Source organism: Pongo pygmaeus, chromosome 11, assembly GCF_028885625.2.
Source record: "Pongo pygmaeus isolate AG05252 chromosome 11, NHGRI_mPonPyg2-v2.0_pri, whole genome shotgun sequence".
Classification (NCBI taxonomy): Eukaryota; Metazoa; Chordata; class Mammalia; order Primates; family Hominidae; genus Pongo; species Pongo pygmaeus.
The window spans coordinates 98,565,600-98,709,778 of record NC_072384.2 but is presented as its reverse complement, the minus strand read 5'-3'; positions in this window follow the sequence as shown (position 1 = coordinate 98,709,778).

The window sequence follows — 144,179 nt, the reverse complement described above, 5'->3', positions numbered from 1 at the left end:
AGAACCATTTGATCTGTAATGTTGTTCAAATCCTTTATTTCCTTATTGATCTTCTCTCCAAATATTCTATTCATTATTGAAAGTTAGATGTTGAAATATCCTACTATTATTGTGTTGCTGTCTAGTCTTCCCTTTAGTTCTGTCAGCATTTGCTTTATATATTTGGGTGCTATGGTGTTGAGTATATATATATTTTTTATATATATATTTATATATATTTATATATATTTATATATTTATATATTTTTTTAATATATATATTTTTATATATTTTTTAATATATATTTTATATATATTTATATATATATTTTTATATATATTTATATATTTATATATTTATATATATATTTATATATATTCATATATATTTATATATATTTATATATATTTATATATATTTATATATATTTGTATATATTTATATATATTTATATATTTATATATTTATATATATTTATATATTTATATATATTTATATATTTATATATTGATATATTTATATATATTTATATATATATTTATATATCTTTATATATATTTATATATTTATATATATTTATATATATTTATATATATTTATATATTTATATATATTTATATATATTTTTATATTTATATGTATATTTATATATTTATATATATTTATATATTTATATATTTATATATATATTTATATATATATTTTTATATATATATAAAATTTTGCATTTCCATAGGTTATTGGGAAAAAGGTGGCGTTTGGTTACATGAGTAAGTTCTTTAGTGGTAATTTGTGAGATTTTTGTGCACCCATCACCCAAGTAGTATACACTGCACTCAATTTGTAGCCTTTTATTTCTCACTCCCTTCCCACCCTTTCCCCCTGAGTCCCCAAAGTCAATTGTGTCATTCTTGTGCCTTTGCATTCTCATAGCTTAGTCCCCACTTATGAGTGAGAACATATGATATTTGGTTTTCCATTCCTGAGTTATTTCATTTAGAATAATAGTCTCAAAATACCATATAAAAAGATAAAATTTGACACCAAAATATAAAGTGATATAAGGTAGAGTTAAAAACTATAACAAAGACAAATAAGTACATTATAAAATAATAAATGTCAGCTCACCGGGAAGATGTAACAATAAATAATTAAAAGCTAAGAAACTTATGGGACAACAAATAATAAACATCAATAAACTTTATTGTATTGTATAAATAATTGTTATATCTTCCTGGTGAATTGACATTTATTATTTTATAACGTGCTTCTTTGTCTTTTGTTATAGTTTAACTCAACCTTATGCCACTTTATATTTTGGCATCAAATTTTATCTTTTTATATGGTATTTTTATTAGCATGTTTTATAGTTATAATTTTTCGAATACTTTTATCATTTATCTTCTTTACCAGAACTAAAATACTATATAAACCACCATTGCACTACATTATTACAGTTTTCTGTCTTTGTCCACATATTTATCTTTACCAGTGAGCTTTACACTTTCATATGCTTTCATGTGTGCTCTCTTTTTGTTTCAATTTAACAACTCCCTTTAACATTTCCTGTATGGCAAGTCTAGTGGTGATAAACTCTCTCAGCTTGTATTTATTTGGGAAAATATTTCTCTTTCATTTTCTAAGGACAATTTTGCTAGACAAAGTATTCTTGGTCGACAGAGTTGTTTGGTGCATTTTGTTTTTCTTTTAGCACTTTGACTATATCATCTCAAACCCTCTCTAGCCTGTAATGTTCCTGCTAAGAAATCTGCTGATAGTCTCATGGAGGCTTACCTTTACATGATAAATCGCTTTTGCTGCTTTCATCTTTTCTTTTTTTTTCAATTTTGAGAATTTCATTATAATGTGTCTCAGTGTGGACTTTTTTGGTTCATTCTATTTAGAAATCTATTGGCTGCTTAAATCCGGATGCCCATTTCCTTCTCCCAATTTGGGAAGCTTTAGGTAATTATTCCTTTAAATAAGCTTTCTTCCCTTTATTTCTCTCTATACCATCTGACACCCTCACAATGTATACATTAGTCTGTTTGATGTTGTCCCATAGGACTCTCAGGTTTTCTTCACTAATGTTTAGTCTTTTTTTTCTCTTCTGACTGGATAAATTTAGATGATCTGTTTATTTCACTGATTCTTTCTTCTGCTTTATTAAGTCAGTTGTTGAGTTTCTCCAGTGAATTTTTCAATTTATTCTACTATTTAGCTTAAAAATTCTATTCGTTTTAAAAATATATTTTATCTCTTTGTTACTATTGTCATTTTGTTCAAACATATTTTCTTGAAATTTTTGGTCATCTTTTCAGTGGTTATTTTGAATTATTTATCAGGTAATTTATGTAGCTCTATTTCTGTGTTACCATTAAATCAGTATTTTCATGGGGGAAGGAAGGTCTAGGTCTTTCTATTTCACCTTCTTGTTAAGATCAATCCCCTTATTGTTTATTTTTTTTCTTTATTGGAAATCATATTGCTTGTTTGAGGTTTCCACCAGGCAGAGAAGTGTCTTAAAGAAAATGAAAACTTAGTAACCGGAAAAGAAATATTTATAAGAGAGTAGAATAATATATACAGGTAAGAAAGTAAAAATCATGGATGTTCCTGTGCCGCTACTAGGTCACACAGTTTCAAACTATTTAATTTTACTCACTATAATGTGAGAAGCAAAGTGTTTCTTTTAAAATATAGGATCAAAAAAAATTTATGTAATTACCATAATGATTTTCAATGCTAAATTTTTTAAAGCTTCATTAGTCACAAAACTACTAATGTGGAATTACATTTTACATTCATGTTGTCCATATGGTATAATGAGCATAGCTTTCTTTTGTGCTTAATAAATGTTTGATAAATGATTAATAAGGTCTATTGTTCTTTAGAAGAAAGAATAAGATGAGAATTTCTTTTTCTTCTCATTTTATTGATGTACTCTAAAAGATACCAAACTCCTAGGTATAATGCAGTCACTCCATTGGAAAGTTGGAATCAAAACTAAATATCCACTGGTTGAGACTTTGCCTAGTTTTGGACTTCAAGTAGCACTACATTTGATATTCAAAACTGTCTTTAATAATTATGTTTGTAATACCAAGCCTTACAGAAAACATTTTCTTTATATATTGTCAACAGGCAATTAGAAAATTTAGTAGGAGAAAAGATCACAGTCTCAGTTGCAATAAAAATTACAAAATATCTTTATCCAGCCTATCATTGATGGGCATTTGGTTTGGCTCCAAGTCTTTGCTATTGTGAACAGTGCTGCAATAAACATATGTGTGCAGGTGTCTTTATAGTAGAATGATTTATAGAATACTCTGCAGCCATAAAAAAGGAATTGGTTCATGTCCTTTGCAGGGACATGGATGAACCTGGAAACCATCATTCTCAGCAAACTAACACAAGAACAGAAAACCAAACACCGCATGTTCTCACTGAGAAGTGGGAATTGAACAGTGAGAACACATGGACACAGGGAGGGGAACATCACATACCGGGGCCTGTTGGATTGGGAGGCTAGGGAAGGGATAGCATTAGGAGAAATACCTAACGTAGATGACGGGTTGATGGGTGCAGCAAACCACCATGGCACATGTATACCTATGTAACAAACCTGCAAATTCTGCACATGTACCCCAGAACTTAAAGTATAAAAAAAAATTACAAAGTATCATGACATAAAATACACAAATAATGACAGTATACCTAACTAATTCCTAGGGACATAAACACTGGACCCAGACTACCTAAATGTGAATCACAGCTCTACTGCTTACTAACTGTATGATGCTGAGCAATTTTTTAATGTACCTCTATTACCTTGTGTTAAAAATGCAAAATATAATAACTATTTCACAGGATTTTTGTGTGGATTAAAGAAGGAGAATATGTGTAAATTAGTTAGAAAAGTGCCTGGCACAGAGTAAATTCTATGGTAGGTTTAGTTTATCATTATTATTGTTCCTATTTCATGAAGAAAATTACAAAATGGTAATGAAGGACGTATCAGGTAATAGATAAAAATAGAAATAAAAGTCATGTTCAGAATAGATAAACTCAAATGGAAACACAAATTAACTAAGGTAAAAGTCAGTTTTACTTTCTTCTACTGAAGGAAGTAGAAATAAATAACAGGATCCTGAATAAAATAATTTTAAAAAGTTAAACTAAATTGATCTATAAATTTAATTAAATTCTGATAAAAATTTCAAATTGGCTTTGCAGAACTTGACAAATTGATTATTAATTTGGAAGATAACAACAATAAAGACAGCTGTAAAAAAAAACTGAAAAAAAAAACAGTAGTAATGGTATTGCCCTAACAGGTATTAAAACATACTATAAAGCTATTTTAATTAAAACTATGCAGTATCGGTGCATGAATAGACAAACTTATTAGTGGAACAGAATAGAGAATATAAGTCTATCAGTAGAGAACATAATGAGTCTAAGACTCATTATATATGGGAATTTAGTATGTGATATAATGGCATTTCAAATAATTAGGGGAAAGACAGACTACTTACTAAATGGTGTTAGCTATGGCTATTCATACGTGGAAAGTAAGACAGATATTTTTCACACTTTATTTTACAGAAATGTGAACTTCAGGTGGATTCAAGATTTCCATATTTAAAAACTACCAAAAATAGAAAAGTCTTAATATGCATTATATAGAACACAAAATATAGAAGTCATATGACATTTTTACTGCAGTGAAATGTAAAGATTTTGTACTAATAAAAGACATTAATAAAATTTAAAAGCATGCAAAGAATATGAATATTTGATATATCTGATTCAAATGATTAATATTCATAATGTTAGATCTTGAAAATCATCAATTTAAAGATAAAACCCAACATATAGACAAAAAATACATAATCCATGAGATGTCCAACTTTATCATTAATTAGACAAATCCAAAATTATTTTTAAAAAGATTTGCTATTTTTTATTCATTAGATTACATGAAATTTGAAAGTGTTAACATTCTATTTGGTTGGTAATGCCCAATTTCACCAATAAGAGAATTGCAACTTTAAAAGAGTTGTATAGAATTGCTGGAGTGCAGGGGAGGTTGTGAAGACACGTGTACCCACGCTTGGTGCAATGCAAATTTCTAATGCATTTTAGATGATGATTTGTGGGTTTCTTAAAAGATAATTTTTATACCATTTGATCCAACAATTTAATTCTAGGAATGGAAGTTACAGGTGTACTCACAGAAATGCAGATACACACACACACACACACACACACACGATGCTCATTGCAACATATGCTAATTTTGAAAAATAGAAAAAAATTAAAGATCTATCCACAGGAGAATAAATTACTTCCAGAGTATGGAATACTATGCAACATTTAAAATGAATATGATAAATCTTTATGGAATGATCCAGAAAAATCATAGGATATATTATTAAGTGAAAGGAGGGTTGTAGAGTATAAAATAATAAAAACAACAATACTTATATAATGTTTACTATGCGCTAGCAATGGTTCTAAGTATTTCATGTATATGAAGTATTAAGAATTGTGGAACACATACACATGCAACAATTCTCACAAAATTTTTTGAGGTGTATACTGTTATTATCCATATTTTAAATAAGAGGAAGCTGAGGCACAGAAAGGTCTATTGACTCAGAGAAGGCTGAAGATTTTAAATTCACGCCGTCTGACTCCTGAGTTTTGTGTGCATATGAAATGAGGCCTCCCTAAAAACAAAATAAAGACAATAAAAATTTTAAATGTCTAAAACTCTACAGATATATTTACGTATGTATATATAACAGTGCAACATATTATGAATGCATGGTAAAATACCTCAAAGGATATATATTAACGTATTAATAGTATTGGCTTCAGGATAAGTGGGGAGTGTCTTTTTAACTCAATATTTTTCAGTATTGCTTGGAGTTTTACATCAAGAATTGTTCCTTTTTTTAACACAGCAGCATTATATCCTAAAGAATTATTCATTCAATACTTGTAAAACTAAACATAATTATTTAATTTAAAAATAATCATCTATTATACACACAAATATGTGTTACACTTTTTCAGCTTACTTATTCTGTGTATAATGTTGCTGGTTATTTGTGAGAAATTATGTATTGATCATGTCAACAAGGGCTAGAATTTAAGAACAAATGAGATCATATACTTTAAATGGTTTATTGATCATTGAATTAACCATATTAAAATTTCAACCTGTTGGGCCACTATTGGACAATTACATAAGATAAGATATATTGGAGGATAACAACATGTACATCTTGATCCAAGGTCATGTTGACTGCTTTCATATCTGTGTGATTAAATAGTTCATCCTCCTTTCCAGAATTTATAGTTTTCTTTTCCTTTTCTGTCATGTTTAAATGGGTGACTAGGCCCTATAATGCAAAAATGGTTTATCACAGTGAAAAATCTTGGCAACCTGAGTCCCTTGGTTTTTTAATAATTCTTTTATTCAAATTGATTTAGAATCCAATCCTCTACCAGCAATCCCAGGTGCCATAAGGCCTGGGGCCTGAAGCAGACCCACTTCTAACTTGAGTGTCACCTCATTGTACCTAAAGTGATTTAGAAATACAAACTTGGAAAATAATTGCTTACAAAGCACATGTCTGCTGCTTCAGGGACACTTTGAAAAGTATCTTACAGCAAAGGAAGCCCCTGCTGGAATAGAAGAGGATGTTCTGATCTGAGTTTTGTTTGATGATTACATTGGTATGAATTAAATGTAGCAGAGATTTTCAGTTTAAGCATTAGACAACAACCAAGATTCTTTATGATAAAATACAATATACAACGACTTTATGCAGACAAAAATTTAAGGGTAGCAAAATTCTAAAGCTTGATTGTTCATGGGCTAATACTTCAAGCTTCCAATCACTCCATTTTAAAAGACCTCGAGTTTACAATGATGCATCTAAAAAGCACTAACAAATCCTACCCGTTCAACTGTAGTTATTGAAATGGTGTCTACCTTTGAGCTATAAAAATAACAGGTGATTGGCCGGGTGCGGTGGCTCACGCCTGTAATCCCAGCACTTTGGGAGGCTGAGGTGGGCGGATCATGAGGTCAGGAGATCGAGACCATCCTGGCCAACATGGTGAAGCCCAGTCTCTACTAAAAATGCAAAAATTAGCTGGGCGTGGTGGTGCGTGCCTGTAGTCCCACCTACTCAGGAGGCTGAGGTGGGAGAATCGTTTGAACCTGGGAGGCGGAGGTTGCAGTGAGCCAAGATCATGCCATTGCACTCCAGCCTGGCAGCAGAGAGAGACTCGGTCTCAAAAAAATAAAATAATAACAAAAATAACAGATGATTTTTGATAACTTACCAGTTAACAGACTGCTTAGTGTAGCACATTTTTATGCTAATGTCGGCAGGGAGGGAGGAGAAAAGATGAGAGAAAGGAAGTAAAAACATGGAGCACTAAGGTAGGATAGGGAGATATTTAAAATCTTATTTTCCTGAGAAAATTAGAGATTTTCTCTTCCAGGCATTTTTGTCCCTAAGGTAAGGTGGAGACTTTAGTGACTTGGACTTGTTTAAACTTAAACTAGGTCATAGGAGTAGGTGAGGGGAGTAATAAAATACGATTTTTTTTTGTTGAAGTCCTATAAAATATGGCTTATCCTGGACACAACAAGGAGAAACTATGGCCAAAGAATTTTGTTGAAGTGCCAGTGAGCTAATATTTAGTTTAGAATAAATCATAGACCTATAGAATCTCAGAACTGGAAGAAACCACCAATTTTGTTGGTACAACCTGTTACCTAGAGCCTACATCCCATCTTCAACACCATAATAATAAAATAACAAGTATTAATATATGATATGATATTTAAGTTTTAACATTTATTAAGTATTTATTATGTTCTAGACACTTTACTACACTAATCAACTGGGTAATTAGATAGAGTATTAATGAGAACAGTACATTTTACTTGAATAATAAAGGAAGCACAAAGTTTACCAGATAGAGAGGAGAATGGTACTTAGGAAATGGAAACAGCAAAAGTAAAAGCTCAGAGCAAAAAGAAAAAGATGATGTACATTCAATGAACTTCATATTATTCAATAGTAGAAGACAGGTTGCATCAAGGGATTCAGAAAATTAACCCGGGAAGGAAGATATAAAAGACCTTGCATGCCATGCCAGAGAAAGAGGAGCAATCACATCAAGATAGAACCAAGTGAACAAAAAACCTTATTTACATGCTGAAGAGATGATTTAGACAGTTTTTTATAAAATAGATTTACGGGGTGGGTACTAACACAGTTTTCTGGCATGGATATATTTGGTAGTGGTGAAATCTGGGCTGTAGTGTAGCCATCACCCAAATAGTGTCCCCAAAAGCTTTTACCTTTGCTGTTTCCCTTTTCTAAATACCATTCTCCTCTTTATCTGGTAAACTTTGCATTTCCTTCATTATTCAAGTAAAATTTACTGTTCTCATTAATACTCTTTAATCACCCAGTTGATTAGTGTAGTAGAGTGTCTAGAGAATAATAATTTCTCATCCCTAACCCATCTCCCATTATTCCACCCTTCTGAGTCTCCAATGTCTATCACTCCACTCTCATGTCCATATGTACGCGTTAACTCCCACTTAAAAGTGAGAACATGCAATATTTCTGAGTTATTTACTTAAGATAATTGTCTCCTGTTCCATCTATGTTGTTGCATAACACATGATTTCATTCTTTTTATGGTTGAGTAGTACTCAATGGTATAGATATACCACATTTTCTTTATTTATCCTCTAATGGACACTTTGGCTAATTCTATACCTTTGCTATTATAGTGCCATGGTAAACATATAAGTGAAGGTATCTTTTTGATATAACGATTTATTTTCCTTTAGGTAGATACCCAGTAGTGGGATTGCTGGATTAAATGGAAGTTCTATTTCTAGTTCTTTGAGAAATCTCCATACTGTTTACCACAGAGATTATACTAGTTTACATTCCCATACAAAATGTATAAAAATTTCATTTTCTCCTGAATGGTATTGCCTAGGTTTTCTTATAGGGTGTTTATGGTTTTAGGTCTAACGTTTAAGTCTTTAATCCATCTTGAATTAATTTTTGTATAAGGTGTAAGGAAGGGATCCAGTTTCAGCATTCTACATATGGCTAGCCAGTTTTCCCAGCACCATTTATTAAATAGGGAATCCTTTCCCCATTTCTTGTTTTTGTCAGGTTTGTCAAAGATCAGATACTTGTAGATATGTGGCATTATTTCTGAGGGCTCTGTTCTGTTCCATTGGTCTACATCTCTGTTTTGGTACCAGTACCATGCTGTTTTTGTTACTGTAGCCTTGTAGTATAGTTTGAGTCAGGTAGCGTAATGCCCCCAGCTTTGTTCTTTTGGCTTAGGATTGACTTGGCAATGTGAGCTCTTTTTTGGTTCCATATGAACTTTAGAGTAGTTTTTTCCAATTTTGTGAAGAAACTCATTGGTAACTTGATGGGGATGGCATTGAATCTATAAATTACCTTGGGCAGTATGGCCATTTTCACAATATTGATGCTTCCTATCCATGAGCATGGAATGTTCTTCCATTAGTTTGTATCCTCTTTTATTTTGTTGAGCAGTGATTTGTAGTTCTCCTTGAAGAGGTCCTTCACATCCCTTGTAAGTTGGATCATAGGCATGGGCAAGGACTTCATGTCTAAAACACCAAAAGCAATGGCAACAAAAGCCAAAATTGACAAATGGGATCTAATTAAACTAAAGAGCTTCTGCACAGCAAAAGAAACTATCATCAGAGTGAATAGGCAACCTACAGAATGGGAGAAAATTTTTGCGATCTACTTATCTGACAAAGGGCTAATATCCAAAATCTACAAAGAACTCAAACAAATTTACAAGAAAAAAACAAACAACCCCATCAACAAGTGGGCAAAGGATATGAACAGACACTTCTCAAAAGAAGACATTTATGCAGCCAAAAGACACATGAAAAAATGCTCATCATCACTGGCCATCAGAGAAATGCAAATCAAAACCACAATGAGATACCATCTCCCACAAGTTAGAATGGTGATCATTAAAAAGTCAGGGAACAACAGGTGCTGGAGAGGATGTGGAGAAACAGGAAAAATTTTACACTGTTGGTGGAACTGTAAACTACGTCAACCATTGTGGAAGGCAGTGTGGCAATTCCTCAGGGATCTTGAACTAGAAATACCATTTGACCCAGCCATCCCATTACTGGCTATATACCCAAAGGATTATAAATCATGCTGCTATAAAGACACATGCACACGTATGTTTATTGCAGCACTATTCACAATAGCAAAGACTTGGAACCAACCCAAATGTATGACAGACTGGATTAAGAAAATGTGGCACATATACACCATGGAATACTATGCAGCCATAAAAAATGATGAGTTCATGTCCTTTGTAGGGACATGGATGAAGCTGGAAACCATTATTCTCAGCAAACTATTGCAAGGACAAAAAACCAAACACCGCATGTTCTCACTCATAGGTGGGAATTGAACAATGAGAACACATGGACACAGGAAGGGGAACATCACACACTGGGGCCTGTTGTGGGGTGCGGGGAGGGGGGAGGGATAGCATTAGGAGATATACCTAATGTAAATGATGAGTTAATGGGTGCAACACAGCAACATGGCACATGTATACATACGTAACAAACCTGCACATTGTGCACATGTACCCTAAAACTTAAAGTATAATAAAAAAAATTTCATTTTCTCCAAATCCTCTCCAACATCTGTTATTTTTTGACTTTTTAATAATGAAGAAGCAAAGATATTTAATAATAAATGTAGCAAAGTATTTCAATATAAGCATTAATAATAGCCATTCTGACTGGTAAAGATGGTATCTCATTGTGGTTTGAATTTGCATTTATCTGATGAAGAGCGATATTGAGCATTTTGTCATATGTTTGTTTGCTGTTTGTATGATTTCTTTTAAAAATGTCTATTCACATCTTTTGCCCACAGTAACCAAAACAGCATGGTACTGGTATAAAAAGAGGCACATAGATCAATGGAACAATATAGAGAAGTCAGAAATAGAGCCACATACCTACAGCCAACTGATCTTTGACAAAGCTGACAAAAACATACACTGGAGAAAGGACACCCTATTTAATAAAGGGTACTGAGAAAACTGCATTGCCATATGCAAAAGAATGAAACGGTACCCCTATCTCTAACCATATACAAAAAGTTACCATGGTTGATTAAAGACTTAAACGCAAAATCTGAAACTATACAAATGCTAGAAGAAAACCTTGGAAAAATTCTTCTGGATATTGGCCTAGACAAAGAATTCGTGACTAAGACCTCAAAATCAAATGCAACAAAACCAAAAATAGACAAATGGGACTTAATTAAACTAAAAAGCTTCTCCAATGTAAAAGAAATAATCGACAGAGTGAACAAAAATCCTGCAGAATGGGAGACGATATTTGCAAACTATGCATCTGACAAACGACTAATATCCAAACTCTACAAATACTCAAACAACTCAAAACAATAACAACAAAATAACTCCATTAAAAAGTGGACAAAGGAAGCAGAAGAACGTGACGAGAGACTGGCCTAGACTCTCAGCCTACATATTTCTCCCGTGCTGGATGCTTCCTGCCCTCGAACATTGGACTTCAAGTTCTTCAGTTTTGGGACTCGGACTGGCTCTTCTTGCTCCTCAAGCTTGCAGACAGCCTGTTGTGGGACCTTGTGACCATATAACTCTCCGCAACCAAATCCAACTGAAATTCAAATATACCCATGCGCTGGGAGGAGCCAAGATGGCTGAATAGGAGCAGCTCCGGTCTACAGCTCCCAGCGCGAGCGACACAGAAGATGGGTGATTTCTGCATTTCCATCTGAGGTACCGTGTTCATCTCACTAGGGAGTGCCAGACAGTGGGCGCAGGTCAGTGGGTGAGTTCACCGTGCGCCAGCCGAAGCAGGGGCGAGGCATTGCCTCACTCGGGAAGCACAAGGGGTCACGGAGTTCCCTTTCCAGGGGTGACAGACAGCACCTGGAAAATCGGGCCACTCCCACCCGAATACTGTGCTTTTCCGACAGGCTTAGGAAACGGTGCCCCAGGGGAGTATAGCCCTCACCTGGCTCAGAGGGTCCTACGCCCACGGAGTCTCGCTGATTCCTAGCACAGCAGTCTGAGATCAAACAGCAAGTCGGCAGCGAGGCTGGGGGAGGGGTGCCCGCCATTGCCCAGGCTCGCTTAGGTAAACAAAGCAGCCTGGAAGCTTGAACTGGGTGGAGCCCACCACAGCTCAAGGAGGCCTGCCTGCCTCTGTAGGCTCCACCTCTGGGGGCAGGGCACAGACAAAAAGACAGCAGTAACCTCTGCAGACTTAAATGTCCCTGTCTGACAGCTTTGAGGAGAGCAGTGGTTCTCCCAGCACGCAGCTGGAGATCTGAGAATGGGCTGACTGCCTCCTCAAGTGGGTCCCTGACCCCTGACCCCCAAGCAGCCTAACTGGGAGGCACCCCCCATCAGGGGCAGACTGACACCTCACACGGCCGGCCAGGTACTCCAACAGACCTGCAGCTGAGAGTCCTGTCTGTTAGAAGGAAAACTAACAGAAAGGACATCCACACCAAAAACCCATCTCTACATCACCATCATCAAAGACCAAAAGTAGATAAAACCACAAAGATGGGGAAAAAACAGAGCAGAAAAACTGGAAACTCTAAAAAGCAGAGTACCTCTCCTCCTCCAAAGGAACGCAGTTCCTCACCAGCAACGGAACAAAGCTGGACGGAGAATGACTTTGACGAGCTGAGAGAAGAAGGCTTCAGATGATCAAATTACTCCGAGCTACAGGAGGATATTCAAACCAAAGGCAAAGAGTTGAAAACTTTGAAAAAAATTTAGAAGAATGTATAACTAGAATAACCAATACAGAGAAGTGCTTAAAGGAGCTGATGGAGCTGAAAACCAAGGCTCGAGAACTACGTGAAGAATGCAGAAGCCTCAGGAGCCGATGCGATCAAATGGAAGAAAGGGTATCAGCCCTGGAAGATGAAATGAATGAAATGAAGCGAGAAGAGAAATTTAGAGAAAAAAGAATAAAAAGAAACGAGCAAAGCCTCCAAGAAATGTGGGACCATGTGAAAAGACCAAATCTACGTCTGATTGGTGTACCTGAAAGTGACGGGGAGAATGGAAACAAGTTGGAAAATACTCTGCAGGATATTATCCAGGAGAACTTCCCCAATCTAGCAAGGCAGGCCAACATTCAGATTCAGGAAATACAGAGAACGCCACAAAGATACTCCTCGAGAAGAGCAACTCCAAGACACATCATTGTCAGATTCACCAAACTTGAAATGAAGGAAAAAATGTTAAGGGCAGCCAGAGAGAAAGGTCGGGTTACCATCAAAGGGAAGCCCATCAGACTAACAGCGGATCTCTCGGCAGAAACCCTACAAGCCAGAAGAGAGTGGGGGCCAATATTCAACATTCTTAAAGAAAAGAATTTTCAACCCAGAATTTCATATCCTGCCAAACTAAGCTTCATAAGTGAAGGAGAAATAAAATACTTTACAGACAAGCAAATGCTGAGAGATTTTGTCACCACCAGGCCTGCCCTAAAAGAGCTCCTGAAGGAAGCGCTAAACATGGAAAGGCACAACCGGTACCAGCCACTGCAAAATCATACCGAAATGTAAAGACCATCGAGACTAGGAAGAGACTGCATCAACTAACGAGCAAAATAACCAGCTAACATCATAATGACAGGATCAAATTCACACATAACAATATTAACTTTAAATGTAAATGGACTAAATGCTCCAATTAAAAGACACAGACTGGCAAATTGGATAAAGACTCAAGACCCATCAGTGTGCTGTATTCAGGAAACCCATCTCACGTGCAGAGACACACATAGGCTCAAAATAAAAGGATGGAGGAAGATCTACCAAGCAAATGGAAAACAAAAAAAGGCAGGGGTTGCAATCCTAGTCTCTGATAAAACGGACTTTAAACCAACAAAGATCAAAAGAGACAAAGAAGGCCATTACATAATGGTAAAGGGATTAATTCAACAAGAAGAGCTAACTATCCTAAATATATATGCACCCAATACAGGAGCACCCAGATTCATAAAGCAAGTCCTGAGTGACCTACAAAGAGACTTAGACTCCCACACATTAATAATGGGAGACTTTAACACCCCACTGTCAACATTAGACAGATCAACAAGACAGAAAGTCAACAAGGATACCCAGGAATTGAACTCAGCTCTGCACCAAGCGGACCTAATAGACATCTACAGAACTCTCCACCCCAAATCAACAGAATATACATTTTTTTCAGCACCACACCACACCTATTCCAAAATTGACCATATACTTGGAAGTAAAGCTCTCATCAATAAATGTAAAAGAACAGAAATTATAACAAACTATCTCTCAGATCACAGTGCAATCAAGCTAGAACTCAGGATTAAGAATCTCACTCAAAACTGCTCAACTACGTGGAAACTGAACAACCTGCTCCTGAATGACTACTGGGTACATAACGAAATGAAGGCAGAAATAAAGATGTTCTTTGAAACCAACGAGAACCAAGACACAACATACCAGAACCTCTGGGATGCATTCAAAGCAGTGTGTAGAGGGAAATTTATAGCACTAAATGCCCACAAGAGAAAGCAGGAAAGATCCAAAATTGACACCCTAACATCACAATTAAAAGAACTAGAAAAGCAAGAGCAAACACATTCAAAAGCTAGCAGAAGGCAAGAAATAACTAAAATCAGAGCAGAACCGAAGGAAATAGAGACACAAAAAAACCCTTCAAAAAATTAATGAATCCAGGAGCTGGTTTTTTGAAAGGATCAACAAAATTGATAGACCACTAGCAAGATTAATAAAGAAAAAAAGAGAGAAGAATCAAATAGATGCAATAAAAAATGATAAAGGGGATATCACCACCGATCCCACAGAAATACAAACTACCATCAGAGAATATTACAAACACCTCTACGCAAATAAACTAGAAAATCTAGAAGAAATGGATGAATTCCTCAACACATACACCCTCCTAAGACTAAACCAGGAAGAAGTTGAATCTCTGAATAGACCAATAACAGGAGCTGAAATTGTGGCAATAGTCAATAGCTTACCAACCAAAAAAAGTCCAGAACCAGATGGGTTCACAGCCGAATTCTACCAGAGGTACAAGGAGGAGCTGGTACCATTCCTTCTGAAACTATTCCAATCAATAGAAAAAGAGGGAATCCTCCCTAACTCATTTTATGAGGCCAGCATCATCCTGATACCAAAGCCTGGCAGAGACACAACAAAAAAAGAGAATTTTAGACCAATATCCTTGATGAACATTGATGCAAAAATCCTCAATAAAATACTGGCAAACAGAATCCAGCAGCACATCAAAAAGCTTATCCACCATGATCAAGTGGGCTTCATCCCTGGGATGCAAGGCTGGTTCAATATACACAAATCAATAAATGTAATCCAGCATATAAACAGAACCAAAGACAAAAACCACATGATTATCTCAATAGATGCAGAAAAGGCCTTTGACAAAATTCAACAACCCTTCATGCTAAAAACTCTCAATAAATTAGGTATTGATGGGACGTATCTCAAAATAATAAGAGCTATTTATGACAAACCCACAGCCAATATCATACTGAATGGGCAAAAACTGGAAGCATTCCCTTTGAAAACTGGCACAAGACAGGGATGCCCTCTCTCACCACTTCTATTCAACATAGTGTTGGAAGTTCTGGCCTGGGCAATTAGGCAGGAGAAGGAAATAAAGGGTATTCAATTAGGAAAAGAGGAAGTCAAATTGTCCCTGTTTGCAGATGACATGATAGTATATCTAGAAAACCCCATTGTCTCAGCCCAAAATATCCTTAAGCTGATAAGCAACTTCAGCAAAGTCTCAGGATACAAAATCAATGTACAAAAATCACAAGCATTCTTATACATCAATAACAGACAAACAGAGAGCCAAATCATGAGTGAACTCCCACTCACAATTGCTTCAAAGAGAATAAAATACCTAGGAATCCAACTTACTAGGCATGTGAAGGACCTCTTCAAGGAGAACTACAAACCACTGCTCAAGGAAATAAAAGAGGATACAAACAAATGGAAGAACATTCCATGCTCATGGGTAGGAAGAATCAATATCATGAAAATGGCCATACTGCCCAAGGTAATTTACAGATTCAATGCCATCCCCATCAAGTTACCAATGACTTTCTTCACAGAATTGGAAAAAACTACTTTAAAGTTCATATGGAACCCAAAAAGAGCCCGCATCGCCAGTCAATCCTAAGCCAAAAGAACAAAGCTGGAGGCATCACACTACCTGACTTCAAACTATACAAGGCTACAGTATCCAAAACAGCATGGTACTGGTACCAAAACAGAGATATAGATCAATGGAACAGAACAGAGCCGTCAGAAATAATGCCACATATCTACAAGTATCTGATCTTTGACAAACCTGACAAAAACAAGAAATGGGGAAAGGATTCCCTATTTAATAAATGGTGCTGGGAAAACTGGCTAGCCATATGGAGAAAGCTGAAACTGGATCCCTTCCTTACACCTTATACAAAAATCAATTCAAGATGGATTAAAGACTTAAATGTTAGACCTAAAACCATAAAAACCCTAGAAGAAAACCTAGGCATTACCATTCAGGACATAGGCATGAGCAAGGACTTCATGTCTAAAACACCAAAAGCAATGGCAACAAAAGCCAAAATTGACAAATGGGATCTAATTAAACTAAAGAGCTTCTGCACAGCAAAGGAAACTACCATCAGAGTGAACAGGCAACCTACAAAATGGGAGAAAATTTTCGCAACCTACTCATCTGACAAAGGGCTAATATCCAGAATCTACAATGAACTCCAACAAATTTACAAGAAAAAAAAAAACAACCCCATCAAAAAGTGGGCAAAGGACATGAACAGACACTTCTCAAAAGAAGACATTTATGCAGCCAAAAAACACATGAAAAAATGCTCACTATCACTGGCCATCAGAGAAATGCAAATCAAAACCACAATGAGATACCATCTCACACCAGTTAGAATGGCAATCATTACAAAGTCAGGAAACAACAGGTGCTGGAGAGGATGTGGAGAAATAGGAACACTTTTACACTGTTGGTGGGACTGTAAACTAGTTCAACCCTTGTGGAAGTCAGTGTGGCGATTCCTCAGGGATCTAGAACTAGAAATTCCATTCGACCCAGCTATCCCATTACTGGGTATATACCCAAAGGACTATAAATCATGCTGCTATAAAGACACATGCACACGTATGTTTATTGCAGCATTATTCACAATAGCAAAGACTTGGAACCAACCCAAATGTCCAACAACGATAGACTGGATTAAGAAAATGTGGCACATATACACCATGGAATACTATGCAGCCATAAAAAATGATGAGTTCATGTCCTTTGTAGGGACATGGATGAAATTGGAAATCATCATTCTCAGTAAACTATCGCAAGAACAAAAAACCAAACAGCGCATATTCTCATTCATAGGTGGGAATTGAACAATGAGAACACATGGACACAGGAAGGGGAACATCACACTTCGGGGACTGTTGTGGGGTGGGGGGAGGGGGGAGGGATAGCATTGGGAGATATACCTAATGCTAGATGACGAGTTGGTGGGTGTAGCGCACCAGCATGGCACATGTATACATATGTAACTTACCTGCACGTTGCGCACATGTACCATAGAGTCTAAAGTATAATAATAATAATAATAAAGGAAAAAAAAAAGTGGACAAAGGACACAAACTGATATTTTCCAAAAGAAGACATACAAATGGTCATTTTGACAGTTTTAAAGGATCAGTCGAAGATGTTGGTGGTTGCTTGATGAGTTTATGTGCAAGAAGAAATTCAGGTAAAGAACTATTTCTCTCTGATAATAGTCCAAATAAAATATACTAAAGGGCTAAATTTTGCCTGTAGGACAGAAAGGAAAAGAACTGATATAAGACATTTTTAGTACATTATTTCTATAAATTTCAGAGATGAAAGAAGTTGGGGTTCCTCCTTAGCTTCTTGAACAAGTGACTGAAAAATAGTGTATCATTAGGCACAAAGATGAAGAGAAAGCTGTGAGGGAAATGACAGGCTTGAGGGGCTCCAGTTTGTCCAGGTGATGACTAGTAAGCTGTTGGAAACATGGGTCTTGAGTGGTCTGGACCAGAGAGGTTTTGGAGATTTGTCTTTCTCAATCCAAGTTTTAACTAATTTTTATAGAAAATGATATAAATGACCATTTTCTCAATTCTCTTAAGGATGGTACATTATCTGTTTCATTTTTAATGCACAAGAGAAACTTTAATTCATCATATAGAATAAAGAATGAGAGCAGTAGTGTTTCATTCTGTGAACTTTGGCTGACATGGGATGAACTCACCTAGGGAGAAGAAGAAAGAGCAAGGATCTGTGTCCTCCCAGATTTCAGAGTCAGGGAATAAGGAGCCCACAAAATAACCTAAGAGAAGAAGAACAGCAAAAAAGATTGGAAGAGATGTTTGGAATTTGGATTTCACAAATTAGTGTGTAAAAACTAAAGAAAGAGAAAGTTTCAAGGAAAAAAACAAATTTTGCCAAAGTCTCAGACTTCAGGAAAAAAGATAGGGTTGTGACTATAGTATTTATTGAGTAGCCATTGAAAAGTAGATGTAACATATATAAATAATGAAAGGCTTTTAAAATTAGATTCAGGAATTAGAAATTCAGTGATGACGTTATAAAGAAGTCAATCAAGTGGTAATTTTAGAAAACAGATGTAAAAAATTTAAAGTGAAAAATAGAAAATATAGAAAGATTTTGATTCAAATATAGGGAAAGTTTTCTTTTTCTTTTTTTTTTTTTTCTGATGCTTAGGTCAGATCTGAAATCTGTCACCACTTAACAATAGTCAGTCCATAAGTAATTTGATGTTCCTGAGACAATATCTTCCATTTTTGAATGAGCTCTGACATTAAAGATGGTCCCGCTTGTAGAGAGCCAAATTCTGTTCCCATGTAGCTTCCACTCACCTGCCTCTGAGCATCAAAGGAATACATGCAGAGCCTTCCATGAAGCATTCTTTCAAACATTTGATATAATCTAACGTTTGTTCTGAGCCACTGCTACAGATGGGGAAAACTAACAGCCTGAAGTACCTGGCCCAGAGTTGCACAGTAGTGAGTGACGGGCCTAGAATTGGAATCCAGATAAATCTGACTCCATTCACTATCTTCCTCATAGTACAGATGAGAAAACCAAGTCCCCAAAGGGGACTGATTCAGAGACAGCCACAAATCAACAGTATAGTCAGGCTCTCTGATTAATGAACCAGTACTTTATTGTATCTACTGCTTCTAAGAGAGGTCCTCATGAGGCCACAAGGCAAGTAGCATATGAAAAACTATGGTTCTGTAAGTTTGTTCAACCTGTGTTTAGGAGCAGACAGCTTTAACAGCATTCTTAAGAATAAGGAAAACTGAAATACTCCTGAATATCTCACAGAGTATTTGCAGAGCTCTGGTGCTTTATTAATACTGATAAAATTCCATGAAGTGAATTTGGCCAGGATTTTATAAACTCCACAGATTAATTTTTTTTTTTTTTTTTTGAGACAGAGTCTTTTTCTGTCACCCAGGCTGAAGTGCAGTGACGCGATCTCGGCTCACTGCAAACTCTGCCTCACAGGTTCAAGCAATTCTCGTGCCTCAGCCTCTCAAGCAGCTGAGATTACAGGCATGTGCCACCACGCCTGGCTAATTTTTATATTTTTAGTAGAGATGGGTTTTACCACATTGGCCAGGCTGGTCTTGAACTCTCGACCTCAAGTGATCCACCCACATCTGCCTACCAAAGTGCTGGGACTGGACTTCATTATCTTCAAATATGTCTATCAAGACATAGAAGGGATTACAAATATTTCCTTTTACTTTTTTCTTTTTTGAGTCAGGGTCTACTCTGTCGCGCAGGCTGGAGTGCAGGGGCGCAATAATGGCTCACTACAGCTTCGACCTCCTGGGCTCAAGTGATTCTCCTGCCTCAGCCTCCCATGTAACTGGGGCTACAGGGACGCACCACCACACCTGGATAATTTTTACATCTTTGGTAGAAACAGGGGTTTTGCCATGCCCCAGGTTGGTCTCAAACTCCTGGGCTCAAGCAGTCTGCCTGTCTCAGCCTCCCAAAGCACTAGGATTACAAGTGTGAGCCACCAAACCTAGCCAAAGGGATTACAAATATTTCCAGCAGCAACAAGGACATTTCCTAGGACCCCACATCTTGTTTGTTTGTTTGTTTGGTGGCCGAGAGGGCAGGGAGAAAAGCAGGAGCTTCCAGTTTGGGAAAGGCATCTTATGATTTATCAAGATGGCATCTCTTCCTCTTTATGTCCTCCCTCTCCTTTTCTCTCCTCTTTATTGTTAGTATCTGAAACCTCCCCAGACCTAGAGGAGTGCCAGGTGCACAGTAAACATCCAATGAATATTTGTTGAATGATACAAATTGTCAATGGATATTGCTATGAAAAAAAGACAAGGCTGCTCTTCTCAAAATTTCCTCACAGAAAAATACAATAAAACATTCTATAACTTTCCAGTAAAAGCATCATATAGGTGACCCTAGATATTGGCAAGTGGACTTGTTTTTGCCAAATAAGTAAGTAAAGATGAGAATATTAATGTATAATATTGTGTAATTTGCAAAGAAGAATCTATGGTATCATGAAGTCTGGGGAGTGTGTGTGTGTGTGTGTGTGTGTGTGTGTGTGTGTGTGTGTATGCTGGGCAGGGGTCAAAACCACAAGAATGTGAGTGAATGAACTTATGATGACATCTGTACACACAACCATCACATCTACCCTCAACCCCGATATACACACTCAGTTTTATTTTCTGGGGAAATCTGAAAGTGGCACCCAGTAGGGAGGCATCTGGATTCTGATTCTGCTGCACTGGGGCTTCATCATGTCTTCTTCAAGGGTGAGTGGAAAGAAAGGTGTGCTTCCCGAGCTCCTCAGCTCTACTGTCATGTGGAATTTGGGGGTTTGTTTTTAATTGGGTTACTGTCTCGTTAGTGTTCTAAAGGGCAAACGGGTCACTTTTAGGAGGTGAGAGAGTCAATGATTAGTCATTGTTTCAAACCAGTTTAAACTACGCCATATTCCCAATGAGAATATCCACGTTCACACTATAAGTGCTTTAAAGTCTCTTCCAACATCAAAGTCATGATTCTTTAACCATCTAGTGTTGGTAGCTAAAGGGATCTCAACAACTATACCTGATTTATGGCCTCTTAATGTTTAACAGTTGTCATACCCCCCCATATGTTACCAACCCTGTCTGTTAATTAGAAAATAAAATTTTCTAATTTGAAATGAAACTTTCAAAGAAATACTTTGTTATAGCTGTCTAAAATATCACTTCCCACACACATACATACACACACACACACACTCATCATACTTTGATGAGTGCAGGCATTTGTTCATTCAGCATTCAGTAAATATTTGTCAACTGCCATCTTTTAATTCATGATTTGTCCTAAACTAGAGTTTCAAAGACAAATAGTATACCATCCCCAATATCCTATAAACTCATAGGCAAATAAGGGAAAACTGATAAATAGAACTGAAAAACTAAACTGAAAAGGTTGCCTCAACAAAACAAGTAATTGTTTCTTCAAATGGGATGAACAGTTTATTATTATGAGTTAAATAAATTGTATCTCTGTATCTCACGTTTGAATAGATGAACAGAGAAGCCTTGGAGTGAAATTTCAGATTATCATAGTAGGAAGCCACCCTATTCTTCTCCACTTGTTTTTATTTTCTCCGATCAGGAAAAAGAGTCCATAAGATGAGACCTCTCTGAAGTCTATTATCCCCCGGTTATTAGTTCATATACAATTATTTCAACTCAAGGCCTTGAATTTCAACATAAAAAAGTTTAAAAGACATAAGTAAATGGGAAGAAAACCTGGGATTCTGCCTATTTGTGATATAGTCACATGTCTATGTAGCAATCCAAGCAAAAGGCTGAGTTTACGGTTGTGAATCATAAGTCACATTGGTCTTCCTCTGTATACATTGCCTATAATAAAACAATCTGCATACATTGAGTCTGATGAAATGGAAGCTATGTCTCCTTCCTCCCATAACTTGTTTTTCATTTCTCTGGACACTTTCTATCTTGGTTTGAATCATCTAAGTATATGAGTTCCTACAGTAGATTGCCACAGAGTCCTGTATGAAATGATGGCAGTTATGGGCTCTCTCTCTAGTAAAGCATGTAACAAAACCACCCTGAAGAGGACCCCGTACCCAAGATAATGCAAGACAGAGAGAGAAAATAAGGGAGGCACCGATTTAAGCTCCAAGTAGAAAAAAAAACATAAAAGCTGACCAAATCATTTTAAATTTACCACAAAACTAATCCATTTAAATGCAGATTACTAAATGACTGTTAACAGTGTTACCTCAATGAAAAAAAAAAGTGGTTTTACCTCAGTATTTTTATTTTCATTAACATATGGTAACTAACTAATAAGATGACAGTAAAATTACATTTTGCTTCATGGTTGGGACCAAATTAAACCTCTTCCATAAAATCAAAAAATCTAAATTTTGTCAAATTACAGGGGTAAATCAGAAACTTTTCTAATGCATAAGATTTGGAAGATGGGTCATTTGAGCTTATGGGTCAAGTTTTTAAATTTTATTATAAAATAGAAACAGTTAAGAAATTCAAGCACACTGAACCTCATGCACTTACTAGTCTTAAAAAAATCACATACATTCAACGTAGTCCAGGACAATTCTAAATATACTTGCTTCCTATGAAACAAGTACAGGTGAATCGTTTACTGATATAGGAAAAACACACTAGCCATTATGCCTAGCAAAATGGAAGTCAGCTGGATTTCTGAATGTTATTTTGATATATGTTTGATGTATTGAAGGTAAATAGATATAAAAATCATTCAGTATAAAAGTTAGACAAATATTATCTAAGGCCTTTGAAAAGAAGTATGCCACTTATGCATTGATGGACTGTAAGAGAATAAATTATTACTTTGACTGGATCTATAATTCAAGCTTTGAATTTGCCAATCAGGAGACAAAAGAGGGACTTTATCATAATGTTATTTACCATAATAGCTCTGTGACTCTCTTAATTTGAAAAGTTCATCAAGCATACATAAATTTAGATGTGTTGGAAACATATTTCATGCATAACTGATGTGCACCTTTAAATATTGGGAACTCTATTCCATGTTTTTATCAGTAGCAGCCACTGTCTGAAAGAAAGTAACCAGATACACAGTGGAGTGAATGTGGTTCTTAAATGGAATGTGTTACTCCTTCCCACTCTACTGAATGAACTGTTAAAAGACCAAGAAGGCTGTCATAGAGATATCACAGGAAATAAAGGACTCCAAGCCAAGGGTGTGTCCAATGGGGTTGGCATGGAATGACAGACCGCCCTCCCCACATGGAAAATCTCGTCACCCATCTGAGATATCACATAACGGTGGCAGCGCTCCAGAGACAGAATGAGCTCCACCTGTTTGCAATGTGTTTAGCTATTAATATTTATGTAGTAATTCAAGGGAGTAAAAAAATGACAAAATGAACCAAGTTGTATCACTGTTGGTGCTTTCAACCAAGATTTCTCAAAAAAAAAAAAAAAAAAAAAAAGTAACAGCATGAATCTGTCCTTCACTGTAGGAAGAAATTGTGTGACATCCTTAGGATGCCAAGGATTGTTGGAGAAGAGAAAGCAGGAGCCACAGCCTTGGCATGCCCAGAACCTTATTCTACCATGACTTAATAGGAACATTTTACTATTTGTAGTTGTACTTCTGGCTCATGTAAAAGACATAGAAATCAGAAAAATATGTTCTCAGAGTCCTGCTAATATTAGCAAGCCATATCTTTAAACTTAGACCAAAAATTCTACAAATTTTTCATCTCTTATCTGAAACAAAAGAAAGCAAAATGACTGTTGTCTCTATCAATGTCCCCAAGGATATTTTGTGTAAGGTCATGACCATTCTTAGTGGCAGCAGACTCAAAAGTGAGCAGTATTCCATGAAGTTCATTTTCTTGATGCTTATGACCCTATGATCCATTGGTTTAGCTACACTTACTTGAACTTATTCTTTTTATTGACCTATACTCCATCTTAAGGAAATCAACTCCTCCAATGTAGTGGGAAAATGATGTGTTATCCTATTTATCCCCAAATGGCCTATTTCGAGGACTTATCGTTTGGTGTATAGCATAATGGCAAAACTCAAAACTGGATCCAAGGACATCTAAATTCTAGTTCTGCTTCTGAGCAACAAGATTGGTTTGATGAAAAAATTAGGAACACTGGGATCAGGCAGACCTGAATTCGAATCACAGATCACTCCAAATTAGCTGTATGATTTCATGCATTTATTGAAATTTTTGAGTCATGATTTATTATTTCTTAAATGGTGATAATAACATTATCTCACAGAGTCTTGGTGAGAATTGAGGATTGTGGCACATGTAAAGTGCCTAGAACACTTTTGAATTTCCCTTCTACTATGTTCTGGGCCAGGACTGATTCCAACATTACTAATGTAATTTGGATAGGATACAGTGCTGGACTGAAAAAAAAAAAAAAAAGAAAAAGAAAAATACTTAGAACTTATTTCATTTCATTTAGTTATTTCTAGTGTGAAACTTTACCCAAGAGGTCTAGGACAGTGCCTGGTGCATAGAGGGTATTTTTTAACACATTATATGTGTGTGTGTATATATATATACGTGTGTGTGTATATATATATGTATATATATATACACACACACCTATATGCATATGCATATATATGCATCACATATATGATATATATGATGCATAATTTTTTCATTTACATATGAATGGAATGTATAGACATATACATTTATATATAAATGGAAAAAGGCATATACCTATATATTTATACATAAATGGAAGGTATACACATATATATGCATTTTTATATAAATGGAAAAAAATCCAGTATTGGATGTATGGTTCAAATGAAGATCCTCCTTTGGAAGTTTTAACCCATCTCAATAAAACTCTGAAAGGATCTGCTTTATATTAGGACCTTCTGGAGACCATGGAGATATCTCTTGTGGATTTAATCCCTGTGGGAACTACAAAATGGCATTGGTTTTGCCCTCAAGTTTCTTACAATTCACTTAACACTAAATTACTCAAAGCTTCTTGAAGATAATTTGTTCCTAGGGACCTTTCTGACACCGACTTGCACACTACAGCACAGAATTGCCAGCTCACTAGAATGATATTTAGACCAAGGTTAAACGATTCCTTCCATGTTGGAGTTTAATGCTTACATCCTAGAATGGTTGCAGGCAATTCTATTCCTCTTCTTCCCTCAATACTGAAGATTTTAAGAATTGTGAATGAGTACTATGGTCACTTGAAAATACACCCCTGACCCTAGCCCCTTGCCAAAGGTATCAAGTCCTCATCCTTGGAGCCTTTAAATGTTACCTTATAAGGCAATGTCTTTGGAAATGTGATTAAGGACCTTGAGATAGGAAGATGAGTCTGGATAATTCGAGTGCCCCTAAGTCTATCACAAGTGTCTTTATAAGAGAGAGGCAGAGGGAGACTAGATAGACACATAGAGGAGATGGCAATGTGAAGACAGAAACAGAGAGTGCTGTGATATGCCAGCATCCCTCAGAAGGTGGAAGAAGCAAGGAGTTAATTATCCCCCAAAGTCTCTGGAGTGAGCCCTGCACTACCCACACCTTAATTGTGGCCCAGTGATACTGATGAAAGTTGTCTGGCTTCTAGAACTGTGAGAATACATTTATCTTTAGTCACCGAATTTGTGGTACTTTGTTACAGCCATCACAGGAAACTAATATAAGTACTCATTCTTCCTCTGGAGTCTGTTTCACATTTTATTGAGCAGCCATTTGCAAGTCACTAGATGGGAACTGGGAATGCATGTATGAGTATGTGATGGTGAATCTGACTTTAGCCAATTCCGTAGGAAAATAAGATGAATGTAACTTTCTTTAGCTACTGAAAATAAAGACTTACCATCTAGGCTTCTTCTGTAGACATGCCAAGCACTTCTGGATTTTTCTTTACCAGAGCAACAATCTCAAAAGCTTCCAGAAACTCCTGGTGATTAGTTTTTCATCCCATTAGTTTTCTGTTCTGATTGTCATATCATAAGCCCTTTAATAGCCTCTTATCTCCAACAATGGGAACGTCAATGTCTCTCCATCGTCTTTGCCATGATACTGATTTGGATTTTCCTGAACTACTACCTGTTCCTGCAATACACCATCCACACTCTCATCACTGAGCCCTTATACTTATGTTCCCTCTACTGGAAACACTTTTCTCTTTCTTCTTTTCTCTGGCTTTTAGGCAAAATCACCACCCCATGCTCTGTGTTTTCATAACACCTATATAGGCTCTCTTATTATCTTTATTATTATTTGTAATAATAAGAATAATATGGTCTGACATGTTTTCCCCAATGGACTACAAGTTCTATAAAGATAGAGACTGTGCCATTTTATTTACTACTGCATGCTTCATGCCTACCATCAGTGTGCCTGGCTGTCATAATAGGTGTGTTAAATAAATATTTGGTGGTAAATGGATGATTGAATGAGGGAATGGATGGAAAACTTTCCCCAGAGACTGAAGTCCCAGCTAGCATGTTTATTTTCTTTTCCAAGTATGATTCAATTATTTCATGCTGCCATGATTTCATCTTAACCCTAGGCACATAGGCCTGAGCCTGAAATATATTTTATTGCTACAATAAAGGTCCTGTTTCTCAAATTTGAATTTGCCTCACTTCATCAGCTTTATTTATTAAATTGGGTGTGTGTATCCTATAGCAAGTATATAGATAACATCTGCCAGCATAGCCCCACCTACCAGAGAAGGGTGGATTACAATTCCACATGAAATGAGATCTATAAAAAGTCACAAATACCTAAGACATATCTCCACCTGTTTTAGAGAACATTCCTGAGGTGGTGTTATCTTCTCGTTTTATCTACACAAGCTCTGTGGAGAAGCTACACAGAGTGGCTTAGGTTACTTACATAGCATCCTTTTGCCCTGTATTTCATAAGTTATCTTCTTGTGGGAGTTGTTGCCAACTTGATAGCGATCAAAATTTTCTCTCATCAAATGCCAACTTTTTGGACCCTCTGGAATTAGTTAGTGACCATAACTCATTTCTAGTGGAAAAGGCTGTATGCAATAGCCAGCTGTCTGAGCAGGAAGGAAAATGATTTGCTTTTTCAAATTGGCTTTGAAAAGTGTATCTTCTGCCAAAAGGCCTCTGGGCATGTGTATGAAACATCGAAAACAGATACAACAATACACACAAAAAAGAAATAAATCCCCAGAGTTGGCTCCCCATGAAGTAGCCAAATGGGATCTACCAATCGAACTGAATGAACCATGGAAACAGCACTCTTCTTCTCTATAAATAGCACTTCTTCATGAGTTGAAATATATGGGGAAAGGAGACAGGTACACATTGGAACAATCATATGAATTATGATAAAAAATATTAGTGCCACACCTTTTTAAGCGGTTCTGCTTTTTTTGATCACATTTTCTATTTTAGCAAAATAGTACATCTTAGAAATAGTATTATTTAAGGATCCACAAAGACTAAAAATCTTCAAGCTCTTTGAAAATTTAGAGATGCTTGTTAATTTAACATTTAACTACAGTAACTTTAAAAAATACTTTGGCATCTTGGTTTCATTATACAAATATATTCTTACTCTCTTGCTCACAGGAGAATCTAGAATTCATATTTAATGTTCTGATTAATGAGCATAAACAATGCTTTTAAGATTTTTTTTACCTGTGTATAATCAAGCCATCTAGTTCCCAGTAACTGCAAATGTCACAGATTTCAATGGTCTCTTTGGGACTTTTAATCTGTTTGCTTTTATAAAGAAGGTGATTTTATTTTTACATTAAGGAAGCATTAACATCATTAAATGGGCTCCCACTTTATGATAACTGCAAATGTCACATTGATCCAGAAAGATAAGAAAATGTGCTCATCTTTGGAACAAATATCCAAGGCATGAGCAGGCAACCCACACTATTTGCATTAAAAAACAAATTGTATAAATGCAGAAGATTGATGTGCCATCTGTTCATGTCCTTCACTTTTCTGGCTCTTCTGTGTTGAGATATTTTTATGGAATAGTTACGTTTATTATTTTGAAAATGAGCCACAGGTTAAAAAAGTTTATGGTGGGTAATATAACTCAAAGCTACTGGTTTACTCTGTTCCAGGTATTAAAGCTTGCATTATGTTACATTTCATGTTTTTAAATGTATCACTCTGTCCCTTATGTGGTCTGATGTTCAGACCAAAATAAAGTGTATATGAAATTATAAAGGATGTTTAGGATCAAATCCAAAATATCTTACTAAGACATCTCTTGGAAAGGAGAAGCAAAAAGTCCTTTAAAAATTAATGACTTCAGAAACCTCTGGCAATAGGCATCAAATTGCTCTGTGACTCCCAAGGAACATAAAGGAGTAAAACAGAGTAATAAATACCTTTTCAGGGGAAGCACATTGGCTTTTAAAGCATGTACTAAGGCACTACTTTCTTCATTTAATTTGTCGTATAAATATCTACTAGCTCATCTAGAAGTTATGAAATTCAATTTTTCTTTTACTTTCTTTTACACCAACGATATTTGCTTTCTTTTTTGAAATGGAAAAAGAAATCGCAGTTTTCCTGCAAGAAGTTTAAGGCCCCATTGTGAGTATTTTACATTTTTTGATTAATTGGACACACACATACACACACACAAACACACACACACACAAGCAACTGTGCAGAATGAAGCTCTCATTTGATAATCGCCCTCTGGTGGCAACTGCCTTCGACACCCTAGGCCAATTTTTTTCTCTACAGTACCTTTAAAAATTTATACAAGCCTCCTTTTGCTGTGAAAATTGTACATCGTGTGGCGTCTATATCACTGAATATCATTTCATACATGTTTGTGTATGTGAGTGATTTATCTATAGGTTCATGTTCCCTCAGAGTTTGATCTTATGCTTTTGGCATTATTGGTTTCTGGTTAGAAAAAGAGTGGCCAAAAAAAAAAAAAAAAAAAAGAAAGTTATTTTCCCTGAATTTTGAAACACTCCTGTCACTAAAATCAAAAGCTTAAAAGAATTTTTAAACACATAATCTTATGTTTTCCAAAGAATACCTGATTTTCTTCATCCCTAAACACAAACAGTTTACTGTATTTGGAAAAGATCTATGATGGTAGCTATAACAGCGATTTCTATTTCATTGTCTTCTCAGTGAACATGTGAAAAAAATGCACACTAGAATAATTTTTCACACCATCAATAATAAACTTATTTTATGTGACTTCATATTTAGCATGTGTAATATTCAAAAACAGCTCTTATTTTGATTTTCTTTAGGTTTTTTTTTTTTTTTTTCAAATGAGTCACTAGTGTACATGAAAGAACAGGACATTATCTGCTGAGAAGCTCAAGCCATATCACTTAGCATGCCTGGGCTTGGGACATACCCCGTGCATCCATGGAGGTCCTCTTTGATTAACTTAGTCTAAGGAATGAAAGAAAGTTTCTAAACGAGGGAAGAGGGATCAAAGGCAGCAACTAAAATGAGTGAAGAAAATACACAGAGTAGGAAGAAGTAAGTGCTGGTTAGGATTTTCTGGAAAAAGAAGTGAAAAAGTTGTGAACATAGAAAAAGCCACTATAGAATATTTTAGAATATCTACAACTTTTTCTTAAAATTGTTTTTACTTAACCTTAGGCAATAAATTGGTCTGCCCAATGACTTCCAGACTACAAGGATAAAGCTAGAGACCAAGTTGGAAATGTGATATGGAAAACATTAGTAAAATAGAGGTTTCTGTCATTACAGAACGTAAGTGACCTTCACATTGTATATAGAAGAATGAAATGCTGTAATATAATCTGCCATAGCATTTCATAAAGGTCAGAGAAAATTCCTGTAAATCCATATTTACTCATGGAAGGCGTACAGTCCACCTTGGAAGAAGCAGTGGTTAAAACAAGTTTGTAATTGCTAATATTGGAAACATGCAGAAAAATATATATAACATATATCCATATTTTTTTCATTTTGAAAATCTAAAGAAAGATTTTTATTTTGCAACCATAAATTGATCAATGAAAAAGGCTGGAAGTGACTATTTTGGCTCATTCTTCCTTATCTACTTGCACAATTCCAAGACAAAAATTCATGTTGCTTCTTTTTCTGTCTGGAATTTTGTTTATAAAATAATTTCAAAGGCATTTCATCTTGGTGCACCACAGTGTATAGTTCAGAATTCTTTATGTTCACATGAGAAGGCACACACAGGACTTTAGGGGCCTATAACATAAAATGAATCTGGACACAGTTTTCTGAATATACAGGAGCACATAATAATCTTTTGACTATTCATTCTCCAAATCACAGTTGTGCATTTATATTTTGTGTCAAACACACTAAAATCTCAGCTTATTGAACTTTTATTTTGTTCTCTTTTTATTCCTTTTAGAAAGCAATATTTGGCTATTTTCCTTCATTTTAAAATAGTAGTATACAACTGCAATGTATAGTTAGTATTCAGTACACAATTTAATGTTATATATTCGTTAGTTCACTGCTGTGTTCTTGGTACTTAGTGTCTTAAACCATGTACATTTCTTTAAACACAATATTAGAGATCTATATGTTTCAAAAGATGTAAAAGAAGATTCCATTGGTTATTATATTTTCTTTGTATACATTTGACTATGATATTATTTTTTTCATGCTATTTTAAAAGCATGATTTACTGGGGATTTTTAGAAATTATTAATTTTTTTATTGGAAAGAACTTGATCAGAGTGTAGTACGAGTTCTCATTGTGAATGTGAAGGTTACTTTAATACACATGAATATTCAAAGCTAAAATAAAATACAGTTAAAGTGTGGTAGAACCATTGTCTTGAATCCTTTCTTTATGCAGGAGAAAATGCCCTTGAGTCCAGTAGAAAACTATTCCATTAAAACAATGTTATCCATCTCTTTAAGACACTGTATAGCAATGTACCTGGATTTTATTAGCATAAAAGTTCCAAAAGGGAAGCTGCAGTATGTCTTTAAAAAAAAAAGAGAGAGAGAGAGATAGCAGCTTTTCCTGTTTTCTGTATTCTTTCCTGGATGTTAGATTAAGCTTTGCTGAGATAATGCCAGGATCTGGTTTTCCTTTAAAAAAAAATTCTTATAAGAGGCTATCTATTTTAACTAAGTTATATATCATGATACCTGCTTTAGATATTAAAACCAGAAAAACTTAGGGTTTTTTCCGAAGTGAATGTAAAGATTAAATATTAAATTATTCTCAAGCTTTTTCATTGCTGCTAATGCAATAAATGATGTTCATACATTTGACTTCTCAGAGAAGGAAGTGTAAGGAAGCAAATGATTCGATATAACTGTAAAATACATTAAAATATAAGTAAAACAAGCTCGGTAAATCTTTTTAACGTATGCATTAAATTTTGGTAAGATTGTCATTTTATACGTGGCAGTATGGCAAGCAAAAAGATAGTAAGCTATGTTTATCCACACTCCATCTTGGGGTTACTTGCTACCTAAGACAGATCATTCGAATGTGAAATGCCTTTTAAAACGATGTAGACCTGTAAACTCGAAAGACAGAACAGAATCCTGTGGTTTGGGGGAAATAATGATATCACACTACCTAACACTAAGCAATTGGCTCCACAATAAAAGCATAAAACCCTCCTACAAGTGAGACTGAGTACCAAGTCTTGTTCACACTGATCAAAAAACTTTCTCCAACAACTGAAGGAAATAATTCATTTTAATTGACAACTAAAACAGACACTTTAGAAATTCACACAGTGACTACAAAATTAAGTATGTGTGGAGATAGTAGGGCAAAAGTCAGCCAACTGCCTGTTTTAGTTAGAGGAGCATAAGTAACTCCTTTGGGTAAGCATTTTTCAGCTGAATTGACCGACTGCTTTAGCGTCACGTACAATAAGAACAAGTAACAATAGGGGTAAAGCATTTATTTTTCCATTCCTAGGGAAATAAGCTATGATGCAAGAATATTTTAGAGGCTTATTGTTTCTTTTTTAGTCTTTCCCTATGATTTTTAAGTATACCAGATAAATTTACACAAAATTAAGCAAAATTAAAGCCTTAGGATATGTGTTTCTTTGTACATGTGTGGTTGAAGAAAGAAAACAGAGAGGTGGAGGAAAAAAAACCCACAAATGGTAAAATAGAAATTTCTCAATTATACATACATATCACACTTTTATAAATAAATAGGCATAATATTTTTTGCATGCACATTATAAATGAGGCTATGTTATCTTAATACTAGTATTATAAAAGCTGATACTTTATGATACCTATGATTAGCAGTCTTTACAGTCTTCGAGAAGTATAAGAAATTTTTTGAAGAATAATATAAATTATTTTGGGGAAAATAATGTTTAGGCTGGCAAGAAATTGTTCCCTAAAATGCTATCTAATGAGATCTATTCATATTATTGTTTTTCAATTTATTATAGAACTTTCATACTCTTTGAGAACAAAAAGTTGCAAATAACTTTCCTTGAGTTTGAGGAAAAAAGATAGAAATTTTGACTTTTAAAGGTCGAAAGAACTTTCCGAGTGCAGTCTCCTCATGTTGTACATGAAATATAGTTATCTTATTTCATATTTGGCTTTGCTCTTTTTTGCCCTGTTCCTCCACACTGTTGCTGCACACAAAACCCGGGGTTACGTTCCTATGTCCTTTTCATGCATTTCCCCTTTTGTAAGCACAGGGGGTACCTCCTCCTCTAACTGATTAAGCACCAAAGTTATGCTCAGAATTACATAGAATATAAAATTAGATATTGTCCCTGCCCAGTGGGCTCACAGTATCTCCAAATTTGCTGTAAAATATGTCTACATATTGTATAACAGATGCACTTCAAGTGCTAAATGTCTGGAGATAAATCTATTATTGACTTCATCCTCTCAACCTTTCCAATTTCCTTTATCATTTGTCAGCTCTCTCTATGTACATGCCCAGGCGAATGGTAATTGCAGAGCATGTTCTTCATTTTTTTCTTAAGAGGTGCCACAGTCCAAATCAGCTATGACAGATTTTGGTCCTGCACATTGTGGCACTAATAACATTTTGACCCTAACCCATGGGTATTTGTCTCTCTAAACTTAGAGCAATGGTAGATACTCAAGTGTGTTCTATAGTACTTTCTGCCTTGTTGGAAAACTCAGGAATCTGTCCATTTTAAAATATTTTATAACTTGTTTTCAAACCAATTTTATGCTTTTTAGGAAACACCTATAGTGTTTCTGTTTTTTAAAAAAATGTTTTATAGTTATGCCAATGCAAAGGTGCATTTATATTGTGCATTTTGTCACAGACATATATTTGATGCATGTAATTTATATACTTAAATATATAAAAGCATTGCTTTCTTGATACCTCAGTGCTATTGTACATACTTTATTTATGCAGCTATAGCTTTTGCAGACATCTAGGTAAAAATCTTAATCTCCAAGACTGCAGGTCTATAGTATTACAAATGTTAAAATCACATAATAATTATCCTGCTAACTTCAAGTCTGTGGATCAGTAGTCAACAATAAAATTCCTTCAGACTTTGAAGTTGAAATGTGTTTTAAGCCTGCATGAATACAACTTTTGTCATTTATTTAATAAAAGAACAGTTTTACTTCTCATCTTAAAAATAAAGCAAGAAAAAATGTAAAAATAAAATGTCCTCTTCTTCCCTCCCCTTTTTGTTTATTTCTGAGTCTTTTCTTCATTTCAAATGAGTTTTTAAACACATTTGGCAGTCAGTACCCCTAATCATTCAAAGAGTTGTGTGACAAGGGGGGAGCTGGCTAGATACCATCAGTTCTTTTAAAATGTATTAGTCTTTAACCACCTGTCTTCTCCCTCAAAATTTAAAGAGAAAAAATATCTTTTGGTGAGGGAATCAGCTTAATGATTTTATAATGAAGCTGTGGGATACATACGTTAGCATATATCATGACTTAAGACCTTGTAAACATGATGGAAATGAGCACATTTGTTCAAAGTGTGTCTTTTGGTAAAAATCATCCTTTTTACCACAATGAACCTACATGGGGCAAATGTAATTGATCATCAAGAATGAATCTTTTCTATTGCTTGCTTTGTCTTTATGGCCCAAGGTAAAGTTGTATTTTGGTTTCCATGCTAGCTTTTTGTTCTGTCCCCAGGGTAAGAAGAGCAGAATCTCATTGTTGTTACACTGTTGCCAACAATCTCTTCTATGTTCATTGACTTTCCACCTCATAAAATATGGTTTGCATTAAGACACTAGTACCTGCTGATCTATTTTATACATCCTCAGTTTGGTTGTGCTGTCATGTAAATACATGCTGCATCCGCTGACTTAATGGTTTTAACTGAAAGGATGTCAGTAGAATTTTAAGAAAAGCTCTTTAAAGCTATAAGGCCATTCTAAAAGTAATTTGTGGCTTTCATAGCCATTAGTGAATGTTGAACTGGATGATCTGAAACTATTTCACTTTAAAAGTGAAAACAGACACATTTTTACACAATATGTTCCTGGCATTTCATAGGATCCTAAAATCTCAAAACTCTTTGGACTGTGTTTCCTCTTCCAGAAATGTTGACACCTTCACTAGAAGTAGCGGGAAAGTTCTGATAGTGAAGTCAAAGTTGTAATAATACCATGCAATATAATAGAGGAGGAATTGCAAATGTGCTGCCCACTTTCTGGCCCATGGATCCACTGGTAACATTCCTAGCTAGGCTGGGGAAGGAAGATGGAAATCAGAGAAGGGAGAAACAAAACAATGATGCTAAGAAACAGTTTAATTTTCCAGTTTGGGACATTTAAGACAGAGGAAGGCTGAAAAATACAGAAAAGAAAACCTACTATTGGTAGAACGCTTAATAAGTAATTGGTCATATTCTTGAAAAATCATAGAAATTACTCTGTGATAATCAAATTTAATTCACTTAATCAATGTTTGTTAAATGTCAACTGTGCACTGGACATTATACTGGGTCCTAGGGATGAAATGGTGAATAAAACCCCATGTAGATTGTAGTGCAGCTCACAAATGTGTGAATAAGGTATTCACACAGGTATTAATAAAATGGTAACAGAATAGCAGTGTTCAGACTTTCAGTCGTAAGATGAGCAAGTTCTAGTATCTAATCTATAGCATGAGTGGTGAGGGATGTGTGAATTCATTTTGATTGTCATTATTACACAATGTATGCATGTATTAAGCCATGTTGTATACCTTGAATAGATTCAGTCTTTGTTTGCCCGTTAATTATTTTCAATTTAAAAATAGATTCCAATTTACAAAGGGAAGATAACATGGTGCCGTGAGGGCAGATCATAAGAACCTGGGCTTGTCTGGGGATCCTGAAAAAGTTTTGATTGAGATTTGAGGAATAAATAGAAGTTACATTATTGTTCCATCAACATTAAAAGGTAGAAATAACAAAGCAGACTCAATAATAAAGCTAGGCTTTTGCTTTGTGTTTATAGGTTTAATAAAAGGAAACTAAAGGCTTTATGTATCTCAGATTACTGTTAATTCATAACCTCATATGCTATTCAGATCTCACAATGTAACACTCACAGGCAGTAGTTTTACTATATATCTATAAACTTCAGTTTTCAGTTTAAAATCTCAGATGTTTCCATTTGCATTTAGCTACAAAATTGGCAAGAATATTATCATCTCTGATCCAATTTTTTTAATGGAAAACTAATTTTGATTTATGGGGTGGCAAAAATATAAACATTTTAGGTAAATCTTTTGCCAATTTCTAGATAAAAAATGGTTTTAACTGTTAACTTTGGCCTTTTGAAGGATTATTTTTAACTGAACATGTCAATGTTTTCACCCTATTATGTTTCTCTGTGTAAAATCACACAGTATTACCTTGTTCTGTTTCATAGTACATCGTAACCCTTTTATGAGACATTGGCATTTGCGTCCCTCTGCAATAATAGTCACTGTCTAATGAAGCCAGAGTCTTCATGTCATTACCATTTGTTCAGACAAATGTGCGATAGTTATTAGCACATTACACAAAACATGCAAACTCTTTTAAAATACATTTAATACTTTATGTGATTGCTTTAATAAAAAGAAACAAAGATACTAGTGAGAAACATTCATGATATATCAATATCAGCATTAGTGCTCATTTGTTGGTAGTGTGGTGATACCAGTTAAAGGCATCTAGAAAATAAGAAAGCTAGTTTAGGAAAAAAAATTCCGAGCTCAGGATCTTTATGGGAAATAAACTCTAAGCAAGTTTAGAATGCCCAAGGCTCTTAAAGTTTCCCTAGGTAAACTTCGCTGATTACTTCTAAATTCTTGCCTTCTAATGTTGTTTTTTCCCTTTCAATATTATTTTTTACTAAGTAAATTAACATTAATAATAAAAATACTTCCATATTTAAGAAAATACAATTTGCCAAACTCTCTCATTGAACTCTGAGCTTTCCCTTTCAAAGCATTTATCAGAATTTATAATTATGATCTCATTTGTTCATTTGCTTTTTTCTTAATTAACTTTGTGCAAATATTTTAATAAGTCATATACTATGTCAGCTGACCCTCATCAGTTTTATAAATCAGTCTGAAAAACCCGTTTTAAACTGTTTTAGTGCTCAGTGCTCAGCTCAGTGTTAGTAACTTTTGATTCTTTTCTTTTGATTATGTTGCATTTACTGCTTACATTAAATATGATGGAGGACCTTACTTCAAAGCCTCTTAAATTTTAGCTTTACATTTTACCTTTTCAAAATGTGATACACATATGTATACATAATACATATATGTGCATATATGCACATATATAATTTTTAACAATTAGAAATGTCTTAAAATGTACATGCATGTATATATATACACACATTTTTTCTGTTATATTTGTTTAAAATTACATATATGTATCTGTATATATATTATATATAATGTCTATATACAGACAATTAGAAACGTCTTTTTTTAATTTAAAATAATATTAAAATTACAAAGTTTAAGGCAACATTCTGGCAGCTTTATTGAGATATATTATACATAAAATTCAATAATTTTAAGTGTACATTTTTATAACTTTTGACAAATGTATTTAGTCTCATGACTCCCACAGCATAAGTATGTGTAACATTTCCATCATCCACATAGTTTCCTGGTCCCATGTACAGTCAATTCCCTTCCTCTGCTTTCTATCACTCTAGTTTTGCCTTTTCTAGGATTTCAATATTGGTCACTTTTTAAAAATGATTTCTTCAACAAGACTGTAAGCTCCCTGAGATTAGGCATTGGATTAGTCAACAGACAACTGGATTCGAGAATTGAGAAGGAAGAGTCAGACACACAGACTTGGTGAAAATTACACTTCACAGCAGCAAGCTTGAAAGACACAAGGACAGCTGAGAACATGAGTGAGTATGATTCTCGAATCTTAGTTTCTTCCTGAGACATATCCTGTTGGCTGTGATAATTAAGCTAAATGAGATAGATGCTGCCACTTGGTATAAAGACATTAATCAAACTCCTGTGTTTCCTGTCACATCACCCTGAAACACTGTCAAAATTGTCTTGTGTGTTTGCCTCCAACCTTATATGTTTGAATCTAACCTTTGTATTTCCGGTATGATTCACTATGTGTTATATTATTATTATTTTATTTATTTATTTATTTATTTTTGAGACGGAGTCTCGCTCTGTCACCCAAGATGGAGTGCAGTGGATCAGTCTCGGCTCACTGCAAGCTCCGCCTCCCGGGTTCACGCCATTCTCCTGCTTCAGCCTCCTGAGTAGCTGGGACTGCAGGCGCCCGCTGCCACGCCCGGCTAATTTTTTTGTATTTTCAGTAGAGACGGGGTTTCACCGTGTTAGCCAGGATGGTCTCGATCTCCTGACCTCGTGATCCGTCTGCCTTGGCCTCCCAAAGTGCTGGGATTACAGGCGTGAGCCACCGTGCCTGGCCTGTTACATTATTTTCAAGTCAACTAACAACCATTGGCCTTTATGTGTGTGGGGGTGTGCTACAATGCTGAGCAATCCAGGTGTCTCTGCAGTGATTTACCTGCGTCATGACTTGACTCAGGAAGGATTGAGCAAGGCTGTCCTAACCAACATCTCTCTGCGCCTATTTAATTCGTAGCCATGAATTCAGTGTTCAGCACAGGTCTTGCATATAGTAGTTATTCAATAAAGTTCTAGTGAATGAGTAAATGTGAAGCCTCTGTTTATTCATCCATAAAATGGACTGAAACCATCTAGGTAAAAATGTATGTAGAATATTTAACATGGTGCCTGGCACATATTTGGTAAACATAGATAAAATGTTTATTGCTGTAATGACTAGAATAGCTCTGCAAATTAGAAGTCTAGATTAATTATCCAGATGATCCAAGAAGGAGCTTTTTAGTTTGTCTTATTCTCGGTTTTTCTTAGACTTGGGAAACTCAGCTAATTGAATGGCTGCATATATAATAACTCCACAACCACAGTTCCTACTTCTCAATTACTGGGTGATTGACAAACGTATTGGTCTAAAGAGTTTCATGAGTTTCACAGATTTTAATGAAATCTCCAAGTCAGCTTGTACTTCTGCCTGTGACTCTCCCCATGTATTTTTGTAGAGGGTAAAGCCCCTGATGAATCGCCACAAAGAGTGTGGGTGTGTGGGTTTGTGTGTTGCCAATGTAGTTGTGCCTGAGAGCTTGGCATAGAGGGATTGTGTTTAATCTGCTTAGTGGGGTTTTTATAACCTTGTGGATCTATTATTTAAAGTTGAACGCTCGTGGTCAATGCTCATCCTCTTGTTACCTTGTTCTTGTTTACTCGTCTAATGCACATTTATTAAGTGCCGCTGTCAGGTACTTTGTTTAGACACTGTCTAGGAAGCCCTCAAATATAAAACTGATTTTCTTATAAACTTTAGAGTTAGAGAGGACATTAGAGATCATTTAGTCCGAGAGATTAGAGACATGCCCTGTGAAGTTAAGGGCAGAATCAGAACCTTCAAGGTCTCTTAGAGTTCCCTTCCCACTCGGCTTCTGTTTCACTTTCCCTTATCAACAGGCAAGGCATATAACTCCCTAAAAATTGCAATATCATTTGCCACTATTTTTTTTAATTAAAGGATTGTTTTCTTTAGACCCATTACAATGTGTTAATCTGGAGTACCTAGTTTGTATAACTTCTGCCACATGACCAGTGTCATCCTCTCATTACTTGCATCTATACCTCTATATTCTGTTACCGTCCTCTAATTCAGGGAAAAGAAAAAAAGAAACTAAATTTGTACACAAAATTCCCTCCCAAATGTTCAAATACAAATTAGACAAAAATGTTAAAACTAAGTAGAAAACAAACCCAATGCTAAATGTTGAATTTCCTACATGCCTATTCTCTGGTGTCTTTCCATTTTTACATGTGATAGTTTCAAATATAAAGACAAAATGAAAACATCAAACTTGCTATAAACCTGGCTTCTTCCTCATACTTCATCTTTGACTTAAATATTGGTTACTTTATTTTAATGTCATGGTAGTATGACTACTGATGATTCATAACCAATTGACCTAAACTGTTAAGTTCTGTAAGGCATTCAGTTGGGGGTGCCTCCTGGAACTTTATCCTGGTCAATTCAGATAACATAAAGTTGCATCAATAACACACAGATAAAAAATTTTACATAGAAAAAGGAATAATCCTGTGGCTGAAGGAGGCCATGGGCATGAACAGTGGGAATGAAAGATACAGCGTCCAGGCATATAAAGGTTTAGAAATGAGGTTGGTCAAGTTAAGACTCAGGAAGAGACACATTGTAATAGGCTAGAGTTTGTGTTCATGAAACTTAATAGTGCAATGAAAATGTGAGTGATAGACAGGAGGCAATTTTTTAAATGACAATTGTATTGGAAACATTATTTTTGCTTAATTAAACTTTTTAATTGTAAAAATGAGACATGTACCAGGTAAACAAGAAAACAAAAACCAGTGTGCCAACAAATGAATTGCATAAAGTAACTGTCTGTCCACTTCAGCCCCTAATTCCACCCCCCAGAGACAACCACTAATGTTTCCTTCGGTGTCCTTTTATCTACCTTCTGAATGTTCCCAGTGCCCACTGAGGTCACGTCACAAATGCTTGAGATAATATTATAGTTTCAACATGACGCCCATGCAAGCAGAATGATTCTTGCAAGCCCTTTAAGGAAACCTATACATTTTTCACATTTCTAGGGCATCATTTCACAAACCTACTTTAAAAACCATCCAAAATTGAACATATTGGAGGCAATCAGCCAAAAATCAAGACTACACCATGTTAAGCATTAAGAGCCAAGAAGAGTGACTGGATGTCATGTGCAGAGCTGTGAAAACCCAGCCCATCTTGACAAAAAATAGATTTACTGTATACCGTGTACTGTAAATGGCAGCATGTGGAGCGAGCAATCGCATCAGCTGAAAGCAACTCTGTGACATGCCACATCGCAAGCTCTGCAGGGCTGAGATGCAGATGAACTTTCTGGTTACTTTATGTCACAAACCGTTTTTTGGGTATGCTGTACTGGATCAACTCATGAAGGTGTATGTTTTTCAACTCATGTCAGCTATTCTATAAATCAGAACAAAAAGGTTTGGGTACAGTGAAATTGTGTAGCTAACTCATACCCAGTTCTCTTCAAGTTTGTGGTATGACGCATCCTGGTATGGGATAAATTCTGCATTCCCAGGAAACAATAACATCAAAATGGAGTCAAAGTGTTGTTTCAGCATTAAATGGCAGATACTCCAAATGCCAGTACTTTTATCACCTTTAAATTCTATTATTTCTGAAAGTGAAGAGAAATATTCATAGGGAGAGAATCTGACTTTGGATCTCATACATTCCTAACTCACAGCAAAATGAAAAATGATCCTGAAAAGTTCAATAATTTTAGGCCATTTACTCTTTACATAAAACACAAAAGGGTAAATATCATTCAGGGTTATTTCTCTTCTGTCATTGTAGATGTTTCTCACAGAGCCAAGAGCTCCTGGCACTCCAAAATGCTAAGGGCTCCTAAAATCAGTTGGTGTACCTTTCTTATTTAATGAAGAATGTTATTTAAACAGCATTTTCCACTTGAGAATTAAGCAGTGCATGATAACTTTAGATATAATTACTACAATGATAGGCTATTGTCATGTTTTAGTGTTATTAACACATGTTCTAAATAATCCAAATGTAATATGATTTACATGATATTAATTAGATGATAAATTATACTTAAAAATATACTAAATAGTACACATAACATATATTATATATTTTATTATATATTATTCATTATACTATATGCATTACACTAATGTATTTTATTTTATGCTATATATACATATATTATATAAAAATATATATATAATTATGAAATAATAGTATATATAACTCTTAAACCTATTGATTTCATGTTCACAGTTTTTACTTAAAATCAAAAGCACTTAAGCTGTGTTTGAGAACTCAATAAATTATTAACAGCAATATTTCAATTTAAATACTTAACTTGAAAGCCTCAAACTGTATGCATCGTATACCCAGTGGGGTGTTTTTATCAGGTTATTGAACATCCCATGCAGAATTATGCTTTGTGTTTTAGTACGAACAAAGAGAGTATTTTCAAGAAAGCATAAGAATGTTTTTGCACAAGAATGTTTTCTTGTATATTTGTGTTCATTATAAGTAGAAAGTCTGCAAGTGCTGTTACATTATTGTATAGCAGCCTTCAAGAACACAGTATTGTGAAAGATAATTGCACTTTCAATAGTAGTTTCCTCTTCTTACTTAAAAAAAAAAAATATATATATATATATATATTTAGCCAGATACCAGGCACACTAAGTTTAGTTCACTTGGCAATGCTTTAACCAGCTTTTCTTCATAATCTTTGTATTTAAAATAAATCCAAAATAAAACCCAGATAAGCTATAATTCAATGAGCATCTGAGCAATGACTATACATATTCTGTTTTAACAGAAAAATATATTACAAAGATATAATCAATTATTTTTTTAATGCAATGTACTGAAATGGCACAGAATAAAACCACATTGATCTTCATTTTATCTGAAAAATAAAATTGCTGGGAACCAGTGGTGATTGGGGAGAGGAAACCTATCAAGAATTGGTTCCTGGGGAGAAACAGCTTTCTAGTAGCTGTAGTATAATAAAATAAAAAGAAAGTGGCTAACACAGCATTTCTAAATAACAAGGCAATAAAGACATGTTAGATCATTCCATATTTAAAACCACAAATTGAAAATGAATAGAATTTATTTCATCAAGAGATTAAACTTAAGCCTTCCTTTTCCTAAACCTTTCAACAAAGGACACTTAGAGGTCAGAAGCAAAGTGCTACTTCTTCATTTCTCATGGAACAAGGTATTTTCAAAGTTCATCAGAGCTTTATCTTCTGGAAGGACTATGGGGGTGGCATTTGCGTTGCAAAACACAAACAACTTTTCACTAGTTCTACCCTATTTTGGTCTATGTGGATGGGGAAGGAGAAATCCTTCTCTTCCATTGCCTCAAATGCCTTAGATATAATTTGGTTGTTCTGCTACCTCTTCATAGTGATACTGTGTAATGTGCAAATACATTGTGTAAAAAATAATAGATTTGAAACTTAATACTTAATTACTACCCTAATACCTAATTACTAACATATTTTTACAATCCATTTACTTCTTTCTTGAGTTAGGACTCACAGCAGTTTCTTTGAGGGAGAAGAATGAATACTTTTACTTTTATTATTATTATTTTTTAATAAAGACAGCTGTCTAAGAACTGCATCTATCTCCCAAATTGTCATTCAGAAAACAAGCAAGATTCCAAGCTAAGGCCTATGGAGTTCATGATTTAAATACTTCTGTACAAGAAGTTGAATATTAAATAAGCTACCATTTTATGGTTATTCATGATGTGGACGAGGGCATGGTGGGCTTTGAGGATCCAGATCTTTCCATATTCCTCAGGCAGAAAAAAAAAAATTCTCCAGAGTAGGCAGAAGGTCTTTGCCTGCCCTCAAGTTGCTTCCTCCCCTTAGAATCTCCAGTATCCAATTTAACAAATATTTTCTGCAGCTCCTTTGTGTTCAGCTCACATTCCATCAATTCCTGTTTATTTGTCTTTAATGTTCCCTCTAACACAAACAAAATTGAAAAATAATTTGGTTGAAAATTAGCATATGAGACAGGGGCCCTGTTTTCAACAGGTCTGTGTGGCCACTGTGGTTCCTGTAAGCTTAGAATGATTACAGTTTCCTTGAATGTTTCTTATTGTTAACACAAGTCTCATTTCTTTACAAATGCGTTCAGCAATTTATTTGCTGTCTCCTCCTTATAGTCTGTGATATGTTTTGTGTATCATTCTTCAAATGTAATTTTTTAGTTGGTATGGCCCGGTAAATCCAAACTTTGTCATTCCGACAGTTTGAATAGGGGTTTTATCATGTGAAGAAAGGCCACTTTCTTTATAAAGGAAAATAAAGACATTAAGAGTTATGTTTTCATTCTGTGCCATACGTTGAACAGGTGATGAACAGATCTTAACTCCTTTAATATTCGCCATACCTTATGATCTATAGATATTATTATTCTTATGATATCAATATGGAGGCTGGGGCACAGAGAGGTTAAGTAATTTGTCTAAAGCCAGGAGGTATATGTGAAATCAAATTTGGCCTCTATAATGTTGCCTTTCTGGTTTTTAATGAGTAAATCAAGTTGTTCTTTTTATTCTACCATCTTGATGAAGAAACTATGTTGTTAACTAAAAGAAAGAAAAACAGTATTTATTTAAAAACACTCTCACCAAATATTTTTAAGTTATTTAGTTTTTTAAACTTTGTTAAACAGCAACTATCCACAAGTTCTTAAACATTATCCAATTGTAATGTCATATATGAGGCTATAATAGCAAATAGTCTTTGGCAGTACGATTGTAAAATGTTGCAAGGAAGATACAGTCTTATTTCTTCTCTGATAATCTTTAATAAAGAAGATGTTAAACTTACTCCTTACTGTATTACCATGATTTTAAACTCTCTTACAGTCATTTTTTTCCTCTAGAGTTGAAGCTCAATCCTTTAAAAAGGTATCCTGGTTAGTGTTGACTGATCAAATGCGTGAGTGATTTTCTACTCTGTTCTAAGGGGAATGATTTGCCCCTTAAAACCATTTTTGATTCTGTGCCTTAGGATCTAGGCAAAATGTTATAAAATACTAACAACTATGGAGTAAACTTAAAGTCAGTGTTTATTATTACAATACAATTTTTAAAATCATGTGTTAATATAATTAAAAGTTTAGCCTCCATGACTTGTGATTATAGTATTTAATTAAGTTTCATATTCTTTTCGGAGGAATATAAGAATACAGGAAAAAGTATTTCTAAGGCCGAAATAAAGAGGTGAGGCACAGTGCAGGAAAATGGGCAATATAGTGTCTGGGGTAAGTGTTTATAATTTGTAATAAGTGTTTTTAAAAAAAACAAAAAACAAAACACTAAGTGCTTTTAAAAAAATTTGAACACTGATAATTTTCTTAAATGACTATGTACCTGCACAGGATCTAGCATGGCTCTTGGTACATAGTAGATGCTTTAGTAAATGTTTGTTGTATCAAAAAATGAAAAAAAAAAAAAAAGAAGGAAGGAAGGAGAGGGAGATAAAATTTAAAATTAAAAACTAAATGGGATAAATTATTTATCAATTACTTAGATGTTTTTAAAATTATTATAATAGATGTTAATAACACTTTTTCTGCTTCTCTAGTCTAGATTCCTTCCTGAAGGAATTCCAGACAAGAATCTTCGCTCCCACTGAGAAATGGGCAAAACAATCACGTAGAATTTTTTTTTTTTATGTTAAAAATAGTACCTTCACTTTTTACTAGGGAGTTAAAGACCAGAGTTTAATCAGGAAAGCAGTGACTTATTTCAACAAAATCCACAAATGTACGTCCACTGCCTAAAACTGGTAGTCTGAAGAAGACAACAATAAACAAAATATAATAGCTGCCCTCAAGGAGGTTGAAATTTTGAAATAGAATGTAGTCACAAGCATAAATGACTGTTACCAAAAAAAATTCCACTTATGAAGTTCTCCAAAACACAGCATAAACACAGTGTGTAGACTAATCTAGACATAAAGATCTGAGCTGAGAGCCAGGAGAAACCAGGATTATAGGAAGTTCGCCTGATGACTTTGGACCTTCTGTTCTTCAGTTTCTCTGCTTGGAATACTGGAGTATTAGTACATGCTATACATTAATTTTTATGGACATATAAAGATGAATAAATGTGTATCAAAGCAATTTTCTCTCTTACAATGAACGTTATTACTCATGTAAAATATTAGAATAAATATGTATTCCTTTTACAGGCATTCCAGGAGCTCAATGAATTTAGGTTTAGTTGGGAAAAGCTGTTTGTATTTGTCAACAAATAACTGTAGGCATTGACATAAAGGAATCAAATTCTTTCAAAATGTTGTCCGAATGATTCAAGTGATGTTTCTGATTATAAAATGACTTTTCTGCTGATAGACATTTCCTACTGTGTTTGTCAAATGGTAGGTTCATGGCTTAGTCAGGGACAAAGTTATTAAGGACATAAAACGCCATCTGGATGGAGCTAATAAACATAAAACATAACCTTCAGATACACTGCTGCAGGGGCCAGACTGTGCCAGGCCAGATTACCCTTTGTTTGTTTAAATATGAGCCATGTTCCAAGCTTTCAACTGTCCTAGCTTTAGATGTTTCCCCTTGACTCAAATGTAAAGAGTCCATGAGGTGAACAAGTTCACCTTGTATACCACACCAGGCTGTAGATTTAATATCTGTATGACTGATGTGACATGTCTAAACTATTCTTCCATTATTTTCTTCAGAAATTTCCTGAAAGAGTAACTTCATTGACTTAGAAAGTAAGAACTCATAAAATTATAGAGGGAAATATATCTCACACTGTGCAAGCTTTCTTTTAGTGGAGTCCAAGGAAATAAGCATTACAACCAGAAAATCCTGACCCTTGAAAAACATCTAAGTCCCTTGTAAAACATTATCTCCAACACAACATAATCATGCACATGCTAAGCTTCAGGGCCTAAGCTTGCAATAATCAGTGGATCTCTCTCTCTCTCTCTCTCTCTCTCTCTCTCTCTCAGGTATGATACAAATTACTAAAATTGCCAAAGACTCCCTTAAAGTTGTTTAGCATTATGGAATGTATTAAGATGATTAATGACAAATTATTAGACAGTAGGGAGCAGATTCTTGAATAATATTCCATAGAAGGACCTTCTCACAAAAGTCAAGGAGATTGTGCCATTCTGTGTTGTGCCACCTAGGTCTCCATCAGGAGTGAAAGACTTCTTTCCCCAGCTGATGGGAGTGTTTCTGGGAGACAGTCCTCAGCTGTCAGCCATTTTCAGGGATTGCCTCAGCTGATTGCATCATGCAAGGTCATGCCTCCTTGCCAAATCATCCCACACCCAGTTAGGTGATGCACCATCCCACTTTCAGGCTTCCGTTTTGACTGTTTTGTAACACAACTTCTCTCTCTTTCTAATCCTACTTCCTTTTCTTCCAGAGGTATTAATCCAATGAACATTCCTCAATAAACCTCCTGAACACCCATGTCTGCCTCAGGATCTGTGTATTAGTTAGGGTTCTCTAGAAAAGCAAAATCGATAGGATATATGTAGTTATGCAGAAAGAGATTTATTACACAGGATTGGCTCACACAACTGGAGAAGCTGAGAAGCCCCACAGTCTGCCAACTGCAAACTGGAAGCTCAGAAAATCTGGTGGTAGAGTTCCAGTCCAAAGCCAAAAGCCTGAGAAAGAGGAAAGCCAGTAGTGGAAGTCCCAGCCTGAGTCCAAAGGCTGAAGAACCAGGAGCAGTAATCTCTGAGGGCAGGAAAAGATGAATATCCCAGCTCAGAAACAGGAATTTTCTCCATTTCCCACCTTTTTTTTCTACTCAGGTTCTCAACAAATTGGATAATGCCCACCTGAATTGGTGGGGGTGACCTACCTTACTCAGTCTACCAATTCAAATGCTAATCTCCACTGGAAACACCTTCACAGACACACTCAGAAAGAATGTTTGACCAGCAATCTGGCATCACTAAGCTCAGTCAAGTTGACACATAAAATTAACCACCATGTCTACTTTCTAGAAAACCCAATGTACAATATTAATCTAATCTTCTCAGAGATAAAGAGAGTAAACTCCACCAGCTAGGATGCCCTTTTCAAACTCCCTTCCCCTTCTTCTTGGCACTCACCAAGGGACAGATATGTGCACTCAGTCTGCAGACATGGCCTAGATGCTAGTCAGCACTGGAAGAGTTAAATAGATTTAGTGACTAACAAAGTAGGATTATTTTTAAAAGAAAAATCATAAAACACTACAAGCCATGCTATGCAAATTGCCCTGAAAGCGACGGCAGTAAAGGCTGACTACTCAGCAACATCAATCCATACCCACAGGCCTCTGCAATTAGTCTACCATGGTGAAATTGCAGCAACAGACACATGTTTCATTCTTCATTTCTGTGTAGACTCAACATTTGAAAATTTCCTCTCTTCCTAAGTAAGAGGCATTTCATTAGATCAGAATGACAGCTATATAGTAAGAGTTTTAAAGCAAAAATGCAGATTACAAGTGGGAATGCTATGCAAAACGGTGATTAAATTAATTATGAGGTCTTTTTAAAATTTTCAAAGCCACATTATGTTAATATTCCCCAATAGATTAGGAATCCAAATGTTTTTCTTTCAAATGCTAACAGCATTAGGTAGGATTATCTTGATATCTAATGCTATTTGGTTATTAATATTTTCCTTACACTCATTTATTTTAGTAATCCTGTCTTTTGTTGATGGACTAAAGTTAATTGTCCTCATGAAGACGTACATTTATGCTACCAAAAGACAGAGCTCTCCAGACATGTATTCTGTGAGCCTACTGTGACCTCAATCTTCTCCTGAAAGCATTTACCCTTTTGACATTAGTCACGTGGAACTTGATGTCATTGCTTACATTGCTGTTCTATTTGTTGTAGTTGGTTTTCTACTTGATACCACTTTGACTATTGAATCCTCTCTCACTGAATTGCCAGTCTTTTCAGAGCCAAGATGTTTCTTCTGCTTCTTGGTAGGTTTTATAGCACTTTCCAAAGTAGCTCAAATGTGAGTAATTCTTGATCCATATTTTGCAACTAATTTTTTATCCTATTTGATTACAGACAATTTTATTTGTGTCTCAGAGACTGAGCAGTTGAATGGAAAGTTCAATGACATGATCTCTGTCTTCCTTTAACACCATGGACCACTCTCTCATTCCTGACAGACCTCTCTTCTCTGGGCTTTTGGGATGCTGAGCTATTCTAGCTCACGTTCTGCCAAGCACCTCACGTGTCCGGCTTCCTTTCCAGCTCTCCTCTTTCCTATGTTCCCTCACTACACAAGCCAGGCACTCTGCCAGGTGTTGAAATCCAAAGATTAAGAATCTTTAATACCTACCCTCATCCACAGAAACTTCTTATTTTAGGAGAGACTCCTGCATCTCCAGCCTTTTATATTTATATTTTACTTATTTAACAAAATATTTACTGAATATCTACTATGTGCCACAATATTGTGTTCTAAGGGCTGAAGTAAAACGAGAAAAAGCAAAATCCTACTCTCATAAAATTCTGATGGGAGTCGAAATGGAGATAGAAAATACCCTAAAAAGGTCAGTCAAATATAAGGCTGTTAGATGATGGCCATGTGGTAGGACTGTAGAGAAGATAATGAAGCCCCTATAAAAGTGACTGGCATTAGTTAGTGCATATAGTATTTATTGAATAAATAAAAAATAGCTACAAGTACTATGAAGAAAAATAAAGTGGAGGTAGGGGATAGAGATGGTGAGTATGGGGCTGCAACATTACACAGGGTCATCAGGGAAGACCTCAAGGAGAAGGTGACACTGGACCAGGACCTTCAAGGAGCAGGGCACAAGGCTTGCAGATGCCTTTGGGAGGAGCATTCCAGAATGAACAAGCAGTTAGCACAGAGCCTGTTCAGCAGAGGCATGCTAGGTGTGTCTAGCAACAACCGAGAGGCCAGTGTGGCTTGAAAAAATGAGAGGAGTGTAGAATAGTAGGGAATGTGTCACCTTCCTGCTGCGTCTATTACTATTTAACTTCTATTTTTAAACCAATTCCAAGTTCTAATAATCATTTGCTTTCCTTACATGTCCCAAACACATTTGAATGATGATCTGTTTTAACGTTTTAGTAAAAATTGTTATCAGACATATTGGTCTGCATTTTGTAAAAATTTTCCATGATTCTTTCTTTGAAAACTGTTAGATTGTTATTCATTTCCAGTCTTCTGGATCCTCTCCATCCCCCACTATTCCTCAAGGGTTATCAGCAATGGTTCTGTGATCAACATTTCTGAAAATCTGTGGATGTAATTTGTCTCAACTTCATAGCTTGAACTTGTTCAAAGTGGAACTTGAGTGGAGAAGCATCCCCTTAGCCTGATGTACGTTTGTCTTCAGTCCTCTCTTTCCATCATGTCTATACTGCTTTTCCAGAGCTTTCTCTCCACATTTAGAACTCCCTCCAGTGGTAAGGTACCCCTTCTGTCTTCTTCTTGTTCAGTGTAGGTGGTCTGAGGGGCCTCTCTGGCATCATGATCACAGTTTTCTATACTTGTTTCTAATTTTATCTTTTTCTTTTATCTTGGTAAGAATTCCTTACAATTTGAGATGATCAGAAAACTCCCTGGGTAGTTATTTTCATTTTCTTTGTCTTTTCTTTCTTTTTTTTTTCACACTTGGATGCTTCCTACTTTTTTACTTCTATAAATCACAAAGATCATATTATCACAATGTATTTATTGAGGTACTTCCAAACTTCCTGATCCATTTTCCTTTGAGGTGATACCTGGCAACTTTTAAATGGTTAAAATAAGGCAGGCAACTTAATTGATTAAAACGGCCTGGCTGGAGATTTGTTAAACTGGAGAACTTCCTGTGGAAAGGTGGCAGCTGATGCTCTCTTCCAGTTCATCAGCTGGATGGTACCAAAGTTGGCTACTTTTCAGAGAAGCTGAAGCTCCAGAATTTTTACACACAAGTTGCATTGGTTTCCTAGGGCTGCATGGCTTAGTGACTTAACTGAGTGATTTCAACAACAGAATTTTCACACAATCTTGGAAGCTATAAACCCAAGATCAAAGTGTCAACAGAGTGTGTTCAATCTAAGGGCTGTGAGGGAGAATCTGTCATGCAACTCCTGTAGCTTCTGGTGGTTTGCTGGCAAACTTTGACTTCCCTGGCTTGTAGAAGCATCACCCTCATCTCTGCCTTCATCTTTATATGTTGTTCTCCCCATGGGAGTGTCTGTATCTAAATTTCTCCTTTTTATGAGGATCCCAATCATGTTAGATTAGAGGCTTGCCTTGCTCCAATATGAAATCATTATCTATGAGGACATCTTTTCCATGTAAGGTCACATTCTAAAGCACTAGAGGGTAGGATTTCAGCATATGCATTTTTGGGAGACATAATTCAACCCATAACACAAGTTATGTTAGCAACCATTTATTACTTATTGTTAATCCCTGAGCAGTTCATGCAAAATGTACCTCCAAGCCAAACTCAGTTGGTGGGTCCAAAGTTTACAACTTCTGCTTCAGTTCTTAGTCCTGGGATCTGTTACTGTGTTTAATGTTGTGTATTGTGTGTTCCTGACGCTTAAATCACTTATTTGGACATGTCTAAGATTATTCACTTTTAAAAATGCTAAGACAACACAGTTCCTTGCCACCAAACTCCTATTGTGCCTGTTTCCCTAACCTGGTCTGTCCTGACAGTTAAATATGTATTAATATTGTGTATGAATAAGCCCTCCAGGCTTATTCACCACAGTGAAGGCTTATGTGGGGGCCTCTGAGCATTGCAGTTCTTTATTGTAATGAAGGGTATTTTTGTGCTTAAACTTTTTTGAACCCAGATATTCCCAAACTGTGAATATTTAGTCAAACTTCATTCATACATATCTTATTCTGCATATTGCATTATAAATAATTAAGACGAAGATAAAATTATAAAATATTCAGGATTATTTATATTTACAAAATATCATGTTATAACATTCCTTCAAATATAAGAATGTGATTATATGATGGATTTTTGTAAAAAGGAACAAAATGAAATTCCACTAGCAACTAGGAAAAATGTTGAACTGAACATTTTAGGCTAAGAGATTAAAAAAATATTTAGTTGTCATTTTGAAGTCTGTCCCTCTAATGAGTTGGGAGATGAAAGAAAGTTTTCTAAGTAGCTAATTATAAATATTAAAATTGCATGAGGAGCTTTTTGTATTAGCTATAGAAATTCAGCTTGCAGATTTTCACAAATTTCTATCTCTAGAGAAAATAAAGATACGAACAGGAAATTCCTCTCATTATTTCCTTCTCTTGGAAGTTTGCTGTATATTTTCAAGATAGGCAGGTTATGACTTTCTTTAGTCAAAAATTCAAACTATTTCTGAAATACTACACCATCTGCTTTGTTCAGGGTCTAACAGTTATGGGAGGTGAGTTACCCGATTGTGTAGTGATTTACCAGTTTATGTTTTTACAGAAAGAATGAGCCAAGTCTCCTCTTTTTGAAAATCAAGGTTATAACCATCTCATAAGTCCTTTCATAAAAGTGGATTTTATTTTGCAATTAAGGCTTATATACACAATTTCTTCACCAAGGTGAAATGAGTGTTAATTTTTTTGTTTGTTTGTTTGTTTGTTTCGAGACAGAATCTCACTCTATTGCCCAGGCTGGAGTGCAATGGCACGATCTCGGCTCACTGCAACTTCTGCCTCTCAGGTTCAAGTGATTCTCCTGCCTCAGCCTCCTAAGTAGCTGGGATTACAGGTGTGCACCACCATGCCCGGCTAACTTTTGTATTTTAAGTAGAGATGGGGTTTCACCATGTTGGTGAGGCTGGTCTTGAACTCCTGACCCCGTGATCCACCTGCCTCAGCCTCCCACCAGTGTTAATTTTTACAAAGAGTTAAAGAAAGCAAAACCTTTGGAAAGAGTTCACAGTGGAGAGAACTAAAATGTTCCCTCTTCAATAATGTAAAAAAATAAAAAATGGAGGAACACCAGAGGGTTTTTTTCTTCAAGTAACAGGCATTCTTATGTCAGGCACTGTGGCCACAAACACAGATCCCCTGTTCCAGCTGGCTGCTGTCAGCCAGCTCGCTGGAACTGGAGCCCTTTTCTATTCCTCTCCAGGGACTGTGCTGAGAATTGTACCAATTTGCGTTTTCTGCTGCAAACAATAGAGATCATCAGCTCTGCCATATTTATGTAGAATAAAGAATTAATTGGAAAGATGTCAGGTAGCTTTCTGAATCAAAAAGAACATTGGAGAACCAGACTAAAAAACAGAAACACAACAAACAAACAAACAAAATCCAAAAAACTGGACAACCAAGAGAGGTAGACAGCAAGAATAGCCATAGAAACTTCCTAGTTAAGATGATGCAGCAGGAAATACAACTACTGTATCACCCACCAGTGACCACCGGTGCAGTAAGTAGATATCTGCTGTGCTACTGGTCCCTTCACTTCCTTGCTACTATAGCCACTATTTGTTTGTTTGTTTGTTTTGGAATTTTCTCATTCTTAAAGTTTCAAAGTACTGATTGGGCAAGCTTAAATCAAATATCTATGTCCTACCTCACTAAAAGCAAGGAGAACAAATGCTTTAATTCCGTTTTCATGATGGAATGTGGAGCTCTTTCTCTCACTGATTCTGGAATTTTCTCAAAAAAGAAATGTATTTAATTTCTTAATTGTCAAAGTTGGACAAATTTCACTAAGCCCCACCTCTCTGACTCCCTTATATTTATATGCACCCTTCTTTTCATGCTTACAGTTCAAAAAATATAATGCAACTGCTCTTTCATATAATTTAAAACAGTCACTTATTATTTAGGGGAGACTAACCAAAATTCCATCAGATAATTTCTCTCACTGAAGCACATGGGACTTTAGGATAATGTCCATTCAATCCTTAGTATATACACGCATCCCTTGGTATCCATTAAGCATTGATTCCAGGACTCCCTCAGATAACAAAATCTACAGGTGCACATCTCATATGAAATGGCATAGTGTTTGCATATAATCTACACACATCCTCCCATATACTTTAAATAATCTCTATGTTACTTACAATACCTAATACAATGTAAATGCTATATAAACAGTTGTTTATACTGCATTTTTAAAATCTGCATGTTTTAAATTGTTTATTGTTCTTTTGTATTGCTTTTTAACCAGATATTTTTTATCCACTGTTAGCTGAATCTGCTGATGCGGTACCCGCAGATCTAGAGGTCTGGCTTTATTCTGGCACTCATGGTATTAAATTGTAGAATTCTTTATTACTGATTCCCTTAAAACATTAGTAGTGGGATATAGAGAAATAAAAAAATAATTAAAATACATACATAACACAGCAAGGTGGAAAAAGAAGATAAAAGTTATAGTATTTGATTCATCAGGTGGTCACTACAATATCTACAGTATTTATGAGTTTCTACTATTAACTATTCCATGTTTCTTTTACATTCAACTTGCCTCTCAGTTGGGGTTCTTTATTCAATGGAATAACCCAAAGCTTTATTCTTGAGAAATCTATATCTTAATATTCCTATTTATACAGGGTTCTATAAATTTAACCATTGGACCAAAGAAGCATCATATGAGATTACCTGTTTTGTTGTTGTTTGTTTGTTTGTTTCTAGTGTATGTCTCTTCCATATTTTTTCTGACATGAGGATTCCAAAAAGACTAATTCATTTCCAATTCAATAGAACCATTTTTATGCCTCCTATTGGAAGCATTATTACTTTAGATACTGAAATCTCTAAATAGCAGAGTTCAGAATTACAGAGTGAAGAAGCAAACATTTTCCCAATGGGTAACCAGTTTTAATTATGAGAGGTGCCACCCCACTGCCATTCCTTTGGAGTTTGGGGAGAAACAGCAACTTCTATGAGTTCTGATTATACATTAGTTCAGAGAATACACAGAATTTTTCTGACTAGTGTTTTAACTTGGCAGAGTGAGTGTTTGGGGTTTCCTTTGGAGTTTGGGGAGAAATAGCAACTTCTGTGAGTTCTGCTTATACAATTGGTTCAGAGGATACACAGAATCTTGCAAGCTAGTGTTTTAACTTGGCAAAGTAAGAGTTCATCTGACACCTTAATGCAGTCTTGAGTGGCCATTTTACTAACCTATAAGGTCACCTGTTTTGGAAGATAGGGTACATAAATGCAGTAAATCTCATGGACATTGATTAATTGCCTTAATTTTATATTGGAAAGCAAGTTTCTTCATCAGAATAATTCTTGTGCGAGATATCTTATGTGTTTAAAACAGTAAATTGATGGATGGTGGGTTGGAGACAAACATAGCGGGCAAGAAAAACAAAACTGACTCATAAGTGTCTATTTCCATAAGAAAATAATATCTAAGTTACCTGGTAGCTGTCTCATCCTTAGAAGCTAAGTCAATTACTACTACTATTTTTGCTCTTAAGCTGATACCAAAGGGAAAAACAGTGTGCTGCTGAGAAGTGTAGCTTTGGAATGGTGCTCAGCTCAGTTAGGCAACGAATGCCCAGTGAAGACCTGATTTTGGAGGCTAGAGTATGTAAACAGAGCAACACTGCCTTGAGTGTTGATCATTCACTGGACTTGCAGTGACTTGGTATAGCAAAATTATTCGTGCTCCCCATATTAACAAATTTAGGTTATTAACTACAGTTGTTACCTTCCAATATTCTAAGGAAATATGCTGTTTTGACATACAGAAATAAAAAGCAGTCTTTCAGCTTAAAAAAAAATTCTCTCTAGAAGCCGCCAATTTCAAAATTAAATAATAAGGACCAGAGTGCAAAGATAAAATTCCCATAGTACTGAAAATGAACGCTGGCAGGTAACTGAATGTCAGAATCAAGCATGAATTTCAGCAAAATACAACCCTAAAGCAGTTGGATTGAGGGGGAATAAATTGTCCATATTTATTTTTGTAACATATTTAGCTTTGCTTTAGAAACAAAATTTACCTGAAGAAAGAGGCAGAGATCTGGTCATCCCCAACAAACACCATCACCAAGATAGTCTCTGCCTTTTTGATTCAGAGGCCCATGTTCTTATTAAATTTTCAAGCATTCTACAGACATATTTCTGTAAAACATGCGAAAGTCGAGGTTTTCAGCCCACATGTGTCTTCCTTTCAACTCTCCCATTTTTTTCTATATCCTTCAAGGGATGGTAACCACCAGGAAAAAAGGCCACAAAAGATAAGAGTGGGCAGAGAACAGTGGCAGGCTGTCTGATGGGAGTTGTGGTCACCACAACTAAGGTTCTGTAATCACTGGCTCAAAGTCTCAGATAACAGGGTAGGGAGAGTAAAAGAGGATCCCATCTCGATTAATCAGAATCATGCAAGAATCCCAGAAAGATGCCTAGAGTTGTGCTAGGATCAGTTTATAGCAGCCTTCTCTTCAGATACAGAGCTGGTCATCCTAGCACACAGTGGGTTGGGCAAGAGACAGCCATATGTTCTGTATTAACATGCATCTGCCTATGACCCAACTCATTTGTAGATTCATAAAGAGAAAAGAGTGCATTGTATGAAAAACATACTGCAGAACAGGGGAAAGAAAACAACATTCTGAAGACATGGGGAATAAGTGGCTGTTTGGAAAACAGTAAAATAGTTTAGAGCCACTTAACCAATTCAACGAATACTTCCGATGTGCCTGACATGTCCAGGCACTGATGGTCTCTGGGATCTATAATTTTTAAAAATAAGACATACCTAACTTCTCCCTTTGTAAAGATTCAGTCTGGGTAGAAATATGGCCAAATAAACAGAAAGTTGTAATATCTTGTAGTACATTTTACAAAAAGGGAGTTATAGAGTGTTACAGAAATGCAGAAGGACCACTTAATTCAGTTTGGTGAGGATTGATGGTTTGGTCAGAGATGAGGTCCTGGATAAAGTGACATCTAGTTGAAAGTTGGGTTTACTTTGGTAAATGGCAAAAGAGGATAAATGTCTAAGAGGACAGTGATTGGAGGGAAGCATGAGGCTCCAGCAGTTCAATCTGGCTGCACCACAGGTTATACAGAGTGAATGGACCAGCGACACTGGCGGGAGGAAGTGACTGGCATGGTAAGAGGTGGGGTAGTGAAGGAAACAGGGGCCAGGAGCCTGTGAGACTCATTGGGAGCGAAGACTTTATCCTGCCAGCAATAGGCAGCCACAAGTGCTTGTTTAGGGGAGTTTTCTTAAGTATAATTCTAATATAATTTTAATGATTAGGGACATTAGAGGTACCATTCTGCTGCAGTGTGGAGAATTAGAGGTAGGTAAGATAGATACAAAGTGACCATGTAAAAAGGAATTGTCATAATCAGGAAAGACAATGGCCTGAACTGATGCCTAGAGAAAGTATAGAAATGGAGAAAGTGGATGGAATTTATTCACCATTAAGAGGTGCAGGCAAAAATATTTGATAATTGTATAAAATACAGGATGAGGAAGATGTATGAATCAACGGCATCTTGGGTTTTCCTGGCTAGGGTGACTTAGTGGTGGCGATGCCATCTACTCTGGGAGGAAACAAATATAGACCAGATGAGAAGTGAGGGGATGACGAGTTAAAATTGTGATATGAAAATATGAATTTTCTGTGAAATGTTTGAGTGAAATTGTCTAATAGGTATCTGGAGATGTGAGTCTGAATCTTTGGAGAGACAGCTTAAGTCTTCAGATTCATAATCTCCAGTACACAGACCATAAATGAAGGTGCTGTGCTGCTCGATATCAGGAAGGAAGAGTCTGTTGAGTGAGAAGAGATCAAAGGAATGTTTGCATCCAGGGAGATGGAGAACTCCACTGTAAAGAGGGGAAGAAGCAAGGATGAAGACAAATGTAAGTCAGGTTGTCCTATTTAAGTCAGAAAGTTGATTGGATGGTTTGTATTGCCTGTGGGACCTAGAAGGAAAGTTCCTCCCTGGGAAAGTACATCAAGGGAAATAAGGGACAAAGCTGGCCAGAAAACAGAAGAATTGTTAGGCAGTTGCATTTGGAGCCTAGGGAATTTGTAACAGTTCCAGACTACAGGGTGAAGAGAGTACTCTCTCTCCTCCCAGCCAGAGATCTCAGTAGCCGTGGTATAGAACCAGAGGGAATATAAAGGAAAGGACTAAGTGATGAAAAGGTGCAATCCAAATGATGACTGATACAAGCCAATGTACAGAGTAAAGAACAAATGGAAGCAAGAATATGTGTTTTAACAGGAAAAAAAGTGTCCTTGCCTGTACATTCTTTTTGAATGACAGGCTTCACTTTTGAACAAGATAAGTTAAAGTAAGTAGATACCTCACCCCTGCACTGCAAGATAGATCATGTTAGTGTGTTGTGGTGGTGGTGGTGTTATAAAAACTGAATTCAAAAAGAGATACAAGAATCCAGGAAGAAGACAAAAACAAAACAAAACAAAAATTGCTTGCCTACTAGAGAAATGAAATCAAGTTATTTTCAGAATCCTCTGTAACACTAAATGAAAGAAAACAGAGTTTTGTGGGGGAAAATAATGACCAAAGGGAATTGTATTATACATTTAGATTTAATCCATGTTATAAATCTGTATTTAATCTGTGAAAGCAAAATAATCTAAGATAACATCAAGTCTTAAGAAGTTTAACACTCATATCTTCTAATTGAAGCAAAAATTTAAGATTCATTTCAATAGACTGAGAAGTAAAGGAAAATTAAAGGTTTAATAATAATATAGTATTCTTAGAGGATTTTGTGAACACTAAAGTCAATTAAGCAGAGAAATAAACCAAAATAATTGTGAATATAATACAAGTCTAAATAGGAATACTAAAAAGTATTTTTGAAAGGAAGTCTATGTAAAGTTGTTGCATAAAGTAGGAAATATATAAACCGTATGTCTAATATATTCAACAGCTTATATGAGCACAAAGAAACAAAATATTGGTATGTCTAGCAATACAAAATTTTAGAAAGCACAAGTACACAAAATTAGAGACAAGAGAGTTTACTACTGATATGTATTTTTGGAAACTCAATAGAATACTGTATATATCCATGAAACAAAATTTTAATAAAATAGGAATTTTCAAAATTAACTTGAGGAAACGGACATTTAAAAAATGTAATAATCATGAAAAATTATAGGTATCAAAGAATTACTATTAAATATCAGGTCATAATTCTAGGGATTTTTATGAAGATATTATTTCTAATTTTTATACAAATGATAATTTTTGTACTGTTTAAATATTCCTACTGTTTACAGTTTCTCAATTGACAAAGACAGTACAATCTTGATACCAAAACCTGCCAAAGATACCACATAAATATAAACTACAGGCCAATTTCATTTATAAGTAAATAAAATATATTTTATATAAAATACCATTAGATCTTTAAAAAATTATGCTTTTTTCAATCCAAGAGTAATGCATATCATAACAACTAAAATAATTTTTGAAAAAATTCTAACCACTAGTATCCTAAGGAATGTTAAGAGAATAATACACCAAGAACAAGGAGGCTTCTTTCCAGTGATACATGGATTGCTCAATATTAGAAAATTAATTAGTGTCCAGGAGGTCTTTATTGTCTCAGTACAATAGGAACTGATCTTTAGAAGTAAATTCACTTAAAACTGGAACCATATTCTCATAGTTAGTAGTTTTTAGAAACAAAAAACATTTTATTGACAATCAACCTGAAAATAAAAATGAATTTGTGAATTGTATTTGTTTTCATCTAACAATATGTAACTTGGAATTGAAACTATGAACCAATTTCTGTAATAAAATAAAGATGAATGAAGTAATAAATATTTTTTAAAAATAGTTCTTTAATAAAATTATAAGATTACATTTTCATAAATTATCATAAAAAGATCCTTCTGGCAAAATTTCTAGAGGTCTCCACTCATTTTCCAAGGGCCTTTTGAACCATTGAAAGTCAAAGCATTCTCAAAGTCCACTGAAGTCAAAGTATTAGATGCATTTAATGTCATCAAACTTTTTGATGTTTTCTTCTTCAAATACTAATTGTTTTAAATCTCTCAGACCTTCTTATATCAATGGATTTGAGTATGATCCTAGCAATTTCCAATATTTTTTTAAATTTTATGAAATCACATATATTTATATTTGCCATTTCAGTTTACAATTGATTTGCATTATCTGATGCTTACCATCTGAAATCAATGAATAATTTAATAGTATAATGTGATATCTGTATGAGGAAGAGACTAAGTTTAAAAGTGTTCAGTTTGCTAGTGAATATTTTTGTACTCTGATGAATTTTGCCCCCTTATTGTAATATTATGAGCTCTACAGACTTCAATAATAAATAATACTTCGATGAGTTTTTTCTACTTCCTCCCTTATACACGTGTAAATATTTTTTTCACCACTCGAAAGGTGGAAAAAAAGAGGGATAAGTATCTCCAAAGTTACTGGTATAAAGGAAAAAAAATACCTCATTAGAAAAAAATCATGTAAACTGGAATTCAATAGATAACTCCTTAAGATTTTTTAAACATCTCAAACATATAATGGGTTAATGTGTAACTACTAGAGGCACTAGCATTAAAAACTCTGGCTAAGATAAAGTCAGTTCTAGCACCACTGTTATTTAACATTGTTTTGGAAGTTCTGATCAAATCAAAAAGTCTAGAAAAAAGAAATAAGGCTAATTTATTGGAAATAGAGAAAATTATTGGTCTTTAAAAATTATGTGATTGTATAATTAGAAAAAACTAACAGAATCAGTTAAAATATTATTGAAATCAGAAAATTTTTCTTACATAGCAGCTATAATTAGGTCAATATATAGTGGGTAGCTATTCTATTTATAATAGCAGCAAAACATAAAATATTAGGATATTTAGCCAAAAAACGAACAGGACTTAAGAAGAAAAGTACACAACTTTACTAAAACACCTAAATTAAGACTTAAATTAATGTAGACACAAAATAGTTTACCAGAAAGAAAGGCAATATTACCAAGATGTTAATTGCTCTAAAATTGATTTATAAAAATTAATTTATAAAAGTAGCAATCATAATCTCTTCCAGATAAATCTCACAAAACTCTAATTTTTATCTGGGAGGAAACACTGGCAAAATTAGTCAGAAGAAGAAATGAAGAACGAGTAATTATTGAAACTTGCATGATCAGAAATAAAAATATATTAAAATATCACCATAGTGAAGAACATTGAACTATTTGCTCAGAAGATGACGTATCGTTGGAACAGAACAGAAACTCTAGAAACAAGATATTTAAACACACTCACAGTACCAGTATATCATGACAAACAAATGATCATCGTGGCACATAAATTCATTAAGAATGTACTGCATTAACAAATAATTCCAGGACATTTTTTATTTGGGAAAGAACCTATTATTTTTGAAACCAGAGCTACCCAACAGGCAAATGAAAATATGAATCTTATTTTGGTCTTTGGGGAGATATTTAAAAGTCCAGTCTTTGAAAATCATTCATGGTTGAAATTGTAGGAGGGCCCATATGAATAGAAACAATGAAAAAGAAATATACTGGATATACAACTTTGAGGAATTACTATATTTATAGGCAGAAAAGGAAAAGGAGCCTGTGAAGAGTCCCTGGGTCCTCAAAGTCCAGAAAGCAAAAGGTTCCTTTGACAAAATTTGAATCATCAGAGAGACTGAAGAACATACCGTATTTGAGAAAATGTGGCACATATACACCATGGAACACTATGGAGCCATAAAAAGGATGAGTTCACGTCCTTTGCAGGGACATGGATGAAGCTGGAAACCATCATTCTCAGCAAACTAACACAGGAACAGAAAACCAAACTGCATGTTCTCACTCATAAGTGGGAGTTGAACAATGAGAACACATGGAGACAGGGAGGGGAACATCACACACCAGGGAATGTAAGGGGGTTGGGGGTGGAGGTATGGGAGGGATAGCGTTAGAAGAAATACCTAATGTAGATGACGGGTTAATGGGTGCAGCAAACCACCATGGCACGTGTATACCTATGTAACAAACCTTAATGTTCTGCACATGTGTCCCAGAACTTAAAGTATAATAATAATTTTTGGCCGGGCGCGGTGGTTCACACCTGTAATCCCAGCACTTTGGGAGGCCGAGGTGGGTGGATCATGAGGTCAGGAGATCGAGACCATCCTGGCTAACACTGTGAAACCCCGTCTTTACTAAAACTACAAAAAATTAGCTGGGCGTGGTGGCAGACGCCTGTAGTCCCAGCTACTTGGGAGGCTGAGGCAGGAGAAAGGCGTGAACCTGGGAGGCAGAGCTTGCAGTGAGCTGAGATTGTGCCACTGCACTCTGGCCTGGGTGACAGAGCAAGACTCTGTGTCAAAAATAAAATAAAATAAAAAACAATAATAATAATAATAATAATATTTTTTTAAGGACAATAAAGGGTCACTGGGGTTTTGTGAAAGACCAGAAACCAGTTTATGGGTGGTAAAGGAGAAAACACATGATAAAAAATTGCATTCAAAGGTAGACTCTGCATTAAAAATATTTGGCTGTGAAACAAAGAAGAGATGACAAAAGGATGTTTATAGGTAACATGCCAGGCACTTCCATGTGCCATTTTTTTAATGTTTATTTTTGTTTTTAAACTTGTCATGCATTACTCTTTGGAGTGGGATTGTAAGTTTATTGATGTATAATTTACAAATCAAAACTCACCCATTCATGAAACAGTTACACTATTCTATGAATCAACAGAAATATAGTCATGTAAATACCACTATAGTCAAGATACGGAATATTTTCGTCATCCCCAAAAATTCTCTTCTTTTTCTTTACAGTAAGTTTCCATCTACACCCCACACCTCTGACATCCACTGATCTTTCCTGTCCCTACAGCTTTGCCAATTACAAAGTGAAATATAAATGAAATCATATCGTATACAGGCTTTTGAGCCTGGCTCCCTTCACTTAGCGTAATACTTTTCAGGTTTATTCATGTTTTTAATATTTCATTTGTATTGCTGAGTAGTATTCCCTTTTATGGGTATGCCACAATTTCACCATCCTAAAAATTAATCCTCATAACTAACTACTAAGGGAGATATTATTATCTACACTTTACTGAAGACATAATTGAGGATCCAGGAGGTTACTCAGCTTCCTGAATCCCATGGCTAATAGGAATTGGAGCTGGGGTTCACGCCTTAAAACCCAAGGACCCTATATACCTCAGAGATTGAAAAAGTAAAAAATATTAATAATAGAAAAAGGAATTATTACAGGTCTAGAAAATAGGGCAGATAATGATTTTTTAAAAAATTCTATTAATTTGTCTCTCATGGAAAATTAAGATAAAGTGTTTGTTTCCTTTAAAACAAACTTGTGCTTTTTCAAGTTTCATGTCTCCACTACCCTCTGTTGTGTATTTCACTGTTTTAAAAGATAATATAAGAATTTGAGTGAACCTAACCCACTTTGCACCCCTGGAACATTTTAAAGATCTTGAAGCAAATTGAACTTCTGATTTGGATCTGTTCCTGGGGGACATTTGCCACAGCCACATGCTTCCATCAAATGTACAGTACATGATCAGAAGGATTCATACTATAGATAGAAAAAGGACAAACTGCATTTGAATCTGTTCACTTCTAAATTTAACGGTTCATTTTTGTGTTTATGTAGAGCAGCATCAAAGCTCTGCTTTGCCAATACTGTATTTTATTTAATTCTTAGATTTATACTAATTCATCCATTTCCTGACTTTTGACTGTCTCATCTCCTTGCAGGAATGATTTTGTGCATATTTAGAAAACAAGTTGATCAGAATTCCTGCTGCCTTTGGTCCTGCAGCAAGTTTCTCTCCTTTTTTTTGACGATAATAAAGGCACCCCACAAGGACCACCACAAGGGAATGTGTTTCACATCACAACACAGATGGCTTGTTTACACCATTTCCCCTTCTTGCAGAAATTTTTAGGGATGAATTCAAATTTTACTTCTTGTCGCATTATGTGTCTTATAATTCCATTCTCATCAAAACCTTGTTTTGCCCTTGAAATACAGTAAAAAAAACTATTCTGCTTTCATTTCTTTTAATACATGAATATCAGCATGAATTAGAGTAACTAGCTACCCCCTCCCAGCTATTTGCCAACTTTTAAACAAGTGTTTACAAAATCCTTAGGGTCACTCAGTGCTCACCTTTATATTAACAAATTACATTTAGAATCTCTGTCTTGAATTTTGCAGCATTTAACTCATTAAATGATTTGTATAGCTTCTTTGGCACTATATGTAAATGTTCCAGGTCAGTCTATTTTTTTTCCCCTAGGCGCAACATTATTGATAAAGACTAGAACAACGGTTCTCGGTCTTTACCATACCTGAGAATTACCTGGGAGCTTTTACAAAATGGTGATGCCTGAAGCCCATCATCACAATTTCTCATTTAATTGTTTTGGGGTACAAGGGCCTGAGCATCACAATTTTTAAAGTTTGTTCACGCAATCCTAATGAACAGCCTGAACTGAAGAACCCTGGTCTAGAATTTTCAATCAAACATTCAATAGGATGCCAATAGAGGGCTTTATTTGCTTTTTTCTTCACATCCTCATGAAGTATGTGTTTGCCATTTAAGGTTATAAGAGTGCATGGATGTGGAAAGTTTTCCATCGTGATGAATATTTATGGAGAGAGTGGCAGCTCTCCTATTGTGTATACAACAGGTTGGTGACAGTGTTTTGTAAACTTCTATAGAAATATGATATTTCTCTAGTTCCTGGAGCAGTTTTTATTCTAGTGTCTTACCCTGAAGGACATTGAGTAAGCTCTATTCCCAAAATTAGAGAGGCCTATCCTCCAATTATGAAGAACCCACCAAAACAATTACACTTCCATTAGAAACGGTAAACCAGTGTGTCTCAACCTCAGCACCTTCACATCTGGGCCATATAATTCTTTGCTGTGGGGGTTGTCCTGTGCATCTAGAATGTTCAGCACCATCCCTTGTTCCTCCCCACTAGATGCCGGTAGCAGTTCCCTAGTTGTGTCACCCAAAAATGTCTGGAGACTTTGCTAAATACTCACATAGGGGCAAAATTGCCCCCAGTTGAGAAACTGTTCTAAGCATATAAATGTACTTTTATACCTAGCTTGAAATGTTTTATCAGGGTCATTATCACTAGAACATTGATATGTGCGCACATTGCTGCCGTACTCATTTTTCCATTAAATATCTGGAGTATTTAACATCAGTTCTCAAAACTGTGGCAAAATGTTCATGTCAAATTAGGCCATGCACTATTATATCAATATTGTTATAAACTGGAGGCTCAGGGGCAGGTGGGGATGGTTAATAGGTACAAAACAAAACAAAAAGAATGAATAGGACTATTTGATAGCACAATAGGGTGACTACAGTCAATAATAACTTCATTGTACATTTTAAAACAAAGAGTGTAATTGGATTGTTTGTAACTCAAAGGATAAACGTTTGAGGGGATGGATACCCCATTCTCCATGATGTGCTTATTTCGCATTGCATGCCTGTATCAAAACATCTCTCACCCACCCCATAAATATATACCCTACTATGTACCTAAAACAAAAATAAACTAAGAATGCTGAATAAAATATTATTGTAAACGTTTTAAACATCTAACATGAAGGAGATTGTGTTCCTATTATTGTAGTGTATAAGGAAGTATGGGAGACAGGAAATGTAAGAAAAAAAAGTAATAACAATACTAACTGCTAGTATTAGAATCTCCTTTTCAAATGCTCTGGCCCTTTGGCATCCTGTAATTTACAAGTAAACAAAGACTAAATCTGGTAGAGTCATAGGAGATATAATGATTCTATTATTTCATCCCTTTCATGAATCCATGTTCTTCCATATGTGTGAAGAACATTGATATGGTTTGGCTGTGTCCTCACCACACCCAAATCTCATCTTGAATTGTAACTCCCCCAGTTCCCATGCATTATGGGAAGAACTCAGTGGGAGGTGACTGAATTATGGGGTTGGATCTTTCCTGCACTGTTCTGGTGATAGTGAATGAGTCTCAGGAGATCTGATGGTTTTAAAAACGGGAGTTTGCCTGCACAAGTTCTCTCGTTGACTGCTGCCATTCATGTAAGATGTGACTTGCTCCTCCTTGCCTTCCACCGTGATTGTGAGGCCTTCCAAGCCACGTAGAACTTTAAGTCCAATTAAACCTCTTTCTTTTGTAAATTGCCCAGTCTCAGGTATGTCTTTATCAGCAGCATGAAAACGGACTAATACAAACATTATAAAAGAGATAGAAGAAATTAGGTTGTAATTTTGCCTTTAACTTGGAAATAATCTATTTGTGAGTTCTTCTTCTTCTTCTTCTTCTTCTTCTTCTTCTTCTTCTTCTTCTTCTTCTTCTTCTTCTTCTTTTTCTTCTTCTTTTGTTGAGACAGGGTCTCTCTCTGTCACCTCTTCTTCTTTTGTTGAGACAGGGTCTTGCTCTGTCACCCAGGGTGAGTGCTGTGTACAGTAGTTTATACTGGAGTTTAATGAAGAAGACTATAATTAAGGGGGTGTGTGTGTGTGTGTGAGAGAGAGAGAGAGAGAGAGAGAGAGAGATTTCACAGAAGATCCAGGAATTGATCTGGTTTTCGTAGGAAAATTGTCTTATATAAGTATATAAAAATGAGGAAGATACTCCAATGGTGACAGAAGAGTAGATATCGTCAAGGAGAATAGAAAAAGAGAAAGAGAGAAGGGAGTGGAGAGATCACTTGGGTGACGTGGTGCTTGAGAGTGGCCTATAGAAAGATTAAACACCTATAAAGTAGATTAAAGTGAAAGAAAGTCATTGGCTTAAACTAAGTTTAAAAATGCAGAATAGAGCAAATACAAAATAGTGGTAGAAGAGTGGTATTGGAAACTCTGTTGATCTATAGGCCAAAACTAGAAATCAGTATTCATGCATCATGAGATGAGGTCAAGAACTATGTGTGTGTGTGTGTGTGTGTGTCTGTGTCTTCACGTGCATGTACATACACATGCATATATGCACTATTGTATAATCATATAAGACATTATCATTTTTTTATCTGATTGAGGTAAATTCAAGATATGTTTTTATCTTTCATGGAGTTAATAGGCATATTCCCTGTGCTTCAGGATCCCGTCCAACAATAAGGACCCATTAACACACACACATGACAGACGGAACTGGCCAATATTTTAAGTCTAAACTGAAAAGCATTCTTGATTGCCTGCTAGCATAAAGAATCCCCTTTAAACTCTGTATCAAACAAGACAATACCAAAAAGCTACTCATAAAATCATATAAACTATTCAATTCCCAATATATATAAAATTAAATATGAAAATTCACCTACACACAGATATATAACATATGTATATAAAATACTGGAAGGAAATGCAGCATTGTTATTCCAGAGTATTTGAATTATGAATGTGTGCATTTTTATTTTCATCTTTATGTATATCTTCATTTTCCACAGTCAATACTTAATCATTATTTAGTCATAAAACATATACAAGTTGAGCATCCCTAATCCAAAAATTCAAAATCCAAAATGCTTCAAAATCCAAAACTTTTTGGATTGTGCACATGATGCCACAAGTGAAAACTTCCACACCTGACCTCCTGTGAGAAACACAGTCAAAACTTTGTTTCATGTACAAAATTATTTTAAATAATATATAAAATTACTTTCAGGCTATGTATAAGAGGTATACATGAGACATAATAGAATGTCATGTTTAGATTTGGGTCCCATCCCTGAGATATATTATTATGTATGTGAAAATATTTCAAAATCTGAAAAAATATGAAACACTTCTGGTCCCAAGCATTTCAGATAACGGATATTTAGCCTGTATCAATATTGGTATGAGCCAGGCACTATGCTAAACCTTTGCAATACTTTGTAAATATTATCTCATTAAATTCCTAAAATAGACCTTTGGGGTAGATCTTATATTATCCTCATAGTGCAGATGAGGAAAGTAAGGATAAGAAGGGGTAAAATTGTCTCAGACGACACAGTTTAACAGTGGAAAAGCTAAGGTTACACCCCAATCATTGTAACTCAGGAGCCTGTACTTTTAACCTTGGAAAGCACTGACCCCCTTAATAAAAATAAGAGAATGGATATATGAGAATACATGATTACATCTCAATAGAGTACATAGATTTCTCTAAAAATTCTAATGCTCTTCCTATTTTTCTATATTTACACCAGATTTTATTTTCATTAAACTCACAGGGAATTTCACCTATTAGCTATGTGGTTTTATCTTCTTTGTAAGTGGGTATTCCAACATTTTGGGGATACACCCTAGACAGAGTTTACAAGATACTGTTCCTTCCTAAAAGTCGAAACCAATATGTATTTTTAATAGATTATTTTAGTCACAGCCTGCAAAGACAAGGTTAAGAATGACAGTTTCATGTAGTGACTGCATGCTTTTGAAGAACACTGGTTAGTTGTCAACCTGTTCTGCTATTTACACCAATTATGCATTAGTCTAAATGTCACTTTTTATGAATTTCAGGAACATAATTTAGGATGTAACTAGCTCAAAACTAATAATAAAGCTAAAAGCTATACATTTATTTTCAGACATCACATTTTAAGCAAAAGTACACTATTTTTTATTTTATAAAAATAACCTGAATGTTTTCCATTTCACTCCCAGTGTTTTCCCGAAGTGAAATCTGACTCATATTTTACATGTAGTAAGATTTCTAGGACAGTCTTTATTTAAACAATTAAAACTCTATGGCACAAGAAAGACTGTGCTCAGTGTAGTAGATATAGAGGCAACATGTTTTATAATTTCAATTTGAGTCATTTATCACGTATCACAAGAGTATAACAAAAATTTTGAGGCTCACTTGCTATGCACTAGACCATTTAATCAACCTAATTGAGGTTAAAATTAAATGTAATTTAAGGTTACAGGAAAGCCCTTCATATCTACAATCCTTAACCACTCAGTAAAGAAAAATTTTTGAATTTTTTGTATGCATGACACTGGCTCAAATATGTAGTTGGTTTAACATAAAGCGGGTTTTATGTATGTGAACTAATTTACACTCCCACCACATATATATGTGAAACAAATTTTTACAAAGGATAACAAAGCTAAATATTTCTATAATTTTGGCATTTGTATTTAATTTGAAACAAAACATTCAGTAGACATTTTTCTTATTCTTTTTTTCTGAAACACTATGCCTCTTGTTGATATATTACAGAAAAATAAAAGTCAGCACATGCAGCAAGTGAAAGGTTATGTAGGTTTTTAATATTCTTACTGTCATGAAAAGGTTAGCTCTGTTGATTACCAAATGTAGAATGTATTATCTACTATGAGTTGTTTGATTTTAGCTGGAAAATAGAAACAAATTCAGCTTTTGGCTTAGACTGGATTATATAAATGGGCAAGAATATCTGTGCCATTTTCCATATTTAGATAAATGAAACTCATTGTACCATGAAAGATATGACTGAAACATCTTGATTCCTTCTGTTTACTTTTCTGATTTACAACTTTTATTTTTAAGTTTAGGGGTACATGTGCAGGATGTGCAGGTTTGTTACGTAGGTAAACGAGTGCCATGGTGGTTTGCTGCACAGATCATTCCGTCACCTAGAGATTAAGCCCAGCATCCATTAGCTATTCTTCCTGATGCTCTCCCTCCTCCCACCTCCACCCACTGACAGGCCCCAGTGTGTGTTGTTTCCCCACATGTGTCCATGTGTTCCCATCATTCAGTTCCCACTTATAAGTGAGAACATGCAGTATTCAGTTTTCTGTTCCTGTATTAGTTTGCTGAGGATAATGGCTTCCAGCTTCATCCATGTCCCTGCAAAGGACATGATCTCATTCACTTTTATGGCTGCATAGTATTCCACAGTGTATATGTACCACATTTTTTTAATCCAGTCTACAATTGATGGGAATTTAGGTTGATTTCATGTCTTTGCTGTTGTGAATAGTGCTGCAATGATCATATGCATGCATGTATCTTTATAATAGAATGAATTATATTCCTTTGGGTATATATCCAGTAATGGGATTGCTGGATCAAAGGGTATTTTTGCCTCTAAGTCTTTGAGGAATCATCACACTGTCTTCTATAATGGTTTACACTCCCACCAACAGTGTAAAAGTGTTCCTTTTTCTCCATAACCTTGCCAGCATCTAATGTTTTTTGACTTTTTAACAATAGCCATTCTGACTGGTGTGAGATGGTGTCTCATTGTGGTTTTCATTTGCATTTCTTTAGTGATCAGTGATGTTGAGCTTTTTTTCATATGTTTGCTGGCCGCACCTATGTCTTCTTTTGAGAAGCATCTGCTCACATCCTTTGCCCACTTTTTAATGGAGTTGTTTTTTTCTTGTAAATTTGTTTAAGTTCCTTGTGGATGCTGGATATTAGACATTTGTCAGATGGAGAGATTGCAAAAATTTTCTCCCGTTCTGTACGTTGTCTCTTTACTCTGATGATAATTTATTTTGCTGTGCAGAAGCTCTTTAGTGTAATCAGATTTCATTTGTCGATTTTTGCCTTTGTTGCAATTGCTTTTGGTGTTTTTGTCACAAAATCTTTGTCCATCCCTATGTCCTAAATAGTATTGCCTAGGTTTTCTTCTAGGGTTTTAAGTTTTTTCACTTAAGTCTTTAATACATCTTGAGTTGATTTTTTATATGGTGTAAGGAAGGGATCGATCCGCATATGGCTAGGCAGTTCTCTCAGCACCATTTATTAAACAGGAAATCTTTTCCTTATTGCTTGTTCTTTCTGTTTACTTTCTCATAAAACTACTTGGAACAGTTTTGTTCACTCAATGAAAGTTTTTAAGCCACCATCACTGTCTGAAGTTCCTTCTAACACTTTCACTTTTAGTTTTGGGAGACAGGGGCAAAGTTCATCAACGGCTCAGTGCAGTGGCATTTAAACAATTTTATTACAGTTCACAATAAGATGTATATTTCATTTTGTGATTTAAAGTATGTGAAGATAACATATACCCTGAAACTAAAGCTTTGAAAACCACCACTTACCAGTACTGACTGTAATTTATTCTAATAATTTTAATTCTAATCTGTTCCATAATGTTAAAACTTTTAAATATTAAAACTTTTAAAATCTGGTTATGGCCAATTTAATTGATTTAAAAACCCATAATGTGTGGTCACCATGGTTTGAAAATATCAACCTTCTTTGTTTAAAGTAACCACTTTTTCCAGTAATCAAAAATGGTTTCTATTAGCTGTAAAACTTCTTGGCTTTGACTCATATAAGTCAAATGCCTCTGCATGATAGACTCAAACTTTACTTTTAATCTTTGAAATATTACATTGATTCAGTGAGCCACTGCATTTGTTTGCTATCTGATAAGAAAAACATAATCCCATAAATAAAAATTTATATATTTTTCTAGGATATAGACATATTTTTCCTATTTATCTATTCAAGCAAACAGAAAAAAAATGACTTTAAAAATGTAGCCTCCTTGTCTCCATTGTTAATGGCAACATCTTTATTATTTTTATCCAAATCAAACACATATTTGTTTGAGATTTTTTACATGTATGAAAAAGTTGTTAGAGAAATCAGATCCTGACTTGAAGCCCCTGACTTCCAGTTGCAGCAGTGGCCCTAGATGATTGAACTATCCTATTCTCCTGTCCTTACTATATTTATAAAGACCTCACTTGATGTTTTAAAAATAATTTATCCAAGTACTTAATTAGAGATTTTTCTCTATTGATGAAATATACTTTATTTTCTCAATTGGAAGTTATTCATCCTTTATTTGTAAAGGCAATGCTACTATCATTTTTTAAAAGTAACATGTTAGGCATTAACAACAACAAACTCCCAGATAAATTTTCTTCTAGTTTCTCTTGAACTCAAATTTCTAAAAATTCATTTCTAGAAGAATAGTTTTATTTAATGGAAATGGGAAGGCAGGAGAAAGAGTAGGTCTGAGGAAGAAGAGAGAATAAAAAAACAGGCAAATATTGCCAGTAGCTTTCATTTAACTTAAAATTGTACAAGATGGTTGGAGAGCTGGTTAAAGAAATTATTTACTGGCTGCTCATTAGCAGGGTCTTGGATCATACCAAGGAAAGTGAAAAAGCCTTTATTAAACAAATGTAAGCCTCTCAAACGGAAATGGGTTCAAAGCCAGCTCTATCCCTATGATGCAAAGCCAGAAGTAGCATCTTGGTTGCTGTAGGCAACCTAATTTTAACCAGTAAACTTTCATTTAAGATGGAGTCAACTATTCTTTCCCCTGCCCCTGTGCTGATGTTTGCACTATGTCAAAAATCTGAATACATAGGTATGAACTCAAAAAATAATTATAGACCATGTCTTTAGACATCACCCCTACCTAATACCTATGATCTATTTAGACTTAATATATAATTATTTTAGTAAAACATGTTTCTAATCCATTTTAAATTCAGGAATAAAATTTTAAATTATCCCTGATTAGGTATGAATGATGAAAATAAAATATTAATTAATTTTTGTACTTCTAGTTACTATCATAACTCATCTTCACTGCTTTAGCTATTAATTCTGTGTGGACCTAATTTCTTGAAAGAGTAAAGATAGCCAGTTTCAAAATCACAGATAATATCTATTTCATTGATACAGTTTTGATGTGAAAACACATTCTCAAAGCCAAGTGTCTTAATTTCAAATTGTAAAATCGATAATGAACTGAACTCTACTCTCCCAATACCTGGTAGTGGAGAACATTAGTTAGTGCTTGCTTTCATTTAAACAAACCTTTGTCATTTAGCCATGAAGATCTTATAACCATAAATCAAGAAATTTGTGTAGGAGAGGAACAAAGCCAGTCCCCAAAGTAACTATGAATATTATTAACAAGGAGTACTGGGGAAAGCAAAGCTAGAGCCAAAGCCACTGGTTTTCATTTAGCAGACAAGAAATGTCATCTTTCAAGTAAAATCCTGACAGGATATATCCATTTGTAACTGTGACAATGAACAGTTTCTATTTCGCATTTGAAAATTGTGAGGAAGATGAGGATGATTACGATGATTATTTATTCAGGTTATTTCTGTCATAAGACTGTTCTTAGGTCCCTATGTTGTCTCCACAGTGTGCTATGTTCTTTCCAAAGGGAAAACCAAAATTACTTTATTAAGTGACCCTTGAAAATTTCCCCAAATCCCCATTTGGTTTGGATTTCCCTTAATCTATTCTAGGATGAGAATATAGCAGAGGAAAGCATATGTTCCTAATAGATATTCAGACCAGATGTTAGTTGTCTAATACATATCCTATTCCTGAATGGGTGAGCAGAGGAGTCTATAAGAGAAGATGGAGAAGTCGTTAACTAGAGACCTTGGCCATTCCACTACTCTTACCAGTTTACAAAAGTTAAGAGTTCCACATTGCAGTACCTCCGGTCTGTCACTTTGAATTTCTGGACAACGTTAACAGCAAAATTTGTTACATACATACATGAAGGGAGAGGGGAGAAGGCACACCTGAGAGCCTATCCCAGGCATGTATTAGAAACAGGAGGGCTGAGGACCAGGTTCAGTGCGTCTCCACATCTCTGTTGCCTGCAGCAGGGAACACATGAAACCTCTTCAAGGAGTTAAATCATCCCTCCTTATTCTAAACTAAGGCATACCCCAGGAACCATTGTCTTGATTCCTGTGACCTAACCCAGAGCTTGGTACACAATAGGAATACAACATATATTTATTGAATAAATTAATATAAGCAAATTTATCCTGACATTTTTGGAGACCAGGGCTCTGAATGGAATTGGACAGTATGAGTTTGAACAAAGTAAGCATAATTAAAATGTTGCATTATGTGTACTCCTTTGAAATATTAAAATCAGTTATAGTTTTGTTATTAGAGTGATTATATCTCCTTTGTTTCTTTAAGTTGTAATGAACACTCTTACTGCAGAGAATATAGTTCATTTAAGAACTATACAAAATTGCAAAAGAAATTGTTTTTTTAAAGCTCATACTAAAGTGCCGTTTACAAAACAAGTCACAAGTAGTTGTCTATACCAGTAACCATCATGGGGTAAAATAACAAGATTTGATAACCAAGTATTAGATCTGTAGATTAGGAGTGTAAATGATCTTTCTTTTCAGTTGTTGAATACTACACACAAAAAAATGTGCGTGAAACGAAACATTTTACACATGGGTAATTATGAAGATAGACACAAATACGGTGCAAATTTGAAAGCCTTCTCTTTCTACATAGAGAAAAGACAACATTGCCCTTTACAGGCCAATTGGAAAGACTTTTTAATGAGAAGTATGGTTTGGAAGATAAATACTGTATGTTATTGTTTTAATCCCTAAAAATCTGTTTTCACTAATTGATAATCGCTGGCAAGTGAGGACTGTTAGTGACAAATATAGTTATGATGCTTCCCTCTTCATTTGCAATGAAAATCTGTTTTTTAAAAGAAAAGTTTAATCAACAGGAGCTAGAAAGAGAATTGAGGTCATGTACTGCTTACAAATGGTGTATACAATTCTAATGCTGAAAGCACTGGCATTTTCACAAGAGCTTACATGAACTCTTCTTAAATTACGACCTTTTCTCTCATCACAAAGGGTTTAGGGCTTTGTCTTTAAACTCAATAAGATAAAAGAAGAAATCAATAAAAGGATATCATATCAGCCCTCTTGGAGGTGATCAGCAGAAACCAACTATGGTTTTATGGAAAGACTCTCTGGGGAGTCAGCATTGACAGGAACCTGGAGGGACCTACTTGGAAAATTCATTAGGCAAGGGATGGAAACACAGCAAACATCCTGGAGTTGAAAACATCCTAGTCAGGATACCTCTGCTGGGATGAAGGACTAAGGGCACCCAGTTCTTGCCTATATCCTGTAAGAGTTAAAGTCTCTGGAGAGGCTTCAGAGTGGCTGAGTTTCACTATCCTCCTGTCCTGGATCTAAGCCCTCCCTATCAGATGGTGGGGAGAAAAAGGACCTGGCCCCCTTGGCTTTCTTAGTGGGATGCCAGAAGCTGGAATTACTTTCTCACCAAAACTACACATAATGGGTGACAGATAATTTTCTGAGCATTTAGAGTGCCATAAGGAAGAGGATAGGATGCTGGGAACCAAATGCCAAACAGTGTCCAAGAACGAAATAAAGTATTTGTCATCCAACATGCTATACCTCAATTATCAGAGGAAGAAACCAATATCGATGGCAGTACCTACACAGCCTTTATGAGCCATGAGACCCTGGAAAGATGAGGATTGCAGAGAAAAGAGAAATTTCATGTATTGATCACTTGCTCTAGGAAGATATTATGGTAGATGTAGTACACACATTCACTCATCTGATTCATGACTACACAATTAAGTGGGTTATATTGATTTTCCCATTTTAGAGATAAGGAAACAGAAGCACAGGAAGATTAAATAATCACAGAAAGATTAAAAGGGAAAACTGATGGTGAATTTGGGTGTGCTAGATTTTAAAACCTATACTCTTTCCACACTGATAACACATGCCTATATAAGAGTCAGGGCTCTGCAGGAATTGCCACTTTATACCAAGCCTCACAGACACCAGCTCTGTAACAAGGAAAGTCTGGACGGGAGAAAGAATAGCTGAGAGGGAACTTGGCAGGAGTGGAGGAAGATGTCTGTAATTTTATTCTCCAGCTAGTCATGAAGGACTGCTTACTTTATGCTAAGGAGTCTGGGCTCTTTCCAGTAATGGATAGAGGAGTAGGAAAAAATTGTAAAAGAGGGAAATATACAATTAGATTTTTCTTTAAATCCCTACTCTCGTGGCCTTGTAATGAAGGAATGAGATGATGGCAAAGCCAGTGGCAGTGATTTCAGAAAGCAATCATAACCATCTATTTGAGCATTTATGGCAACAGTGAACATGGAAATGGAGAGTAGATGCAATGAGAAATTTAGATGAGTTTGGGGAGACTTGATGACCAATATAATTTGGCTACATGTGGGAAAGAAAAGAAGATTTTCCAGATTTCTGGCTTAAGTGCCTGGATAGATCATTCCCTCAGATCAATGGTATTCATACTCTAGCATTCATCAGAATCACCTGGGGGCTTGTCAAAACACAGATTGCAAGGCCCTACCCGAGTTGCTGATACAGTAGGTCTGGAATAGGGCCCTAGAATTTGCATTTATAATAAGTCCCCTGATGCTGCTGATACATCATTTAAAAACCTATGAAGCAAGATTTATTATTAGCTCCATGTTATAGAAGAGAAAATCAACATTTAAGAGGTATTAAGTAATTTTCCTAACATCAAGCAACAGTTCCTCTCCAATGTCTACGCATGTAAACACTATACTTACTGTCTCCCAGCATATGGGAGATGAGAGATGCAAGGAAAATAAATTAGAGTTTGGGTGGGAGAATAGGGAGTAGACAGGGTAGTAGGAATATTTGAGAAATTATGAGTTTAACTTTAATCACATTCAGTTTGAGCCATATAGGTGTTTGAAAATGTGGGTATACAGAGAAGGTTACAAAGACAGTTAAAAGTTATTTCCAATTTCATCCATGTCCCTACAAAGGACATGAACTCATCATTTTTTATGGCTGTATAGTATTCCATGGTGTATATGTGCCACATTTTCTTAATCCAGTCTATCATTGTTGGACATTTGGGTTGGTTCCAAGTCTTTGCTATTGTGAATAATGCCGCAATAAACATACGTGTGCATGTGTCTTTATAGCAGCATGATTTATAGTCCTTTGGGTATATACCCAGTAATGGGATGGCTGGGTCAAGTGGAATTTCTAGTTCTAGATCCCTGAGGAATCGCCACACTGACTTCCACAAGGGTTGAACTAGTTTACAGTCCCACCAACAGTGTAAAAGTGTTCCTATTTCTCCACATCCTCTCCAGCACCTGTTGTTTCCTGACTTTTTAATGATTGCCATTCTAACTGGTGTGAGATGGCACCTCATTGTGGTTTTGATTTGCATTTCTCTGATGGCCAGTGATGGTGAGCATTTTTTCAATGTGTTTTTTGGCTGCATAAATGTCTTCTTTTGAGAAGTGTCTGTTCATGTCCTTCGCCCACTTTTTGATGGGGCACATGTATACATACGTAACTAACCTGCACAATGCGCACATGTACCCTAAAACCTAAAATATAATAATGATAAATAAAGAAAGAAAGAAAGAAAGAAAAAAAAGTTATTTCCACATAAATAGTAAATGAAAACGTAACAGTAGAGAAGATCACCTTGCAAAGAAATTGTGATGGAAACATAGAGGATATCAATTTTATGGGATCGTCAGAGAAGCTCATGAAAGAAATTCAGGGATAAAAACGAAACCTGGAAGGTAAGATGTTCAGAAATCGGAGGGTGTAAACTACGAGAATGTTTTAAGATGAAAGAATCCATTGACGGTGTCAAATACTGCACAGAGGGTTTATGTAGAACTGGTTGACTCCACTTCTAACTGTCCCTCCTCTAAGGGCAGGATCTCTCACCACACCTAATTGGGTTACTGTTTCTTTCCTTTATTTTCTGGACTAATAACTGTTAAATCCTCTGACATTCTTATACCCTGATCTAAGGAGAAACACTCAGGAAAGCATCCCCTTTGGTATGAAAGGTCGGCAGAGTTAAAAATAAATAAATAAATAAAGGTACAGGGTTTTAAAAATAACCTTGTATACCATCTCTTATGAAAAGTTTATGTAAGTACTAGACCATCCAGAACAATGACTCTCAAAGCATGGTTCTAGGAGCAACAGCATTTCCTGGGAACTTGCTAGAAATACAAATTTCTCAGTTCTCACCCTAGTCTTACTTAAGGAGAAATAATTCTGGGCCTAGTAACATGTATTTTAACTAGCCAACTACAGGATTCTGATGCTCCCTAACATTAGAGACCACTGATTTAGAACATTTGGAATGCCAATTGGGAGTAAGCTCAATTGAGAGGCCAAAATCAGACCCTGAAAAGAGTTTTGGAAGGGATCCCTGAAAGGGAGAAATCCCCATTCCCCTCCAGTAAGTCTAACACTTTATTATGAGATGTGACATTATAGTGAGAGAGGTGGTATAATTGGGAGGGGATTTGAGAATACATTGTAGTATGGAAACAGGAGCTTATTAAATTAGCACATTTTCATTGAAAACAGACTAATTGCCAAACTCAGGGAAACAGAGCTAAACAAGTTAGCTATTGTATCCACTCATAGAAGTTACACTCGAGATATCACATGCTTTTCCCTGGGAATGTCAGTGAACATCAGACAATTGATCTGCAATAAAGATGAGTCTAACTTCACCAAATTTCCCTGGAAACACAGTCATGGTATTTGGTAAGGGAAAAGTGTTCTATGAAATCCAAAATTCTTTCCTGTTTATTTGCCTTTCTATGTTGCTACCAACGTTTTCCAAATGTTCTGTGTGTGCATGTGTGTATTTGTATGTGTGTATATATACATATGTATTCATAAGTAGATACATGTTTACATGTACACACATACACATATATTCACATATACATATAGGTATATGTATATATTACATACAGGGTACATATTTTTAAACACTTGACTTTTGTATCATCACCTTCCTTAGTTTGAAACTATACCTATGTATAGTAACTTTAGGTGCAGTGAATATCTACCTATCCATCTACTGAGTGTCCAGCCTAATAAATAAAACAATACTAATTTATGTAAACCCCCCATGTACCCTCTCAGATCTCATTCCTGACCCTTCCCCTTGGTCGCAGCCATTATTTGTTGCTTTTCAGTCCATGGGGTTTATTAATGATTTATACATTTGTCTCTATCCTTAAGCAATGTGTAGTTTTGTTTTGTATGCTTTTAATCCTAAATAGATGACATCATAATGTATTCTATAACTTGCTTTTATTCCTCCTCAACATTACTTGTTGAGATTGTGAGTCATTATTTGCAAGATGTGTCCAGCTAGATAGGGATAGATACAGATCATTCATTTTTTTACTGATCTGTAGTCCTCTGCACAATATCCAAATTTATTGATCTTTTCTTTTGTTGATATTTAAATTGTTGCCAATGATTTTCTATTATAAACACTGCTGATTTGTACATAATTGTACCATTCTCCTTCTGCACAGGGGGACATTTTACTAGGTGTTATTCTAAGAGTGGAATTGTTTGGTTTAGGATATATTCATCTTCAGAAGCTATTGCCAAATTTCTCTCCAAAGTCACTTTTCAATTCCCACAAGCAGAATGTAAGATTCTGTCACTCCTCACTCTTACTCATATCTGGTGTTGTTATGTATTTTGACAGGGATGAATATGATAGGTAGGCAAGAGTTTCTTCTTGTGGGATTAGTTATGTTTCTTTGATTCTAATGAGATCAAGAATATTTCCATATATTTATTGGCCATTATAGTTTCCTTTTTGTGAAAAATTTATATCTTGTGATCATTTTATATTGGCTTGGCTTGGCCTTTATTTCTTCTATTTCTTCCTTCCTTCTTTTCTTCTCTATTTCTAGGAACATTTCATCAGTCCCTTATCCTTTACAATGATATATACTATACAATATCTCCCCCTTTGTAGCTCATTTTTCTCACTTTGTTATAATATCTTTAGGAGCACATTTTTAAAAATTTTCATGCATTTAAATGATCAATCTTCTTATTTATGGTTTGAGTTTTTTTGGGGTACTTAAGAAATAGTATCCTGTGGATACAAATATATTATTTATACATTTCAGAGTTTGCTTTTCACATTTAGGTCTTTCATCCAGCTGGAATTTATTTTTGCTGTATGGTGTGGTGCAGGGATCCATTATATATTTTTTTCCACATGAATAGCTAATTGTTTCAGAACCATTTAGCAAATAGTTCATATTTTTCCACTGATCTGCAATGCCATCTTTGCCTTATGTCAAGTTACCATGTGTGAGTGTACGTTTCTGAGTTCTTTATTCTACTTGTCCATATGTGTGCAAATACCATATTCTCTAAATGACTGGTTTTATAAGACTTGATACTTTATGTTATTACCTTGCTCTTCTTTCAAATAATATTTTGGCACTTCTTGCTTGCTTTTCCATATAAAGTTTAGAATTAGAATTTAAAATTGCATTGAATTTATAGATCAATGAGAGAATAAACATCTTTATCATTTATCTCTCATTTTGTTGCTTATTAAAGTATTTTAATAAAATTATATATCATTTGTTTCCTAAAAGTGATGTTCAGATTTGCTAGATTTGTTTCTAAGATCTTGTAGTTTTAAAAATTTTATTTTAATATTATGCATGTAGTCAAATGGCATTTCCTAACTTTGGCTTTTGTTAGAAAAGAATGCAATTAATTGTATAAGTAATTTACAAGTGTCTTTTGCTGAATCATCTTATTAATTTTAATAATGTATTCTTAGAGTTTATTGGATTTTATCTAGCAATTTTAAGTTCTAAAATCAATGCAAAACAAAATAGAACTGAATCCCAAGTCCAATGGAAATTTGTAAATTCCTTCTTCATATGCCATTGTCATGTATTTATTATTATTATTATTATTACTATTTTGGAAAAGATGGAGTTTTAAATTTACAAGGCTGACTTATCAACCAAGAATTCATCTTAATTCATTCAAGTTTTGATAAATGTTCTGTCATATGCCTTACTGGAATTTTAATGTATATCATGTCTTTCTTCCTCTTTTGTCTTCGTCGTATCAAGAAAAACTCAGTTCTCAAACTTTAGTGTCACAATTTTTTCTACAGAACTTTCTGCTATTCTTTGCAGATTATTAAAGCATTTATTATTACTATTATTATTACTATTTTGCTATTAAGGCAATATAGTCTCAATGAGGGAAGAGGATATAGTGTAAGAGGTTTGGCGAGAATGGTACAGTTTTTAAAATACTGTTGTAAGGTATGGAAAAACAGCTGACTAGACACCTTGGTACTGAGGTCTCCAAATGTTGACTTGGAGGTATTTTCAATCTGCCATTGGTATGTCAGTGCAAAATATCCACACTTCTACTATTGTGTTAGTCCCACTATATTATTATTTTTGTTACCACTAGACTGGGAGATCTTCAAGGTCAGGGTCATAATTTTTAAAGTTTTGATTCCGTAAATCTAATAAAACACCTCACATATAGCCCAGGCTCACAAAGTATTTGATGAATTCATTGCCCCTCCTACATCCCCACAGAAAAGCCTGTGATGCTCTTTGAGTAGGCCGTCTTTACCTCCAAGACAATCCATGTTAGGTTTTGGAGTCATTATCGGTTTTCAGGCATTAGTCAGGGTTAGCTTCAAGGCTAATAGGGTTTGAATTCTAATTGTCCATGTATATTTAGTTCCTCAAGACTTTTCCACAGAGCTCATTTCACAACAGCTTTTAGATTTAAAAAATAAGATTCTTGGCCAGGCGTGGTGGCTCATGCCAGTAATCCCAGCACTTTGGGAGGCCGAGGCGGGCAGATCACGAGGTCAGGAGATCAAGACCATCCTGGCTAACACGGTGAAAGCCTGTCTCTACTAAAAATACAAAAAATTAGCCGGGTGTGGTGGCGGGCGCCTGTAGTCCCAGCTACTCGGGAGGCTGAGGCAGGAGAATGGCGTGAACCCGGGAGGAGGAGCTTGCAGTGAGCCGAGATAGCGCCATTGCATTCCAGCCTGGGCGACAGAGTGAGACTCCGTCTCAAAAAAGCCAAAAACAAACAAACAAAAAACAAAGAAAAAAACAAGATTCTTGATGTTTTAGTAGGAAGCCTATCCCGAGCTACCTGAGTTGCTGAAAGACAGCCCCTCATGAACTCCATATACTTTCGTGTAAGATTGCATCAGATTTTCTTGATCAGTTTGTATATGAAATTCCAATTCCAGATTTGGACCCTAAAGGTCACCCATCTGCATGCTTTAAAATGCAGTGGCTGAGGATTATTTAATTTAATTCTTAAGAATTTTTATGTTTTTCAAAATGTTGACTCACTTTATTTTCCTCTAAGCTTCCATTTTACCTATAAAATAGGGGTAATACAATGTTCCATGTTTTTGGTCTATATCAAGAACAAACTAAATGTTACATACTAACAATGTTAGGTTTTACCTGAGTCCTGTGCTCCCAGAAAACAACCAAGGGTTTAAAAAATATCTCACCAACCACTCCTTTGGGTTCCAGGAAATGGCTAATCTTTTTTTTTTTTTTTTTTTTTTTTGAGACAGAGTCTTGCTCTGTCGCCCAGGCTGGAGTGCAGTAGCACCATCTCGGCTCACTGCAAGCTCCGGCTCCCAGGTTCACGCCACTCTCCTGCCTCAGCCTCCTAAGTAGCTGGGACTACAGTCGCCCGCGCCTGGCTAATTTTTTTGTATTTTCAGTAGAGACGGAGTTTCACCGTGTTAGCCAGGATGGTCTCGATCTCTTGACCTCGTGATCCGCCCACCTCAGCCTCCCAAAGTGTTGGGATTACAGGCGTGAGCCACGGCGCCCGGCTAACTTTTTGTGTTTTAGTAAAGACGGCGTTTCAAGACGGGGTTTCACCGTGTTAGCCAGGATGGTCTTGATCTCCTAAACTCGTGATCCGCCCGCCTTGGCCTCCCAAAGTGCCGGGATTACTGGCGTGAGACACCGCGCCCAGCCGGGAATGGCTAATCTTAAAGGAGTGTGGTGCTCTTGCATGTTCTGAGGTAAGCTCCACTTCCACCTTTCTTCAATGACTTGGCTAAGATCCCTCACTATCCTGTCTCGTGACACCCCTGACTTAGGGATAATTCCCTTGTCTATCCACCTCTGCAAAACCCCAAGTCCCCTTCCTTTTCTTTGATGTTTCTCATTCATAAATGTTCTCTCTATTGCAATAGCCTAAATAAAATAATCTCCTGTATTGTTTAGTGCATTTTGTCTTTGACAGTACAGATAATCTAGCATGGTGCTTACGTGCCTATCAATAAAAGTTTGTTCTTTTATGCTTTCCCTATTATCCTGCCTTATCCTCCAAAATTCTTTTAATTCATACCCTGAAGACATCTACAACTTTTTGGAGACCTGTTGTTTGCTGACTGTCAGCATCTATCTCTTCTATTGTGCCTCTGAAATATTTGTGCCTTGCATGTTTCTTCTGTTGGACATGAATCGCTATGTTGTCTGACCATGCGAGAAATTCCAACTCATGGTTTCATTTAGCAGACTTTACTAAGAAAGGACTGTGTTTTCTTTAAAGAGTTAAATATATATGTATATATACATATTTTTTCCACATGCAGGAAAATTTCATAGATCATGTATGTTCTACTCAATAAAATTTCAGTGAACACACCCCTATAACCATCATTCTGATTAATAAATAAAATATAACTAGGACCCAACTAGATTTCTACCCCTTCCAACTCAACACTTTCTCCACTCCTCCCCAAGGGCAACTACTACCCTGACTTCTAATACTATACATTATTTTTATCTTTTTAATCGTTACATAAATGAATTCATGCAGTGTTTATTACATATTCATTCAGTTTTCTCTAGTATGAATACATCCTAATTTATCTATATCACTATTAATTGATATTTCATTTTTTCTAGTGTTTGGCTTTTATGAACCATATATATATATTTGTGTGTGTATATATATCCCTTTTTGCTGCATGAATGTGTACATTTCTGTAGGTATGTATTTAAGAGTACAACTGTTGCATCAAGGACTAGCTCCAGTATTTATTAAAGGGTTTTTCAGATTTGCATACTTCAATCAGTAGTGTATGAGATTTCTAGTTTTTCCACGTTCTTACCACTGATTTGTTCTCCATCCCTATAGTTTTATCTTTTGGCAATGTTATTTAAATGGAATTATACAGTATGTACCTTCTGGAGACTGGTTCTTCTTACTCTGGATAATGTTTTTGAGAGCAATCCAAGTTGTTGGGTATATCAATAGTCCATTCCTTTGTATTGCTAAATAGTATTCATTGTATGGATACACTTTAGTTTTTGTTTTACTCAACCATTGAACTACATTTGGATTATTTCCAGTTTTTGGTGATTGTGAATAGAGCCATATAAACATTTGTGAACAAATTTTTTTGTGGCTGTAAGTTGGGTAATAACTAAAAGTACAACTGTGGTTCGTATAGATAAAAATATGTTTAACGTTAGAAAAAAACAACCAAGTGTTTTTCAGAGTAGCTGTCCCATTTGTGTTTCTGTCAGCAGTGCATGAGAATTTCACCTGCTCCACATTCTTGGAAGCATTTGGTATGAGTAGATTTTTTATTTTAGTCATTTTAATACATGTATAGTAGTATCTCATAACAGTTTTAATTGCTAATGATTTTAACTTTTTAAAATTTATTTGTCATTCATGGATCTTTTTTGGTAAACTTTCTATTTTGCTGATTTTTTTTTTTTTTTTTTTTTTTGAGATGGAGTTTCACTCTTGTTGCCCAGGCTGGAGTGCAATGGCGCGATCTCGGCTCACCACAACATCCGCCTCCCAGGTTCAAGCGATTCTGCTGCCTCAGCCTCCCTAGTAGCTGGGATTACATGCATGTGCCACCACGCCCGGCTAATTTTGTATTTTTAGTAGAGATGGGGTTTCTCCATGTTGGTCAGGCTGGTCTTGAACTCCTGACCTCAGGTGATCCGCCTGCCTTGGCCTGCCAAAGTGCTGAGATTACAGGCGTGAGCCACCGCGCCCGGCCTTATTTTGCTGATTTTTAATTGAGTTGTTCCTTATTGTTGAGTTAGACAGTTTTTAAAATACTTTGGTTGCAAGTGCTTTATTAGATTGGTACTTTGCAAATATTTCCTCTCAATCTATAGCTTCTCTTTTCATTCTCCTGTTAGTATTTTCAGCAACACGTTTTTGAAAATTATGATAAATTTCTATTTACCAATTTGTTTTAAAGTATCATGGTTTTGGTATCATATCTATGAACACTTTTCCTGACCCCTAATATTTTCTTCTAAAATTTTATAGTTTTATATTTTAACTTTAGGTCTTGGTCTCCTTTGTGTTAATTAGCATAGATGTGAAGTTTAAGTCAAAGGTTAATATTTTTATATAAACGTCCAATTTTTACAATAACATTTGTTAAAAAGGTATCCCTTCTCCATTAAATTAACTGTGTATGTTTATTAAAAATCAACGTACACATTTTGAATTTGTCAAAGTTTTTTTCTGTCAACTAATAAAATTGTGTTTTTGTTAGACTATTAATATGATGGATTGCATTGATTAATTTTAAATATTTATATATTTAATTATTTATTTTTATTGGTACGTATTAAAGGTACATATGTCCAGGGCACAGGAGATAATTTGATACATTCGTAAAATCAGATAAGAGTAATTGGGATATTCATCACCTTAAACATTTATATTTTCTTTACACTAGGAACATTCAAATTATTCTCGTTTGTCTATTTTAAAATGCATGATCAATTAATGTTAACTATACCCACCCAACTAATCTATCAAGCACCAGGTCTTATTTCTTCTGTCTGAGTGTATATTTCTACCCCCAATCAACCTCTCCTCATCCCTCCTTGCCATCATCCTTCCTGGTCTCTAGTAACCACTAATCTCCTATTCTTGCATTCATCATCCTTGCATTCACTTCTTATGTGACATTTGTTTATGCGTGTGTACATACACACACATATATTCCAGGTTTTATTTGCTAATACTTCAAAGAAAATTTTTTTATCTAAGATTATGAAGAATTTTGAATCTACATAATTTTTGAAGGCATTTTAACTAAAGATTCTATTTCTTTATAGGAATAAAACTACTTGGTAGGTAGTTTGTCGTTTTCAGGAAATTGAGTCATTTAATCTAAGTTGTTGAATTTACATCCATAGAGTCTTTCATAAAAATTCTTTTTTTATCTTTATAATATCTCTAGTGTATGTAGTAATATTTCTGATATTTATAATTTGTGTCTTCTCAGTTTTTTGTCAGTTTTACTGGCAATTTATTAATTTTATTGATTTATTCAAAGAATCAGCTTTTGGTTTTACTGATTTTCTCTATTGTTTTTCTATTTTAATTTATCAATTTTTGTTTTTATCTGTATTATTTCCTGGCATATGTTTGCTTTGGGTTTATATTTGCTACTCAAATTAATGCTATAAATAAACATTTACTGCTATAAATTTCCTTCTACACACTGTTTTAAGTGCATACACAACATTCGATATGTAGTATTTTCATTTTTATTCAGTTCAAAATATTTTCAGATGAGATCGGGTACATTCAGGGTGGTATGACAGTAGGTGCCAGTTCAAAATATTCTCAAATTGTCCTTGAGATTTCCTCTTGAACCCACTGCTTATTTTAAAGTGTATTGTTTAAGTATATAGGGCTTCCCCTGTTATCGTCTTGCAATGGTCAATAGTATAAATCTATTGTAGTATAATGCAGCATAATGCAAATAATATTTTGCATTATTTTAATATTTTAAACGTTTAATTTTGTATTCTGCAGTTGTTGGATGCAGTATTCTTCGAACTGTTTTTCTGTACTGTATTCCTTTTCCTCTCCTTCTGAGTCTGCTTTGATACAAATTTTAGATCTTTTGATGTTGTCCCACCAGTTCCCTGAGGCTGATTGTTTGTTTTACCTTTTTATCTCTGTTGTTCACATTCATCTACTTCATATTCACTGGCTCTCGCCATCATCTCCATTCTGCTTTTAGGCTCATTCAGTGAGGTTTTGTTTTATTATTATTGTGGTTATTATGTTGTTCAGTTCTAAAAGTTCTGTATGGTTCTTTATATCTTCTCTTATTTGCTAAGACAATCTATATTTTCATTCATTTCAAGAGTGTTAGCCCTTCTTGGAACACTTTAATAATCCTTGATTTAAAGTCTTTACTTGATATTTACAATGTTTTGTTGTTTCTGCATTGACAACTGTTGATCCTCTCCTCATGTGAGTTGAGACTCTCCTGGTTCTTTGTATGTTGTGTAATTTTAGAATGTATTCAAGATATTTTCAATACCAAGTTATGGGAATCTGAATCTTTCTAAAGTCCTATGGGAACTGTTGATATTTTTCCTTTAGCAGGCAGTCAATTCAATTGTGTTTAGGCCACAAATTTTAACTAGCCTATTATTTAAATTACAAAACGTCAGTTTAGTTTTCAAAGATTTCTCAGTGCTGTTTGGTGTGTGCTAACCAATGGATAGTCTGGAACCTAAGACACGGTATATCCCACAGTTTTCTCAAAGCCTTTTATGTATTGTTTAGGCTTAGATCTGTGAATAGGCAGCTTAGGAGTCAGCCCAAGAGTTCATGAGCAACATTAAGCAGTCATTTTTTCTAAACTCCTCACTGTAATTTCGCTGTACTTTTTAGCTTCCAGAAGGGTCTCCATTTCTGTTGTCCGTCAGGAAGGCTTGGACAATAGCTACTTCACTCTGCCTTGACTGTATCTGTGTCCAGAATTAAGTGGTGGAAAGGGAGGAGAAGAAAAAAAAAGCAACAGGCATTCTCCCCATCCTCCTCGGGTCACACCTTCTCTGATCAGAGAGTTTCAGGTGCCTGCGGGCTCCCTCTGCTGCCACTGTCACTACACCATCATAGCTACACAAGAGAGTAGAACAAAGAAAACGAAACAACAACAAAAAACTCCCAGGGGATTTATTTATACTCCAAGGTTTAGGATTCTTCTCTTCTCCACCTCAAGCTAAAACTAGAGCAAATGTCCTGGTGTTCCCTCTGGAGCTGACTTCTAAGTTGAAGGATGCCTCAAGTCCAGAGCTGTGGGTATCAGGGGGAAAAAAATAAAAATTTACTTTTAGGTTTCTGGTACATGAAATTCTGATCTGTCCTTTTTATCCAGCTACTTTTAAGATTTTTCTCTTTGTCTTTGGTTTTTAGTAGTTTTATTCTAATTTTTGTAGATACAGTTTTTATTACATGCAAACTGGCTGGGGTTTGTCACAGTTATTAAATTTCTTTATACCATTTATCTCAGCTGTTATCTCTTCAAATAGTTTTACTTCCTTCTCTTCGTATTCTCCTTCTAGTATTCTAATCACACATATGTCATACCTTAGTGTTTTTTTTTTAATGTCATCAATGTCTCATACATTCTTTCCAGAAATAAGCATATTTTCCCCCCGTGCTTCAATTCCAATACATTTTACTGACCTCTCTTTTCGTGCATTCACTTTTCCTTTAGCTTATCTGCCCTATTATTAAAAGCATCTATGAGGTTTTTAAATTTAGTTATTTGTTTGAGCAGAGTATATCCATTTGATTCCTTTTTATAATAAAAATTACCTGATAAAATTTTTATCATCTCACTATTTTTTAATACTGTAATTATGGTTATTTTAACATTTCCATCTAGTAACTCCAATATCTAGACTTCTAGTGGATTGTTTTTATTGTTCATTTTCATCGTAATTTCTGGTCATTTCATCTTGTCTCTTAGTACATTTTAATTTTTACTTGACTACAGGATATTTTGTACAAAAAACCATAGAGATTATTTGAGGATCTAGGCAATGTGATCTATCTCCAGAGAGGATTTACTTTTGCTTCTGTCAGCCATATCACTTTAATTCAATCAACATTATGGTCAGCTTTGAATCCCAGTTTTGGTCTTTGCAAAACTTTCATTTGTTTTCTCTCACAAGTAGGGTGTAACCCTTTGGGGGTATACCTAAAAGTGCTGAAAACTCTGTTGACTTTTTCGGCCTATTTGCCAGTGCCTGCTAATTAGCGAACACCTCCAATGTAAAAGCAGAGCTGAATGTTAAGATCACTTCTCTGTTCTTTCCTTCTCTCTGCCATCTTGCCTACTCAAGTCTTTGACACCTTATAACCTCTCTTATAAAGAGATTTTCTGGGAGTATTCAGTGGAAGTGTTCTTCTGACAGTCTAATTCATCTTGAAGCAAAAGTCCTGGTTTCATTTTATATTTTTATGTTTTTCTGGAAAGAATAAAATTATAATGCTAAATTCAATGGAATATGTTTTACAAATCTCAAATGTTACAATACAAAGTATTCTTAAAGCATTATAATATTTTCCATTTAAAAACCACACTATGTTTTCCAGCAAAGAATTGTGTTTTATCAGGCTTATAAGAGAAACCTTACTTAAAAGACTGTGACAATATTTTCCTCAATAATTGGGATCAATTTTATGTTGAAAAATTTTAAATTTTTATCACTATTATTTACAATAAGATAGCTAATTTTCTTGAGAATTTGCTACATATCAGCAACTATGCAAGCTGCATGATCAGTATTTAGTAAAATCAACTAAAATAAAAAAGGTTTCTACTGAAATTATAACAGTGGTCAGTCAACGGAATTCTGTTCCTAAATCAATGTATTTTATGTCTTCTTTACTATTTCAGAAGTATAATGGATATGAGAAAAGACAACTTTCCTCAGTATTTCCTGATTGGTATGTCCAGCTAAGAGGCCAAAAACACATTTTCTCCAGCAATTCAATCTGTACATTGTTATATTCAATAGCCTAACTCAGCTGCTTCACATGTGGTGAAGAGTACTTGACCCTGCCCTGTCTATTCACTGCCTTACATGCTCTGAACCTTCTTAGTTAGAAATCCAGAGAGCATTTGTGTTTGGTTCAATTGCGTACAAATTGGCATAGTCCCCTAGCATCTTGGACAAAAGTTCTAAGCTAAGAGATACACGCTTGAAACCAACTCACTACCTGCTGAACTCTTCTACTTTGGAAGAGTCTCATTGTTGGCAATGCAAGAGAAGGAATATGTAAAGGTATTAATCAGATTCTGTTTCAGAGACCACGATGTCCTAGACACATAGATCCACTGGGAAGTGCTTTAATTATTATATAAATTATGGTCTATAATAAATTAAATATAATTTAATTATTATATAAATTACATGGTGAGTGGGAGAACTGCCCATCACTATCACTTCTGCACTGTCCTTTCCTTCTGCTTAATCTTTTATTACACACACACACACACACACACACACACAAGACTGGTGTCAACCCTTCGAGCTATGATAAAAGAGAGAAGACTGATGCTTACATACTTTTTGTTTTTACAAGTTTATCTCCCCTTCCTTAGGACAGGAAGCTATAAACTAACCCCATCCCCACCTTCTGGCACTTAAATAAATACAATAAAAATAAAATTATCTCCAACTGAAATCACACTGTTTCACTTGTTTCGGATAAAAATCAAGGTATTTACAGTTGCCACTCAAAAAGAAATGTCCTTGGCTTCCAGAAACTCAGCCCATGAATTCTCCGGAAACATGTTAAGTCTGGAAAGCATCTAAATGGCCAATCTGATTTTTTCTTGTTTCCCTAAACTCTTTGGGGGATTTTTGTCAATTATGTAATCTAATTAAAGTATACTCAATTTCAATAGTCATTAGAGCTACTTCAAATATTTTCCAATATTTTATAGAGGAACTTTCTAAAAGTTTTTTTGAATCGTGAATAAAACATTCTGGATGGCAGCAAGACTAAATTATTCTGGGCAAGAACTATTAGTATATTAAAAATAAGCATTAGACTTTGGGGAGAAAAATGTACAGGATGTAACATTTTTCATGTGGTTACAATGAAGTAAGGGATTTGAAGGCAAAAACAAATCTGGCAAATTATAAGTTAGGGTAGTAATTCAAGGAAGTCATAAAATAGAAGACTTTTATTGCACCGTGGAGACAGTTTGGTGCTATTAGTGGATTAAAAAGCATGTGGGACTGTGAGGCTGGAAAAGATGGAAGCTTGAAAGAGTTGGTGGGTTAAATATTAACAAAGAAAAGATGTTTACTGACAGTTTCTGCAAACATGCTCTAATAAATAAGATCCTCCAAGCATTCAAAAATAGAACTGTGCAAAGCCACAAAAAATCTATGCTATTGATCTTCCCACCAAACTTGGTCTTCCTCAGCAATGCATGACTTCACTGTCATCAGAATTTGTGTTAGTCCTTCTGGAGAATGTTGCCAGCATAGTCAAAACCTAGTAAAAATAGAAAAAAAAAGGTGACAATTTTGCACTTGTCTTTAAAAACTAGCTACAGTGCACTGAAAGCAGTAAAGTGTGGTGGAAATGTGCGAATGTGAGCTTCAAACAGACCTGAGCTTAAATTCTCAAGTCGTACAAGTTAGCCTCGCTGAGCCTCAGATTCCTTATCTGTAGAACTGAGATCACCATACACAATTCTCAGGGTTGCTTTTTAGTGTAAAAGTTGCTTTTTTAAAGTTTAATGTGCATATTAAACACCTGTAGAATCCTGCTGAAATGCAAATCCAATTCTGTAAATCTAGGGTAGGATCCTGAGTGTTTAGCAAGCTCCCAGGTGATGCCTGTGCTGCTAATCCCAGGGGCATGTTTTGATAGAGAAGCTTCAGGTCCTCAAAGCATTTAGTGTACACTTAACTAACCTGCCACTTAATTTTAATACTAACATTTTGCTTTTGTTCACAGTAATTTTTCTATAATATTTCTACATCAGTCTTTTTAGGCTTATAAAATAGCCCTTGGAAAAAAAGAAACGAGGTATTGCCATCCTAAGAAGAAGCACAGACACATTACAATGAGTGGATATGTCCATGGTCTTGAATAGAGGCGAGACATAGCCCTGTGAGAGTCATTCACTGAGTCTTCAATACTGGGTGTATGGAAGACTAGAATTTTTAAATTGATTTACCTTTTCAGCTAATTGCACAGCTTTTAATGCAATGAAAGGAAGGAAACCAAAAGCCTTGACTATCAATGCATTATTAAAGCTATATATATATATAAAATAAGCTCATTTAAAATGTCTGAAAAGTGTGATATTAAAATAACCACATTTGTAGACATCAGGAAGAGCTTAGTGAAAAAACATTTCAAGTCCTGCCCACCACATGGAAGGAAGACTTCATTCAAGAGCCTTGGCAAAGCTTAAAACAAACTAACAGTAAGTGATGCCGAAGGTTAACAAGAAAAAACACCTAGAATAGGCTTTTAAGAAAAGACAAGCTGCTCTAATAACAACTAGACAATTATCTGAGCTGTAGCAGGCTTCAAATGTTTGTATCTCCTACTGTAATGGTTTTTCCAAAGAGAAAAGACTATCAGGTACTGATTTTACAACCATAATCTAGTAACTTTTCATGAATTATTTTCATCTTATTAGTTTCATTAACATATTTGAGTACTAAGATTAAGCAGATGTTGCATAAAATGTCCTTTGTACTTTTTCATTTTATCTTTTAATGTTATTTTTAGAACTAGGTAAGTGTAATTAAAGGAAAGAAGTAAAAATTAACTATATTTGGACACACTATACTCATGAAATGTGCTGAATGAACACAATGTATCTAGTTTTCTTTAAGAAGCTAATAAAATTATAAAGTACACATTCTTTGTTGTAAAAGAATGAAGAGCTAAATATGTAGGCGTGAGGCAAAGCTTAGAGATGGGTGTTAATGGCTGTGGGTTGACTCTGCACAGCACTGCATTTTATTGTGTTTGTTTTGTTTTGTGCTTTGCTGAAACCAAACAGGATGTATACCCCAAAGGGTTCCTTCTCATTGTAAGATTGAAAATCATAGCATTTTTTCTATCAAAAAATACAACTGTTCTTACAGGGGAAAATATACTTCTAAAAGCATTATTTAAAATTTTTTTCACATGGCAAGACCCATATCATTGCATTTCTTCTCAAGAGGTTGGTGAAGCAAAGAAGGAAAACAAACTATTTATAGACACCAGAGATCTAACCATACCTGGGAAGGAAACAATGATATTACCATAGTCATAGTATTGTGGTAAACCTGAAGAATCTGTAGGTCACATGGGCAGAAATAAACTACCATCTGCTTCTACCAGCAGGTGGATGAGAAAACATACAGCCTTTCTCACTAATTACCTACAACACCATCTAACTCTAAATATTTTGCATGTAGAGATTTCCATTCTATGTTTATAAATACACATATAGGACAAAGAAACACTTATTTTAAAGATCTTAATATCTTGTTTGTTAAGCAATTAGTATTTAGGAGAGGGGCTATGTTGACAGCTCTGCAAACAGAAGTTTCCGATTCATCTGCTAAAGAGGTACTCACATACCTTGGCAGGCTTCCTCACTCTGCTTTGTTGAATGGTTTACCCATATTCTACATATAACCACCTTGTCTTTCCCAAACCACCTTGGATATCTAGCTCAACAATTAATCTGTTAAATATTAGAGTAGAGTAGAGTAGTCTGTTCATTCCTTGAATCGAGAAATGTCAATTTAATGTCAAAATATTTTATTTTATTTTATTTTCTCATAGAGGCACCTGTGCTATTTAATCACATCAACAAATAATTATAAATGAAGCAAAAAAATCCAATTATGAATTCCAGGAAAGTAAAATATGCTGTAACCATTATCCACGAAGTTGCTTTCATACTTCTTTAGCATAACTATTCAAGCATGTGAGCATGTTTGTGTGACAGCAAATTTTAACTACACACTAAAGTCTATCTTCTCCTCTTCTTCTTCCTGGAAAGAGCTGGGTTACATTTTGCAGACTCCCTTGCAGTGAAGCATGGCTGTGTGACTGAATTCCAACAAACAGGATGTGAGCAGACTTGAAGGTTATCACTTTCAGGTTTCATCCACTAGACACTTCTGTGCATGTTCTTCCATGCTTGGCTCCTTGACCAGGATGGGGGTAACCAGGGTGAACATAAAATACAGGTGTAGAAGGAACCAACACCATGGCTACTGAAAATCTTAGACTTTTTACCCACTCAGAGTTTTCATGTTAACAAGGAAAAAAAATCTACTGTTTTTGAGACATTATGCATTTGGGAATCCATTGTTATAGCAGTTGACAATATCCTATATCATTAGACAGCAGTCCCGAAAAGTTTGAAAATCAATTTGCTGTATTTTTGAATAGCCTAATGCTTAATCAATCCAAGGTACTCTTCATTCTATTTTCAACACATCGGGGATATCTATTAAAGTTTTCCTTAAAAGCTCATATTAATTATTTATATTTGTTCGTTCCTAGGACAAGAGAATACTATTGCCAAAAAAAAAAAGGATTTTTAGAGGTAAGTTTGCTGATTGTGAAAGCAAAAAAAAAAAAAAAAATCAAAAACAAAAAATACCCTAAAGTTTAGTATGTAGAAAGAGAGGAAACAGAAGAAACAGAATTAGCAAATAAAAATAGAGGATTCCCAGTAAAATTTGAATTTTAGATGAATAACTACATTCCTTTAGGTATAAATATGTCCAACATGCTATAAAAGGCAAAGAAGGACATGCTTGTACTAAAATTTTTTCATAATATCTGAAATTCAAATTTAACTGGATGTTCAGTATTTTATCTGGAATCTCTAATCAGAATGGACACAGTCAAAACACAAATTAATTTACTGAAAAAGCTTGAATTGGAAAACACTGGAAAAAAATTAAAAAGAAGAGCAATTTAAAAATGAACTTAAAGGATGAGGATAGAAGTAATATTACTAACAAATAATAAAGCACTCCGAAGAAAATAATAGTAGAAAAAAGATTAAAAAATTAAATAAATTATGATGAAAAAATCACATAATAAAACAGAAAAGAAGGACTTTAGAAGACAAGGGATGACAGATTAGTCATATGACCGTAAAATTGAAGAACACAAAAGACAAAGAGCTTCTAAGAGCTAAGATCTAATTCTAAGAATAAATTCTAGGAAAAATTTTGAAAGCAATTCTAAGAGATCCTAGAATGGAAGGAGAAAAGGGGAGATCATACACAAATGCAAAAGAATCAGTTTTCCAGCAGACAATTTGGATGAGAGGATAATTCAACACAATCCTCAAGATTAATACAAAGCCACTGGCTTCAGCAGTAGAGTAGTGTACCGGCTGGCTTGTCAGGCATTCATTTATTAGCAAGATAGCCTTCATTCTAGAATTCATTAATTTATTCCACAAATAGTAAGATTTTACAAAGTGTTCTATGCTCAGCATTGATCTCTCTAAACACTGAAAGTTTAGATGCAAGAGCTTTGCTTAAATCTCAATGTACTAAATGTATTACATCCTTCTAAACCAGCATGTCCTGCAGTGTGATATAGAACACTGGTGTTCAACAACTGCTAAATAAGTTTGTTAAAAGAAAAAAAGGACAAAAGGACGCTTACGTTAGGAGATGACACATCTTAGAGATTAACATTGCGTGTTGCATATAAAATACTAAAAAATCAAAAAAGAAATCCAACTTTGTTTAACTCAGCACTTCTTATTAAACACAATTGGCCACAGAAAACTTTTTTTTTTTTTTTTCCAGGAATACCAAGTAACATTTCTAGAAACCCCAGTGGCCTGGGGAACTCAGTTTAGGAAAATTAGTGTTTTCATTTAAAAAATAATTAACATAACATAATAAAATTCAATGGTAAAATCAGTTACACATTGAATGGAATACATAAACTATATCAGCTATGATATTTAGCCATATAAATAAAGAAAATGTACCATCTCACTTCTTTATGTCACTTGTTTTAGCATTTTTCCTATTTCATATTTATTGAATGTGCTTTTGCAAAAACAGTCACGAGAAAAAAACACACTCAAGCAACTAAAGTTGGTGCTGAAATTTATACCCGACAGTACTTAACTGTAGAAGTATTAAAATTACTATGGTACACATGGGGACTCGTAGGCCCAGGATTTACTATCACTGAAATCACCCCTGAGTAGCTGAGTACATTACAAAACACAACACTATAAAGGAGACTGCAATATGGGAACAATGTGCTAGGAAAGCATTTCAGTAAATAAAAACTCAGCAGACTTTATGGCTGTTGGTAATACTTGTAACTTAATACAGTTTATTAAAATTTCCTTATTAAATTTTGTGGGGCAAAATAACACATCTTCCAATTTCTAACAGTGATGTTGACATAGGTTTCAAAAAGCTGCAGCTGCAGTCTTCCCAGACCTTCCTCCCCGACGTTATTACAATACGTGTTGTTCTGAAATTTTCAATTCAGCTATAAACAATCTACTTTATCAACAACATGCTTTTGCACTTTTTGAAATGGTGCTTTGAGGCAGATAAATGAAAATAAGGGTGGCAGAGTGCCAATAAAAATTCTGCAGACTGTATCTTCAATGCAGTAAAGGCTAAGGCAGCACAAGAGTTTATGTATTTATTTATTTACTGTTGATTCCAGAATCCATTTCTATCCTTACCATAGCTGCGTTATTTTTGTTGATTGTTTGTTCTAATCCCAGCTGACACTTTTAGATAGTAATGGCTCACACACTTTTAATCAATACTAAAAGAAGTGGATTTTTTGTTTTTTGTTTTGGAAATCTGGCATTTTTTCATTGCTATACTTGTCTACAGGGTAAATGGAGGTTACATTCTGAAGTTTAGGATATATTAAAAGAGCCATTTACTGCCCAAAAACTCAGCCATTTTGAGTGTATAAGACCCGGATTCCAAACTGAGATCTCTTTACTCTATAGCATTTTTATGTAAAAGATAGTTACACACTTTTAGGATTCTTCACAAAGTTTGCTTTAAAACGATCTGTTATGTGAAATAACAATGAAAAATAAAAGTTATTATATGTTATGAAAGAAAAAAGGCTGTGAAATTGAATTTCTCCACTTCATATTGGTTTATTATGAGAACTTCAAATTCCAGTTTAATTCTCTGTAAGTAAATTTTAATTTTATCCATACTAATTAAAGACTTGCTATTTGATATTAGTTTGGAAATACCCAATTACAAAATACATTTTAACATCATGGGCTTTCGATTCTAAAAGGATGTCCTTAGGGATCCCTTCTTAGTAATTAGTAATTTTATTGAGTTTGTAGTCAAATCACATATGTCCATGATCTGAAGTCTTCCACAAACCTAGCAAAATTTTATTCATTTTTTAATTATAATGAAATGATTTGTATGATAAGCTTAGAAAATTTAAATAAAGTTATATTATAGAGATCTAACATTGAAAAGTAGATTTTAAAGGGGCTCAGTATGAATGCTTGCATACAATAAACAATAAATATCAGTGAACTCTACTTTATCTGTTTGTCTTTACATTACCTGAAATCTGAAGAATGTTCATGCCAAAATACTGTACAAATTTAACAGTCTAAAATTTACTGGTCTTTTATTTTTAGTTAAAAATACAATTCCAAAATTATTTCATATTTCATGGCATAGTTATATTTATTTGAAATTAAATATGAAAAGTAAGCCCTTAACGTATTTCCCTGTCTCTATCAACAGGAAATAAATGTTCTTATCACCATGAAGAATTTCTGGAAATTCATATATTCTTGAGTATTGATTTAATGGCTATGATAGTTTTATTGTAGCCTCTTTTAATATATATTTTAAATTATAAATTTAGAAATTATTATAAAGTATATAAATCCAAGAATTTTGTATTAATAAGGTTGCTACCTCAGCACAATTTCCATGAGGACTCACAAATTGTGAGTGGAATTATAAAACACTCCTAGGTAAAAATTAATACCCTTGGGGAATAATTCTAAACAACATATTTATGGAATTTCAAAAATAAAGTAAATTTGGACATATTGCTGTGACATCTATGTTCCCATCATACTTGACAAATAACTGGATTAGAACCATTCTTTGTACTTGAAAACAAAGAGGAAATAAGAATTCTTAAAAAGCACAAAATACAGAACAGAATTAAAGTTCATTTCCACCCACATACACACAACAAAAGGATTAAATAAGGGAAATATAAATGGTTTTTTTAATGGATAACAAATGACAAAGTTATCTCTGGGCTGTTCCATAGCCAGTCTTGGTTACCTCTAACTCTTTAAATTCACTCCATTTCTATTCTTACTGCTTCCTACTCTAATCACCCCTGAGGCATTCACCAGGAACTTTTGCACCTATTTTGTGTTTTTCCCACCTCCCTGTCTTCTGCAGTCACCACAGTTGCCTGTCCACCCAAGTCCAAGGATTCTGTAGATTTTTAGCATGTGTAGGTGATAGGAATGGGCTCATAGGATGTGAGTGTGATATTTGCTACAAACTTTTGGTATTGATCTTCCTATGTACTAGAATCTACTCACACACCACTCCCACAATTTCCTGAACGTACTCTGTTTCATGATTCTGCCCCTTTACATACACACTCTGCTCAGGTTGTCTTAAGTGACCTACCCTCAGTCTCAATCCGGGTAAAACCTTGCTCTTTCAAGGCCCAGATACATGTTGTTTTTTCAGTAAAGCCTTTCGCAGCTGCAGGAAGCCAAACAACTGTGTTCCATGAAGTTCTGTAATTACCGGTCTGCATACAGATCACTCCTCACTCAATTCTGAATGATTTGAGGACAGGAACTAAGCCTTATTAATCTTTCAGCTGTAGAGTGTTCTAAATATTGTTGACTGAGTAAAAGAACAAAAAGGAGTATTCAATTATGATTTAGCAATAATCTTTTTGAACATTCACATAACACAGATGTTGTGTTAGGACTATAGGAGACACAAGTTAAACAAGATGTGAAACTCTCCAGGAGCTTGAGCTCACAGGGTGGAGCTTCCTCCTGTGAGACAGAGACAGGACAGACCATGATGAATGCTGTGACAGGTACTTGGGCCCACTGTGCTCTGTATACAGAGTGATACAGATACTCTGATATCAGGCACAGAGAAAAAGGCAAGCCATCACTTCATCACCATTTTATTGAGAACATACACTGTGCTAAGTACATTAGAATCATGTCTTTTCATCATTATAAAAGCTGTATGAGGATAGGAAATAGTATTATCCCCATTTTACACATGAGGAAAACAGGACTGAGGTAAAGACACTTGCCTGCCCACTTACTTTGTAAATGACATATTTAAGATTTGAATACAGACTCTGGAGCCCACACACTGTTAATCTTTTGGAAGTCAAAACATTTTATTTAGAAAGCAGTTTGTTTTAGAGGTACTTTTAAATGTAATTCTTTAGTAGGAACCTCTAGCACAATTTTTATTTGAATAGCATTTAATCCTTAAGATAAATTCTGGATAGAACAGGTTAATTAACAAATTCAATATGGTGACACCTCAGCACAAGTGTTCGTGGAGTGAATGTATTCCCTTTTCTAGGGTTTGGGCCACACTGTGTTTAAATAACTTAACTGGCAATTTGAGCATCTGGTGTGTTTATTTAATCTCTCAGCATTTTAGCATCAGATTCTAAAATAAGGAATTATCAGTTCCTACTTCCTCAATCTTATGCTTTTTAACACTGGAAAACTGATGTGATATCCTGAAAAATATGTCCTATAAATACCCAAAAGTGGCTGCTTTTGCTAGAAGTAGCAGTAGTGGCACTATCAGACAGATGTGACCATTTTAAAACTTTTAGAAAAGCTACACATTATTGCTTTTAAACACAGACAACTTGTGAGAAAGAAAAGAACACGGACGTGCACAATTTAATATGGAATTGGATTTCCTTTGTTACGTACATGTGAGAAATATTATCTGAGAAGTAAAAAATGTGAATGAGTAAAGCTGTAAGTTGATAGAGTGCATTGAGTTGGTGGACGAACCATGCAAAAACAAGTTCAAACATGTGAAAGTGTGACTTTGGTAATCTTGCCAAGGTCAGAGATGCTGAAGGAAGTATGCTGAGTACAGGCTAGCTCTGCAAGCAAGAGTCAAGGTTTGTTCTACATTCCAGTTGGATATCATTCCCCGTGCCCTATATGTCCACCTTTCTTACTTCTATTATGTGCCATATCACTCCTAGACACAGGAAGCACATTCTAGGAGGAAGAGAAAAGAAAGCCTGAAATTTGAAGCCTGTAAATAAGTTAACTGTGGCGGATCTCATTAATGCAAATGACATGACCAGCTAGCCCTAAGAAAGCTGAGCAGAATGAGCCTAGGAGGCCTCCTCTCTGTATGGGTACATGGCACACCTATCAGCACTGACAGAGCTTAAGCATTCATATCAAGGGGCTGCAAACCCCTGGGCAGAGACGCACTGTATACGCACTAGATATGGAAAATGTATGAGGAAAAAAGATTAACTGACAAAAAGTTAATTAAAACTGCTCTGATTATGAAGTAGAATTTAACAATTACTTTAAAAAATGCAGTGTGACACAGTGCAGCACTGCAGCTGAATTAATCATGAATGAGGAGAGCAATGTTTAATTTTTGTGTGCAGGAGAAAAACACTAACAGATTTGACAATTAGAGCAGGGTAACAGCATTGCATGGCACAATGCAAAGTGGGTTTTCCCAGTGGTTTTTTGGGAGGGAGCTAAGCAGATGTGCTCAAATATTTACAAATGCACAATATTCACACGCTCTTCAGCTGCCCACCCTGCTGATTTCGCAAGAAATCGTCTTCAATCTGGAGGCCACTGAGGGAGCGATGTGCACTGGGTCTCACACAACTCCAAGAGCAGCTCAGACAAGGCCCCCCCTGATTGCCTCCAATCCATGCATTGGTTGTAGGAACAGAGAGGGCCAACAAGCTCTTTCAAACACTCAGCTTCCAGGATTCACTTTGTCCCACAAAGTGGGCAGCACATGCAATTATCATGGATGAGGCAGGGTCTGCTCTGGAACAGCTGTTGTTTGGTGGCTGTTCTCAATGAGCATTTCCACAACCCGATACCAGCTCTGTTTAGAAAGTTCACACTTGAAGCTGTGAAGTAGCCAAGATGACCATAAAACCCCTGCCAGCATGGCCCTGTATAAATGCTTTGCTTTGCAAATTTCAGGCTGAATGTTTACCCACAGAATTATTTCAATTAATATTAGGGCATAGAAGTTTTTTTATATTGCAATTTTATTGAGATATAATTCATATAACATACAATTCATTCATTTAGAGTATATAATTCAAAGGTTTTTGGCATATTCACAGCATTGTACAACAATCACCACAATCAGTTTTAGAACCTCTTTTGTCACCCCAAAAAGAAACACATTGCTCTTTGATTGCCATTGGCCAATCCTCCCCTTCCCCCAGCTCAAGGCAAACACCAATTTACTTTCTGTGTAGTTTCAGCTACTCCGTATATTTCATATAAATGGAATCATATTATATGTGGTCTTCTTTCACTGAGCATAATGTTTTCAAGATACATCCATTTTTGTAGCATGTTTCAGGACTTCATTTTTGTGGCTTAATAATATTCAATTTCTGGACATACTCAATTTTATCCATCAATGGACACTTGGTTATTAATACTGCTTCTGTGAACATTTGTGTACAGGTTTTTGTTTGGTCACCTGTTTTCATTTCTCTTGAATATATACCTGGGAGTGGAATGGCTGGGTCAAAACCAAAAAAACTGTGTTTAGTTTTATGAGGAACTGCCAGACAGTAGCTGCACCATTTTACATTGCTACCAGCAGTGGATGAGGGTTCTGATTTTTCCACATCCTTCCAACTCTGGTTATTATCTATATGTATATTTTATTAAAGCCATTCTAGAGAGTGTGGCTTTGACTTGCATTTCTCTAATACCTAATGATCTTGAGCATCTTTTTATATGTGCATGGGCCATTTTTGTATCATCTTTGAAGAAATGTCCATTCAGACTGTATTAGTCCATTCTCACACTGCTATATAGAAATATCTGAGACTGGGTAACTTATAAAGGAAAGAGATTTAATTGACTCACAGTTCCTCATTGCTGGGGAGGCCTCAAGAAACTTATAATCTGGCGGAAGGCAAAGGAGATGAAGGCACTTTCTTCACAGGGTGGCAGGACAGAGTCAGTGCAAGCAGGGGAAATGCCAGATGCTTATAAAACCATAATATCTCATGAGACTCACTCATTATCATGAGAACAGCATGGAGGAAACCAACCCCATGATCCAGTTACCTCCACCTCGTCCCACCCTTGACACATGGAGATTATGGGGATTATGGGGATTATAATTCAAGATGAAATTTTGGGTGGGGACACAGCTAAACCATATCACAGACCCTTTTTCTATATTGTAGTTTTTATTTGTAATATGTTGTCTTTTAATTATTGAATTGTAATTATTTTATATTTATATTCATATATGAATGTATATGATATATGATGTATTACATATGTGTATACATATATATTCTAGATGTAAGTTATTTTCTCTCATTTGTTGGGTTGTATTTTTAATTTCTTGATAGTATCCTTTGACGCATAAAAGGTTTATTTTTATGAAATCCAATGAATCTATTTTTTTCTGTTGCTGCTTGTGCATGTCATATCTAAGAAACCATAGCCAAATTCAAGGCCACAAATAGTTTACCCCTGTGCTTTCTTCTAAGAGTTTTATAGTTTCAGTGCTTACATTTACGTCTTTGGCCATTTTTAATTTTTATACATAGTAGTGGATCCAACTTCTTCTTCTTCTTTTTTTTTTTTTTTTTGTCATGTGGATATCTATTGTCCCAGCACCATTTTGAGAGAACACAGACATTTAAAAAATTACCACTCCCTTTATTCTCATGCCTCTTCCAATTCATGTCTTTATCACCCCACAGCAGGCTTTTGGAGGGTATGGGAGGAAGGACTCTTAATGATGTCCCAGTGATAAGTATGTGCTTACCCCATTTGAACTGCTCATCTCTGCCACAGTCCACTTACCATATTCTTCCCACAGGTTCAATAACTCTCCAAAGCAAAAGATTTGTAGTCCTAGATCTAGACTTATTCTTAGCTTTCCTATTTATTAATCATGTCAACTAGGGAAAGTTATTCCACTCTTCTAGCTTCCTTTTTTTTTTTTAATCTGTTAAGTGAAGTGAGTGAAACAGAAGTGAACACACTGGGACTCTGGTCCACATTCCCTCAGACTTTTTTCATGGGTACTCCTTTCCTCAGCTCCTTTGGCATTTGCTTCAAACAGCCTTCATCTGAATCTCCCTTTGGAAGACTTTCCTTGAGTCACTGGAACCATTTTTCCTGCCTGGGCAGAAAGCTGGAAGTGACTGGGAATTACATTACCCCCTAGGGATATGGAAACCTCTACCTTATGAGGACAAGATCCAAGCTGTAATTTGCCCTCCAAAGTTCTCCCAAAGAATGAGATCAGGGCTAGAACGTCACCAGAAACTGTACCCTGCTTGCCTTTTTCCTTTCCCTGTTCTACATCCCCCATTCCCTTCTGGCTTCTCCCAGGGTGGTACCTTAATAAAATGCTTTAACACAAATCCTCACCTCAGGATCTGCTCTAGAGAAACTGACCCAAGATAAATAACTCCCTTATACAACTCCTGCTTGGATAAATGAGATTTTGTATTCCACATGCAAAAGAATGAAGTCTTACATTACACCATATATGAAAACTAACACAAGATGGACCAAAGACCTAATGTTAGAACTAGAACCGTAAAGCTCTTAGAAGAAAACATGAGAGTTTCATATAGAATAATATCTAGAAAATAAGAAGCATTCAATCAATGCCATTTGTCTTGTGATTGTCATTGTTGTTGTTTTCATGGCTACCTACCAACCAAAATTCCTAGGGTCAACTGTAGGCACATGACAGACCAATTAGTGTTTTTGTATTCAATTTTTTAGACTTTATTTTTGCTTTAATGTATTTTTTCCTGTTTTAACAGGTCTTTTGTGAAGACTGCGAAGTTGCAGGTTCATTCCTCCGCCATATATGTAACATTCTAAGGTAAACTTAGTTTAACTTAATGGTACTGATCGCCCACGAAATAAATAGGTACACCCTGATGTTAGTCAGTTTATGTGTCTTATTTTTCCCTGATACAATTTTTAAATGTACCTCAAAGAAGGATGCTTTTTAACATCTTTGAATAGCAGTATCTTCCCGTAGTTCAGACCAGGTGTTCTATGCCTGGAAGAAAAATTCTCATTAAGTGGAATATATTTGGCTCTTTTGTTTCCAACAAGGTAATGAAAAAGGTTTAATCCTATTAATTATCTTTAGGAAAACACAAAAATTATTTGCGTGTCGTGAGCAGCCTATAGGTTTCTCAAGGCCAAAAATGAGTCTATTTCCTTGTGCAAAATTCCTTTCATAAATTCTATGATAGATTGTTTTGCTTTCACTGTGACAAGAATCAAGCCTTTGAGACTTTCTGTTCATCTTCTTTTTGAAAATAAGTACTGTGGAAAAACAGTCTTTGTGCTGTCATACTATGCCATGGAAAATTATTCCTGGAAAGGTATTTGCACTACCTTTGGAATTAGAAATTATCACTAATCGCTAGTTAGTTATATTAATACATAAAGAACTGTTTAATAAAGATATAAATAGGATCTACTTTAACATCAGAAATAATATTGTGCAGTTGTCTAGTGACGTGAATATTATAGTTTCCTGTGCTGTATCATTTGATCATACAGCAGTCATTCAGAGCAATATTAGTTAAGGTTCTCCAGAGAAATAGAACCAGAAAAACAGGTCTCTCCAGAGGAATAGAACTAGCAGCCAGAGTATATAGATAGAGATATAAATATAGGTATCTAAGAGTGATTAATTATGGAAGCTTTCTCACACCCTTATAAGTCCCCCGATGTGCCATACTCAAGCTGGAGCACCAGGAAGCCCATGGTATAGCTCAGTCTGAGGCTGAAATCCTGAGAACAGGTGGGTGGGGGGATGCTGGTCTATGTGCTGAAGTCTAAAGGCCCAAGAATCTGGAGCTCTGATGTCCAAGGGCAGGAACAAAATGGGTTTCCCAGCTCCAGAAGAGAGAATGAATTTGTTTTCCTTTGCCTTTTTGGTCTATCTGGTACCTCGACCAATTGGATGGGGCCCCTCACATTGGGTGAGGGCAGATCTCCCTTACTTAGTCAACTGGTTCAAATATCAGTCTCTTCTGTAAACATGCTCACAGAAACACCCAGAAAACATTCTGTACTAGCTATCTGCATATCCTTTAACCCAGTCAAGATGATCCCTAAAATTCACCATCACAAGGATATTTATTATCTATCTCATGAATCTATATTTTTCTGTTGCTGCTTGTACATGTCATATCTAAGAAACCATTGCCAAGTTCAAGGCCATTAAAGTGACTGCTGTGTTGGAGATAAACCATACATAAAATAGTTGTGTTCCACTTTCCAGAGAGTATAGTTGTTGCTACAAAAAAAAATATTAACTGTCTAGACAAAGACTGCATCTCCCAGGCTCTTATGCTTTCAGGTATGGCCATGAGACTACATCTTGCCAATAGAATATGAACAGAAATGAAGAGTGTTAGTTCCAGACCGAGGTTTTTAACAAGTGAGTCTGCACTAATCATTATCTTTCTCCCTATCCTCCATCTGAAAGCAGAGGAGTCTAGGGCCCCCAAGGATACAGAGATCACAAATGGATATATGGATTCGGGGAGGAACCTGAATCCGTATATCCCTGAAGAAAGGAAAACCACCCACCGAGTAGGAACCACTCACGCTGAAATGAACTCAGAACTCATGCCCTTACACATCAGGTAAACATGCAGTTGTTCTTAAATGTCATTGTGTGTATAAGCACCAGTGCAGGATGTTACAAATGCACATTTTCTGACTCCAACCCAGAGAGTACTCTTCCATGGGTCAGTTTAAATTGGCATCTTGGATAATTCTGTAACACCACCATAATAAAGAAATACACCACCTCCCCACTCTACCTCCATTAGACGGCAGAAATTACTTGTCTTGTGTCTAGATCAATATTTCACTCAGAGTACGTTTACAATATTTTAAAACTTTTTCCTTGATGAATATATTATTTATTAGGTAGGAAATTGAAACTGGGGGAAAAATCCCCCAGTATTCACTCTCATGTTCTGAAAGATTTCAAACACCAAGGCAAGAAGATCATATCACTTTATCTTGGATTGCATGTCTAGGTTACTGTGGACAGCACTTTCAGGAGGAGAGGTAAGTAAAGTGGAAATCTGGAACTGGTTTAAAAGGGGACATGATGATAAGGATATTAAAAAAAAAATGTCCCAAAGTCACTCTGACTCTTGACTATCACAGAGATAATACAATGCAAGGAGATTAATTTTTAGGACTTAAATAAGCTCACATTATTATTAAAAGATTAATTCAAAACTTGAAACATATTTACCATTATAATGAAATTAATTAACACCTAATAATCCATATTCATTATTGCTGGCTTAAGGAAACATGAGGATTTCTGATGTAATTCTGACTCAGAAGTAAGAGCTAGATCTTCAGAGAAATATCCTGGGCTGGAAAGAGATTGGTGGCGTCAGAGATGTGCGTGTGCTGACAAGATGTTTAATAGGAATTCCAAAATTTCAATGGTTTAAAGGGAAAATCTTCAAACTGTCTCTTTCTGCCAAAGAATACGTGGAAATCTGGAAGAATATGCTGAAAATGTTGGTAATCATTACAGAGCCAGATCAATTTGACTGTGGCACTGATCAGAAAATAAATTCAATTGCAGGTTGTTGTCAAGGTGCTCCAACTTCATTGTCAAAATCAATGGCATACCCAGGTCAATGAACATTTGTCACCATTTTAAGCATGGTGGATGTATCCTTAAGTTTCATATATGTTTACAACTTATTTATTTAAAAATAGTTTAAGGTACTTTCTTGATTTAAAATTGATTGTAAATTAAGGATTTTAATAGTAACATTTTATAGCTTTATTACCACAGCAATTAATCTTTGATTTCACATAAAGTTATGTCTTAAAGGTAATCTGTACAGCCAATTCTTTCTTATGTCAGAATCTACAAATCTTTTTCTGTTTTCATGGTCATCATCACAATGAATGTTATGTTGCAGTGAAAGATTGAAATGTTCTAAAAATTTATAGCTGTCCTCACATTTGATTTATTCTTTTTTGTTATGATATTTGATTTCTTTTTAAATGCAACAGGTTGTTTTACTAGTGTTGGATAACAAATTTCTTGAAGATTTCCAGAAAACAAAAGTTATATCAAAATGAGAAAAACAACTAAGCAAAACTCTGAAACACTTTACTTCAAGCACTAACATGAGCTGGCTTAGCAGTGTCTACAAAGTGCCAAATCAACCTGGTAGAGAGAAAAAAAAAATCATTAACTTGCCTGGTTGCTTTGGCTACATGTTGCTAGTTTCACTTTTTCATGGAAATGTTTTGGCATTAGGAAGAAAAATATATACATTGTAGATTGAAGAGATTAAGACTTTGCTCAACTCAATTGTATGGATTTTTTTTAATTTGAAGAATTAGATTTTTTCAAAAATGTTGGCTAAAGACTGAATTAGTAGAAGAAAATAGTGGCATTTTCTTTCTAAATCAGATACTTCACTGACATAGCCATCATTTTTCTCTTTGACATATACTTATTTCATAGTAAGATTGTGTCCTTTTTCTTAAGCATATGTTCTTTTCAAAATTAAATGTTTTATGTATATCAAAAGATGAGAGGAAAATTAAATAAAATTTGAGCAATTATTGAGGAAAATAATAACTTTTCAAAAATTAGTAGGCTTTAAAAAGATAAAATTGACAAGGATCCTGACAGGACCAAAGGAGGGAGGGGGTTGAGTAACATCAGGCAATGTGTCAAGATTCCACCATTTTATTAAATAGGTTAAGAAAAGCTGAGTTAGTAATAACATTTCAAAATGAAAACATGCAGTTTATGAGAATTAATTTACTTAAAATAAATGAAATGTTTCACTTTTAAATATTAGAATTCAAAAATAAAAACATTCAGTTTGATATCTTACAAATAGTATTTATTCTCAATTATTATTTAACTTTTTTTTTTTTTTAATGGAGTCTTGCTCTGTCACCCAGGCTGGAGTGCAGTGGCATGATGTCAGCTCACCACAACCTCTGCCTCCTGAGTTCAAGTGATTCTTCTGCCTCAGCCTCCTGATTAGCTGAGACTACAGGCACGCGCCACCACACCTGGCTAATTTTTGTATTTTTAGTAGAGATGGGGTTTCACTATATTGGCCAGGCTGATCTCAAATTCCTGACCTCGTGATTCACCCGCCTCAGCCTCCCAAAGTGCTGGAATTACAGGCATGAGCCACCATGCCCAGCCTATTTAACTTTCTAATAGTACAATATAGAAGTCGGTATCGGTGGCTTCAGTTAAACAGGTGATAATTTTACCTACTGTAGGCTGGACTCAGTGGCTCATACCTGTAATCCCAGCACTTTGGGACGCTGAGGTAGGCAGATTACTTGAGGTCAGGAGTTGGAGACCAGCCTGGCCAACATGGTGAAGCCCTGTGTCTACTAAAAATACAAAAATTAGTCAGGTGTGATGACAGACGCCTGTAGTTCCAGCCACTCGGGAGGCTGAGGCAGGATGATAGTTTGAACCCAGGAGGCAGAGTTTGCAGTGTGCTGAGATCATGCCATTGCATTCCAGCCTGGGCAACAGAGCAAGAGTCCACCTCAAAAAAAAAAAAAAAAAAAAAAAAAAAAAAAAAAAAAAAACCTATTGTGTTAAAAAATGATGTTTTAAATTAAGGAAATGGAATATAATTATTATTTTTACTTTATATAATGGGACAAATACATTGTTTCCTGTTTTTTCCTAATATATACTAGTCATTAATAAAGAATTAATATCTGTTTAAAAATTACAATTTAACATACCATCTTGAAGCCATCTTGAATTTTTCTAAAGATGCATGAATCAAGCAACATAATGTTATTATTTGCCATTCTTAGAATTTTAGTTCAACCCCTGGACAGATCATTTTCAATTCACCATCTTTTGTTTGTGTTGCAACATTCTGCATCTCTTGACACTTCTGCAGAATACCTGTTATAATGTTTGTCTCTTCACCTCTTCCATACCCCAGTGTTCACACCTCGAGGAATTATCATGTTACAAGTAAACAAATATGTTCTATCTACCAGTTTGCAAAAGTGGGCAAAACAAGTGTTTTTTATCACTACTCAGCATACACTGCAAATACATCTTGTGCATGCTTATTAAGTTTTAATTGAAACATTAAGGCTGAGGCTAAATTACTATTTAATTGCAAGACCACTGTTAATTATTTTATACTTTGTTTGGCAAGCAAATCAACAATTGCGTTTTCTATATGAGAGACATTGATGACTCAGAAAAATGACCTAGAGATTTTATCTGCCTAGGGAAAAAAATAGAAAGTAAAATGTTTTCCATCTGATTTTAAGATGATCAGATATAGAGTGATACAAATATAATTTCCTAAGGAAATGCCATCTTTTCAAGTGTGGTGTTGTATTTCTTTGGGAAAAGCTGAGGAATCTGCTCTTTCAGATTCCAGGTGTAGAATCGGCAGATGTGATTCTTCCTATGCTGGAATCGGATTCAAGACAGCTGATGGGAAACGTAATTCACTAAGGCAGTCCATCAGTAACTTTCAACTTAGTTTATGAATTTTGCATTTTCAGCAAAGATGAAATGCTTCATAAGAACCTGATTCAGGCAGTGAGTGCAATCAGATCCACCGCTGGCAAAATTCCACTGGGTAAAATAGAGCAATGAGATAAGCTGGAGCATTTGCCAGTCTAAAAAGAAAATGCAACCCTAAAATATGTTTCCAGGTTTATTTAGAGAAAATTATTTCCATAGAACCATAATTATGAGGTGTTGTGGTATCTGCAGTAAGCAATTTAATATTGTATTTCAACTCCTAAAGGCAGTGAGGAGGTAGCAGAAAATAGCACGCATGGAAAACCTTACCGTATTATGTCAGTGAATGTTATGAATGACACCTGTGCCACCCAGCCTGGTTACATTTTTTAATCATTATTTTAATCAAATAAAGACACATATAGTTAGTTTTGGGGTTTTTTAATTAATACATTGTATATAAACAGCCACCATTTTCATTGACTCTCTAATATATGGCTAGTATCATGCTAGGTTCTAATTTACTGTATATGATAGACATTTAGATTTATGTGTAATAAATTATACCTACTAAATATAAATACATATGGTTGTATATGCATGCAGGTACATAAATGTATATGAAATAAAATGGAGGAAAAGAGGCTTAGAATAGTTACACTTAAAGAGTAGCTGTTTGTGAACATTATTACAACATGTAAAAGTCTCCCTGTAGGGGATATATGTCTTCCTAAAAATAAATAGAGCATCTGAGTTAATTTTTTAAGTTGCTTTAATTTTTCTCTCAGGGACATGAAAACAAAACAATTAAAAATGTAAAGTAATAGTTGTCTTTTTTCTCCTAAGGCTACTGTGTACATATTCCTAGAAATTAATAGGAAATTACTGTGATTGTGCATCAACCATTAAAACTTGGGAGAATATGAAATGTATTAGCAATACTGAGCATTTTTGGATGTGGCATGTATAAAGTATCTAATCTACTTAAATATTTGAACACCACTCCTTCAAGGATTCGCTTTTAAGAAGAGGTGTTAAGTGGTTGTGTGAACTGCCTCTTATTTTCCTACATGCAGCGTTTAGAAAGATTTCAGGTTCCACTCAAGGATTGTTATCTTACAATATCTTCTAAGAAGGTGTTGGTGTGAAGGTCTTCTTAGACAGCTAACATCTCATGTCTGTCAGCCAAAGAAAGAATTCACAGAGGAGACTGTTTCCATGTGAGCTGGTGTTCTGCTAACTTAAAATTGTAATCTGTATGCAGAAATAAAAACAACAACAACAACAAAAACCTGTCATGAGAAATAAATAACTTCCCATGGGTAGTTACATGTCCTTGAAAAAGCTTCATACTATTGAAAACATCTTGCTAATTGATAACATTATTTGAAACATGCTGATAACTCATTTGGATCTTGTGAGAATAAATTTCCCATGAGTACTAGTAATGAGCAGCATAGAGCCACCCAAGAAAACACAAATTTCCTTTAACTCTCTCTGCCTGCAAGCTGCACTATTCCTCCAGCCAATTAAAACATGCTTCAAGTATGTGGTGAGGCATGACCAGACCCTCCCAGCCACGACAGAGGAGTTCATAAAGCTGAGTGAAGTAGGAGGAGAGATAATTACCGTCAATATGCCTCCCACATGGGAAACTGTTAAACTTATCATTCTTCTCAGTGGTACGTTTGATGTAATATGTTCATTTTTGTGCTTATTCTTATGTTTCAGGATGTTGTCTAGGAAAAGGTGTCTAGACAGAATGGAAAAGAACCTTTTCAGTACGTCTTGTAGTGGTTGTAAAATGAGCGACAAAATAACAGATCTGGGCATTCTGTGGTGGAAACTTCTAAAAGGATTGTTTTCCATTGTTTGTGGAGTATTTTGAATGTTTCTAAAATAGCTCTTAATACAGGGAATATTCCTGTGAAATAGGAGTCTCCTAAAAATCTTTTAGCAAATTAATCCTTGCTGAGCAAGGTACCCTGAAAACTATACTGAACAAAAAACAAAAACAAGCAAATAATCAAATCAGCTCCGATTTTAGAAAAATTGCATGATGGCTAGCTCTCCAAACCTTAAGAATATGGACACTGAGCATTGTAAAGCTTCATCGGAACTGTGAGTCCACTGACCAGAGCTATAATGTCAGCCTTTGTATGGAACTATTTATTTCACACCACTGGGTAACATGTAACTCTAATAACACATTATAATAATAATAACCAAAATTAATTGAGTGTTTAGTAGGCATTGTATTTCAACATATACAGATCATGTAATTTAATCATCCTTACAAGACTGTGCAAACATGTTAGGTTGTGAGAAAGCAATGCATATAAAGATATCTGTAATAATTATGTATCTACCCTTTATTGGGTGTTTATTAAATGTCAAGTATTAACATTTGTTACCTATTTTAATCTTTATTCAGTCATTAGAAGGATATTAGTATCATTATGATTACAGTTTAGGAGAATAAGGCAAAGAAATCTTAAATAATTTGCTCAAGTTCACATAGAAGGTCTAGGATTCAGGCTCATGTTTACCCAATCAGTGTTCTTTCCAAAATAAAAAAAAGATATTAAATTTCCTGTTGTCACAGGAAATCTTTCATTTTCCTTTCATTTTAGTTGACACACAATAATTGTACATATTTATGGGGTACAGAATGATATTTTGTTACATATATACAATGTGTAATGATCAAATTAGAGTAATTAGTATATCTGTCACCTCAAACATTTATCATTTCTCTGTGTTGGGAACATTCAAAATCCTCCCTTCAACCTTTTGAAAGTATACAACAAATTATTATTAACTATATTCACCCATTAGTGCTATTGAACACCAGAACTTAATCCTTTTTCCCCTATAATTTTTTTAATCCATTAACAAACCTCTTCCTATTCTTTCCTCCCCATTACACTTCCCAGCCTGTAATAACCACAATTCTACTCTCTACTTCTTTGACCTCGACATTTTTAGCGCTGACATATGCATGAGAACATGCAGTATTTACCATTCTGTGCCTGACTTATTTCATTTAACATAATGTTCTCTAGGCACAGGGGTCCCCAACCCCTGGGCCACCCCTGGGCCTTGGACTGGTAGCCTCCTTGGCCTGTTAGGAACCAGGCTGCACAGCAGGAGGTGAGCGGCAAGCAAAGGAGCATTACCGCCTGAGCTCCACCTCCTGTCAGATCAGTGGTGGCCTCAGATTCTCATAGGTGTGTGCACCCTATTGTATCTGTGCATGCAAGAGATCTAAACTGTGCACTCCTTATGAGAATCTAATACCTGATGATCTGAGGTGGGACAGTTTCATCTCAAAACTATCCCCCACCCATTCCCAAACCCCACTGGAAAAACTGTCTTCCACAAAACCATTCCCTGGTGCCAAAAAGGTTGGGGACTGCTTCTTTAGGCTCAATCACATTGCCACAAATGACAGGATTTTATCTTTTTTATGGCTGAATAGCATTCCATTGTGAATATATGCCATATTTTCTTTAGTCATTAATCTGTTAATAAACATTTAGTTTAATGTCATATCTTGGCTAACATGAATAGTGCTACAATAAACGTGGGTGTGCAGATATCTCTTCAATATACTGACTTCTTTTCCTTCAGATAATCAGTAATGAGATTGCTGGATCACATGATCATTCTATTTTTAGTGAAAAAAACCTCTGTACTGTTTTCCGTAATGGCTATACCAATTTACATTGCCAACAACAGTATATGAGCTCCTTTTCTCGACTTTCTCACTAGCACTTGTTATTTTTTGTCTTTTTGATAATAGCCATTCTAAGCTAGGTGGGATCATATATCATTGCGGCTTTGATTTGCATTTCCCTGATGATTAGTGATGCTGAGCATTTGCTCATATACTTGGCCATTTTTATGTCTTTTTGGGGAAATGTCTATTGAGATATTTTGCCCATATTTAATGGGATTATACATTATTTTTGCTGTTGAGTTGAGTTGGTTGTATATTTTGGATCTTAGTCCCTCATTGCATGTATAGCTTGCAAATATTCTCTCCCATTCTACAGGTAGTGTCTTCACTCTGTTGATTGTTTACTTTACTGTGCAGAAGCTTTTTAGTTTTATAGAGTCTCATTTGTCTACTTTTGTTTTTGTTGCCTGTTTTTGAAGTCTTACTCATAGAATCTTTGCCTAGACCAAACTCCTGAAGTATTTTTCCTATGTTTTCTTCTAGTAGTTTTATAGTTTTGGGTCTTAAATTTAAATCTTTAATTCATTGTTGAGTTTATATGGTGAAGAGTAAGGGTCTAGTTTCATTCTTCTGCATATAGATATTTAGTTTTCCCAGCATACTTTATTGAAGAGGGTGCCCATTCCCCAATGTATGTTTTTGGTGCCTTTATCAAAAATCAGTTGACTGTAAATAAGAACAAACCTCAGAGATGTGGGTTCAGTTCCAGACTATTGCAATAAAGCAAATATCGCAATAAAGTGAGTCACACAAAAATTTTGGTTTCCCAGTGCATATAAAAGTTATGTTATGTTTACACAATACTGTAGTCTAATAAGTGTGAAATAGCATTATGTCTAAAAAATAATGTATATACCTTAATTTAAAAATACCTTATTGGCCAAATATGGTGGCTCATGCCTGTAATCCCAGTATTTTGGGAGCCCCAGGTGGTCGGATCACTTGAGGCCAGGAGTTCAAGACCAGCCTGGCCAGTAGGATGAAACCCCGACTCTACTAAGAATACAGAAAAATGAGTTGAGCATGGTGGCAGGTGCCTGTAATCCCAGCTACTCTGGAGGCTGAGGCATGAGAATTGCTTGAACCTGGGAGTTGGAGGTTGCAGTTGGCCAGAATCATGCCACTGCACTTCAGAGCAAGACTCTGTCTCAATAAAAATAAATAAATAAATAAATAAACTTTATTGCTAAAAAATGTCAACAGTCATCTGAACCATCAACAAGTTTTATAATCTTTTTGCTGGTGGAGGGTCTTGCCTTGATGTTGATGGCTGCTGACTAAGCAGGGTGGTGAAGGCTGGGGTGGCTGTGGCAATTTCTCAAAATGAGACGATGACATTTGCCATGTTGATGGACTCTTCCTTTCATGAAAGATTTCTCTGTAGTATGTGATGCTGTTTGATATCATTTTACCCATAGTAGAACATCTTTCAACATTGGAGTCAATCCTATCAAACTCTGCCACTGCTTTATCAACTAAATTTATAAAATATAAATTCTTTATTTTCATTTCAACAATGTTCACAGCAGCTTTATCAGGAGCAGATTTCATCTTAAGAAACCACTTTCTTTGCCTCTTCATAAGAAGCAACTCCTCATACATTCGAGTTTTATCATGAGATTGAACACATTTTTCTAATTCTGGTTCTCTCATGATTCCCAACACATCTAGTTACTTCCTCCACTGAAGTCTTGAACCACTCAAAGTCATCCATTAGGATTGGAATCAACTTCTTCCAGATTCCTATTAATATTGATATTTTGACCTCCTCCCATGAACCACGAACGTGTTTAAGGGCATCTAGAATGGTGACTCCTTTCCAGGGGTTTTCGATTTACTTCATTCAGATCTGTCAGAGGAATCACTATCTATGGCAGCTGTAGTCTTACAAGATTTTTTTTTTTTTAAATAATAAGATTCGAAAGGTGAAATTATTCCTGGATTCATTGGATACAGAATGGATATTGTGTTTAGTAGGCACAAAAACATTAATCTTCTCGTACATCTTCATCAGATCTCTTAAGTGACAAGCTACATTGTTGATAAGCAGTAGTATTTTAAAAGGAATCTTTTTTTCTGAGCAGTGCTTTTCAAAAGCGTGCTTAAAATATTCAGTAAACCATGCTATAAGTGATGTGTTGTTATACAGGCCATTTTCTTTCATTTATAGAGCACAAACAGAGTAGATTTAGCATAATTCTTAAGGACGCTATGATTTGAGAAATGGTAAATGAGCATTGACCTCCACTTAAAGTCACCGGCTACATTAGCCCCTAACAAGATAGTCAACCTATCTTTTGAAGCACTGAAGCCAGATATTGACTTCTCCTCTAGCTATGAAAGTCCTAGAAGGCATCTTTTTTTCAAATAGAAGGCTGTTTCATCCACCTTGAAAATCTATCAATTAGTGTAGCACCCTCCTCATCAGTTATCTTAGCTAGATTTGGATAACTTGCTGTGGCTTCTATGTCAGCACTTGCTACTTCACCTTGCATTTTTATGTCATGAAAATGGCTTTTTTCCTTAAACATCATGCACCAACTTCTACTAGCTTTAATCATTTATTCTGCATCTTCCTTATCTTTCTCAGCCTTCACAGAATTGAAGACAGTTAGGACCTTGCTCTGGATTAGGCCTTGGCTTAAGGGAATGTTGTGGCTGGTTTGATCTTCTATCCAGACTGCTAAAACTTTCTCCATATCAGCAATAAGATTGTTTGGCTTTCTTATCATTTGTGTGTTCGCTAGAGTAGCATTTTTAATTTCTTTCAAGAACTTTTCCTTTGCATTCACAACTTGCTTAACTGTTTGGCACAAACGGCCTAGTTTTTGGCCTATCTCAGCTTTCAACAAGCCTTCCTCACTAAGCTTAATTGTTTCTAGCTTTTGACTTAAAGTGAGAGATTACAAACACCTCTATGCACACAAACTAGAAAACCTAAAAGAAATGGATAAATTCCTGGAAACATACAATCTCCCAAGATTGAACCACGAAGAAATTGAAACCTTGAACAGACCAATAAAATATTCTGAAATTGAATCAACAATAAAAGCCTACCAACCAGGAAAAGCCCTGGACCAGAAAGATTCACAGCTGAATTCTACCAGACATATAAAAAGAGCTGGTACCATTCTTACTGAAACTATTTGAAAAAATTAAGGAGGAGGGATTCCTCCCTAACTGATTTTGTGAGGCAGGCATTATCCCGTGTGTTAGGCCATTCTTCTTGCACTGCTATTAAGAAATTCCTGATAGTAGGTAGTTTATAAGAAGAGGTTGAATTGGCTCATGGTTCTGCAAACTGTACAGAAAGCCTAGCAGCATCTGCTTCTGGGGAGGCCTCCGGAAGCTTTCAATCATGGCAGAAGGCAAAGAGAGAGCAGACACATGGCAATAATGGGAGAACGAGCAGGTGTGCCACACACTTTTAAACAGACACATTCCTTGAACACTCACTCACAATTGTGAGGATAACACCAAGGGGATGGTGCTAAACCATTCATGAGAAACCACCTCCAAGATCCAATCACCTCCCACTAGGCCTCATCTTTGATACTGAGGATTACAATTCAATGTGAGATTTGGGCGGGGACAAATATTCAAACTGTGATTCCAACCCTGGCCCGTCACAAATCTCACATCTTTCTCACACTTCATAATACAAGCATGCCTTCCCAACGGTCTCAAAGTCAACTCATTCCAGCAATCACGCAAAAGTCCCAAGTTCAAGTCCAAAGTCTCATCTGAGACTCACCTCCTTCCACCTATCAGCCTGTAAAATCAAAACAAGTTATTTACTTCCAAGATATAATGAGGGTACAAGCATTGGGTAAACATTCTCGTTCCAAAAGGGATGGATCAGCCGAAAGAAAGGGTCTACAGGCCCCATGCAAGTTGGAAACCCAGCAGGACAGTCATTATGCCTTAAAGCTCCAAAATAATCTCTTTTTATTCCACATCCTACAGGCAAGGCACACCTGTGCAGGGCATGGGCTCCCAAGGCCTTGGGCAGCTCTGCCTTTGTAGCTTTGCAAGGTTCAGCCCCTGAGACTGCAATCACAGGTTATTGGGTGCTTGTGACTTTTCCAGGTACAGAGTTCAAGCTGCCTGTGACTCAGTCCAAGTCTGAAAGCCTCAAAACCAGGGAAACTGATAGTGCAGCCTTCAGTCTGCTACCAAAGCCACAGAGCTCCTGGGAATCCGCTTATGTAAGTCCCAGAGACCAAAGTCTGATATCCAAAGGCAATAGGAGCAGAAGCAAGTATCCCACTTGAGAAGAAAAAAAGCCAGAAGACTCAGCAAGCAAATGTATCCCACCTTCTCCCATCTTCTTCAGCCTGCTTTATTCTCACTGCGCTGGCAGCGATTGGATAGTGCCCACCTACATTGAGAGTGAATCTTCCTCTCCCAGTCCACTGACTCAAATGTCAGTCTCCTCTGGCAACACCCTCACAAACACACCCAGAAACATCCTTTATCATCCATCTAGGCATCCGTCAATCCAATCAAGTTGACACCTAATTTTAGCCATCACATCCTAATACCAAAACCTGGCAGAGACACAAAGAAAAAAAAAAGAAAGAAAGAAAGAAAAGAAAACTTCAGGCCAATATCCTTCATGAACATAGATGCAAAAATCCTCAATAAACTACTAGCAAACCAAATCCAGCAACACATCAAAAAGCTAATCCACCATGATCAAGCAGGCTTTATCCCTGGGATGTGAGGTTGGTTTAATGTACATAAATCAATAATGTGATTCATCACACCAGCAGAACTACAAAAAAAAATTATGTGATCATCTCAATAGATACAGAAAAACTTTCAACAAAATTCAACATCCCTTCACGTTAAAAACCTTTAACAAACTAGGCATTGACGGAACATACCTCAAAATAATAAGAGCCATCTATGACAAACCCACAGCCAACTTCATACTGAACAGGCAAAAGCTGGAAGCATTTTACTTCAGAACTGGAACAAGACAAGGATGTCTACTCACACCACTTCTATTCAACATAGTACAATGTTCTTAATCTATAAGAAACTAAAATAAAATATCAAGCAAAAAACAAGCAACCCCATTAGAAAATGGGCAAAGGACACAAACAACAGAGCAATCAGTCAGTAGAAAGAAATAAAAGGCACCCAAATAGAAAAAGAAGAAATCAAATTATCTGTTTGCAGAAAATATAATTTTACACCTAGAAAACCTCATAGTCTCTGCCCAAAACCTCCTAGATGTGACTAACAACTGGTTTCAGCAAAGTTTCATGATACTAAATCAATGTGAGAAAATAGCATTTCTATACACCAGCAATGTCCAAGCTGAGACATTTCTATACACCAGCATTTCTATACACCAGCAATGTCCAAGCTGAGAGCCAAATCAAAAACACAATCCCATTCACTATAGACACAAAAAGAATAAAATATCCAGGAATAATGCTAACCAGGGAGACAAAGATCTCTACAATGAGAATTACAGAACACTGCTGAAAGAACTTAAAGATGACACAAACATATGGAAAAACATTCCGTGCATACGGATATCAACAATCAATATTGTTAAAATGGCCACACTACCCAAAGCAATTTACAGATTTCAATGCTATTCCTATCACACTATCAATGGCATTATGCACAGAATTAGAAGAAACTATCCTAAAATTCATTTGGAACCAAAAAAGAGCCCAAATTGCCAAAGCAATTCTAAGCAAAAAGAACAAAGCTGGAGGCATCACATTGCCCTACTTCAAACTATACCACAAGGCTACAATAACCAAAACGGCATGGTACTGATACAAAAACAGATACCCAGGACAATGGAACACAATAGGGAGCCCAGAAATAAAGCCACACACCTACAGCTATCTGATCTTTGGCAAATTCAACCAAAACAAGAAGTGGGGAAATGATCCCCTATTCAGTAAATGGTGTCAAGATAACTGGCTAGCCACATGCACAAGATTAAAACTGTACCTCTTCCTTTCACCATATACAAAAATTAACTCAAGATGGATTAAAGACTTAAATGTAAAACCTAAAACTATAGTTTTATATAAAACCCTAGAAGAAAACCTAGGAAATACCATTCTAGACATAGACTTTGGCATAGATTTCATGATGAAGACACCAAAAGCAATTGCACCAAAAACAAAAACTGACAAATGGGACCTAATTAAACTGAAGAGCTACTACACAGCAAAATAAATGATCAAGAGAGTTTATTTCTACAGAATAGGATAAATATTTGCAAACTATCCATCCAACAAAGGTCTAATATCCAGAATCTATAAGAAACTTAAATAAAATATCAAGCAAAAAACAAGCAGCCCCATTAGAAAGTGGGCAAAGGACACAGACACTTTTCAGAAGACATACATGTAGCCAACAAGCATATAAAAAATGCTCAATATTACTAATCATTACAGAAATGCAAGTCAAAATCACACTAAGATACTGTTTCTCACCAGTCAGAATGGCTATTATTAAAAAGTCAAAAAATAACAGATGCTGGTGAGGCTGTAGGAAAAAAAAGGGAATGCTTATATGCTGCTGGTGGGAATGTAAACAAGTTCAGCCACTGTGGAAAGAAGTTTGGTGATGTCTCAAGGAACTTAAAATAGAACTACCATTCAACTCAGTAATCCCATTATTGGGATTATACCCAAAGGAATATAAATAATTCTACCATAAAGACATATCCATGTGTATATTCATTGTAGCACTATTCACAATAGCAAAGGCATGGAATCAACCTAAATGCTAATCAATAGTAGACTGGATAAAGAAAATGTGGTACATATACACCATGGAATACTATGCAGCCATAAAGATGAGATTATATCCTTCACAGCAACGTGGATGGAGCTGCAGACTATTATGTTAGATGAACTAATGCAGGAACAGAAAATAAAATATCATATGTTCTCACTTATAAGTGGGAGCTAATAAAATACCACATCTCACTTATAAGTGGGACACAAAGAAGGAAACAATAGACACTGGGGGCTACTTGAGGATGGAGAAGGGAAGATGGGTGAGGATCAAAAAACTACCTATGGAGTACTATGCTTATCACCTGGATGACAAAATCATCTGCACACCAAACCCCTGTGTTGTACTCTTGTATATGTACTTTTGTTGTACATGTATTCTTGAATCTAAAATAAGAGTAAAAAAAAATAAATAAATAAATAAAGTGATACATGTGTAATTCTTCCTTTCATATGAACACTTAGAGGCAATTACAGGGTTGTTAATTGGCTGCATTTCAGTATTCTTGTGTCTCAGGGAATAGGGAGGCCCAAGAACAGTGAGAGAGATGGGGAAATGGCTGGTTGGTGGAGTAGTCAAAATACACATCTATCAATTAAGCTCACCATCTTATATGAGTGCAGTTTTTGGCACTCTGAAACAATTACAATGATCACAGATCACCATAACAGATATAATAATGAAAATGTTTGAAATCTTGACAGAAATACCGAAGTATCACAGAAACAGAAAGGGAGGACATGCTTTTGAAAAATTGGCATCAATAGACTTGCTCAATACAGAGTTACCACAAATATTCCATTTTTTACAAAATGCAATATCTGCAAAATGCAGTAAAGCAAAGCACAATGAAATGAGGTATGCCTTTATGTGGATTTATTTCTGGGTTCTCTATTCTATTCCATTGGTATATGTGTGTGTTTTTATACAGATACCATGCTGTTTTTGTTACTACAGCTTTACAGTATATTTTGAAGTCAGGTAGTGTGATGCCTCTAGTTTGTTATTTTTGCTCAGTATTGCTTTGGCTATTCAGGTACTTCTGTGTTTCCATACAAATTTTAGGATTTTTTCTATTTCTGTCAAGAGTGTCTGGTATTTTGATAAGGATTGCATTGAATCTGTAGATTGCTTCAGGTAATATGTCACTTTTAACAAAACTAATTCTTCCAATTCATGAGCATGGAATATCTTTCCATTTTGTTGTGTCCTCTTCAATTTATTTCATCATTGTTTTATAGTTTTCACTGTAGAGATCTTACAGCTCCTTGGTTAAATTTATTTCTAAGTATTTTGTAGTCATTGTAAATGGGATTGCTTTGTTGATCTTTTCCCAGCCCATTTGTTAATGTGTAGACTCATTACTGATTTTTTGTATGTTGATTTTCCATCCTACAACTTTACTGAATTTGTTTATAAATTCTAAGAGTTTTTAGGTAGAGTCTAGATTTTTCAATATACAAGATCCTGTCATCTTCAAAGAGAGACAATTTGGGTTTCTCCTTTCCAACTTGATTGCCCTTTATTTCTTTCCCTTGCCTAATTGCTCTAATTAGGATTTCTAGTAGTATGTTGAGTAAAAGTGGTGAAAGTGGGCATTCTGTCTTCTTCCAGTTCTTACAGGAAATTCTTTCTATGATGTTAGCTCTTATATATTGCCTTTATTGTGTTGAGGTGTTTCTTCTATATCTAATATCTTGAGAGTTTTATCATGAAAGGATGTTGAATTTTATCAAATGCTTTTTCTGTGTCTTGAGATGATCTATTTTGTCATTTGTTCTGTTCATGTGATGTATTACATTCATTGATTTTCATGTGTTGAACTATCCTTGCATTCCTGGAATAAATCCACTTGATCATTATGTATTTATCTTTCTCATGTGCCATTGGATTTGCTTTGTTAGTATTTTGTTGAGCATTTTTGCATCTATGTTCATCAGGGATATTGTCCTGTAGTTTTATTTCATTGTGTGTGTCTCTGATTTTAATATCAAGATAATGCTGGCCTCATAGAATAAATTAGGAAGGATTCCCTCCTCTTCAATTTTTTTGGAATAGTTTGAGAATTGGTGTTAGTTCTTCTTTAAGACTTTGGTAGAATTTAGCAGTAAAGCCACACAGTGCTGGGCTTTTCTTTGTTGGGAGACTTTTTATTACTGATTTAATCTTTTTACTTATTATTGGTCCTTTGAGGTTGGCTATTTATTTTTAGATCAATCTTAGTAGGTTGTATTTGTCCAGGAATTTATCCATTCCCTCTAGGTTTTCCCATTTGTTGGCCTGTTGTTGTTCATAATGGTCTCTAATGGTGCTTTGTATTTCTCACAGGGAATCTCTGAGAGCAGCTTAACCTGTCTGAACTGCTGCTTCAGGCCTCAGTGATAGGCCCAGGTATTGAACTCATCTTTCTAAATTTGCCAACCTTGGTTTCTTTTCTTTACATGGTTTACATTACATGGTTTATAGTTCAAAACTATTACCCAAAATTATCTATAGCTTACAGTAAAAACTTCAACTCAAATAAACTAAATATAGGGTGGTCTAGGTAGCTTTCTTATGCACTGTCAAATATAGATTCTTCCAAAGCATGTTCATAAACTAGTAGCCTAGAGATTGGGCAAAATTTGACAAATAATTTGATTCAGCTAGCAAAATATTTAAAAATATTGAACCAATTTTTAAAAATCAGAAAATTTCATAGAAAAAAAAGCCTAGATTGAAAACTCCTTTCAAACTTTCAGATGGCTCTAGCAGCCAGCACTGTGCTCACATTCTCACAGGTCAGGTCGACACTTGGCTGGAGACAAAAAGTAGCTGCCCCCATTAGGTGGAGTTTATGCTCAATTTGCCACAATTCCCAACACCTCCTGATGCCTCCCCTAAACTGAGGCTGTAGGTTGCTTTTAAAAGTCACATTTACACTGTTGTCTCTGTTGCCATGTCACCACAAAAAATTATCAAATGAAAAATACAATTGGAGGCCTGGGTTTTCTATGAGACCTGATATTCTATATAGTCTATAGATAGTATATATATTTTTTTCTATGAGCCTGGATATTTCTTTATGAAAATGAAAATCATGTCCATATATTCCATGTAAAATACCTAGTGGCCTTCCCTCACTTACTTAGCTGGCTCCTATAAGTGTTTTAGCTTGCAATCCTTTTCCAGTCATTCTTCCTGAAATTCTGAGAGGAGCTTCTGCAGCTGGGAGCGTAGTGACTAGGAACACTGTGGCTAGGACTCTGCCATCCCTCACTTTTCTTATGGCAGCTCCCCTCAACCCCCACAATTTGTATGTATGTTAATATTTGCAAACAACTATTGTTTAAATACGTGATACTATGGCTAAAATTAAATTTGCAAACCACGCTTGTAATAATAAGTATTAGAACATCTGTATGCACCCTCATCCCCTTATGAAAACTATGACTAGGATTAGATTCTAATACCCTCTATTAATACTCCTACACTCTACTAGAGTAGAGCATCAGTAAAATGTGTCAGGAAAGAGAAATATGTCATCTATATGATGTATTAACATACCTGACAATATATCATAATTTGAAAGGTAGTTGTAAATATTACCTTTCTGGATACTTTTTACCCCATAAAAAAGAGTATTCACTATCTAAACAAATTAACTTGTACCATTTCAAATAAGAAGGCTTTATTAGTAGGCCACTAACTTCTACCACTACGTTAACATGAACTGTCACTCTACTTATAAAGGTCTCCACTTCTAAGAAAGATTATACTTGAGAGCTGTATTGCATAAAAACAGAGCATTCCTCTCATGAACCCACTTTCTGATTTGCACATAATTACTTCCTTAAAAACTAAAGAGGAAAGCTATCACATACTTTCTGCGGGAGGCTCTTCTGGCCACTCCATCTGTGGGGTTGTTTGTGTAACTTACAAGGCTCTCCTGGACACTGATGCCTCAGTGTCCTTATACTTACAAAGGTAAGTTTTACTGAGAACACAGAATCCAAGGCTTCTCCAACTCATACTTTCTAAGAAGATGCAAACTGATATCAGTATTTCAGAGCGTAATACAAAGCAGGTTTTCTCCTGAATGATTAAGGCCTGACAAGTGCCTCCTCTTAGCCCTGGCACCTTGTTCCTATATATGTTTGCTAGTTTAGCTGCACAAAGAAACACATTTTGGGGAGAAAAAAAAAGATAAATAGATTTTGCCAGGTTGGCTTTGAACCTATCTTTCACACCACTGTGAAGTGCACTGCCAGGATGTGCGATATGTAGTTAGAAGCAGCAGATGGAAAAGCATTTTTGAGGGGCTTTTTGATGGTTCTGAATCTATGCAGCATTTACACACCAAAGCATGCTTGTTCATCTGTTATATATTTAGGGATATTTAAACTGTGAACATTTGTCGTCCTTAAAGACTACAAAAGTATCTGGAGACTGACTGACTTACTAAATAGACACAGTAAATTGATCAATAATTAGTTTGACATCCATCACCCCATGGCCTCTCACTTTCAACCAATTCCTGGCCCTCATTCTGTATTGCCTGGCAGTAGCCTTATGTGGAGCCACGAGCATCCTATGTAGTGGAAAAAATGTCACAGCACCAAAAGAAAAATACACTCCCTGTGTATCAGTGTGGAGAGAGAGAGAGAACTTTTTAAAAAGTTATTTATTTTTTAATTGACATATAAAACTGTATGTATTTATTATGTACAACATGATGTTTTGAAGTAGACATATATTTGTGAAATGGTTAAATTGAGCTAATTAACAAATGCATGAACTCACATTGCTATCATTTTTTCTGGTGAGAACACTTAACATCCCACTTTCCTAGCATTTTTCAAGAATACAATATATTGTCATTAACTAAAGTCACCATGCTATACAATACATCTCTTGAACTTATTCCTCCTAACTGTAAATATGTATCCTTTGACCAACACCTTCCCAGCTTCCTCTCCTCTCAGCCCCTGTTAACCACCATTCTACTCTCTACTTTCGTGAGATCAATTTTAGATTCTACATGAGTCAGAGAGACCACTTTTAAGAAGCTCCATGAAAATATAGGACAGTGAAATGACATTGAATGTCATCCTGTAATTCAGCAAAAGGTTGAAGTTTCCATAGTTAGAGACTTTCTGCTTAGAACCTTCTCCTAATATTTTTAAATACGATATTGGAGATGAGTGCCACCAAGAGAAAAATACACTTGAACAAGGCATAGGGGATTCATTTCTTTCCCAGTTGCACATGTCTTACTCAGTAGAAACCAGTGAAAATAAAACAACATGCTTAAAATTTAATCCTGGGATAAATTGATAGCCACTTTCCAGAGCTAGTATCAAAATGGATCCTAAATTAATAATATTTAAATTAATGACTGACATTCTCTGAAATGCCTGCATCAGACATTTGTGTTTACTATATTCCCTTCACCCATCCTTAACTTTGTTGCCTCAAATTGGCAATTTCAGAGGAAGAGCTCATGGCAAGAATAAATAAGCAGCTATTTATGGACAACAAAGTCACTGTTGTAATAATGAGATCTGGTTGGAAGTTGGAATTATTGACTCTGGATTGTTCTGTGAATTCTGAAACCCAAAGATTATTTAAAAACTTCCTGAAGCAAACCTCAGGTCCTCATCAGGCACCACTCTATGCTTACCAATGCGTAAGTGCTATAGAGAATGTGAAAGAAAAGGAGGAAGGACAGCAGGACTCCAAAGACAGCAAACCCAATTTTGACAAAACATGGGCAAAGTAAGGGGGAAAAGTACCCAGTTTTGACTCTACAATTAAAATGTATTTTAATTGTATTTCACTACTTTGGTCATTGCTTGGACTCATTATAGTGAATATTCAGAAACAACCGATAAATTTTAAAATCAGTGGGGCTGAAACCTGAGGATCTCTAATGTTTTATTTCCTCAGTCTCAGAAAGCTGGGAACAGTAACCAATGCCATCTTTCACTGACCTCACAGCCTAAACTCAACGGGTTCTTGGTTGATATGCCATACTGCTTCCCTGAATAAATTAGCATGTGCACAAAGCCTGAGTCCCAGAAGAGACAATCAATAGGTATCAGTCTCAATCTTTCTTAGTAGGGATGTTTTGAGGATTCATAATCAAATTTGATTCATAATCAAAGCACTATTGCCTGGCACATATTAAGGGCTCAATAAATGTTAATTTTCTTCTTTCTGGCCTTTTCCTTATAGTTAAACAAAAACATAAAAACTATGACATTTTTAAATGTGAAACTCTGATAAATTTGAAAGAACATTCTGTGGACCCAAAAATAAAAAAAATGATATCTTCTAACTAAATATAATGTTTGTGAAACTGATTTGCATTTCAAATTTTGGCAGTACACCTATGAAGGGTGTCTCTGGCTCAGAACTCTGGCAAGAGGTGATGAGGACTTGAACTAAGGTGGTGGCAGGAGATTGGAGATAAATGGTTATAAGAGGCGGGATAGCAGAATTGTCAGGCCTTAAGTGCTGTCGACAGACAACCTGGGTTCCATCTCAGCGCCAACCCCTGCTAACTATGTGATTCAAGCACTTGTTTTACTTTCCAATCTGTGAAATAAAGAGAAATGTATTCTATCTTCACTGATGGATATGAGGATTAAATGAGACAATACATGTAAAGCACTTAGCATGGCTCCTGACATGTTTGTGCAATAAATGTTGGCCATTATTAATACTTGGAGATTATCACTGTGTGACTATTCCCAATTAAAAAATACGTGTTCTACTATTTAGTCTCAACTGGTCCCTGATCAGAAGAAAACCTTGAGAAAAAATGGTCCCTCCATGTGGAGATGGGACAGTTTGTTTTGTGGGAAAATAATGCAAGTGAAGCCTGGATGTGGTGGCTCATGCCTATAATCCCAGTGCTTTGGGAGGAAGAGGATCACTTGAGGCCAGGAATTCAAGACCAGCCAGGGCAACATAGCAAGACTCTCTCTACAAAAACTGAAAAAAGAATAAAAATTAAAATATTTAATTGCCATAACAGACTGTCAATCTTGGGGCCTGAAAAATCTAGCATTCAATTTTTGAGTCTCATTTTAACCAATAACATAGAATTCTGGTGTCCCGGGTATTAGAAAGCTCAGAATTAAACTAAGAGACCATTCAATAACTGCCAACATTTGGTTGAAAAAATACATTTGAGAAACAAAATCATGTACCCATCCATTTCCCAAGGGGTTCTAAGTGCTAGTCTCTGACTCATGTTAAAAGGCCTAGGAAAATTAGCTTTCTATTAAAATGTTTTCGCTAAATTTTGTTTTAATTCAGAGTCAATAAAAAACACATCTGTCTGAAAAAAGATGTTGTATTGCCAGGAAAGCTGCTATTAGAGACATCACCCATTAAATTATCTCTATTTAAGATACCAGGTAAATTTTTTTTCTTGGATATTTATGGTATGAAAATTCACCCCTGAAGAAATAATATATTTGTGTGCTACTTTTTAATTTTTAATCAATAACTACATTGTTTTATTGTGGCATCCAGGGATCTCATAATTAAATTTCCTGTCCAAGTATAATATGATTTATGCTTAAAGTTAACAAAATTGGTAAAACTGTTTTCCACCTTTTTCTAGTATGATTTGCCTGTCATTATAAAAATACAGCTGAAGAAGATAGTCAGGAATTGATACTTAATAGGTGGCCAATAGATATTGATTCCCCCCAACATACTTCAATCTACTAATAAATTTTCATTCATTTAGATATTATTAACCATTATACATGAGATTTTAGTAGTAGCTATATAAATTTTTTAAAGTAGGGTACACATGACTTATCAGTAATGGCCCTCAATATATATGGTTCTGATCGAAGTATTACATAAATATTTATTGGATGCCTATTATGCGGCATAACAAAACCATATGGTATTGGTAATGACAATTTAAATAAATTTAGCTCAATAAATAAATCAAAATGTTGGGAACAGATTATGTGCTCCTTTGGCCTTGTTAAGGAAATGTTATATTACATAAGTAATATATAATCATCGAAAGAACAAATTTAAAAATGGAAATTATGAAAATAAAGAAATTAATATTAAAATCACTTGCAAGCCTGTTGAGACAGTCTTTATTACTATTTTGCTGTATATTTGCTTATCCTTTTTTCAAGCAAATTTATTCAAATAAATACATATTTTACTTAAATTTAGAATCAAATCGCTTACATTATAGTTCAATATATTTTAAATGGTATTTCATATCAATTAATATAAAGGGACACCATTTTTGATGATTGCGTAGCATTCGATTGTATAGATATACCTTTACTAGATAAACGAGTCCTGTACTGTTGACCATTTAATTATTTGTCATTTGAAAAGAAATTGTCTTATCTCACTACAAATTGGGTTTTTTGTAAGTATTGGATTTGTAGAACCATCTTAGAGAAACCAGTCTAAAGACAGGGAAAACATCCTAAATTTAACTACTTTTAACCAGTGATGTGAGTGTGAGCACCTAGCACAGGAAAATGGGCAAGCGCTTGCCCTCCAACAGGTGTGTGAATTGTTAAAGGATTTGAAGAGGAAAATTTGCAAGGTTCTCACCATGTGCATATCCTTTCAATTGGCAATCCCACCTCCAGAAAGTTATCTTAAGAAAGTAATTGAACTAGTGGCATATGTATTTATACAAATTAATGCTTCTCAGCAGTGTTAATATAAGGCACAAGAAGATTTAAAGACTTCTTCTATCCCTATTTTTTTACAGTACTTAAAAGTTTTAATCTATTTTTACATTTATGAAATTAATTCCCCTAGAATTTATTTTGCCGTAATGTGTGAAAATGTAGCTAGTTTGTTTCCTGATAATTAGTCATGTGTCCCAATACCATTTACTGAATAGTCCATCTTATCCACAATGATGTCAATAAAACCTTTAACATTTTTTTAAGCATATATTTATGTGAGCTTCTGTATTTTTTGTTCTGGTCCACAGGTTTACCCTCTATTATGATGGTGACATCAGACAGCTTTTATCATTGTAATTCATTAATTTTGAAAACATTTCTCTAATTAACTGTTCAACAAATATTTATTGCAGGTCTGCTTTTTGTAAAACATAATAGCTGACACTATGAGCAAAAGATACACAGCTGTTGCCATTATGTGGCTTACAGTTTAATGAAGAAGATGGACAATAATCTCACAAGTAAATCTATACCTACAAAGTACGAGAAGTCCTGAAAAAGGAAGGTACAGGTAACTGTGAAGGAATACATGATTAACTCTATGGTGTCGGGGGGCTTCATTCCCTCCAATTAATATTTTCTTCCAGAATTTCCTTTACTAGATATATTCTACAAACATCAGATATATTTTCAAGTTTTTAAACAAATTTGATCCATACTTTAATTAGAGTTGAATTACATTTGTAATTGAATTCAGGAAGATTTCATGTATTTGTAATATTAAACATTTACAGCTAAGTACAAGGTGTATTTCACGTCACTATGTATTTTTTGAAAATCCCATTAGGAAATCAATTTTTTTTGGATGAAACTTGGATACTTCTTAATAAATTTGATATCAGACATTTAATTATTTTTTCTGTAGTTGTTAATGGTATCTGTTTTCATATGATTTTAAAAGTCACTTACTGGCATACAGGATAGCTATGAAGATTTGCATATTTGATGATATACTTCATTTCATAGTAATATTAGTAATATTAGTAATATAGTAATATTCTATACCATATAAGTTGTCTATTGCAACTGTTTTATTTTTATTCTTGGTATTTCTGGTGGATCATCAAATAATTAGTTTTTTTCATTTCAATATTCATACTGATTTTTAACGTTTTAATTGATTTTACTGGCTACCTCTTTCTTAGCATTGTAATATAAAATTGATGACAGATAGCAAGTGTGTTTGTCTTTTTCCTGAATTTAGGTTGATTTAAATGCAATTCTTCTACTGTTACACAAACATACATGATGCTAATTGTTGGTTTGCTGTAAAGTTTATAGTGTTTGGAAATATATTTCCAGTATAGTAAAAGTATTTTTAACTAAAATATAAGCGTTCTTCAAACTTATCAAATAGATTTAAAGCAATGAAGGGGATGCTCATGCTCATCTTTTTCTTTCTGTCCTAGAGGTATAGTAATTTATATTAATAAATTTCCTAATATTGAACTATCTTTGAGTGAATAGCTGAATTCTATCTCCATTTACTAAAAATATTTGTACTGTATTTGTGAGTTTAATCTATAGTTTCCTTATTTTTTCTTTCTCTTTTTTCTTATATCTTTTATTCATCCTTTTATTCTGAAAACAGCATTTCTGATATCAGAATTTCCAGACTTTTCTTATAATTGGGAAATTTTTTCTCTTTCATTCTATATAAGATGTCAGATGACTTAAGAATTTCTGTTTCTTGAGGTTTTTTTGAGTGACGTTCTCCAAAAACTTCTGTGTGCCTAGCAGCTTTTAAAGGGGAAGTTTCTTTGATAATTTTCTTTGATAATTTTTTCAGCATTTTCTATAGTCAATAATCTATTCAGGTTTTACTATAGTTTTTAATAATATTTGGTCATCTATGTTTTTATACTAGTTAAATTCCTTAATATTTATCAAATTTTGTCAGATGTGCTCTTAAAATCAATTTTATTTCTTATTTGTAATTATATAAACTTTACAGGTTGAATTTGGAATATTTTTATTTTCCTTTTTTTTTTCTTTTTTTTTTTTTTTTTGAGATGGAGGCTTGCTCTGTCGCCTAGGCTGGAGTGCAGTGATGCAGTCTTGGCTCACTGCAACCTCCGCCTCCCGAGTTCGAGTGATTCGTCTGCCTCAGCCTCCGAGTAGCTGGGACTACAGGCACGCACCACCACGCCCGGCTAATTTGTGTGTTTTTAGTAGAGATGGGGTTTCACCATATTGGCCAGGCTGGTATCAAATTCCTGACCTCGTGATCCGCCGCCTCGTGATCCACCGCCTCGGTCTCCCAGGGATTACAAGCGTAAGGCACCGCGCCCAGCCTTTTCTTTTCCTTTTTCCTGCTTTTGTGGTTTGCTGTTTTCTTCCAGCTTTCCAGGTAGGCTCAGTTAATCTCATTCTTTCCCTTTGGTTTCTTGCTTAATAATGACAGCCCTTAAGGTAAATAATCTTTCTCTAGGAATAGTTTTTGGCTACATCTTATGTGCTTTGGTAGATAGAATTCTAAATTATTTTTTATTTTCTAAATAATCTATAATTATAGATCTGATTGTTTTTTAACTTGTGTTATCACACACGTACATTAATATATGTGTATATGTATTTTTATTTCATATATGTATAAATATATGCATATATGTATATATATTTAATACTGAAGTCAGAATATTTTTGTATGTGTTTATAAATTATAATTTTATACTTCTTTAGAAATTATGATAATTTCTAGTTTTATTTTATTGTGGTTAGACCACATGGACTAATGTCAGAATTTATTGAGGTTTTCCATTTTAAAAAATATTCTATGAGTACTTGAAAATAATGTATATTCCCAATTTTTGTGAATCCCAAAGTCTTGGCGATTTATTGGTTGGTCTATTTGATGGTAGGGTGAAGCAAGGAAACTACTAAGCTGTTCTCTCCATCAGCTGGCTTCTCCACATCTCTCCAAATTTATCCATTCTCAATCCTTATGGCTGCTTCTTTTTAGGGAGATCTAATCTATTCTGACTTTCTTTATACATCTTACTTTTCCCTGCCTGGTTTGCTTTTGCTATTTCTTTACTCTGTCTTGTCTTTGAAGTCTCTACTAATCCACAATCAGCAGTTCATTTAAAAGAGTCTTACTTTCATCCTTTTACCTCCTGGCATCCTCACCTAACTAACTCATACTCTCTCTTTTGCTGAGGCTGTGGATGGCAAACGCCATTAATTGCCTACTCCATAGTGGTTTTCCCGTAATTGCTGACAGAACTCTGCTTTTGTTTATCACAAATATATGCCTAGCCCCAAAGCAATGGATTGTGATTAGGTTAGACCAATTATGGCAATCCTGGAACCTACTATTCCAGATTACAATTCAGGTAAGTGTGGCCATGTAACTCAGATAAAAAAGAATAGTATTTGGATTTGCATGGATTTTGAAAAGCATTTGGAAAAGTCTGCTAGACAGTATGATTTGGGGGAATGCTTTAACTTTCTAAAGAGATTCACTGCCTGCCTTCCCTAATTTCTTTCTGACTTAAAGGAGAATGTGATGATTTGAAACTATTAGGAAAATGTTGAGAGAGCTGCAGAAACATTGGCACTCGTCAATATACTAACAACATTGCAGCACCAAACATCCTGTATAATGTATATCCCTATTTAAAAACAAAGAAAGAAAGAATTATAGTTGGGCTGTTTTGTTACTTGCAGCCAAATGCATTTCTAACTGATACATTAGATTTATATCCCCTTCTGTGTTGTGTTATAATTATCCTTCCATTTCTTTGCATATATTTAAATGTCTTAACTAGTTTGAAATTACTTATTTTCAGGAAATTTTATTTTTAATTTGTATCTGGAAATAGCTTAAGTCAGAACTCAGCACATGATTAGCATTTAATTATGCAATTACTTAGCACAGCTAAAATGTATTAAGTACTCTCTACGTACTATACAGTTTTTTAGGTGTTTTACATATATTCATTATTTATTCTCCAAAACCACTGTATAAGGCAGCTACTATTTTTATATTCCCATTCTCACAGATTAGGAAGCTAAGGTACAAGGTTATACATCCCTAACCCATGTCCTGTTTAGGAAAAAAAAAGTGCAGCTCGCTGCCAGCACTCATTTCTTCGGGCAAATGGAAAATGGGTTAAGAGGCAAAGCCAAAGTTTGAACTGAAGAAATCTGGCCCCAAAGCCCATGCTCTCAATAACCAGGATATACTCTCTCTTATTTGATACATGATTTCAATTTTTTTAACTTGGCAATGATTTTTTGCATACCCATATATTTGGCAAACATACAAACACACATGCCTACTCCCACATATACAACACAACCCCCAAAGAACTCTTTACTTGATATTACAATCTGTTTAATAAACAGTCATCCTTTTCCAGGAAGTCCCTGTTTTAGTAGCTCTGGTAAATCGTTGAGTCCCTTCTTCATTCAAAAGATTAATTTCAGCCTTTTCCCTCAAAGGCTAGCTAAAACCAGAACCTGCCACAATTCTAACTACTAGATTGTTTCAAAACAAAGGTAGTCATTTTATATAAAATAAGATTTGACCTGAATCTTCACCCTTTATTGGACTGAACCCAAAACCTCAACATTTCTGAAGCTTTGAGAATGAACTTCGGGTTGGCTTCCTCACTTTTGTTTTTATACACCTCTTCACTCTTTGGGTTTGTCCAGGATGAAAAACTGAGTGACCAAAATAGCAGAGAGAAGATGCCCTTCGAGGCCCAGTAGAGTCAAGAAATAATAAAAATTTAGGTAGAAAGCTGCTGTTTTCTAAAAAAAAATTTATACTGTCATTTGTAAATCACTATTGTTTAAATAGAAAATCAGATGTTTATGTGACTAACAAAATACAATGTTATTTTATTATAACAAAATTTTGGACTCTCTCACTAACAAACATACAGTAAAGTGATTAATGTAGAGTCCCTTAAAACAGTACAAGTTTTGTGACCTTGGGCAAGGCACTTAACCTGCTTAGCCATCTATAACAAGGTTAATAATGGTGGCTACAGCTAGGATTGACATGAGTTGTATATGAGCTGATGCTTATAAGGCATCCTCATCATTATTGTCACAGAACAGCTAATATGTACATAGTTCTTACTACGTGTCAGGCTCTATTATAAGTTTTTTAAATATATTAACTTATCTAATTTTTACAAAATAACACTATGAGATAGCTGCTGTTATCTTCATTTTAAGAGATGAACAAATTGAGGCACAGAGTGATTAAATAACTTACCTAAATTCACACTGTATGTAAAGGATTCAAACCAGGTAATCTGACCCCCATGCCCATGCATTAACCACTGCACTCTATCATGCTGTCAGAAATAACCATTCTTATCAGTGCATTTTTCAAAATAATGCATAATTATTAAAATTAAATGATATTTCAAATCAAAATAAATATATTCAACATAAACAACCTCTACAGAGCAAGCTGAATTCATGTCTGAAATCAAAATGGTATAGACCTAAAAGAATTTAGGCAAGGCATCTGTATATATGCATGTAGATATGCATATATCTATATTGTCAGGGGTATCTGCAAAAACAGAATTAACTTATGTTTTTACTAAGCTGTTTATTTTGAGATAATTATAGAGTCATATGCAGTTGTAAGAAATAACAAAGAAAGATTTCATACACGTTTTCCTCAATGTTACCCAGAGTAACATCTTGCAAAACTATAGTGCAATATCACAACCAGAGTATTTATTTATATATATAGACAAGATACAGAAATTTCCATCACCACAAGGATCTCTCATGTTACTCTTTTCTAGCCATACCCATGCCACTTCCCCTCTTCCCTGGCCTTAGCCCCAAATCACTGATCGGTTATTCACCTCTAGATTTTGTTATATACAAATATCCATATTTCTGAAAGTTTTCACAAATACAAAGTGGCTAATTGATTTTATGAGATTTTGAACTTACTCTGTGTTTATTAGATCCTCATTATCGCCTTCCCGAATTGTCTTTAGTCAGGATAGGAGTGGGCTTAAGTGTGAATAATGAGAGAAGTAGCAACATAATGACATAAACAAGAGGATGCTCTACTTCCTCTACAGCAATCTCATTCCTACATATGACTTCTGGTTTCAACAACAGTTTTGTCATTCGTAAGTGTGAAACACTTTTTAAAGGATTTTACATTCCAAGGTCTTATATTAATAAACTTTCATTGTAATAACATCATATTTCTGCCTATGTACATTGTCGTTTGTGAAACAAGAAAACATCAAGGATTATCTAGGAATGTCAAAAGAAGTTCATTTACCCATAATGAAGGGAACTTATATTACTAAAGAATTCTGCACAGAAGTCTCAAGATTTCATATGGAGAGTGACCAACATATCCATAAGCAATGCATAGAAGACAGAAGAAGTTAGTGTGTGTTTGTAGGAGTTGGAGCCATGGGTGATTTATTATTTTGTACTTTATTACCTTTTCTGATACTTGTATAATAAGCACACATCACCTTTATGATAGAAAATCATACTTTCTGACAGAAATATGATGAATTAATTTTTCACATTACATGCCACAAGGGCTGTTTTTCTGGAGAAGAAGATATGCAAGAGTATGGAGTCCCTGCATTTAACTGTGGGTGTTTCTGTGTGTCCTGACTTGTTGGTATATTATATTCTAAAAACTACTTTGCAAATATTTACTAGAAAAGAGTGATGATCCTATTTGTTTTTCTAAATCAAGATAACACTTGAGTTTATTAATAGGCCAGTAAAAATTATATTGCACATAATGCTGCTCAAAATTTGCCTTTTATACTTTTTAAAACATTATTTCCAAGAGACTTTAATGAGTTAAATTTTATTGACATCATATAAGTTATAGTACGTACAACACAGAATGTCAGAATTAGCAATAAATTACTTGATAAGAAAATATAATCACCTGAATTTCTTTATATTCAATAATAAATTATTCTTACATTTTCTTACTCTTCATTCCTATTTGAACAACTCAAGTTTACACTTCAGTTCTCCTGAATCTCTTCTTTCTAGCTTTTGGCTTTATGCTTTCCATCAGTTTGGTGAATAGTCGAAAGAGTAAACAATAAACTTTTTTCTTTGCTACCCCTTATCCTTTATTTTGATCTTTTTAAACATCTTTGCCCTTTGGTATTTGGAAAGATAAGTGTAATATCTGATATATAAAATGCATTTCTAAAATGATCTAATCGACCAATCCTCAGAGTCTCCAGTTAAGCCAAATATTGCAGTGGTGAATTGTGTACAAAAATAAAAATGTAAGGTCCTTAAGCAAATATAATATTTTTCTAGACTGATCTATACCAAAAAGTCTTTAAGAACTTACTTATCAGGCAAGCATGAGTGCCCCAAATAATAGCATGCAATTCCATCATTCTGAATATTCTACTGATGATCAATATTCTGAAGCCGGTCTTTTCCATACATAACTCCTGCCACCTTGTCAAGAGGATGTGGAACAGCTGTATAGCATTAAAGGGTAGAGTAAATGCTTCCTCTTCTCTTCAAAGGCAGTTTTGTTCTTTTTGTTTGTTTGTTTTGTCAGGCTAGATACTATGAAGGCAGTCATTTGAAATGTATACAGCCCATTCTTTGTTTAAATGTGGAAGTTGGCACATAGCAAATTCGCTGACTTGTTAGCTCTCTCTTTTTTTGCCTTAATAGTTTGATGATTTTAGTGAGCACACAGAAAAAAGTCACTTTTCTTGTATCTACGCTTTAGCTGCTAGCAAATAGACGGTCAGTAATTCATGTCTCAGTAACATAATAGGCACATTTGATTAAAGTTCATTTAAGCCTTTTCCAATAGGTGCTCTGTGAAATGAAGCAAATAGGAGAGCATCAATCTGATTGGGTTGACTTACCAGCCTCAGCACATTGAGGTGAAATCAAGCATCATTAGGGATTATCAAATACAATTTTAGTGCCTGCTTAGAATTAGGTAGTAGTCATTCAGGAAAAAAACAAGAAACATTATGACTTATGTAGCTTACAATCCTAGCAAATTACACATTTGCTTAACCTTACCATGCCTGCAAAAGAAATTTTTTCAAAGGTGCTAATGGTCAGACAGCCATGTGGCTCTAGTATAGAAATCAAATTTGTTTGCTTCAGAATCAAGCATAAACGGTGTTAAACAAACTGCTCGAGGCTATCTAATGGCTCACCTTTATCCCCCAGCTGAAACCCCACCTGGTCTATAGGAGCCCTGAGTCATCATTCTGTGTCAATGCATTCTGTAGCTACGCAGCAGCACCTCTTACTCCTATCCAGAGGCAACTAATTCAATTTAAGTTCTGTTAAAGTTAACATGTAGCCTATAAATAGGGGGAGCATTTGGGAATGTGTGTGTGTGTGTGTGTGTGTGTGTGTGTGTGTATTGGCATCTATTAAAACATAGCTACTCTTTCAAAAGTGCTCCATTGTAAGGGGAATATGCGGGCTAATTCCCGTATTTCTGTTTATTTGTTTAACTAACTATTAAGTGACATAATACTTGCCTGTAACATTGCTATCTCTATTATGAATGACATCATTATCATAATTCTCAGTTTTAAAAGCCCTCTGTCTGAGCACTTTTTTTCTTCCTTTGTGAAAATTAAAACAGTTACTTCACTACATGCTCTATTGGGATGACTGACAATTGATGAAAACATATCAAGCTCCCACAAATAATTTTAATTTCCATCCAAAATAAAAATGTGTTAATTTCTCATGCCTATAACAAAAATATTTTCATAATGATACTGTTTACACAGATTTAATCAGTTGTGTCACTGGGGTACAGCAAAAACAGCAATGTGACCTGCTGAGATTTAGCACCAGATTGCGATTTACAGTCAAGGCAGCAAGAGTCACTGAAGTGCATAGATCTTGCCCCAATTACTAATTAATCAGACCCAAAGAGGTCTCCATAAAAGGCATGACATTCAGCTGTGCATCCCATAAATGTAAAGGCCTCTTCTATATTTTAAGGAAGAAAGGTGACCCACGGAGTCAAATCATTACATGGTACCCCTCTTGTACAAAAGCTCATCCAACACATTCCATTGGGTGCCTACTTATCTTTCTCCACTCCTTTTTTAAATGTTCTGAATACAAAATTTCACACTATGGCAGTAGCCCAGCATCATTAAAATGTCAGTATGCTGGTTTCTGTATAAAAACAAGTGACTGGCTTGCTTTTTTGAGTTTCTGTATCTGTACAAGTCTTTTTTCCTCTGCAGCTAGTGTCTATAGAAAATGATGGGGTATAATAGGTAAATGTATTTTAAGAGTGTGTTGGGAGTTGTGGGGAATAGCAATCAGTGTAATTCAGTTCAGTCCAACTTCTACCCAACTTCCTCAAATGAAAAATATATTTGATCCCCTTCACATGGGGATCAGATAATAGAAGTTTTACGAACTGCTGTGCTTCAACAAAAGAGATTCCAATTGAGTAGTCTAAAAGAAAACATGCGTTGCTGACTTGTTTATTTTAACCATCTTTAAAATAACGAGCCGGATTCTCATTTTTCTTCCTTTCCTGGATCCCTCCTCTATGTGGAGCATTCCCTTTGAAGTAAATGGCAGCCCTGGACCTAGAGGAGATCTGCAAGGGGAAGGAGCAAAATGAGAATCAGGCTGCTGATTTCAGATGCTTGATGGATAGCCTGGCCAAATGAAAGCTAAAATGATTTGAGTCATGTTGCATTAACCACACATTGTTCTGTATGGGCCACCCTAACACACAGGATCAGACCTGAAGGCAGGGATATTAGTACCCTCATATGTGTGCAGCAAGAACGACCAATTGCAGAAATGATAACTACTTTATCAGAGATTTTGATGATGCTATCTGTCCCCACTTTTGCTTACAAGGGATTTCTGGAAACTGTCATGAAACAGATATCATAAAGCAAATTATGTTTTTGCAGAGGAAAGGTACAATGACAGGAATTTTGCATTCTTAACCAAAGATCACATCGTGTAAATCATAGCTGTGGCAAAATAAGCTATGATAAGGTAAAAATGCAACAGCTATAAGTCACGATAAGATTTTTTTTTTTCTTTTTGAGAAGGAGTCTTGCTCTGCCGCCCAGGCTGGAGTGCAATGGTGTGATCTCGGTTCACTGCAACCTCTGCTTCCCAGGTTCAGCAATTCTCCTGCCTCAACCTCCCAAGTAGCTGGGATTACAGGCGCCCACCACCATGCCTGGCTAATTTTTGTATTTTTTAATATATACCGGCGTTTCACCGTGTTGGTCGGGCTGTTCCCAAACTCCTGAGCTCAGGTGATCCACCTGCCTCGGCCTCCCAAAGTGCTGGGATTACAGGCATGAGCCACCATGCTCGGCCCATGATAAGAACTTGAAACAGCTTACTTATGCTTCAGGTCCTAAATGCACAATGTACACTGAGTAGAGGAGGAATCACAACATTCATAACCTGGTATTTTTAGTCCCTGTCTGCCATTAAGGGGCTGTGTGATCAGGCATGAGCATCCCCCCCAAACTCTCTCCTTGTCTATAACCTGAACATACCATATCATCACCATTTACGTTATGTATCAACATTCTATCAATTGCTAGTAATTATGTTTATTTCCTTAGCACATAGAGAAGGAATACATAAAATTCATATCACTTAAAAAGTAGACAAGGTTTGAGCTGATATGTTTTCTTTCTCTTGATGACTTTCTCTTCTGTAAATAGAAATGGATGATGAAGATGGTGGTGGTACAATTTCAACAATAATTATCATTGTATTAAGAATTTAGCATGTGATGAGCATGCTGCTAAGTGCCTTCTGGTCCCTTTTGTACCCTCACAACTCCATGAGGTTTTTATCATCCCCATTTTCACGTGAGACAACTGAGATATGAGAAGTTACATTACACTCAGCTAGCACCTTCCACCTCGACTCACCCCAATGTGGGGATAAGAAAGAGCTTTTTTAGTTGCTTTTAACTTCAGCATTTTATTGACCCCCAAAACAGGGCAAACACTGCTGGACAAAGTGGATTGTTTCAGGCATTTCATGTATTCTTTTCTTGTTATTGTTGTAGCTGATGGTTTGATTCTTCCACCAGAAAAAGTACTTCTGCACTTCCCCACTATCGAGTCCCCTCAAAGTTAGAACAACTGTTTAATTCAAAGTAGCACTTACCAGAAAAGAGGAAGGGCAGATAAAAAATTCTTGTGTGACCTTTCTGATTATAACATCTCTTGAATGTGTAACAGCCATTACACACTTAGGGTCCTTATACACTTACTTGGCAATTCATTGAGAGCATGACCACGTCATTAAACTGATTGCTTTTGAGTTTAGATCTTGTCTCAGAAATTGCTGAAAAGCAGGGCCAGCTACATAATTTACCTGGACCAAATGCAAAACAGCCACCTGGGAAATCAATCTCCCCTTGGCATGGGTCACTGCCCTCACCCATAGAGGATGGGAGACCCCTCAGGGATTACTACTTCTGTGCTAGAACACACTTGGCATCTAGTTCAGGGTGGGCAACAGGCCCCCAACAAATGTCCTGCCAAATGCACTGTGGTGCTTCCAGCTAGTAGCCAGATGGATAGTTAGGATACCATGAAGCACCCCACCCTCTCCAGTGCCCAGGGCCCCTCAGTGCAGAGAGTGGAGGCAGACTATGAGTTCCTCCATCCTACTCCCACCTCACAGGACCTGTATCCATCTCTTCTGGAGGATAGCAGAGGTATGGAGGGAGACCTGGCAGGGTCTCCTGCCCCATGGGCAGCTGAGACTCTGTTGGGGATGGGGGAAGGAAGGTGTATGGAAGAAGAGTGAGAACTACACCACACTTGCACTGGGGTTCCCCATACTCAGCGCAGTCTCCGTTGTTCTGTTAAACTTCACTTGCAAAACACAAATTCCAAGACAAAAATTAAGAATTTCAAGAGGACCACCAGAGAACCTTAAACCCCAAGTGCTGAAACCTTGTGAGCGAAGGTGCTGTACTACTACACTGGTCACACACCCATGAGCCAACCTTGCTAAATGGTTGTTCAAGACTATCCACAGGCTGGGTGAGGTGGCTCATGCCTGTAATCTCAGCACTTTGGGAGGCTGAGGCAGGAGGATTGCTTGAGGCCAGGATTTTGCGGCAAGACTGGACAACATAGTGAGACCCCATTTCTATAAAAAATTTTTACGAATCAGCTGGGTGTGGTGGTACACACCTGTAGTCCCAGCTACTCAGAAGGCTGAGGTGAGAGGATTACTTGAGGCCAGGAGTTTGAGGCTACAGTGAGTTATGATCACATTCTAGCTTGGGCAGCAGAGCAAGACCTTGTTTCAAAAAAAGAAAAAAAAAAGACTACATATCAGGCTGCGTGGGAATAAGTGAAGTTGAAGTACTAAACCAAAGGAGGAAATTGACTTAATTTGCATTAAACATACTATTCCACAAATTCTGTGGGGCAGCATGACTAAATTGTGCCATTCTGTCTGTATTAGTCAGGGTTCTCTAGAGGGACAGGACTAATGGGATAGATGTGTATATGAAGGGGAGTTTATTAAGGAGTATTGACTCACACAGGTGAAGTCCCACAATAGGCTGTCTGCAAGCCAAGGAACAAGGAAGCCAGTCTGAGTCCTCAAACCTCAGAAGTAGGGAAGCTGACCAGTGCAGGCTTCAGTCTGTGGTCAAAGGCCCAAGAGCCCTTGGCAAACCACTGATGTGGGTCCAAGAGTCCAGAAGCTGAAGATCTTGGAGTCTGATGTTCGAGGGCAGGAAGCACCCAGCATGGGAGAAAGGTGGAGGCCAGAAGACTTAGCCAGTAGAGTCCTTCCTCTGCCTGCTTTTATCCTAGCCACACTGGCAGCTGATTAGATGGTGCTCACCCAGATTGAGGGTGGGTCTGCCTCTTCCGGTCCCCTGACTCAAATGTTAATCTTCTTTGGCAACACCCTCACAGACACACCCAGAAACCATACTTTGTATCCTTCAATTTAATCAAGTTGACACTCAATATTAACCATTACACTGTCCATCACTTCTCTCTCTTCAACCGTCTTCTAAAACGTCCTTGCCACTTCCCCACTGAGACAACTTACAAGGGCAAGCCAGTTGCTCCCCAGAATTGCCATCTTGGTTATTTCCTTAATAAAATTTATCCAAAAGGAACCTTTTCCCTAAGACGCCAGAGATTCTTACAAAAATACGTTTAGTCGGCCAGGTGCGGTGGCTCACGCCTGTAATCACAGCACTTTGGGAGGCCAAGGCAGGCAGATCACAAGGTGAGATCGAGACCATCCTGGCTAACATGGTGAAACCCGGTCTCTACTAAAAAATACAAAAAAAATTAGCCGGGCGTAGTGGTGGGCGCCTGTAGTCCCAGCTACTTGGGAGGCTGAGGCAGGAGACTAGTGTGAGCCCGGGAGGTGGAGCTTGCAGTGAGCTGAGATTGTGCCAATGCACTCCAGCCTGGGCGACAGAGCGAGACTTCATCTCAAAAAAACCAAAAAAAAATATGTTTAGTCATCAAATATATACAATTATGTTTTCATATAACTTAGAATGCTCACCTTCTCCTGAAAAATTACATTCAAATATTAGAACTTCTATAATATGTAAAGCATAGTTTAATTGCTAGTTTTTAGAACCATATTCACCACCATAAACCATAATAAATTTGTTAATTATATTTTAGTCACCTTTCTTTCTTTCTCAGAACTTAAACAGATATTTTGGTCTGTTTCTTAATATTTCTTCTGTGCAGTTGTAGGAAACCTAATTTTCTTTTTTCTGTTCCAGTGACTTATGATGATGATACATCATATGTATAAAGTGTGTTAAATAAATCATATTTACACATAATTCTGTGAGCTGGTTGGAATAAATGTTATTGCATTAATCTTATAAATGAGGATAAAAATGGTTCTAAGGCCAAAGAAGAGCCTGTATAGCCAAGACAATCCTAAGCAAAAAGAACAAAGCTGGGGGCATCACGCTACCTGACTTCAAACTATACTATAAAGGCTACACTAACCAAAACAGCATGGTATTTGTACCAAACAGATATATGGACCAATGGAACAGAACAGAAGCCTCAGGAATAACACCACACATCTGCAACCATCTGATCTTTGACAAACCTGACAAAAACAAGAAATGGGGAAAGAATGCCCTATTTAATAAACGGTGTTGGGAAAACTGGCTAGCCATATGCAGAAAACTGAAACTGGACCCCTTCCTTACACCTTCTACAAAAACTAACTCAAGATGGATTAAAGACTTAAATGTAAGACCTAAAACAATAAAAACCCTGGAAGAAAACCTAGGCAATACCATTCAGGACATAGGCATGGGCAAGGACTTCATGACTAAAACACCAAAAGCAATGGCAACAAAAGCCAAAATTAACAAATGGGATCTAATTAAACTAAAGAGCTTCTGCACAGCAAAAGAAACTATCATCAGAGTGAACAGGCTACCTACAGAATGAGAGAAAATTTTTGCAATCTATCCATCTGACAAAGGGCTAATATCCAAAATCTACAAAGAACTTAAACAAATTTGCAAGAAAAAAAAAACCCCATCAAAAAGTGGGAGAAGGATATGAACAGACACTTCTGAAAAGAAGACATTTGTGTGGCCAAGAAACATATGAAAAAAAGTTCATCATCACTGGTCATCAGAGAAATGCAAATCAAAACCACAGTGAGATACCATCTCATGCCAGTTAGAATGGTGATTATGAAAAAGGAAACAACAGATGCTGGAGAGGATGTGGAGAAATAGGACGTTTTTACACTGTTGGTGGGAGGGTAAATTAGTTCAACCATTGTGGAAGACGGTGATGATTCCTCAAGGATCTAGAACCAGAAATACTATTTGACCCAGCTTTCCTATTACTGGGTATATACCCAAAGGATTATAAATCATTCTACTATAAAGAAACATGCACACGTATGTTTATTGCAACACTGTTCACAATAGCAAAGACTTGGAACCAACCAGCCCATCAATGATAGACTGGATCAAGAAAATGTGGCACATATACACCATGGAATACTATGCAGCTATAAAAAGGATGCGTTCATGTCATTTGCAGGGACATGGATGAAGCTGGAAACCATCATTCTCAGCAAACTAACACAAGAACAGAAAACCGCATGTTCTCACTCATAAGTGGAAGTTGAACAATGAGAACATACGGACACAGGGAGGGGAACATCACACAGCGGGGCCTGTCAGGGGGTGGGGGGGCTTGAGTAGGGATAGCATTATAAGAAATACCTAATGTAGATGACGGGTTGATGGGTGCAGCAAACCACCATGGCATGTGTCTACCTATATAACAAACTTGCACGTTCTGCACATGAATCAGAACTTAAAGTATAATTTAAAAAATATTCTCAAAGAAAAAGAAAAATGACAATCCTATATGATTCCCATACTTTTTCTAACTTACAGTTCTGTGAAATCTAAACTTCGGAAACAGTTGTTTATCATGGAACATAATAAAGATCATACATATGTCTTTAAAAAGGTGGTTCCAAGGTTCTGATAATTTGCCTAAAATTATAGGAGAGTGGATGTCTGAGCTAGGTGTAGGCCCCTGGCTTCCCAGTGCTGGGCAGCTCCTCCTCTTCACTGTCTGTATGTCCTAGGATCAGAGGTTCTCATAGCACCAGGCGGCAAGGCTGGTGAGTGAAGTATGTTCATAGGCAACTGCTTTGTGCTTGGTGCTTTTCATGTGATCACAATGTCTCTTCACTACCTCCAAAATATGTAGAATTGCCTGAATCCTGTAAGGTTTTTGCTTTGATTTTTTATATAATCTCCCTATGTCCCAACAGTGGGAAGAGTGAAAACTTTCTGAAACAAAATAGAGCATAAACTAAGCCATGTAAAATAGAACATAAGTCGTGTATTTGTGACAGTAGACACAACACTCATTTTTTGAAATGTTGGTAAATTAAAAAATACCTAAGTGTCTTCATGTGAAGGCCTCTGCCAGAGAGAAGTCAGAACATCTGCACACAGCCCATTATGTTCCCAATATCAGGTAGGATTAATGCTTTAATGCATAGATAGGGAGAGTGAGGCTCAGAGAGATTACATAGTGTGGGCAAGATCACAGGGTTAAGAACCAAACACAAGTCTTTGTGCCTCCAAATCTCACACT